This window comes from Meriones unguiculatus, chromosome 2 (genome assembly GCF_030254825.1).
Source record: "Meriones unguiculatus strain TT.TT164.6M chromosome 2, Bangor_MerUng_6.1, whole genome shotgun sequence".
NCBI lineage: Eukaryota > Metazoa > Chordata > Mammalia > Rodentia > Muridae > Meriones > Meriones unguiculatus.
The window spans coordinates 164,901,773-165,045,951 of NC_083350.1; the positions used below are offsets into that span (position 1 = coordinate 164,901,773).

Below are 144,179 nucleotides of genomic sequence, written 5' to 3' on the forward strand. Positions count from 1 at the left end.
CCACAAAGAAGTGAATATATCTTGTCTTCTTTCCTATGGTGGAACATCCTCAGATTAGAGAGAGCACAGCAAGATTAAGTGCCGTTTTTAGGCAAAACTAAACATAACCCCATGTTTCTCAGATGAATAACTCAGAGCTTGACAGCTCGTCTCAGCTCATGAACTAGCTGCAGCGAAGTAACTAGAATTTAAGTCCCTTGGTTCCCATGCTAATGTTACCTCCACAAAATCACAAGAATTCTGTGTGTCCTTGGCTGTCTTACGATTAATGCAGAAGAATTTTTTTAAATGTAACTTACACATGTAGGGATGCATACAATTTATAGGTCTATAGTGACAAATTTTATACATTTGAGGCATATTTTTATTGATATATATACATATGTATGATATACACACACATATATGTATGTACACATACACACACATATATACATATATATACGTATATATGCCTATATACATAAAGCTAAGCTTCTCCGTAGGCTGTGGCAATATAGTCAGTCATTGTTTTCCAATGATCACAAATGTCCTTAACGGCCAGGGTGGTGGAAGCTGTTCACACAGGCTGCCACTCTGAGCCTTCCACATAGGATGACCTCATTCTCCTGGTTGGTGAGAAACCAGGGGGTGCTTCGCCATGTCCTCCGGATGTAGCAATTAGCCTTTTCCTTTCTCGTCGCAGGTGCCTTGGTTGACTAGCCCAGGCCTGGTCAGCACACTGCCTCACAGTTCTGGAATCTCAGCCATCTTCCCTCCAGGCTGTGGCGCTCGGTGGGAACAGTTCTCCCTTTTAGACAAGGCTGCTCTGTGTTTGGAGACACTCCCCATTCTGACCAGATAGGATTTCTAGGAGAGACACCCCTGGAGGTCTTCAGGTGCTCTGTGCAAGGCCTTGGGGAGTCTGGTACATGGAGGAGGGGTCACAAGCACGCCTCCTCCTGTGGTGTACTCCTTTGTGATAGAACTTTGTGACCCTCCAATACCTCCCCCCCTCCCCCGCTCCAATGCTTTGGTAAAAATGGCATTAGTAAATCACAAACAGAAGCTGGACAGTGCCTTTGCAGCCAGAGGCTTACCTATGAATACTGCGCAGCAGAGCCTGGGCTGATCCCTGGGGGAGGTCAGGCCATGTGGAGCAGCTGAGGGCCCTATCAGCTGAGCAGTGTGTCACACAGCTGAAGGTAAAGGAGCTCTCCAGTGGACTCACCAGCCAGACACAGGGATCGGCCAGCTGGATCATGTCGGAACTGCAGAGCTCAACTACAGAAGCATGGACTACATCAAACGATGTCTTGTTTGAGTTTAAGACACAAAAATTACTCTTTTGGGGCAGTTGGTTATGTATCAATCGATCATTCAGGCCAGCCCTTCTGAAGTTGACCTGGGTGTAGATTCTTGAGGAAACAGCCACTGAGGCAGTCTGTGAGGCTGAAATCATCTGGGCTTACTTTATCTTCATTGTTATCTGGTCTTTTGCCTGAAAGTAAACTTTTAAAGGTAATATTGTAGGTACATTTTTGCATCATTAGGACCAGGGAGCCAACAAGATTCATTTACCATGTGAAGACATTCAAGTCTCGGCCAGTAGGAGGTCTTTCCTGGTCAAAGCTAATCTTTATAAGTTTTGCTGGTAACCATATTTCTCCATTCCCTGTAGATATATAAGCATAACTACGTCCCATCTCAAAACTCTTGCAGGTTTCCATTTGCTGTCAACATATCCTTACAACAAATGGGTTGTTCTAAATCTCCAGTTTTTTTCTACAACCCAGTGTCTCTCAGCTGCTGCTGTTCCTTTTTCACAAGCATTAAGAAAAATTAGAATTAACAAAGCATTTTCCAGCCTGACCCTGGGGGTCTTTACCCTCCCCCCTTTTTTAGTAAGCATCGTGTTTAAAGTACGAGTGGCTTTTTCTACCACTGCCTGTCCTGTAGGATTGTGAGGTATGCCTGTAATGTGCTTCATCGCACTGGACACATTCCAGCCTTCATTTGTGCAGGTATCCCCGTCATTGCCACTATTTCCAACGAATGTGCAATTACACAGTCAGCCTTTTCAGAACTTAAAGCAGCTGCCCGTTGAAACCCTGAGTGTATACCTATAGTATGGTGTACATTCCTTTGCTTTCCAAATTCTGCAGAATGAAACACACTCATATTCCAGATTTTGTTCCTTTTGGTACCCCTAAGGTTGCTCCCAGCTGGTAATAGAGTTTGGCTATACAGAGAACATGAGCTGAAGGTAAAATGATCAAAAGACCCTCAAGTTTAGGATCAATTTGATCCACATATGCATCTTGCAATCTTTCTTCTACCAGAATTAGTTTTTTTCTGTCTCAGCTGTTAAACACCTTGGAATGTATAAGTCTGAATCTCCTTGTGATGTTTGAAATAAATTACTGAACTCATAAGTACTTAATCCAGTCATAGGCCTCAGACAGTTAATATCTACCATTAATTTTTGAAAATCGTTAATAGTTTGCAATTGATCCCTATGGATCTGTGCCTTTTGTGGTCAAAATTTTTGTTGACTTATTTTATAACCCAAACAGCTAAGTGAAACTCCTCTTTGTATGTTTTCTGGAGCAATCTGTAACTCCAAGCATAGCAGAATTATTTGTGTTTCCTTAAACATTTTTCCCCTAAACAATCTGCATTAGAATCAGCTGACAAAATATCATCCATGTAACGATAAACGATAGACTGAGGAAATTGCTTACAAATTATTTCTAATGGTTGTTGCACAAAATATTGACAAAGAGTTGGACTATTTAACATTCCCTGTGGCAACACTCCCCGGTGGCATCTCCACTATTGTCCAGAGTAGGAACCGAGAAAGCAAACCTTTCCCTATCCTGCTCATGCAAGGGTATTGTGACAAAGCAATCCTTTAAATCGATTGTTATTATAGGCCAAGATCCAGGTGGCAAAGAAGGTAAAGGAGCTCTGGTGTCCTGCAAAGGCAGGAAGTGCCCTTAACTTTTGTGTCATCTCTCCAGCTCCCAGTTTAACAATCTGCTGACTGCACATTACCTTGCAGTTACCTCGCCTCTTCTATTATTTCCACAGTTTCTGAGGAAATAATAATCAAACAAGACATCGTTTGATGTAGTCCATGCTTCTGTAGTTGAGCTCTGCAGTTCCGACATGATCCAGCTGGCCGATCCCTGTGTCTGGCTGGTGAGTCCACTGGAGAGCTCCTTTACCTTCAGCTGTGTGACACACTGCTCAGCTGATAGGGCCCTCAGCTGCTCCACATGGCCTGAGGAGTTGTCTTATCACAGCACCCATTTCCTCACCTCCCGCATTCTCCTTGCCTTGTCTGACATTATCCGCCCATACTGAGGTCATCATGCCATCTCAGCTGTTAAACTCACCTTTGGTCCAGCATTGCTGTTCATTCTCTCCCTGAACCTTCTCACCATCTGGCTTGCATACCTTCTCACAGTTCTCATCTTATACCTACAAGCCCTCCACTCAGCTGCTCTGCTCTCTGAATCCTTTTCTATGGTCTTTAAATACTGACGTGACTCTTATCTCACCCCTGGACTCCCTTCTCTTTTAATGCCATCCCTTTACCTTAAGTTCATGTTTAGCAATGGCACACTTGCCATCTGGACTTGGACATCCATATGTGGACCTCTCTCTTGGCTCCTAGTCGTGAGGTACAGACTTGCACTCAGCCCACTCACTCCACTTTTCCACGTGGTGTTTTCTGAGAATGTAACTCCGCCCCCCCCCCATATAAACTTAGGAATTCTGCCACTTGCTCCTTACCAGGTGCTGGGAAAGAGAACCTATGTGTTGTTTAATTGAAAAAGTCATCTTTGATACCATCTGGTTTCTAGACACAAATCCAACAATTCACTAAGATTCTATATAATCTCTTCTAATTTTCCTTCATGTCTTAGATTATTTATGTCTATCTTAGTTGTGTTGTCACTTCCCAAAAGACTTCTCATATCCTTCTGCATCCTTCAGATTGCAGCTGGAGTGGTAATTCAAATTGCAAAGACAATCTTAACTCTTCTTTATTTTCGAAACAGAGTCTCACCATGCAGCCCTAGCTGGCCTGGAACTTGCTATGTAGAACAGGCTGGTCTTAAGTTCACAGGGCTCTCCCTACCTCTGTCTCTCCGATGACGGACTTAAATGCGTGACTACCACACCTGGTTCCAATCTCAATTCATCTACTGATTTGGAACTAAACCTTGGCATTTTATGGGAACAAAGTTGAAACCATGAACACAGGTTATGATGCTTTGCCTGTGCTGCCTCCCCTTGTCAGCCTCTCCTTTACTTGGTCTATGCTTGTGGCCACATTGGTTAACTTCCCGACTCCCATACCTGCCTGGATCTCTATGCCTATGACCCCCAGCACCAATCAGTGCCTCCTCTACATTGTGTCCACCCTGAAACCCAGACTTTGCTTCCCTTGAGGAAACTGGACTGTTTGCTGTATGCCTTGGAGCTTCCACGCCTTCTTTTGCAGAGGTCCCGTGACTGTAATTATTTACTTGTATGAGCAGCTACTTACAGATACCCTCCCTGACAGAAACTTAAGCTCCAGGAGGGCAGAAGATGCCCCCTTGTGGTGGCCTGACCTTGTTCCCAGTGCTCAGCACAGTCTTTTGCTTCATTACAAACAAGAAAGACTTATTGTCCCTCTTATCCTCTTCCACTCCTGGAAACTTTCTTCTCCCCAACAGTCTCCCGTTCCCTTCTGTCACTAACTGGGTTTAATTAGCGTTAGTTGTCCGCACATGGTTGTGTATTATGGGCAATTTACCCATATGCCACTGAGGGCCATGACCTCTTCCGTAGCAACCATTAACTGTCAATAGCATCTTAGCAGTGGGAGCACAATACTCGGCTTCTCTCCTGTCAATGCAGGAATATTGACAGGTGCATCTCACAAAGAGCTTGAGCACGTAACCATGGCTGCTATACATTTACGAGTACAATGGCAATGTCACAGACAGAAGACAGCGCTTCACAGCACTCTTCCTCGTTCTCTAGCTCTTACTGCCTCCTCTTTCACAATGTTCCCAGAGGGTAATATAGATATGCCATTTTGGGGCATGTGTTCAATGATCATTTCATATCATTACTTTTTTTTTTTCCAATTACGGGTTTCTTTATTAACCACAACCCCATGCAAAATTGAGCATGAGTACTAGCAATCAATGGGAATGAACATAAATATGTAGAACAGAGTTTGATGTATCTGTTTAGTGAACTAACAGAAGCAGGTGCTCTCTTTGACTTCGCCAGTCATGGGCTTTTGACCAGGCTTATAGTGTCAGGTGTGAATGACCTTCTGTGAAATGGGCCTCAAAATCCAATCCAAAAGTGATTGGTTACCCCATAATATTCATTCCACTATTGCATCAGTGGACATTTTTTTGGTCTGGAAGATCAGTCCTGTAGTATGCAGAGTCCACTGCTTGATGGGATCATTGATGATGTTTCTTCAGTGGCCTGCGTAGCATCTTCCAGCACTGAGAGTTAGCCAGCACGCAGGGTGTTTTCAAGATGGTTCCAAGTTGATGCATCGATGTCCTGCAACAGCGCACCATGTCTTCAGCAACAGGGTCAGACCATGTGGTTCTGGTGGGTGGACAAGAGCAATGGAAGGCAATAACTTGTATTGTTTTGGGGGCCTCTGGGTCCTCTCTGAAGTAACTTACAGGGAGGTATCCCATTCCTGGAACTGAAATTTTTGTTTAATAACCAAGCCAATGGAGCAGTATTATCCATGTGAGATACCTCTGTTCAAATTCTCTCTCTCTCACTTTTAAAATATTAACTTTTTTTATTTGTTTTACAAAGTAGCAGCTTCCCATAGGCTTTTCATACATCCCCAGTCTTGGTTATCTCCTCCCCCCCATCCATCCTCCAGCCTTAACCCTTCTGCCCCTAGCGCCCCAACCTTCGCTATCCCTCCACTGCTGTCCTCTTGTGGTGGTTTGAACGAGACCCGTCCTCATGCGTCACATGTTTAAATTCTCGGTTCCCAGTTGGTGGAACTGTTTGGGAGAGAACAGGAGAGGCGGACTCGCTGGAGGAGGACTTTGAGCGGTTGAGAGCCTTAGCCATGCCCACTTCGCTCTCTCTGCCTTGTGTTTGTGGATCAGGATGTAGCCCCGGGTCTCTGCCTGCCTACTTGCTGTCATGCTGCTCACAGGATGGCCGTGGACTCTGAATCTGTGGGCCCAGATTAAGTGCTTTATTTCATAAATTGTCTTGGTCATGGCATTTTATCACAGCAATGGTAAAGTAACTAGGGCACCTTACTTAAACCTTTAACCTCCTCTATCCTTGCCTCCATTTTCATCTCATGGGCGTTTTACTAACTCCCTCCCCACCCCTCAGGACCTATCCTGATCTGCTTGGGCCATTTCTAATTTCCTGATTTCTGCAGACACACCAAATTTAGCACATAATTTTAAAATTTGAAACTAGGATCTGCAAATGAAGAAGAACATGCAGCATTTATCTTTGGGGACAGTTCCATCCATTTACCTGCAAATTTTATGTTTTATTTATAGCAGAGTAACATTCTATTGTACTCACTGCACACAACATTTTCATTATCCATTCTCCAGTTCATAGGCATCTGGGCTGGCTCTTCTCCTGGCTCCTGTGAGCAGGGCAGCTATGAATATGTATATGCTAATATCTCTTTCATGGGATATTGATTCCTTTGCATATATGCCCAGAAGTGAAACAGCTGGATCACATGACAGTTTTATTTTTAACTTTTTGAGAAATCTCTGCACCAACTTCCACGAGGAATTTGTATTTCCAATAGTAGATAAGGATTCTCTTTTGCCATCATCCTAATCAACATCTATTGTCATTTGTTTCCTTGATGAGAGCCATTCCGACTGGGGTGAGATAGAATCCCTAAGCCATTTTAACTTGCATTTCCCAGACCCAGCCAGACATTATGAAAGCAGCTAACATAACATCAACAAAGCGCTGACATCTTCATGTGGTCCTGCGTTCTAGCATTCTCTGTGCATATCACACACCATTGACATATTTTTGTTTTGATGTGGTATTTTATCTCTTCATCCTTTAGATTAGATACAAGCTGTGAGAAACTAGAAGTTCTCCCTTTTTAGGACACTGACAGGATTAAATGATGCGGTATTTGTAGCGGGCCTAGTATTGTGCTAGTTCTTAGCTATTATCCTAACCAAAATTTGTCATTTTTATTCTGAGAGCAAAAAGAATAATGTATTACATCTTACAGTTTTTGTGGCTGTTATTTGTATGTTTTTGGCAGTTTGACTACCAGTCAGTTTATATCTTTTCTCCCTTCTGATCCTCTGTTCTGCCTCAACCCATTACAACAGGATGTAGTAATACAGATGAACAGAGGGGGCAGCATGCTGTTACAGTAAAGCTTCAGCAGCTAGGACCAGCAGGTAGGCTTAGTGCCAAGAAAAAGTGAAATCGCACTCTTTAACATGATGTAATGTTCCATGGGAGGGAGGTACTATGGGAAGTTCCTCTGGAGGATAGCATCAGCATTGTCCCCACACGCGTCTGCCTTAAGGAGGGCAGAAGATCGGCTTCCCAAACACTGCTCTCTATGCCCCAGTTCTCATGGGTGGTACACCCAGCACTTGTAAGGAGTTTTCCTCAGATAGGTGGCTCAGACTTGGTAGCCTTGATTTTGATTATTTCTTCTCATCTGCTGGATTTGAATTTAGGTTTGCTTTCTTTTTGTTATTCCAAGTTCTAGTTTTCTTTTCTTCTTCCTTTTTTGATTATTTTTTTTGAGACAGGTGTGTGTGTGTGTGTGTGTGTGTGTGTGTGTGTGTAGCTCTGGTTGTTCTAGAACTTGTGGCCTCAAATTCATAGAGATCCTCATGTCTCTTCCTCCTGAGTGCTGGGATTAAAGGCGTGAGCCACCACCTGGCTCTTTTTCCAAATTCTTGAATTGCCTTATTACATTGTTTCTCTCTCTCTCTCTCTCTCTGTCTCTGTGTGTGTGTGTGTGTTTGTGTCTGTCTGTTTATGTGCCTGTTTGTTCCTATTTTTAAATATAGTTACTTAGAACTATACATATCCTTCTCACTACTTCTTTTCCATATGCCCTAGAGGCTTTGTTGTGCTGTTTTCATTTTCATTTTGACCATTCTGTATTGTATTGTTTAATCTCCTTGACTTTGTGTGCTTTCTAGAGATGCTTTTGCTGTTGATTTCAAGCTTTATTGCATTGTGGTCACATAAGATAGATGATGTTATGAACTTTTCTGTATTGGGATTTTTTTTTTTTTTGTCCCAGTTTGTGGTATATTTTAGAAAAACTTGCACAGGCCTCTGAGTCACATGTGTTCTTTGGTGTTTGGGTGGAATCTCTGCAGATATTTGGTGTTTAGTCTTTAATCCTGATGTTTCTCCATTTATTTATTTTTTGTCCAGATGACCTGTCTACTGGACACAGTGGAGTATTGAAATCACCTAATATTACTGGTTTGGGGTTAATCTGTTTCCTGAAGTCTATCTGTATGCTTTGTATTAAATTGGGTGTGCCTGAGTTCGATGCATTGATGTTTAGGATTATACTGTCTCTTGACTAATTGTTTCCTCCATCAGAATGAAAAGTCTTTATCTCTTCTGAGAAATGTTTGGTTTGAAGCCTCTTTTCAGACTATATTATGACAGTAGTATCTCTCTCCTGAGTGCTTTTTCCAGGTACCATTCAGTTGTCCTTTCAGTCTAAGGTGGTCCTTATCCTTGAAGGTCAGTTGAATTTCTTGTAGTCAACAAAATATGTTTTGTTTGTTTGTTTTCAATCCAATCAATGGACCTGTGCTTTTGGATTGAGAAGTTGAGGCCGCTGATATTTACAGTTATTACTGAAAACTTTGTGTTGATTGTTGTCATATTGTTGCTTTTTCTTGCTGCTTGTGTCCTTAGTTCAACTTTATGTTTCAATAATTATATATTCTTTCGTAGCCTCTTGGTTGTACTTGGTCATCTCTTGGACTCTCAGTCAGTGGTGCTGTTTGGGGAGGTTATGGATGGGACCTTAGAGGGCAGAGCCTTCCTTGCTGGAGGAAGGACATCCCTGGGGTTTGCTTTGAGAGTTTGTGGCCTTGCCTCCCTTTCAGTTTGCGCTCCCTGCTTCATGTTTCGGTCCTCTCAGCTTCTTTGCTCGGGCCACCTGCTCCCATGCTTCCTCTGACATCATGGGCACCTTCTGCACCCTCCAGAACTGTGAACCCCAAACAAACTTTTCATTGTGTAAGTTGCTTCTGGTCACGGTGTTTTTATCATAGCAACTGAACGGTAACTAACACAGTCTTCATCATTTCATTCAGCTGTACGCTTGTGTTTTCTTGGACTTTTATCAGGAATTTATTCCTCTCTTTAAGGGAATTCATGTAATTCATGTCCTTGTAAAATTCTTGAATTCTTTGATCATGTTTATAATTTTTTCTTTAAGTTTTATGTCCTGGAGTTCATCTAGGCACTTTTTAAGTGAAAAACAATTCTACGGGACTAATTTTTGGGGGGAGGTGGTAGTGGTGAGGGACATATTGTCATAGTCTTTCAGATTTTGTTTTGTGTGATGTGACCTGAGCATATGGACTTACTTTATTGGCTGTATGTCTGAAATGACAATCTTGCTATCTCTGTTGGATGGAAGTTTTGCTGTTTCTCAAAATTGGTTGATTTCAGATCAGAAATGAGGAGTTTGTAGGTCAGATCTTAGTATTCAGTGTTAATTTTTAATTGGAGACACTGGCTTGATTCCAATTTAGTGGTAACTGGGGAAACCTGCAAATGGACTTGGTCTGAGTACAGAAGGGCCACGTGGGGGAAGGGATCTGGGACAGACTCGCCGACAGAGAGTGGGAGTTTGACTCCCTGGTGGGCCTGGGCAAGGAGGGGTGGGGCTGAGGCGACTCACCACCAGCACGTGTGTGGGTGCACTCTGGGCGTGGAGAGATGCCGACAAGGTGTGGAATGTGTACGGAAGAGCGTGGTAAGTGGAGGTTTGACCCTGAGTTGGGCCTGGGCGTGGAGGTAGGAAGTGAAAAGGTGTAGGGAACTCACATGGTAGGCGCATATAGTGATATGGTAACTTCAGTGTGTACTGATCCACGTGAGCAAAGAGGCAGGGTGGGAGAAGGCCTGGGTGTGGCAGGGCGGTGTGAGTGACAGGGGTGGGAGTCTGGAGCAAGGAATTACTCAGCTAGCACACACGTAGGTGCTATGGTGGCCGGGTCTGGGCCTGTTGTAATTTTTTTCTATATCGTAGAAGTAGTTCAGGTTCTTAACAGGGTGGGAAACAAAAAGAACATTTGATGTGCTAATAACGAGATATTAATAAAGGGGAGACCAGATTGTTCCAACACTATGTCAGTATACCTTTAGGTCAGCACGGACCGTAGTGGTAGCCTATTAATGAGGATGCCGTCTCTAACCTATTCTCATCTTTTGGGGGGATTTGTTTCTGAAAGTTTGCACTGTTAAAAAGCTGTCTAGGGACTACCACTGTAGCTAAGCCTTAGCCTGCACATTTAAGAGAGCTTTAGGGTAAGTTCCCAGAGGAAGAAGTTTTGGGTGATGGGTAATTTACACTGTCACCAACAGTGACAGTGCTTTTAATCAGGTGAAAAGTTTTAATTAAACATCACACCAGAAAGCTGTAATTTTGTCTCAGTACTGTCATCCCTGCTCAAAACATTTGGTGAACTCTCTGTTTGGTGATCCCAGCTATGACTCATACAAGAAAATAAATCATCATCTCTCATCCTGCCTTTGATCTTTGACTCTTCTGGAAAATCTAATTTACCATGAAAGCTACCATGGAGGAGCTTCATGTCAATGTGTCACCAGCTCCAGGAGAAGAAAAACGAAGCCTCGTACTGCCCAGAGTAGTGAGGCAGAAGAGAAATGTTCACTGTCCCCAGAGGCCAGCTCTTCTTGCATGTGTCCAGATAGGACGCCTCCTGGAGCCCCTCTTCCTTTAGGTCTTAAAAGAAGTTTATAAACAAAGAATAAACATTTACAAACTGATCAAGCCGGCTGAATTTCTGCATGGAGGGACAAGAGCGGCTCCTGATCCGGGGATCAGGACTAGCAACTGCATTGTTTTTGCCTGTCATTATGTGCTAGCGCCTGGGAAGTCCCGGAAAAGGGCTGACTGGCTTTAATGAGGGAGGAGGCGAACGCCAACCCACGCCTCTCCCTTGGTATTGCCATTTATCTTACAGCATCACGTAGCCATCCTCAGTAACTCCTAGGAATTTACCAGACAAAGCTTCAGGTTGTTTATTCAAGGCCCTTTTACCCCATGACCTTAATCCTACTTTTCCAGCCTCACTAGAAGCTGGGAGAGGGTGTGGCTGCACCACAGTGAGAAGGCAGCGCTAGGGGCAGGGATACAGCGAGGCTCTGGGACTTGTACTGGGTTGCAGGATCTTCCCTTTCGTACTCCCCGCAACCTGCTGGTATGTCTTGTTCTAGGCTGCCAGAGCGGTGAACATTTACACAACTTCCCTGCATATAACTCATCCGTGTTGGGAGATGCATTGCTTGGACCTGTGGAACTAGGCAAGTGACCACACCGGGCCTCAGTTTCCTCATTTGTAAACCAGGCTGATGCTGATGTTCCTTCCCGAGGCTGATGGAATGACTGAATGGGATGCCGAGCGTGAAAGGTGGAGAAGAACCAGGCGTGTGTCAGGCACTCCGTCCACAGGTAGCAGGACGGGGGTTGGGTTGGGGGAGAACGGTGACGGAAGAGTGTGGATCCATGAAGGGTACTGACAAGGGACTGTCTCACAGCTGGGTTCACTGGCTTCGCGGTGTGGAAAGGCGCACGGCAGTCTCCACGGAGGCTGCAGCGTAGGGACTGTGTGCTCTGCAGGATGTAGCTGGGCCTGACTGGTCCTATCTGATGGACGCGGAAATGATAGCTTCCTTAAGCCTTCTGCCCTCGCTCTAATCTCCAGCCTGCACGCCCCACTCCAAAGTTCAGTCCAAGCAAACACCAAAGGGAAAGCGGGTGAGACATGAAACCTTCCTTAGGCCAGCCTGCTAGGTTGGCCTGGGGCAGACAGAGTGTGGAGGTGCAATTTGGAGCCAAGGGAACTCAGCACAAACGCTGGTCGATACTGTTGTAGCTGTCCTTGTAACAGAGCAAATAGCTGTCAGTTGAGGATTGACAGATCTTTGTTCCTGACAAACAAAACAGCCCAGCATAGAGAAGAGCAGTGAGAGAGACCAGGCAGATGACGTCACGAGGTCATGCCAACCTGTGGTAACCTTGATATGTTTATTTCTTTGCCAATTCAACTTCCGAACTGGCTGGTAAAATCTCTCATGATATTCTGAGTGCCGGGCAACCCAGGCCACGTCACTGAGGGCTCTGCTGCAGTTTTGGCTGTTGCAAGTCTCGAGAAGCACCGGAAAACCTAGGAATCCGTTCTTCCGAAACCACGTGAACTCTCAGATAATACTGAGTCATAGAGTCAGGGAGGTTCTGAGTGATCACACAGAGAAAGAAAGAGATAGAGGCTGACACACACACACACACACAACACAACACACACACACACACACACACAGAGAGAGACAGAGACAGAGACAGAGACAGAGAGTGATGGTATAAGGAAGTTAGGGTCAGAATTGTTCACCTACCACAAAAAGAAGTTACCATTACTATATGTATAAGGAAATTCCTGGTCTGTAGTATGTATGACTCCAATTTCTTTTTTAAAAAATTATTTTTTTTTAAAATTAAAAAAATTTACAGCTTATTTATTATATATCCCAATTGAAGGCCCTCCCTCAGCTTCCCCCATTTCCACTTTCCCTCCTTCCCTCCCTCTTCTCTCCATCCTCTTCCCCTAGTCCACTGAAAAGGGAAGTTCTCCTCTGCCATCTGCCCATAGCTTAAGTCTCATCAGGACTGCCTGGATCCTTTTCCTCGGTGGCCGAATCACCAGGGGCGAGTGATCAAAGAGCAGACAATCAAGTTCATGACAGAGGTAGCCCCTCCTCCCCTTACTTCAGAATTTACATGGAGACTGAGCTGCCAACTGCCTGCATCTGAGCAGGGAGGTCCTCTCCCTGCATGGTCCTTGGCTGGTGCATCAGTCTCTGCAGGATCCCCTGTGCTCAGGTTTGTTTTTTGTTTTTTGTTTTTTTTTCAGCTTTGTTGGTATCCTTGTGGGGCTTCTGCCTCCTCTGTGTCCTTCTATCTCCCCTTCTTCCATAAGACTGCCTGCACTCTGCCCAAAGTTTGGCTATGAGTCTCAGCATCTGCTTCGATCCCTTGTTGGGTGGAGTCTTTCAGAGAACCCTATCCTGTTCCTATCCTGTTCCCTCTCTTTCACTGCTTCTGGTCTATCCTGTTTGCTCTTCTGAATGAGATTTAAGCATCCTCCCTAGGGTCCTCCTTGTTGTTTAGCTTCTTTAGATCTGTGGATTTTAGTATGGCTGTTCTGTATTATACAGCTAATATCCGCTTATAAGTGAGTCTATACCATGCGTAAAAAATATTTTTAGTAAAAAATTATTTTATTAGATTTTAATTTATTCATTTGTGTGCATGTAAGCTGTGTGTATGTGTGTGGGCACGTGAGTGACATGGCACGGATGCATGTGTGAAGGTAAGAGGACAACTTGTGGAAACTTGTTTTCACCTTTGACCTTGTGGGTCCTGGGGTTTGAAAAGGTGTTTGGTGGCAAGCACCTTTAGCTGATGATCCATCTCACAGGCCCCATATTCCACATTCTAGAACAGAATGCTCATGAAGTAAGCCCATCCCTTAATTGCTTGCCTGTCCCTGCAGGCCTGTCTTCCCACTATCTGCCTGCTTTCTAAGACCTGTAAAATTGGATTTGAAAGTGGATTGTGAATGTGCTGGCAAATTCATAACAGGCTCCTCAAAAACCACGCGTGCATATATTTTTCCATCTGTACATACATGTAACTTTCTGGTACATTGTACTCACATAAAAGGACTGTAGCACAAAGTTAAAAAATTATGGTATTGTTTACTGTAAGTCCAAAAATGAACTATACATTCCCCAAAATGAGCTTTAAATTCCAGCTGTGCCTGTTAACTGGTTCCATCAGAGTTTTTTAATTGCTTTTTCCTGGTCTGTTTTATCAGTAACCAACCTGAGGCTGAAGCTGACAATCAGATATAGCTACAACGTAAATATTGGTCGACACCAGTAAGATTAACATGAAGCAACTTGAAGACATTTGTCAGAATTTGACTAGCACATAGAGGTTATCAGTGCATTCTCTGCTAAACTGGGCGATGGTATTTGAATACTGCAAAAAATTCCTCACTTTTTTTTTGTCTTTAAAAAAAATAATGGATTAGTTCTAAATCTGACATAAATTAGAAAAACTAACCAGCTCATATTGGCAAATGAAAAAAATTAAAATACAATGAAATAATTGTTCCCTTTCCTATCCTCCCTCCAGTCCTTTAGATTATCCATGCTGTTCCCTCTCAAATTCAGTTATCCTTTGGTTATTATTTTTCTTTAGTTATTATTGTTTCATAGATATGTGAATTAATACATAAGCACAGCCTGCTGAGTCTGTCATTATTGCTTATGTGAATATGATTTCTGTGCTGACTGCTTTGTATTAGAAAACCAATTATGGTGCATCTCCCTGGGGAAGATGAGTTCATCCCCTCTCAGCAATCGGTAGAGGTGGGGCCCCACGAGATTTCCTCCTTTCATGTTAGCATGTCCATTTGTGTTGTCATGGTTCAGCTGTTGCTTAGGCAGCCATATTGTTGGGGGATCATGGGTGTAGTTTCCTTGACATTTCTAGAAGGCACACAATCTCAAAGCCGACTTCCTGGTCCTCTGGCGTTATCTTTCTGCCCTTTCTTCAGCTATGTTTTCTGAGTCTTAGATGTGGAGGTTGGGTTATAGGTGAATCATTTGGGGGTGGAGCCCCCACAACCAGTGATTCTGCATTTTTGAAGATCTGTGACTTTCTGTAATGGTCTCCAACTGCTGCAAAGAGAAGTGTCTGTGATGAGGGTGAGTAGGTGAAAGGACACAGATTTTTAATGTGGTTAGGGATTATACCGGGTTAGTAAATGGCAGAAGTAGGCTCTCCTTTATGATCCATCTCCTTAGCCCCAGTAGTTGGCTAGGTTTCCTCTACTAGGCATACTTTCTGTACTGTTGGTCATGCCTTAAATCCAGTTAGACAGCCATTGGCTACTGCCAAGATATGTGTCCCGATTGTACCTTTAGGGATATCTTTCCATGCTGGTCATTGTGGTTTATAGGCATCGCAGCTTGGTATGGCTACTGAATGCTTCCCTCCTTCAGTAGCTTGCAGAGTACCTCCTGGTACTGTGAATGCCAATCCTCAGGAAAGAGGCTTTCAGAGAAATCTCCCAGTCTTTTAAGTTAGTGCTACACTATTAACATTTTCCATCAGTTTTTGAAATCTAGATAGCATACCAAGACAAACAGTAAGAAACTGTCTTAGGGTTTTCTTGCTGTGAGGAGACAGTATGACCAAGGAAACTATTATAAAGAAAAACATTTAATTGGGGCTGGCTTACAGTTTCAGAAGTTCAATCTGTTATCATCATGGTAGGAGGCATGGCACCATGCAAGCAGACTTGGTGCTGGAGGAGCCGAGAGTTCCACATCTTGACCCAAAGGCATCAGGAGGAGACTGTGGCACTGGACATTGAGCATATGAGGCCTCAAAGCCAGCTCCCATGGTGACACACTTTCTCCAACAAGGCCACACCAAAAGGCCACTTTTCCTAACAGTGTCACTCCCTATGGGCCAGGCATTCAAACACATGAGTCTATGGGGGCCATTCCTATTCTAACCACCAAGAAATTAAGATCCATTTGGTGACATAAAATTAGAAATCAAGCTTTGTAGCTTTTGCCACTTTTTCAGGCAGTTAGAACTTAAAGAGGACCCAGTTCTGTGTTTAAACACCATTTTCTGTGCTTGCAAGTTATATGACTTTGAGCCAGGTACAGCTGCTCACCCCACTAATCCCAGCACTCAGGGAGGCAGAAACAGGTTGATCTCCATGAGTTCGAGACCAGCCTGGTCTACAAACTGAGTACAGGACAGCCAAGGCTACACTGATAAACCCTGTCTGGAAAAACAAAACAAACAAAAAGTTATGTGAACTTGGAAAATTTTAAAGCTTACTGTGAAGTATTTATAAGGGTAAGTTATATCAGAGGTAAGAGAAAGCACAGGAGGTGAGGTCAGAGCCGAGGCTGGTGTGTGTTGAGCTGGGGAGAGGCAAGCTTGGAAGACAAGGGAAGAAAGAAGCACAGCCAGCAGAGTTTGTGTTTTAGTCCCTTGGTGAGATGAGCAAGCAGGGCCCCACCCCCTCTTACCAAAGAAGCCCCTATAATCCAAGGATATGCATAGCCGTACTTTGTCCAAGGTAATGGGAACTCTCCCTTTGAGATGCTCTCTGATGTCATTGCACCAGGAAGCAAAATTAGAAAGTAGGACAGGCTTATCTCTCCCACCAGGAATTGGGCAGTCCTCAAGAATATTTCATCCTGGTGTTAAGGGAGACTGGAAAGCACCAGTTTATGATGGAGCAAAACCCTTGACCACCTCATTTCTGTTCCTTCTTGAATTTTTTTCTGGAGGGAGTCGTGTCCCATTTCATCATGAGGGAAATTGAGAGAGACCTTTAGCTTTCGCCTCCCAAGGAAGGATGCACTCCTTGTTTCCCATCAAATGCTGCTTTGCTTCCTTCACCTACTAATCTCCCTTACAGGGTTGTTATACATTATGTGAAAACACCTGGCACATGATTGTTAGTGATGTTCTAAGAGAAAATGCATGTGTCCCTGAGACCCTTTCCACTTCATTTTAGTATTTTTTCCTTTCCTCATTTTTTCTTAGTTCTTTCAGAAATGTCAATGTGTTCTGCTCATATTCACATACTCGTGCAAACAAACAAACAAACAAACAAACAAACCCAAATCACTGAGTCTAATTTATGTTGTCCGGATGCTCTTGGGTATGGGGCCATCCACGAGAGCTTGGTTAACCTACCAAGAGTTACATCCTTAAAGAAAATGGACTCTCCCCCAAGCAGCTATCAGTCCTTAGCCAAGGGTGGAAACTTCTGCCCTCCTCCCCTCTCCGTGCTAGGATTTTTGTTTGGCTCCAGTTTACGCACATCTTATATTCTGTCACGGTCATTGTGAATTCATATGTGCAACTGTCCTGTTTTGTTCCTTAAACAGTTTCCTTGTAATCATCTACCGCGTCTTATTCTTACAGTCTTTTGTCTTTCCTCTTCCACAGTGATTTCAGCCTACTGGGGAGGAATGTGATATGGATGTCCCATTTAGAGCTGAACATTCTATAGTTTCTTATTCTCTGTACCTTGACCAATTATGGGTCCTGTCTTAACCATCATCTAATTCAATAAGAAGCTTCTCTGATCAGAGTTGAGGGATATACCAATCTATGGGTATAGCAAGAAGTTGTTAGGAATCAGTTTAATACTCTGCTTCTTTTAATAGAATAATAGCAGTTCATTCTTTCCTAGTGCCTATGACCTCTTAGTTACAGTTTCTTGGCCTGGGTGAGGATGGTGCCAGGTATGATCTTTATCTAATGGAATAGGACTTAAATACGACCAGAAAGCTGTTGGATACTCTTATGCCACTAGTGCACCAATAGGCATGTCTTGCCAGAATGGTTGTTTTGTAGCTCACATGGTTTGTGACTGATAGTGACTGCCATAGTTAGTACTCTATCACTTAAAAAAGAGAAAAAGAAGCGTTTAATTGGGGGTTTGCTTACAGTTTTAGAGAGTTAGCTCATGAGCATCATGGTGGGAAGCAGACAGGCATGATAATGGAGCATTAGCTGAGAGCTTTGCATTCTGACATGGAGAAAGAGAGAGAGAGGGAGAGAGCCTAGCATGGACTTTAAAACTTCAAAGCCCACCCTCAGTGAAATATCTCCTCCAACAAGGCCACACCTCCTCCAACAATGCCACACCTCCTCCAACAAGGCCATACCTCCCTTGTGTGTGTCACTCCCCTCCCTGGTGACTAAGCCTTTAAATCTATAAGCCAATGGGGGCCACAGTGACTGTTTTCTTTGGCAGTGTGTATAGCCCTTTTCAGCACTATGAAAGCTAGTAAGTAGGGATGAAGTTTCCAGGTCAGTACTAGCTTGATTTCCTCATGTTCTGCAACTCAATTATGTGGTGTCTTTAACTTTAAGTTCCAGCAGGAAACGAAAGCATTGGCTGTAGCCTGTGGCCAACAACTCCAGCTCCAAAAAAGATAATTCATTCCTGGCACTGTGCTTTCTGTTGTTCTGTGGTGTCTGGTGGAGGCACTGCCATCTGCCCATACATGTGTATGAATATACATGGAAGCTTCCACAGTAGTGGGTTAGACTTTCTCAAACTTCAGTGCTGGTTATCCTTGCCTGTACTCCAGCTCATTTCTAAATTTAAGTGAGAAGGATTCCAGAAAAGCAAAGATCATGAAAATGCTTCATATGCTTACAGATGCAAGAAGAAAGCTGCTAAAACATTACACAGCTGTGTGAGTGTACTTAATATCACTAAGTTGGGTATTTAAAATGTCTACAATGGTAAATTTCATATGTGCATTTTACAAAATAATTTAAAAATAACAACAGAGAAGTATGAAGTCACACTTGTGTTTTCTTTAAGAACTTCAGAGTTAGCAAATAAGTTGCCCCAAAGGGGCTATTTTCTGCCTGTGTTAATTCTATGATTCTATCAATTAAAGATAAAAATGCAGTACAGGGAAAGTTTTGTGTCTTAACAAGTGCTGATTTGGGGCAGGAACCCCTGTAAGGGGAGCCACCTCAGCTTCCTTCCTGTGGGCCATGAATCCTTACCTCTCACGGTTTTTATCACTCTCTCAGCAAATATGGTATCAGCAGATTTCTCCATGGAGAATCTGAGGAGGATTTGTTGATGCCTTGGCCCCATGTTCTTCCAGCAGTCTTTTGCTACTGTCTCAGGTGATCTGAGAAGGACATTTGTTGTCATTTGTTTCCTTTCTTGTTCTCCCGGTGACAACCATTCTGACTGAGGTGAGATGCATTCTCAAAGCAGTTTTTAAACATCGTATGTGTGCCACAGTGACCACTCTCACAACTTGCAGGAGCTTGTTCCCTCATCTCACCATTTGAGCTCCAGGGATTGAAATCTAGCTGGCCTGGTTTACCAGCAAGCTGCTTAACCCCCAAGGCCCTCTCACTACCCCTCAAAGTAGTTTTGTTTCCATTCCTCTGTTAGCTAAGGATATTGTAAACCTTTTTTCAAGGATGTATTAGCTCTTTGCATTTCTTCTTTTGAGAACTGACTGTTGAGTTCATTGTTTCGTTTACTGACAGGATGATTTGGATTCAAAGTGTTTAATTTTCGTAGTTTGACAAAGATTTGTTTTCTATTTGGTAGGCTTCTTCTTCACTTTGGTGATTATTTTGTTTGGTATGAAGAAGCTTTTTAATATCAAGTAATTCTATCCATCAATTCTTGGGATCACTTTTAGTGTTATTGGAGTCCTTTGTAGGAAATGCTTGCCTGTGCCTATATCTTGAAGTTAACTATGTTTTTTTTTTTTCCTAAAAGTTTTAAAGTTTAAGATCTTACATTAAGGCCTTTCATTCATATCTAGATGTAGTGGTGCAGGCCCATATCCTAGCATTTGTGAAGTGATGGTAGGAGAATCTGAAGTTTGAGAATTTCATAGAAATACCTCATGTGTTTTGAAACTCACCCCATTTTCTCCATTCTAAGTCTTCCATTATTCTGCTGCCACGTTTCCCATTTCATGTGCTTTGTTTTAAGCTCATGGAGTCTACTTAGTGCTTGCCTGTATGTGTGTTGTTGTAGGCCATCTACTGGAGCGTGAGCAGCATTTCCAGGAACACACCCCTACAGGCTCTCAATCCACCAGTACTGTAGGCATAAAGTTATTGTGTAATTCAAATGCTGACTTCTGTACCTTCCATATCTGGTTGTAATCCTTGTTCTGAGAACTCCTGTCTCAATCTACTGTAAACAGTGCCCCCCAATTTTCTGATATGCCAATAAAGCAGATTATAGGCAGTTGCTGAGGAGGGGAGAGAATAGGGCTGGAGTTCCTGCCCTCCAGAAGAGGAAGAGTTAGAGGAGGAAGTAGGGGATTCAGCCATGGGCAGAGGTCCAGGAGATATCAGGAAAAGAACTACAGCAGAGAATGTCATAAAGCGCAAGTATCTTGGGGATTTATGCTGGTAAAAAGCCAGACTGCTTACAAGGTTAAGAACAGAGTAATAACTGACCCATCCCACAGGCTAGTCAAACAGGGTCTACCTGAAAGAGGGAGTGGAAATGTGGGGACAGAGACATGAAGAATGGAGACCAAGACAGGCTTCTGATCAAGGTCAGTTTACTGAAAGTGCAAACACTTACAAAACAAAGGGTAACAAGCAAATTTTTTCACAGTAACATCACATCTGTGTCACCTGGCAAGGCATCCAAGAATTCACTCAAGGTTACACAAAATTTGCTGTCTGGTTCCCAGGGTTGCACGGAGTTTGCTATCTACTTCTCAGGCTCAGAACACACTGCAGGAAAAGTTGCCAGGGTCAGTCTCCCAGAGGTTGTCAAGGCCAGTCTCTGAGAAACTGAGCTATGGATAAGACCCACATCTGCCAAGGCCAGGAGGCAGAATTCCAATTACCAGACTCCTTCAAATAACTGATCAGTTATTGTGCCATGAAGCTTGTTAAAATAATATAATAGAGCCTCAGTTATTTGGGTGATAGCTAAGATAAGAAACTGAGAAACAAACACAATTTTGTACAAATAACATTAATATTTTGGCATACCAGCTGGGGCCAGAATTTACATGGAATCTAAACTTAAACTGAAAGCAGTTTCTTAGTTCTGTTCATGAAGAAAGCAACCACAGTTTCTATGGCAGGAGCTCACGGCTTCCTGATCAGAAGACCTCCTCCCTGCCACAGTGCAGCAAGGCCTCAGATGGCTGCAGAAAAACAAAAGCTGAAACAAATCCCAGAGAGGCAAAGCAGAAGCAGTTGAAGCCCTTGCTGAGAAAAAGCAAGGTGGCTCTTTAACACAAATAAGTTTCTCAAAGCCAGACTTTCCTAGCCAAGGCAGGAAGCCAAATCCTTTTGTGAAGGGGCTCTTAAGCTGGCAGTGGTGGTGCGCACCTTTGATCATCCTAGCACTCAGGGAGAGAGGCAGTTGGATATCTGTGAGTTCAAGGCCAGCCTGGTCTATAAAGGGAGATCCAAGACAGCCAAGGCTATAGAGAGAAACCCTGTTTCCAAAAACCCCCCAAACCAAAAATCAATAAAACAATTTATTTTACAGTTTGGTTATATAGTCCAACAAACCTGTATAGAAAAATAAATGCCTTACCTGCTCAGAGAGCAAGAATCATCTTTAACTGAACTGTGCTCAGTGTACAACCCATTCATATATTAATACAATATGTATAATACCTTTGAAACTTTATATATTTTTCAGAGCAAAAGGAGCAGACATCAAAAAGGACAAGACTGTCTTTGCCCAGGTGACCTCAATAACTGTTTCCTCAAATATATGCATCTGAGACAATTGCAAAATGGCTAGCTAGGTAGTCCAGCATCACAGACTGTTCCAGTGAATACTTCAGCTAAGCTCTGAAATTTCTCAGCATTCAGAGACTGTACAGCAAAAGTTACAGGTAGCTTTCTTAAGACTGGACAATATCCCAATTTCTTGGTCATTCCAAAAGAAAAACTATGTCCCAAATCAGCAGGAAGCAATTTAAGAAAATTACACCCATTCCCAAGAGATAGTGGATGTTTTTGTTTTTTTGTTTTTGTTTTTTTTTTTTGGTCATTCTATGGGTGATAGATATTTGTTATTGTTTTAAAGGGATTTGTTATAGGGATGATAAATAAAGGGTAGATTATTAAATCTACTTTTAGAACAAAACATTAATAAACCAAAATTCTTACATTGATATAAATCTTTGTATATTAATACAGATTTAAGATTATATTTGGTTACAACATGCTAAGGTATTGTACCTATATAATTCTTAAAACTGAAATGTTAAATTCTAGTCCTTTTTACATAATTATTTTTATTAATTACAGTTTATTCACTTTGTATCCCCCATGTACATCCCTCCCTCCTCCCCTCCCAATCCCACCCTCCTCCTTCCCCACCCCTGTCCATCTCCCAGTCCACTGATAAGGGAGGTCCTCTTCCCCTTCCCTCTGATCCTAGTCTATCAGGTCTCATCAGGAGTGGCTGCATTGTCTTCTTCTGTGGTCTGGTAAGGGCTCCCCCCTCAGGGGGAGGTGATCAAAGAGCAGGCCAATCAGTTCCTGCCAGAGACAGTCCCTGTCCCCATTACTATGAAGGACACTGAACTGCCATAGGCTACCTCCATGCAGGGGTTTCAGGCCATCTCCATGAGTGGTTCTTGGCTGGAGTATCAGTTTCAGAAAAGACCCCTTTGCCCAGACTTTTTGGATCTGTTGCTCTCCTTGTGGAGCTCCTGTCCTCTCTAGGTCTTACTATCTCCCACTTCTTTCATAAGATTCCCTGCACTCTGCCCAAAGTTTGGCTATGAGTCTCAGCATCTGCCTCAATACCCTGCAGGGTAGAGCCTTTCAGAGGCCCTCTGTGGTAGGCTCCTGTCCTATTCCCTGTTTTCTCCCTCCTCCAATGTCCATCATGTTTGCCTTTCTGAATGAGGATTGAGCATCTTAGCCAGAGCTGTCCTTCTTGTTTAGCTTCCATAGGTGTAGAGATTTTAGTATGTTCATCCTATATTATATGTCTAATATCCACTTTTGAGTGAGTATGTACCCTATGTGTCTTTCTGCTTCTGGGATACCTCACTCAGGATGATCTTTTCCAGTTCCCACCATTTACCTGCAAATTTCATGATTTTCTTGTTTTTTTATTGCTGAGTAATATTCCATTGTGTAGATGTATCACAATTTCTATATCCATTCCTCAACTGAGGGGCATCTGGGCTGTTTCCAGCTTCTGGCTATTATAAATAAAGCTGCTACAAACATGGTTGAGCAGATGTCCTTTGAGCATCTTTTGGATATATGCCTAGGAGTGGTATAGCTGGATCTTGAGGAAGCACTATTCCTAATTGTCTGAGATAGCGCCAGATTGATTTCCAAAGTGGTTGTATAAGTTTCAGTTCTTTTGAAAACTGCTATTAAGAACTGTTTATGATATGTAAGAAATGTATACTAGCAGTTAGACAAGCAAACTCATGGCCTTGTTAAATGATAGTCTAATAAATTAAAAATATGCTTCCTAGATTGACAGATAAAAAATAGTTTGAAACAAACAATTCAGATAAGATAAATAGATAGCTGATCTTAAAAAAACCTCAGAGATCTATAGAATACGGCACTTAAAGATATTTTATTAATTTAAGGCTTTTTTTTTTTTTTGACCATGAGACAAGTCTGCTCCTGGAAGCACCCCTGTTCTACTTCAAAGAGCTTCAAAGGCTCACATGTGGCAAGCTAGCCACTGGATGAGAAAATGCCCTTGTGTCAATTACAGACAAAATACTGTCTAAACTGGACAAATTGGAGGTGGGAAAGTCGACTGCTGAGCTTTGCAAGAACAAGGTAGGCAAGTCCTTTCTTCACAGAGAGGTCTGTCAAATATTCTGAGCTGGAAGGCTAACGATGATGCTCCAATGTTATTGAAGAACTTCTCAGGACGGTCCAGGCCAGATATCTCTGTCATTTCTGTGCCTTTGGAAGTTCCTTGCCTACTCTTCCTACATATTCAGGTAATATTTATTCCTCCTTAAGTCTCTGATGGAGTTGGAAACTAGACACTTAGAGCCTCACAGTTAAACTTAAATTGTTTATGATGATGGAAATTGATAGATAACATAGAATAATTTATCCAAGGGTGCCAAATATACAGATGTAAACCTTACCTAATAATTTTCATAATTGTTATTATTACATATAGTTTGTTCTTGTAAGAGAAAGATTCTTTTATTAGACTAAAATGTGGAGATCTGGGCACAAGGTTATTGTGCAGTTCAAATGCTGATTTCTGTACCTTCCATATCTGGTTGCAATCCTTGTTCTGAGAATCTCCTGTTTCAATGTTGTATAAACACTGCTCCCCAATTGTCCCCTGATATGCCAATAAAGCAATTTATAATCAATCACTGAGCAAGGGGGATAATAGGGCTGGACTTTCTGCCCTCCAGGGGAGGAGGAGTTAGAGGAGAAAGCAGGGGAGTCAGCCATGGGCAGCAGACCAAGAGACACCAGGAGAAAGAAGCTGGAGCACAGAATGCCATAAATTACAAGTATCTTGGGGATTTATGCTGGTAGGAAGCCAGACCAGCCTAGAGGGATAAGAATAGAGTAATTAATGATCAGTTATTTTGCCATTAAACTTGTTAAAATAATATAATAGAGTCTCAATTATTTGGGTGATAGGCAGGATAAGAGAGAAATTGAGAAACAAACACAATTAAAAAAACCTTTAACACAGCATCAATCAATTGCTTATGTGTATGTGTGCAGGTCTTGTGTATGGAGTCACAGTCACTATGAGTTCATTCGTGGAACAATCCTAAAGAAGGTAAACACTAAGGAGGACCCTAGAGAGGATGCTTAATTCTCATTCAGTATGGCAAACAGGAAAGACACCAGAAGCGGTGGAAGAGAGGAAACAGGATGGCGGCCTACTACAGAGGGTCCTCTGAAATGATCCACCCAACAGGGGATTGAAGCAGATGCTGAGCGTCGCAGCCAAACTTTGGGCAGAGAGCAGGGAGTCTTATGGAAGAAGAGAGGGGTGGGGATAGAGCGACATGGAGGGGACAGGAGCCCCACAAGGAGACCAACAAAGCTAAAGGATCTGAGTCCAGGGGGTCCTGCAGAGACTGATGCACCAGTGGAGGACCATGCATGGAGAGGACCTAGACCCCCTGCTCAGATGTGGCTGATTGGCAGCTCAGTCTCCATGTGGATCTCTGAGTGAGGGGAGATGGGGCTGCCTCTATCGTGAACTCAGTTGACTGCTCTGTGATCACTTGCCCCTGGTGATGCAGCCTTGCTAGGCCACAGAGGAAGAGGATCCAGGCCGTCCTAATGAGAGTTAACAAGCTATGGGCAGATGGCAATGGTGGAAAACTTCCCCTTTCAGTGGACTAGGGGAAGGGGATAGAGGGAAGAGGGAGGGAGGGTGGGATTTGGAGGTGTTGAGGGAGGGAACTTCAGTTGGGATATATAATGAATAAATTGTGAAGAAAAAAAAATAAAGTTAAAAAAAAACTTTTCTACTCCCTCTAGTACAGTGATCCCAGAGCCTCGGAGGGGAGGTGGCTACAGATGTCCATTTAGAGCTGAGAAATCCAGTCTTTTATTCTCTGCTTACAGACCAATTGTGGCTCTCTGTATTGGCTGCCACCTGCTTCAAAAAGCCTTTCTGATGGGTATTGAGAGATGCCCTATTTTATGGGAATAAGAGTGAGAACTTAGTTGGAATTTCATTACCATGTCAATTTAGAAGAATAGCAGATTTAGGCAGTCATGGCTTATTTGGCCTAGTCAATGGTTCCAGGCAGATCTAGAGAAGCAAGGCTTAAATCCAATCAGAAGGTGATTTGTTCCTTTGATCCTTCTGCCCTCTTCTCCTAAGTCTTGGGATTACAGGTTTGGGCCACCACCCTGGCCTTTGAGCAGCCTACTTTGGAAGGCTCAATCCCAAGTATTACTCATTGAGGATGAAAAACTGAGAGAGTGGCAAAAAACCATAGTTGTACAAGCACATTCAACATGGATCACAGCCCAGTAACGACCATGCAATGGAAAGTGACTGACCTGCTGCACATGTGAAGACAGTGAGAATGAAGTAAGGGAAGGAGACAGGGAGTGAAAAGCAAAGCAATATTCAGTAAGTGACAGGAGAAAGAAGGAGAGTGAAAAAACTATGGAGGGGAAGAAAAAAAGAGCAAGGGATTTAGAAAAAAAATACAAAGTTAAAAAAGTAAAAGGGGGACAAAACAGTTCACTGAGTGAAATAAAAACACTAGCCACAAAAGCTTGATGATCTAATTTCAATCCCCAGAATCCAGAGTTTGATCTCCCAGCAAGCCTGAGGCTGAAAGCCATCACGTTCCAGGGTTATTCTCAGTTGAGATCTGTTCCCGGATGGCCACCAAGAACAGCCCTCTTCCCCCTATACCTTCCCAGTGTAGGTCAGTCTCAGGCTGTCTGCTCCATGTGTCTAGTCAGTGTCTGAACCTCCTGCTTTCCACATCTCTCATTCAGAGCGCCCCCCCCCAACTTGACATTTACAGATCTTTGGCCCCCTGGGTAGTTCAGTTCTTAATAAAAGATTTTCTCAAGACTCCCACACCCACCTTTGGAGTCATATAGTATGACAAAATGAGATTACTCTTTCCCTGACCTGTTGAGAATCAGTCCTTCCAAAACTTGCACTTGGCATCTAGACTGGTAAGGGTTACAGGTGTGGGCATAGGCTTGTCTGCAGTGTTCACTCACTGCCTACCTTTCACCTGACTTAGCTCCTGGAAGTGGCTTCAGTTGTGGATGTAAATGTGTTTTTGTTTTGATCCCAGGTGTAGGATATGGGACTGATTTCAAATTGTCTACAGCTTGCCTTGTGCAGGCTCTGGAGAAAGGCCTTTGCCAGCTGCGGATAGTTTAAATCTGAGGACTCTGGAGAGGGAATAGATGGCAGGGGCCCAGAGAGAGAAGGAAGCTCAGTGAAAGGATGATGGTGCTGCAACTCCCCACCCCCCACTGCTCCTTATGGCTGTTGATGCAGTTTGATGAGCACAAGTTGGAGATATCCTGAAATGAAGATTGAACTTCCCCCAAGGAACCCATCAACCCTAGCAAACAGGAAGTAGCTAAGGAAAGCTACAACCCTTCTCTCCACTAAATGTTCCTTCCTCCCTACCCCGGTGTTGAGGTGTTGGAAGGGATTGGGGTGGAGAAGGGAGGAAGAGGCATAAGAAACCAAAATAAAACAGAATAAAAAGTAAAGCTAACAGACTTCTGCCCACTCTTCCCCAGGCCCAGGGGAATCACAGCTGTTTCACTTCCTTCCTTCTCAGTGTCACGGTCCCCCACCCTCACATTTTTCTGGTATCCTTTACTTCCTTAGCGGATTTTGGAAACCCGTTCTGTTTTTCTCTTTGGGATTGTCTGTTCGTATTCTGACAGTTTCCTTCCCTGAATCACACAGCCTCCACTCGGCCAGCCACCGTGCTCAGAAGCTCCGATGTACAGTCCTTGATGTTGGAAGAAGCATTACACATTATTTATTAGTTCATTCACTCTTGAAATGGTAATGGTGACAGCGTCAGTGTCCATGGACTCCAAGTTCTTTTTTTGTCATTTGGAGACTTTAAGGCACACGAACAGTATTCACTGAAAATAAAATTCAAAGCAGCAGCAGTAGCAGTGGGTTCTTTGGTTTAAAGATCGTGTCAATGAATAGCTTCATGGTTCAAGCAGGGGTCAAGGCCACAGACTCTTTGAGTGAAGAACTACAAAGCAAAGCTGCTCTCTATGTGCAGGCACCATCTGCAGCCCTGACTCACAGGAGTCAAGAGGGAGCTGAAACATGACTCACCTGTCACAGACAGGTTTCCCAGAGTCGCCGCCAGCAGAGGCTGCCTGCATGGTCTGTCTGCCTTAACTCTGAAGTTGAATATCCTCTCACAGGAGTTAGTGCTACATACAACATGCAGAAAATAATTATTCTAATGTTGTTGGTTGGCAACCATGTTCCTGGGGCTGACTTAGGGTCACAGTGCTGGCCCCATGGCACATTCCAAGAACCTGAATAGCATTAGCACAGAGATGATTTTCCTGAGAATGCAATTAATTGTAAGGGAGTTGTGTGCTGCTCACACAACCGTGGCCAGTTTTCACCTGGACATTCTGGTTGGGCCTGAGGTTGTATTTGAGAATCTGAGATAGCTGTTGCCTCAGGAGCTTCTCTGAAGTTTTCTGTCATTCTTACTGGGCATCTAGCTTCTAAGTCAGAAACCCATGTTTTAGAGACACAGACCAATTCCTCTCCAGTGACGATGAGGATGCTGATAGAGAACTCCTATTCTTGGGTTTGGGTGTTTTTTTTTTTTTTTTAATGACTGAAATATTTTCTAGAGTCCTTTGAGAAAGTTGTTATAAATGCATTGTAATACCACACGACACAGGCTGAAGCCACCGTTCTCCGATCAGCCAGGCTTTAATCAAGGGCAGGATAAAGGAAAAAAAAAATCTTACATTTTCAAAAGATGTGGCAAGTAGAGCACACGATGACTTTTTGACAGTTAATCATCATACTGTTAAAACTGCATGGCAGTTGGAATTACATAAGAACCAATTCTGGCTTTCACTTCCTCTTGAAATTCTATAATCTGGGGGTTCTCAGCTTTTTTTTTTTTTCTTCAGAAAACAAAATTTCAGGAAAGCCAGAAAGTAAAGGTCATGATTGGTGATCTCCAGATTATGGGACCTTCTGACTGGAAGAGCTCAGTTTTGCTGTCTGCAGGTTCACAGACTTTCGTTAAATCCTACACGAGGGGGCCTGGGGATTCAGTGCACCTGAACCCCAGGCCACTCCTGTCACTAGCCACTACACTGGCTACCCCTCTTTACCGCTTTTGCAAATCTGAGGCAGTGCTTTTAAAATGCTTCTACCAAGTCCTCCTTCCAGTTCTCTGTAGCTTTCTCTTTTCCTGTGTTGTGGGCCACAGGCAGTCCTGATTTCAGGTGTACCAGGAAGGGTTAGACAGGAAGCAGTGCTGACAGGCTCGGCTAGTTCACACGCCTGGGGAATCATGGGAGCAGATGGGTCCCCACCTGCTCCTGGATGCTGGCTCACCTCCACCAGTGTGAGACGTGATGGGTTGGTGGTGCCAACAGAGGTTCTTCTTCACTTGCAAATGTATTTTGAGTACCTACTTTTTGTACACTTTTTTTTTTTTTAATTTTCATTTGAAGAATGGCCTAGAATTTACCTTAGCAATGTTTTAGTTAGGGTTTCTATTGTTTTGATAAAACATATCCAAGGCATCTTGAGGAGTAAAGGATTTATTTCTCTTTCTCTTATGCTTCCACACCAGACTCCATCACTGAAGGAAGTCAGGGCAGGAATTCAAGCATGGCAGATACCTGGAGACAGGGAGGGGCTGATTAAGAGGCCATGGAGGAGCATGGCTTATTGTCTTCATCAGCCTCCTTTCTTTTAACACCCAGGACCATTAGCCCAGGGATGGAATTGCCCACAGGGTGCTGGGCCCTCCCACATCAATCATTAATAAAGAAAATTGCCCACAGGCAAATCTGGTGGGTGCATTTTCTCAATTGAGGTTCCCTCTTTCAAAGTGACTCCAGCTTGTGTCAAGTTGGCATAAAACTAGCCAGCACAGCACTTCCTTACCTGCCAGAACTGTTACATAAAAGCTTAACACGCGTCTCTTGTAGAGAACAAAGATAACTCTAAAGCCATCACTTCTAGCTGCTGTGATGTTAGCTCAGTCACCTCACTGAGGGGGCACTGAACTCTAACAAAGTTCAGGGCCAATCTGAATTCTTTTGTCACTTAGGGCTTTGAAGGAGAGTGTGGCACCATGGAAGGGCCTCAAGATCTCTGGCCTCTAACCATGACTCTTCTGATTTTGGAAAATGGGAGAGGTATTTTCCCAGGTGACAGCTGGCAGTCAGACAGTAAATAGTCCTGTGCCACTAATGACAACCTATAGCATAGACAGGGGTTTAGATAAAATGTTTGCCCTCCACCTTGGACAAGGTGACTTGGCTCACTGAGGTATGGTGGATGTACCATGCTAAAAGTTTTATGCCATCTGTACACAGAAGATGTCTCAAGCAGGAAAATGAAGCAGAACATTTATTTTTTGAAAAAATTTTATTAAAAAATTAAAGTGAGTGTTGGGGGTGGGAAAAGACAAAAACAAAACCAAGAAAAACCAAACCCACACAACCAACACATGCTTTTAGAGTAGCAAGCATGTGACATTGGTTATAAAGGCTTCCCAACTACTGATCTAGTCTTTCATATCAGTCACAGTCAAGAAGGGCTTCCAAGGGAAGCCATATGTAAACAGGTCATCCGTACTATGGTAAGAACTAGCTATGTGAGAACCTCAACTGAAGGCATGAGAGCGACCAAACCTCAGGAGTGCGTCCACATGGATTTAGAGTTCTGGTTTTAAACGTGTGTGCAGAGGTTGTGGGAACAAACAGTAGAGACCAATGGTGGCAGCAGAGGGTGGCCTTAAAGCACCTTTAGATCCTGGACCCTCTTCTACAATTCGAGGCAGCAATCTTCAAATTCTGAAAAGATGAGGTTGTTCAACTATGGATTCTCTAGCTGTGTTGGAGATGAGTGCAACAGGTGATTCTGTGTAAACTAGTCAGCTGCCCAGCTTGAAGATATTCAAGCAATTCCGACCTCCTAAATATAAAAGAACTCTTATGAAAGCCACTGTACTTTTGTCAGCTCAGGATGAGGCAGGTGGGAGGCAGTCCTGAGCAATCTGTCAAGAGCTGTTCAGGAAGTAAATAGCATAGAGTTGATTTGAGATCACAGAACAACCTCCGAATTACTAACAGGCCAACCCCATTTATCACAGTTCAGTGAACTTTCTTTCATCAGGGCCAGACAGGAAGCTGCCATTTAAACAGAATAGAGGACAGTTGTGGGTCCTGACTTGGGAAGACATATGAATAAAACATCTATTAAAAAAACTTTATTAAACATAGAGCACTATGCCCAAATAACTTCCCAGGGTTACAAAAGCCTCCTGGAGCCTTACTGACAGCATGTAGATATTGTGACATTGATTCCAAGGTTCCCATTATCTGCAAAGAGGTGTGCTATGGCTGTGTCAAAAACAAGGCAGTCACTGTTCATGATGGCTGCAGCCACACCGTCATGAATGGACCGGGGTGTGGCCTCCCAGGTCAGCCTCCGCCGGTTCCCATTCAACTCCAGTCTGTAGGCAAAGTTCTCAGCTTGCTTACGGGTGCCGATGAGGAGGACGATGGCAAAGAACTGTTGGTGACCTTCGTACTTCTCTTGCTTTTCAAGTACCAGCATGAAGTGGTGCCCAAAACAGGACTGCATCATCACCCAGTCCACAGCCCCTGGCAGGTTAATGTCTGTAGCTAGAAAGACTATGTCCTCTCCCTGAAGGGTAGTGATACTCTTGTGGGCATGCATGAGATGAGACATCACGGCTTCCAGGGACCCCTGCCACTTGCAGGAGGCCCCAGGGCAGGGGCAGGAATAGGGACGGTATTCACAGATGTCTTCATGCTCTGGTTTCTCTGTATGGTGTAGAGTCAGGGAACAGCCCGTGGTAGCATACTGCGGAAACAGAAAGCAACATACTGCATCATCATACGGCATTGTCTCAAAACCTTGGTGCCAACAGCTACGCATACCTACCCCCACCCAGGTTTCCCGGGCTCAGATTCTTCATCTAAACTACTTTTGTTTAAAGAGTGTCAAATATTTCAGACAAGTCTCAATTTCTACTCATTGTCAATAGCATTGTGCATAAAGTCAGGGCACTGGTTTCTAGACCCTCATCCCGACAATGGTCAAGGATGAGAACTACCATTCTTAAGTATGTCAAACAAAACTACTGAGATAACAGGGTCCCTTTCTCATTTTTGATAACCCCTGAGTCCTTTTAAGAATTTAACTGCTTGGAAGTGGGGTGGACAAGGAATACTGGACCACCTGCAGGCTTTTCCTATGAATAGATGACTTGAAAATGGCACAGCCTTGCTCTACTCCTTGACTTAGACTGATGGCAGGTCAACCTGTCAGTGGAGAAGGTTCCCTGTTCTGGCCTGCTAGGGTGGCCAAGCATGAGTGGAAGAGTCTAGGAGGGTGGAACAGGCTTGCTGTCTCCTTTGTATCCACTGCCCTGCAAGTGTTGTTCCTACGAGTTTTTGTTTTGTTTGTAAAGAAATCACATTCGAGACTGCCTTCTTAGTAGAGGCTAAGGTGAAGTGGACCCACCCTCTCCTTAAAGACCACTAAGTCTTCCTAAATTAGTTCCCTGTGGTCAAGCACACATCTCTTCCTGATGAAGTTGGTGAAGTCCTCATTCCAGGCTGGGAAAGGGGGAGCTGAATGAACTTCTAAACACAGTCTGTCTTTCAGATACTTCCTTACTACTACAGAGAAACAAAATCTTTCCCTTCCTATTCTCAGTAGATCCATCATGTCCATCTTGAAAGAAGCCCACACTAAAAGAAACTGGAGTATTTCAGCTCCCAACTTTTGTAAGAATGACAATGGTAATGCCAGTTGCCAGAGGGAGGGAGGGTCAGCCCACAACAGATGTCTATCCAGTGCTCTGACTGTGGTCACAGAATTAAGAAATGGCAACCACTCTTTATAGGTAAAGGGAGGAGTTAGCCTCTGATCTTTGAAGCACAGGATGGCAGAGAGACTGTCTAGGTTACTGCACTTACTCTCCAGTCCTCCACTCGAGCATGCAGGCACCAAAGAAGGGACTGCATCAGGCTGTCTTCCTAAGATATTAAGAGAAAAAAAAGAAAGCAAAGCCACCACCGACCTCACAGCTGTTTCCGCTTCTCCATACCCTGACTTACAAGCCCCTTATCACCACAGGTTGAATTGAGTTCTCCCTACAGCATGTCTTTCTAGCAACCAGGGGGTCTTGAATATCTTCTCCACTCAGGCCACCAGAGCTGGGGTCTGCAAGAGGATACAGAAGCCAAGACAACAATAGCTTCTCTCCACAGGGAACTCAAAGAAAGACACTGGAAGAAATGCAGAGCATGGGAGAGGTATGAGGGTATGTCTGTATGCCAGAGATCTGGAGGCTGGGACAGAAGGACTGCGTGTTTCCGGCTCTCTCTGAAATACAGAACTCTTTCAAAAAACAAAATAACAACAACAACAATAAAATCTCAAAACAAAACAAACAGACAAACAAACAAACAAAAAGCAAAAAAGTAGCTCATGCCTCCAGCACCTTGGCTGAATTATTACTGTGTTTCTGGTTTGCTGACAGGAATTGCTTGTTCACAGGTCAGAACCGTCGACTAACTTTAAAAGTTCAGGTAAAAAGAAGGTCTTGGTCAGAAAGAGAAATAGATTTACCCATTTCTATTTACATTCGGTGCTCTCAAGTTTTCAAAGCTTTATAAAGAAGTCCCTATGAACTGTTTTAGATCTGGGGTGTGGGAAGGACATGGAGCCTCCTGGTGGTCTCCCGTGGACGGTGGGTGAGGCCCTTCAGTCCAGAGTTTTTAAAGCACACATAAACACAACAAAAAATAGCAAGACATTCTCAGAGCCTGGCTCAGTGTCTGCATGGGAAAATGGCTTAGAATGGGCTGTTGACCTTAGTTGCCAGGATGAATGCCAGGAATGAAGCGAAGTCTGGCAAAGGCATCCAGAAGAGCACCTTCTGAGACCCCCACAGCCCCAGTCCACTGCGCCTCCCAGAGCCAACGTCTAGAGCCAGAGTTTCTGTCACCAGCTTCGCTTGGGAACTTGCCCTGTTCAGGCAGCAACATTTATGTGCTGTTACTTGGTTTTCACACACGCAACTCTTCTTCAGGGTCACTCCCCAAGCTACATACAGGGAGAATAGGCGTTTCCTTGTACACGTGTGGACAATGGCCTCCTGAGAAGAACCTGCTACCGGCTCTACCAACTCAAACATGTTTTTAAAGCCTTGGGTGTTTTACTCTGTTTCTTCTAACCCAGCTGAACTTCAAGATCAACCTATTTCTCTCATTTCACCCCTGCGGTAGATTTTTAGGACCACTGAGGCCATTTCTGTGGTAAATGGATTAAAGATGATTCCAAGAAGAGAGTGTTCAAACCTTTTTTTGTTTTTGTGGTGCCTGTTTAACTCCTGTCACACCCCATTGTCTGGCTTACCTATGCTGTGTATGCTCCCACCTGACACAGTCAATGATCTAGGACCAGCTGAAGCAAATGATTCTCTTCCTGACATTTGGGGTGACATTTCTGTTTACAGGCCTGGTTCTTTCCTATGCCCAAGTGCAGTTGAGAGGGGCCCCTGGGCTCCTTTGCAGAGAGGCTTCTGTGTCCTGGGACACACCCACAGCTATAAATGAGATTTCTCCTTTGGGAAAGATGTGCTCATTTCTCCCAAAGGGTGGGGTTATTTTTAAATAAACCTCTCTAAAGAAGAGGAAAAAGAGGCATAGAAGAAAAAAGAAAAAAAGAGACGAGGGAGGCCAAGCTCAAAGCTAATCAATGTGGGGAGGACAGAAGGAGAAAGATGTGGATATCACACCTAGGACATCTTTGTAGCATTCTGTCTGGTGCTGCCACGCAAAAATCTTGTGCAAACATGTTCTGCCACTGAAATACTGCGTGAACCTGCGGCTTTGTGTTTAAGTCTTTGCAGAAAGCAGTAAATAGTTCCCATTCTTTCCTGGGCATGAGGTTTAAAGGCTGTATTTAAGGTGGAATTTAGGTAGGGTTTTCCTTTTTGGCACAGAAATCCTTTCATAAAGAAATACAGGACCTCTTCACACACAAATACATATAATGAGACACTACGGAGTACTGAACACTAGACATCATTCATTTACCTAATAAACAGTAATACTATTTGTTCATAAAATGAAGCTATGAGCTAAATACTCTTCCCTCAGCCAGACTGCTAAGGAAGGTTGTGTGCTGTAGGTTTAGACCCAGTCATTTAATCTGTTTCATTAAATTTGATTTTGTGTAATCGCAGAATGACAAGCTGAACACCAACAATTGGTCATCAAGTACAACGAGGTGCCAAGAGCTCCATGGCAGAAGTAGGCTCCTCTGGGGCTCTGTGAGGTAACCGCCCTGCCTCCATCTGTTTACCTCCAAGGAAACAGCTCAACCTCATTAGCAGGATATACACCAGTGTCTCAAATGAGAAAGTTAAGGAAAAAAAAAAAGATACTAAACTATAACCGATAATCTACTGTTGTATGTGAATCAAATTCAAGAACTGACCTTTTCCAGAGTAAGCACAAGCAAAAAGCACTTTGCTCTAATCTAAGTAAGCTGTAATGCTCATAAAATGCACAGTGATGGCTAAATACAATTGGTGGCTCTGGCCTGGGAACCCTGACTCTGCAAAGGGCGTTTCTAGGACAACCACTGAGCTCTGCATGTGCTCTGCAGATTAGAGCAGAGTCTGTGCTGGGTCTTGTTTCCTGATTACAGTAGAAGATGTCCTGGTTTTTAAGAGAGACACAAGGAGAGATTTAGGGGCCAGGCAGGGTGCCTGCAGCTTACATTTAAATGTTTAACAATATATATCTGAGTTGAAAAGTGAATTGAAAACACAAATGGAAGAAGGAACTAGAGATTCTGGATAGAGGCCATTTGGGATTTTTCTTTTTCACACTAATACTGCAATTGTTGTCTATGCTTATATCATGGAAAAGCTAAACATGTAGGAAGGAATCCAGGGGAGATGTTAACATGTTTACATTTTAAAGGATAAAAGTTTCTTATGAGGAGTTGGTTGAATGAACTGAACTTTTTCCTACTATTTTCCTAGCATACAACGTCTACATGAAAACAAACCAAGATGATTCATTTTTCCTTTTTCTCAACGTCTGAGGGACTCATTTTAGTGAAGCAACATAGTTTTGCAATGAAGAGATATGCTGTTATAAAAACAAACAAATAAACAAAAAAACAGCACTGCTTCTTTGGTCCTCATAGAAGACAGAACATTCACTGATCCTTCCAAGGTTGGAAGTCACTGTTGGTCTATGGCCTGCTTTGCCATTTCTGTCCTCTTCGGTGGCATTATTGACACTTGGACAGGTCTGATCCATTCTAGGACCCCCATCTAAAAGGTGAGTTCCAGGAATGGAATTAGCCCAATCCACCATTTTCTCACAGAGGCTCCAGGAACGGAGTGGGATGTGTGAGCTCAGCAGAAGGGATCTGCAGTTTATCATGAATGAGATCAGCAGATACCCAGGCAGCTACTTAGACGCTGTCTATCTTCTCAGCACTTCTCAGACTGCTCCAGTGGGAACTTCGGGTGAACCTACTGTAGAACGGTAAACTCAGTATGGCAGGAGTTAGGTTTATCAAGAGTAACTAGTAATCAGTGCTGGGCACCAGACGTAGGGGCCTTGTGCATATGAGGTAAATGGCACACCCTTGAACTACATGTCCAACCTTAAAATAACCATTTTTTAAAAAATGCGAGCTAATAGGGGCTGGGGGGATGATTCAGTGCTTAAAAGCCTTGGTTGCCCTTCCAGAGGACCCAGGTTCAATTTCTAGCATCCACATGGCAGCTCACACCTGTCTGTAACTCCAGTTTTAGGGGTTCTGGTACCTCACACAGACATATATGCAGGTAAAACACCAATGCACATAAAATAAAAATAAATCATGAAAACTTTTTTAGTCCTTAAAAACAAAAAGACAGCCTTCTAGCAACTCAAACTAGAGTTTTTATGATTAACATGTTTATCTGCCCTCTAAATACCACAGATTATTGCTCATCTTTTTATAGGCCTAATAATTTTGTTTAAGCTCCGATTTGCTGGTTCTATTACCTGCTCCTGGCCTACCTGGTACTTACTGGCAAATGAATAAATAGTAGGTTTATTTGCAGATGATGGACGGTCTCCCACTATGCGATTTTACTTCAACTGGAATCTTACTGTAGGTAAAAGAGGGATTCAGTAGTTTCGGATCATGTGAAAAATGTTCATATTTTTAAATATCAGAATTATAGGTTTATTCAATCTTTTTTGGTAAAGATGGTTCACATATCTATATAAATGACTAGAGTGGGGGTGTTCGTGACTCTTCTTAAATGTTCCACAGAGTAAAACAACAGCACGGCTGTTCTTCTGATGGCTGTGTGCCTCTCTTGAAATAGACCACAACCAGCGCTGGAGTATCTGTGTTTAGAATGCCGTTACTTGTGCCCTGTTTGACCCCGAGCCTGTTTACACGATTAATAATGAAAGAGTGTGTTTTTGTCAAGTTAACTACTGAACAGCAGGATAAAATTAAGCTGTCCAGCCTGTATCTGCTGAGCTCTTCCTCTAAACACCCCAGCATATCTTCCTGTATCTCCAGTGGTACATTCCTCACCTCCACTCCCGAGGCAGGCAACGACGACTATCAACCAGCAGGGCAGTAAGGGTTTCTCAGATAATAAATGACACGAGAGCATCGCTTAGCCCCAGAACCACCACCCAGTGCCATCAAACACTGCTGAGACTGAGATAGTGTTAACCTTACACAGTTTGTTTAGAAGAGGGCCATTCTAATGAAAATCTTGAGTTCACAAAACTACCCTTTGTTCCTAAGACAAAATAGATCACATACTAGCGAAGTTTCCTACTGAACGGTGGATTGGTGGAAGACTTTGGGGACGATTATTATTTCAGAGATCTGAGAACATTCTGTGTTGGAGACAGGGGCCATGTGGCCTTGTAAACTCTTTGAGGTAGCAACAGTCCATTTTTAATCCTAGAAACTTTGAGCGACAGTTGACTTTTGACCATGTGTTCCTCATCTTGTCCACAGGCAGAGTGAGCAAGCAAGCACACACTGTCACTGTGAACAGTTTTGTGAGATCCTTTTGGTGCAGACAAAGGCACTTGAACAAGCTACCAGAAGCAAAGGCTTTCTGCCATCATACTCGCAAACGGACTGACCCTTTTCAATATGCTCTCACTCTTTAATGCCAGGTTCCCACCTGCACAGTTGTGGTGACAACACTGACAAGATTGAAATAGTAATTCCTTATCAGTCTTTTATTGTCTAAAACAGCCAGATTCATCAAAAGAATTTGTAGGGTTGTTAAAGAAATCAAATACAAAGCACCCAGTGTATCTCCCAGGCATTAATACATACATACATACACATACACACACACACACACACACACACACACACACACACACATATAAATGTCCTTCCAAAGTTATCTGTTACTTAACTGAAGTTCAAATCTAACTAGGCATTTTGAATTCCATCTGGCAACTTTAGAAGAAGACCCCTCTGATAGCACAGCCATCCCTCGAAAAGCCAGTGCGTGAGTCTGCAGTGGAAGGTGACCAGAGTTTATCAGCCAAGTAGAATGAATGGAAGAAGAAACAGGTGGTTCTAAGAAAGTCGGTGCTTCAGACTGGAGTCTGTGTTGTCCAAACTGACAAATCTGAGAGTGTGCATTTCTCAGGAGGCATACTACTTGCATCTTACCTCCTTCAGGAGGAGGATAGGAGGATAAGGGGAAACAACACAGCTGTCAGGCACCTAAAAGGAAGTATTCTCTCCAGCTGGCCTCCCGGGGTCCACAGGCGCAAAGTCCAGCCACCACCCCCCCCGCCCACATGATTTCTCTTTGCCTTCTGTTTCAGGAGACCATTGCTGCTTGGCTAGCCCATCTGTCTCTACTGTTAGACGCAAGGGAGATGAACGGGGAACAGTGACACGTGAGGCAGGTAGGTGGGTCACTGAAAGGAACGGACCTGGGGCTGTAGGCAGATGTCAGGTAAGAGTGAGGTGGTTAGAATTCAATGGGTCATGAGCAGCAACCAGCTCAGGTCTGAGTTTACTCCAGGAAGCACTCAGTCCTTAGCAACACTAAGGCCATGAAGGACAACACCCAGTGATGGGGATGATGGCAAGAGATGGAACTGCAAATAAGTTTCAAGGTCTAAAGTACTTTGGCTTTACCAACGCACACTTGTCCCTTTCTCATGTACTACAGAAACCTTAGAAACAGCATCCTTAGCAAATGGTCATCTTATAGACAAAGACTCAGGTTAGTAGTACTTAAAAAAAAATCACAGCAAGGAAACGAAGCAAAAAAATGACTACCAACAGGAACCCGACTGGATAGTTGTGGTGCTGTTGGGAACTGCATGCAGCACGAAGCAGCTGTTGAACGCGACCTCAAAGACTCACCAGAACAGAAGAGCAGCCACGATGCGCAAGATCTGAAAAGCCAAGAAACAGCACGAGAAATTGCGCTTCTCATCTCTCTTGCTTTTTCTTGGTGGGGAATGTATGAGTGAAAGAAACCATTATGTTACAGGTATGTTTTCACGCAAGTTTACAGAATGGTATCATGGTTATTTTTAGGTGCATGTGTGGGGGATTGTGGGGGCATTTTGATTTTTATATCGTTTTCTGTTCAGTTATATATTTGAAAGGAATGAGTACTGTGTTTCCCCCAGAAAAAAATGTAAATAAGAGTTATAACTTAAAATGTTTAAAATAAGATATATAAAACAAAATGTATATACTTAAATGTGATGCCTTGCAAACCAGGCATTAAAATATTACAGATCCTGTACACAGTGGCACACGCTCCCTGAGACTGAGGCAAGAAGAGCGTGGCTTTGAGACCAGCCTGGGATAAACAACAAGGCTTGTCTTTCTCAATTAAAAAAGGAAGGGGGAAGGAAGGAAGGAAGGAAGGAAGGAAGGAAGGAAGGAAGGAAACGGAGAAGGAAGGAAGGAAAGAAGAAAGGAAAGGGAGAAGGAAGGAAAGGGAGAAGGAAGGAAAGGGAGAAGGAAGAAAGGAAGCAAGCAAGGAAGGAAGGAAGAAAGGAGAGGAGAGAAAGAAAAATAGATTACAGAAATTGGAAGAATGAAAAAAAATTCTCATCCTGAAACACCAATGAACTAATGTCAGGGCCGTGTCACCCAGCTCATAGGACTTGAAGCCCAGTGAGAGAATCTGTGGGAGGAAATAAGAGTGATTATTTTCTCTCTCACCTTTATGCCCGCCTGTAGTGACACATACCCATCATTTGCTTCTTGTGAGCTTCTAACTGTGCATGTATTTAGTGCCATGGCAGTGCTGAGCATTTTGCATGAATTATTACCACTAAACCCAACATCAGCATATTTCACAAAAGAGCTGCTGGAGCTTAGCAGAGTTACCAGCCAGCTATAGTAGGAACGGAGTGAAGATGCAAACCAGAAGGTTTGACTAGGGCCTAAACCATCACAGCCAGGGAGCCTGGTGGCGGGAGCGACTGAAGAGAGAAACTTTGCTCCCTCCAAGTTTTAAGACAGGGCACAAACTCACATGTTCACTTCAGAAATACTGTCCATTCTATCCCTACGGTAACTTTTATTCCACAGTTTCACGTATCTTAAAAGTCATTCCATAAGATCTTTACCAAACTGGACGTGAATAAGTTGGCCAATTATTAAGGAACCAAAAGAAAAAGGTGTTTGATGCAAAATTAAGTACCACTAGATAATTTTCAGGAGCGCCAATAAGACCTGAATGTATCTGAAGTATGAAGACACATTTAACCAGGGAAATATCTTTAGGTTCCTTTTCTGGATGTGCAGAATGGAACTTCATTCTAATCTCCCAGGTATGATCACATATCACCAGCGGTACTTGGTGGTGGTGGGTGCTGGCATTCAGGTGAGCAAATGTATAGCCATCTTTGCCTTTCTTAAGTGCAGGCCTAATATGTTTGAGTAAGAAGTGTTTCTTAGCCTGGCCTTCATAGTCTCATCAATACGGCACTTTGTATGGGGCTTACAAGAAAGAGCTGTAAGGATCAATCAGAGACTCCAATCAGAGCTCAAGCTGGCACTTTATAGGCCACATCTGCCATACTTTTTCGTTGGCCTCTAGTCTGGCTGGAGCAAGGATAAGCTTTAGTGACAGTTTACTCCAGTTTCAGATAATGGTGACCCCGGGAAATTGTTCGGTTAATTACGTTAGAATCAACATTAAACTTCAGCACTACTATCAAAGTACTGAACTGGATGTGAGTTCTGAGTCTTCGTGTACTTTCTATCTAAGTCTCTGGGTCAACCGGGTCAATTTCAGGCAGTTGTAAAGACACTCCAAAGAAAATGACTCCTGGGAGAAATTCCGAGATTAAGAAGAAATCTTTGAAAGTCTTTTTACTGATGTGTTTCCTGGCCCAGCACAGTACCACCTGGCTTCTATTTGCAGTGGTGAGAAGGACCCTGTATGGCCCATTTAATCTGATGTCAAGGTTCTCACCACATATATATTTTCATTTTAACAGATGAACTTACTGGCTCAGGGAACTCCATGGTTAGACCATTGCCAGGACTTCTGAGAACTCAGATCTTCTGCCTTGTGTCTGGTAATTTTGTTCCCTTCACCAATTACCAGGTTCTAGGATTTTACGGTGGGAAAAATCTCTGGTGTAATCATTTAGTCCTACCCCTGCTTCTAAAGACCCACAAGTGCAAAGAATAAACCACTTTGCAAAAGTCAATTATCTAATCATTGGGACAACAGTTACAGACTATAGGTGAGCAGATAAAGGTGAAAAAAAAAGCTACAAAATCACTGCTGGGGCTGTCAGAGTTCCAAATTAGGAATGCAGAGAATGAAGTAAGAGTCTAGGCTCTGTCAACACTGCCTAAAACAGAACCAATGAAAGGCTGCCTGTCCCTAAGCAGTAGGAATCTGGCCGGTAGATATAGTGTGGCTATTAGTGCTGGCTCTATGTTTGAATTTGGCCAAAGTTGAAAGAGAGAGTGATCAGGGGTTGAGATTTGATATCAAAAGTCCAGTTTCTCATTTGTTTTCTCCCCTCCCCCCTTTTTCTTCTCCTACAAATGCCTGGCATGGCTGCCTCCACATTCCCAGCTCTTAGGCAAGAGTAAAGGCTGTCCGCTGGTTTGTTTTTGTGACACAGACTCTAACTATCCTGATCCAGCTGGACTCTGTGCTCAGGTGATCCCACTCCGTTTGTGCTGCCCTCTTTGCAGGGGCCTGAGCTCCCCAGCCTCTCTTCTTCTATAACAGCAGTTCTCAACCTGGGGGCAGAACAACCTTTTCACAGGGATCACCTCAGACCACTGGAAAACACAGATATTTACCTTATGATTTGTAACAGTAAGAAAAGAACAGTTATAAAGTAGAAACTAAATAATTTTGTGGTTAGGGGCCATGACAGGGATTAAAAGGTCACGGGGGTCAGGTCTGAGAGTTAGGAATGTTGAGAACTGCCCCTCTACAGTTTTCCCCAGCCCTGGAGGCTATTTGTGTCTGTTACTTTTCTCCCTTGGACTCCTAGTCGCTGGGAGTATTGGGAAAGTTTGTCTCAACTAGAACGCCCAGCACTATTCCTTTAAAGAGTACACTAGGTTGTCTCACTGTATCTTTTTCAAGAAGCAACACTGTTGCAGTCTAACCTCAGAAAAGACTTATTTATCGTGCTGAGGTTTTCAAATTCAGTGATGATATGCAGGCATATTAGAGGAATTTCAGAGAAGACAAAAATGGGAAACATGTCATATAATGATATAAGTAGACTAGAGAGGTTTAGTATTTCCAACATGGAGGAGAGAAACTCCTGGGGGATACCAAAACACTAATGAGGAGACAGTGATATAGCTGACTGATGTCACCCAGCAGGTAACAGGTGAAGCCCACCAAGCTGATGGCCTGAGTTTAATCCCTTACCACCAAGCCTAACCTGGGTGATGGAAGGAGAGAACTGAGTTTCTCAAGCTGTCCTATAAGCCCCACCTCAAAGTGTGCCGACACACATAACTAATAAAAATACATTGAAATATACTATTGAGTGGTGAAAAGTGCTGACACGTCAACCTTCACATTGCTCCCTATACCCACTCTCCACTGAGATACAGAACAGACTGTCAAAAGTTCTCAGCTACAGATGAAGAAAGGATGGAAAACAACCTAAGTGAGCAATGTTTTGATACGAGCCTTAAAGAGGAAATCTGAGTCAATTTATGTAGTCTCCTATATCAAAGGCATTTAACATTTAATTATGTGGCCTCACACTTTCCATAAGGGTACCTATTTGTCAACACATCTATTCCTTAAATTCCAACAGTTCAAAGCTAAACATTGGACGGTGTCACGTGATAAGCTTCTACAGTACGATGACTTGGTTACTAGTTTCTTTTTTTTTTTCCAGAAAATATTTTTTTTTTTTTTTTTGGTTACTAGTTTCAGTCTTGAATTTTAACTTGGAAGCTTGGAATCTAAGTTCTGATTCAACATTCCCATGTAGTAAGGAGTACGCCAAAGACAAGGTAATTAACACTTAACAAGCCTACAGACCTGAGGTTCCTCACCTGAAGATGAGGCAAACTAATAAATGCTGCCTCCTGGCAAGTTAGTTGGTACAAAGAAGGAACGTAAAACATTCCACACAGCCTCCCTATTTTTCACGGATTGAAAACTAATTTCCTTAGAAGTCAGGCAGCCGGGCCCTTCATTCAGAGATGAGGACTCAAAGCTTCCTCTGCCCCACTCCTGAGACTCTGGGCATTGAATACTCAGCACTATCCTTGCACCAGTTAGCTCACAGAAAGACCGAGTGGAGACAGTGACAAGGCAGTCAGTCCCCAGGGGTTCCAGGAGCCTCAGGTGACAGGCTAAAAAAGCTAGGTACACAGACCCTCCTTGTTTTGAATCTGACGCAGGACTTACTCCTTAATATTTCTCATCTCCAATGAATGGTTTTGGGAGCTGCAGCAAGTACACATCCAAATTTGGCTTACCCACACCAAGTGGCTGAGCTGCCCTGCTTAATCAGGTGAAAGAAATGTACACTCCAGATTTACACACATCTTAAATATGCGCACACAAAAGTAACCCTAACACCTCTCATAAGCTTGGTTTCTGGTCTGCAGGATAACTTGACCCAGCTGCATTCTTATGGAATAGACTGAGAAAAGTATTCACATGTGTACTTTTATTTGCAGATGATAGTATACATTAAGTGACCTGAAAAATTCCACTAGGAAACTCCTACAGCTAATAAACAGTTTCAACAAAGTAGCTGGACACAAAATTAACTCTCAGAAATCAGTAGTCCTCCCTATATACAAATGACAAACAGACTGGGAAAGAAATCAGGGAAATAACATCTTTCACAATAGCATCAAATAACATCGAATGTTTTGGGGTAACTCTAACCAACCAAGTTAAAGAGTTGTATGATAAAAACTTTAAGGCAATGAAGGAAGATACTGAAGAAGATACCAGAAGATGGAAAAGATCTCCCATGCTCATGGCTTGGTAGAATCCTCAGCTTCCTCTGGAAACACACACACACAAAACAAAACAAAACAAAACAAAACAAAAAAACCCAAAAAACAACAAAAAAACCATGATAGCTAAAGCAATCCTGAATAAGGAAAGAAATGCCGGAGGTATTACCACTCCCAATTTCAAGTTGTACTGCAGAGCTACCTCATAAAAAACAACATGGCAGTGGCACAAAAACAGAGACGTTGATCAACAAAATGGAATTGAAGATTCAGACACAAATCCACATATCTACTGACATTTAAGTTTTGATAAAGAGACCAGAAATACACACTGGAAAGACGGCACCGTCAACAAATGGTGCTTGTCCCACTGGATATCTGTATGTAGAAGTATGCAAATAGATCCATACTTAACACCCTGCACACAACTCAACTGCAGGTGGATCAAAGATCACAACATGAGACCAGATACACTCAATTTGATAGACGAAGAAGTGTGGAATAGCGTTGAACTCATTGGCACAGGAAAAGAATTTCTGAACTCAACACCATTAGCACAGGCACTAAGATCAACAATCAATAAATGGGAACTCATGAAACTGACAAGCTTCTGCACCAAGGAACAAAGCAGCAGCCTACAGGATGGGAAAAGATTTTCATCTACTCCACATCTGACAGAGGGCAAATACCCAAAATATATGAAGAACTCAAGAAGCTAGACATTAACAAACTAATCCAATTTTAAAAAAATGGGGTTCAGATCTAAACACAGAATTCTCAACAGAGGAAGGAAACTCAAATGGCTGAGAAACATTTAAAGAAATGTTCAGCATCCTTGGCCATCAGGGAAATGTAAATCAAAATGACTTTGAGATTTCACCTTACTCCTGCCAGAATGGCTAAGTTCAATAACACAAGTGACAGTGCATGCTGGTGAGGATAGGGAATAAAAATAACACCCATCCTCTGTTGGTGGTAATGTAAATCTGTACAGCCACTGTGGAAGTCAGTGTGGTGGTTCCTCAGGAAGATGGGAACTGATGCTTCCTCCTACCACAAAGACGCTTGTTCAAACATGTTCACTGCTTCTCTATTCATAGTGGCCAGAAACTGGAATCAATCTAGATGTCTCCCAACAGAAGAATGGATAAAGAAAATGTGGTACATTTACACAATGGAGTATTACTTAGTCATCAAGAAGAAAGAAACCTGAAGGTAAATGAAACTAGGAAAAAAACCAAACACCCCGAGTGACTCACAGGGGATGGAGGACAGGCACACAGACACAGAACATGAACCAGGACTATAGGGCTCTGCAAAGGGTCTTTTGTGTAAATATCACAGCTTCCAGTTTAGTGTTTTTATGGGATTCCTGAGTGTGAGAACAAGTGGGTCTCTGGCTCTTGTGCCTTCTCTTGGGCCCTTTTACTTCTGTTTGTTTTTTCTACCCATGTCTGAGGAGTTAGCTTTTTTTTTTAATCTTACTACTGTCTTCCCTTAGAAGCTTGTTCTTTTCTAATGAGTGACAGAAAGGGAACGGATCTGGATGGAAGGGGAGGTGGGAAGAGACTGAGGAGCAGAGGAAGGGAAACTGTAACCAGGATGTATTATAGGAGAAAAAAAAACAACTATTTTCAATAAAAGAGGGAAAAAGCCATGGTAATATTATATCTGAATTGCACCTGTGCTGGGTGAGTGAGTAAGCGCTGGGGATGGGGGGTGGCTGAGGGCAAGCAACCCCACAGCCTAAACCCTCATCCAAACCCTTATTTGAACAAGCTATTTTAACTGGATTAGTAGCTGGGCAGAAGAAAAAATTAAGTCACTCATTTTACTGACTTGACTCTGAAGTCTAAAATTAAACTCTCCAGTGAATTATTTTTAACTTAAAACAGCTCTTGCCCTCAAAACTAACCAACATTATGCAAAGATATGCAAGACAACTTAAACAGTTGCAGGTAGAACAATTATTTTCATAAAAAAAATCTCAGAAGTATTAGCATTATTTCCACTTGTAAGTTCAGAAAAAACTCCTTAGTAGAGGTCTAGATTATAAAGCGGCATATAAACGAGAGTGTGAGGATTTTTTAATATAGGGATTCGGTGTAGGCAACAGGATGTTGCAGTATAACCACACAATGTAGTCCTTTAAGACACGGAGGTCAAGTGTCAGACATGAAGCAGCTGAGGATTTGAAGAGCTGGTTGCTAGAGAAAAAGCATCATCTCTGTGCGGGTCTTTCACAGCTTTCAGAGACAGACATTAATGATTCTATATTTAGCTGTGAGGATATAAACACAGGTCCTAAACACAAGCCGGTGTAGACACGGAGACAAAGTCCACGAGCTTGGACTTTCCCTTGCGGTCCCTCCCGCCCCCCCCCCCCCCCCCCGAGTGTCTACGTTAAGTCCTGGTGGACTCGAGTTCATTGCACTTAGTAAAAAACAAAACAGCAGCCACAACTTCTGAGTCCTTCCCAACCCTGGGAAGATGAGAGAAGGCGTGGCTGGCAGGGTTTTCTCTGTACTCTAGTGAAGCTGGCAGAATCCCTATCTCCCCCTCCTCCTTTGTAGCTGCACTCCCAAGAGCTCTCGGGTTTTAGGTGCTGGGTCCAGGAGGACCCTTCCTGTCAAGCTTAGCGCTGGAAACCGTGCTGTTTCCTTCCTCCACCATGTCCGTGGCCAGCTTCCCTGTCCACGTTTTCGTTTAAGCTGTCCAGCCCTACTGAGCACATGCTGCAGAGGACACCGCGGCACTGGGTTGGGAGAGCTGGGGTGCTTCTTAACGTCAGCAAGTGACAACTTATCTAGAGTCGGTGCTCCGGCAAACATCAGCCCCGAGCTAGTTCCCAAAACGGACAGGTGGGCACGGAGACAATGGACAAGGTACACACGCACACGCGCGCGCACTCCCGAGGGAGAGAGGGAAAGGGGGAGACAGAGAGATAGACAGACAGACAGACACACACGGATGGAAGCAGTGACGTGCTGTTCGCCTCTTAGGGCCTCCGAGTGCGCTGGAGGGCACCAGAACCCTGTAAGGTCGCGTGGCAGCTCTGCCGGTGGTCGCCGGACTTACCTTACAGGGAAACAGAACTGCCGAGGCCACCTTCTCCATAGCCAGGTTCCTGATGCTGGGCGTCAGGGCGCCCCTGCACGTCGGGCAGCAGCTCAACTTCTGGCGGCATTGGTTACACACCAGGTGCCCGGCCTGGCACTGCAGAATGGGGGGCAGGACATAGTCGAAGCAGACCGGGCACTCGAAGAGCGAGGTCAGCTCGTGGTGCTGCGGGGACACCGGGCCGGCCCCGCCGCCGGCGCCGGGGCCTGAGATCACCGCTGCCGCGGCGGGCACCGCGGACGAGCCGGGGCCCGCAGCCGAGATGGTGGCGGCGGCAGGGGGCGCAGCCGGGGACGGAGCGTGCTGGGTCTGCGGCGGCGGCGGCTGCTTACTGCAGGGTTTGTTAGCGCTGGGGCCGGTGGAGGACGGGCGGCTCATCGCGCTCCGAACCCACCATGGACCTGCGGGCGTCTGCCTGCCGCGGGGCCGCCCGGGTTAAGGCGGTGCGCGCCCCGCGGGTGGCCGGCTCCGGGGCAACGCCACGGCGCCCAGCCCCGGAGACCCGGCGCGGACCCGACCGGCCACCGGGAGGGGCGGGGACCGGACCGCGCCGATCCTCTCGGCGGCTCCCGGAGCGGTCGACGCTCACCGGGCTCGCGGCCGTGCGGTGCCCTCCTCCGGCGGCGTTCCGGGGCGCAGAGAGCCCTGGTCCACCCGCTTCGGGAGCGGCCGCTGACGCAAGCCCCGGGGGCGCGCGCGGACGTGACGCCGAGACACGTGGACGGCCGACCCGGCGCGCTGGGACTGGCAGAGCCACCTCGCGACCCGCGCGGCTCCGCCCGGCGCCGCTGGCAGCGCGGGAGCCGTTTCCTGCTGGGCCGCCGAGTCGGTCGGTCGCCGCCGCCGCCGCCGCCGCCGCTGCCGCCGCCGCGCGGGGTCGCTTCTTCGGCGGTTGCGGAAGCCGGCAGCCCGGGGAGAGGACGTTTGCCGAATTCCGCCCCCGACCCTTCCCGCGGGACCTACGCCACACGCGCACCCGACCCCGGCCGGGAAGGCAACTGCTGCTCGGGCGGGGGCGTGGACGGAGCGCGAGTGCGCCGGGGGCGGGGACGCCGGGGACGCCGGGGCTCGGAATACCCGCGGTTCTCTGGGGTTGAGTCACTGATGCGCAGGAGAAGCTTGCGGACCAGCTGCTTGGCGGGTAGCCTGCCGCGCGGGGGCGGGACCCCGAGGCGGGTGGGAGCCGGGCCAAGGCCTACGGCGGGGCCCGGTAGTTTGGCAAACCGGTGGGTTTTGCAGTGGTCCTGCCCCGGCGGCCTAGGAGGTGATCTCGGTTCTCCGTTGAAAAGCCCACCAGCGGACGCTTCTTGGAACTGACCGCCTCCGATTTGGAGACACCTTGGACATCTCTGGCTGGCTGGAGACTTAAAATCTTCAAGGAATGCCAGAAACGCGGGGTTTGTTTGTGAAGCCCAGAATGACAGGGGACCCTCTAGTGCCTGAGTCCTTACTGTCTAGTTCTGGACCAAACCTTAGGCTTTGAGGCTTACCCGGGGCTTGAGGAGGAAGGGTGAGCCCAGTGCACCTGCCCCAACCCTCAGTTTGGCAGTATTGGTGCTGGATTCCTCCCGGGTCCTTTCTCTAGATCCCCTGTATATCCCGACACGTGGAAGGTCTCAGAGGTGTCGAATAAAGGACGCTTAAGGGGGCTGGAGAGACGACTCAACTCGCTGCTCTTAGAGGACTAGACTTTGATTTCCAGCACCTACAACTGCTTGTAACCCCAGCTTCAGGGCATCCGATGCCGTCTGGCACATACACATGTGCACACACACGGCCATAAACGAAAATAAAGTTTAAGCGGGGGCGGGGCCACGGGCAGGGGACCTCTACAGTCCATCTCCCTGTACTAATAAGAGAACTAACTTTGCAGGGCTCCTATAGCCTCAAAACTTGTGTCCGGGTACTCGCCATGCGGGACCCACAGAAGTTAGAGCCTGAGAGCCTGGAGTGAATTGTATTTTAATGGAGACATCCTGCTCATAATTGCTTGGGCAAAAGCTTTATGCCGGAGCCGATGACACCGGAATTGGTAAAGCCAGTAGGGTATTCTTTTGTAGGGGAAACAGATTAGTCAGGGCATGGTGAAAATAGTGCCCCCGTGACGCTGAGCACGTTCTTTTAATATCCTGACTTAGTTTGCATGTGGCTGTCTGTGCACGTGCGGCGGTCAGAGGACGGGTTTGTGAGAGTCAGCTTTCTCGAGTTGTCAGGCTTGATGGCAGGCACCAACACCCTGCTGAGTTGTCTTCCTGGCTCCCATTTCCTACTCTGTAAAAGGGAGTTTAGACAATTTAACTGAGGTTTAAAGGAGTTTGTTGTTCTTGTAGAATCTCATCTGTCATAAGCACCTTGTAAATGTTAGCTGCAGTTTAAAATACAGTGAATATTTGTTTATTTAATTTTTGAGATCGGGTTTCTTTGTGCAGCCTTGGTTATCCTTAAACTCACTCTGTAGACCAGGCTGGCCTGGAACTCAGAGAGATCCACCTGCCTCTGCTTCCCTGAGTGCTGAGATTAAAGCCGTGTGCCACCAACCACCCGGCTACATTGAATATTATTAATATTAGTGAAAAAACAGGTTATCTAAAGCTGTAAAGAAACTTATTAGGTATAAACGTGATATAGTTGCCCAGCAAATATTCCCTAGCATTCGTGTGTGCCTGCTGTTGTCCCGGCTCTGAGAATAGTTATTAGTTTACATTGTAGGAAGGAAGCAGGGCCAGCACACCACTCAGGGGAAAGGAAGGTTAGGGCTACCCAAGCATGGTGGTTCAGGGCTGTAATCTGTCTCAGCCTCCTGGGAGGCTAAGTGAGAAGAATGCCACATTCAAGGCCTACCCGAGTTACAGAGTGACTTTAAGGCCAGCATGAACAGCTTAGCAATACTGTCCTCAATTGAAAAGAAAGTCTAGGGATGTAGCTTAGGGACAGGGTGCTTGTCTGGCTTATGCTAGGCCTTAGGTTCAATTTCTAGTAATGCAAAGAGGAAAAAAAAATATACAGAGTGGTTATGGAGTTGGAAAGACAATGTGAGACATGAATGCACAGAGAGGATATATTACAGGTGGATTGGAACTGGCTATATGTAGTGGAATGTCGGCTTGGGAGGCTAGCATATGAACAGCAACTAGACGAAGTAAGGCATTTGCCTGGAATCACTGGTTTTTGCTTGTTTTTTTTTTAAAGCTCTGCAATATACCGAACCTGAACTTGTACATTGGTGCTGTGAACACGATGAGGTAACTAATATTTATTGAGCACCCACCATGTGGGCAAAGATGGCTCTTTAGACCCCGCAGGCACCTTATAGGATGGATATTGTGGTTACAGCTGAGGAAACGGACACAGGCAGTTTAGTTTGCTCGGGGTCACACAGCTGAGGAGCCTGGAACCTGCTCCAGAGCCCATGCCTTTATCTGACTCCTGCTTTGCTGAGACGATGTGATGAGCTCAGCGTGAGTCAGAAAGCAGCCGGAGAGACCATAAGAAGTGCTGCCTCGTGTGGGCCATCATCACTGATTTTCAGCTGGTCTGAAAAGAGGCAGTGTGCCATAGTATTTAGTTTTCACCTCTGCTGAGCACAAAGAATGCAAAAGCAGTGGTAGGAAATAAAAGTGCCCACAGACTCACCTTCGCTTTCCACTCAAGTTAGAACCTGAGCAGCTGGAATTTATGACAGACTGCATTCCCCTGTCTCTGTCCTCTGTTGACTCCCCATTTCAAGCGTGCTAATGTTCACTTGCAGAAGTGGGGGCTTTGCCGTGGCTGTACGGACAGGTTCTACCAGGCCCTGATAATTCAAAAGGAAGTATGGCTTCAGAGGGTGGAGAGAAAAAAAAAAAAAAGCAACTCTCTGCTGAGAGAGTTTGGTTTGTGAACTACAGCTGACCTATCAACCCTTACCCTGGCAGATAAATCACCTGGTACAGAGAATCGTTTTCTTCTAAAAGGCAGCACTGCTGATTAAATGGACCAGGGTAGTTAAAAACAAAAGCAAAAGCTAATGAGACATCTCTGTGCAGCTGCTGTTGGTGGGAAGGAGGACAGGCCTAGTGGCCCATCAATAACCTTCCATGCTGCTAGACTGGACTTTCCAGCCTCATTGCTCTTTCCTGAGGGGCTTGAGCAAGAGAGGCCGGCTTTCCACGGTGTGAGCCTGAGCTCCCCTCGCATGCCAGGAACTTGTAGCTCAGAGCTTCCACCTCGTGAGTGTTCAGCGTGTGCTCTGTGCGGAGTTGACTTGTTTTGAGATTTCTTTGCCCTGGGGAACATTGGTGTTCCTCGGTTTCAGGGAGACGGGGTGAGCCCTCCTTTATCCTCCTGATTCATGACTCATATTCCACATCTGGATGAAAGGTTAACCTCCTCCCACCCACTGAATTTTAGATAGCCTGTCAATCAGGACACCTCTCTTCACTCATCTGCTGCTCTGTGCTTTTTTTTTTTTTTTTTTTTTTTCAAATAACGATTAAAACCAACATGTTTTTTGTTCATAGGTGTTTTGCCTATATGTTTGTCTGTGTGTGCCTGGTGCTAGAAGAGGAGGGTATAAACCCTAAAACTCGGGTTACAGAGGCTTGTGTGTAGCCATGTGGGTGCTGGAAACTAGACCCAGGTTCCTTGCAAGAGCAGCCAGTGCTCTTAATCACTGAGCCACCTCCCCAGTCCTCATGCTGGGTATGTATGTACTGACTAATTCTTGCCTTAAACTCCCAGAGCATGGCTGTAACTGGCCTGGTAGGACTAAGGATATTTGCATTTGTGTCTCTCCTGTTGGCTGTCATTGACTGTGGCCTCCAAGAAATTAGATTTTTTTCCTGGGAATCTCATGTTGTAAAAAGAAGGCTGAAGCCTGGAGACCCAAGCTTTCACACACTCATGGCAGCTTTGAGATCATCTGTCAGGAGAGCCAGGAACTGAGACAATCATGGGTCAGGGTTAGGCAGGACCGCACCTGGGCTGCAACTATGCTTGGAGGTGGTGAGGTTTCTGGGTCTTTCTGGCGTTCTTCTGTAATGTGACACTGAGTAAACCTCTCTCTTCTGCTTTTCACGGTTTGACTTTTTAATCGGCTTGCTGAGGATAAGTGGTCAAGTGTCTGGCTGGTTAGGAAGGCTAGAGCACAGGCCTTGACACTAATAACTGGTAACAAATCGTCTTTGAAAAGAACAAAAACTCAGCACCTTCATGGGTGAGCGCCTAATCTTACCTTGTCTGCCGAGCGCAGTGAGAAATGCTATAGTAGGAAGACAAGTGGGCCCTTATTTCTGCGGCTTACAAATGGTGTGGTTTTTTGCAAAGTGGGCAGATTCAGCAGTTAGGCAAGTAGTCTGCATCTGCAGAGCAGAACCTGGGAGGTCTTTTCCTGTTCAGGTCTAGAAATGACGGTTTGTTTTAGAGCTTGACATTTTCTGACCAGGGGAAAGTTTATGGGAAATTTGGTGATGCCTTATGAGGCCTCCCCGTCACAGCATTGCCTTTGTAAAGTTACTGTAAAGTGGGTAATTTCTGCATTCTTAAAATGCTTCAGCTTCTTCTGAAGGACCCTGGGTCATCTAGAATGCGTCTTGAACGAGCAGTTGCAGACTTCTTTGAACTGGACAGATCAGTGTATGCTTGCTTAGTTTGCCCGGGCACAGCTAGGTAGCACAGACTTCCCTGGATTTGGCCATCTTTCCCACTGCGTCTCAAGAATTGGAATTACAGGTGCGAGCACTAAGGTACAGCTCTGAGGGGAAAGGAATCCTGCCAGTCAGGGGCCAAGCAGTACCACAAAGTCCCGTCACACAACAAACCTCACACAGAGATAAGAGAGTGGCTGCCTTAGCTTGGGTGAGAAGCAGCAAAGAGCTGAGCTGGAGGTAGCCCTCCATAGGGTTTCTAGGTGGTGGAGTTTTCCAGGGTGGGAATTGGTGAGATTTCAGGTCCTGAGCTTGGGGCAAGCCCAGGGATTGGTGGGATTTCATGATCAGGATTTGGTGGGTTTTTGAGCTCAGGGATGACGGGTTTTCAAACCTGGAAGTGAGCTTGAACCTTTTATTCTACAGACACTAAGTCTCGCTCCGTCTGTATTGTCTTATCTCCAGAGTTAGCTCATGTTTCTCTAGTACTGTTCCAAGGACTTCACATATTTTAACTCTTTGATTCCTTATGATTTTTAAAAAATAAATCAGAGGTTTATAATGAGGCACAGAGAAGCCAGTTTGCTTATAGGAGATGATTCCCATTGGTTAGATGATTCCCTTTAGTTAGGACAAATGTTGCTAGAGTAGCAATAAAATGTCACTTCTGAGATGATGTTACAAAAAGGACCACAATTTCTCTTTTTCTGTCCATGGCTCTCAAACTCAGCTCCACTGCTCTTTCAAAATACTGTAAATTTGGTGATATAAAATAAAAAGCAGTTATCTCTCACAGTTGTGTAGGACTGGGAAGTCCCAGATCAAGGCATGCAGGTTAAGGGTTCAGTGGGGTCTGGTAGTTTTTCCCCTACTGTCTTTATGCTGTGAGACAGGAAGCATGCTCTCTGGGCACTCTTCATTAATTAATCTCTGCTATGACATCATCTAATGTGAATATGCCTTCATAGTAGAGGGTAGAGGTTCAGTGTGCTTTTGGGGGTATGCAAAAATTAGGTCCCCACTATTCTCTGAGCCTCCTTTGTCAGTGCAACCAGCTATGATCTTGAACATGACTACCCAAAGAGCTTCAGGGCCAGGAGCTGATGTCTCTGGTCACCAGCGATTGAGCACCCCTGTGAACAGTGAGTGAGCTTGGGAGTGGAGTCACAAGCTGAGCCTTGTGGTTACTGTAGCCCTTACTGACAATTGATTGCACTTGTGATACTAGAGAGCCCAGCTGAGCCGAACCTCAGAAAGTGAGGAAAAGCCTGTTTGCCAATTTCAACCACAGTTCCCAGATAAATTGTTACACCTAAGTGTGAAGTTACACCTATCTAAATTCACAGAATGTATATGTAAAAATAAATCCAAAATGCAAAGCTTCTACTCTGTCCCTATGAATGATTTTTATTATGTATGTAATTATGCAAATCTATGATTACAATTTGATGAATATTATACATAGTTGTAAACACAGAAACTGGCTACCAACAACACTAGAATAATTTAAAGTATAACTTTTAGAGATTTATTTTTCTTTTAGGTGCATGAATGATTTAAATTATGTGCACTCCTTGTGTGCCTGCTGCCTGAAGAGTCTTGAAGAGCACATCAGATTTCCTGGAACTATAGTTAGGGTGTTGTTAGCCACCAAGTGGGTGCTAGAAACTCAACCCAGGTCCTCTGCAAGAGCAACTAGTATTCATAGCCACTGAGCCATCTCTCTAGCTCCTAAAATTCATATTTTAAAATGGCAATTAAATGTGCTTGAAGATGTGATTGAATGCAGTCATTATTTAGATTGGAAACAGTTTCAATGTCTAGCAACAGAAAAATGAACTCTAGAGACCAACAAAAAGCCATCCTTCAAAATGTTGTGCAATTTAAAAAGGTTTCTAAAACTAATCGTTGCATGAAGATAAGTCCCCAGACCCCGTATGTTCCCAATTATGTAAAAGGAACCACACAAAACCAAAGTACTGTCTCATCATGAAAACATGGAAAGGTCTTAAAGACAGTAAAGGATGACACAGAGAGTGAATGACACAGAGGGACTTTTACTTTCTGTCTCTATGGTCCCGTATTTTCTCTCCTTGTGCCATGAGAATTTTATGCATGGTTTTTATGTTCCTACAAAAAGTTGACCTTGCTTTCTGGAATCATTTAGCGTAGGATTCATTTAGCCGTGGGGCTGATACAAAAATGGTGATGCAACATCAGCCAGCCAGAAGAGGTGGGACCTTCACTTCCGTGGTTTTTGGGTATGGGAAGTGACTTGCTAAACTCTCTAGATTTTGTGTGTGTGTGTGGACGGGTGCGTCTGTAGATGTACGCATGTGCCACATGTTTGTAGATAGTCACAGGGATCAGGAAAGGACACCAGATACCCTGGAACTAGTGTTCCATTCGACAGTGCGCTGCCTAATGTGGATGCTGTGATGTGAACTAGGCTCCTCTAGAAGAGCAGCAAGTGCTCTTACCTGCTCAGCTTTCTCTCCAGTACCTGAACTTGGTGCTTTGACAAGAGTTATTCAGGGACAGTAAGCTGGCTCAGTAGGTAAAAACACTTGATGAACAAGAGTGAAAACCAGAGCTCAGTACCTAGAACCCACTTAAAGGTGGAAGTCCACTGAAATTGTCAAGGTTAGGCTCATCTGTGCACACAACACACACACACACACACACCCCGCCACCACCGATGCTGCCACTGCCATCAAAGTTAAAATTCAAAGACAGAATGACAATAAAACTTGGAACACTGGAGCGGGGAGGGCTAGGGGAGAAAGAGAGAGGGAGAGCACTAAGATAAAGGGCTTGTGGCCCAAGAAAGGCAGAAATTCAGCCCCAGGCAGAGGTGAGAGTAGAGGTATGGGCCAAGTTGTGGTCATTGGTCAGATGAATAAATGCAAAGATAGTCAGTGTCAAAGCTTGCCTTCCTAGGGAGATAATTGCTTAGAGAGGCAACAATATTAAGAATAGCTAACTCTGAGTTCATTCATCAGTGCACATTACATTTAACTCTTCTGGGAACTGTTTGTACTGCTATTCCATTTTACAGTTAATTGAAGCAAGGATCAAGAGTTTAGTACTTGATAGCAGCCACATAGCTGGGAAAGGGCAGAGTCCTAACTGGCTGTAGGCTGTATTAATGCCAGTCTGTACTTCAGGTATTCAGCTCTCTTGCCAGGAATGCTTTGGAAAATCTAATGCAGTGTAACAAAAGCCCTCTTAAGAGTTAGGGAAGACAGGAGGCTGAAACAGCACTTCCTGGATAAGCATGAAGAATATAGCAGGAATAGAAATGGGATGAGCAAAGAATAGGGTAGAGGTGCAGTGCCAAGAGGGTACACCATCTTCGTCATGGGGCTTCTTAAGCTGACCTGTTTGGAGACGTGTGTTAGTCTATGTCATCTCCATTGTGTGTACTGGATAAGTGTGTGTGCTCTCATGGATCACACCCGTGTATGCACATGTGTAGGCCAGAGGAGGACTGCAGGTACCTTCTATTGCTGTCTGCCATACTCCTTTGAGACAGTCTCACACTGAACTGTTTTGGCCAGCTAGGTTAAATGGTCAGTGAGCTCCTGAGATCTGTTTCCACACCCCTACCCAGTGTTGGAGCTGCATACACTCTCAGCCATGCCTGGCTTCTTACAGAGGAGCTGGGGGTCCAAACACAGGTTCTCATCCTTGTACAGCAAATGCTCTTACGGACTCCCCCAAAACTCTTGAGGTTGTTGCATGTCAGGCACCTGGATGAGGACTGGTCTTAGATTCCTGTCCTCAGGTCGTCTGAAAAGTGAAGGAAGGCAGAGAGAGAGTCCTCAGCACTGCAGGCCTGTGTTTGAAGCAGGGTTCCCCAGCAGGCTCCTTCATGTTGGATCACTGAGAACTAGCAACAATTGACATGACCTTGAGGTCTCCAAAACACATTCATTTCCTTTGGTTATCAGTTTCATCACATTAACAACCCGTTACAGGCCATCATTGAGTCAGAAGGAAAGATGATACTAAAAGGGAGTCTCTGACTCCGTACTAGCTGATTTTTAACATTGGTTCATCTGGCTGTTCTTATTGTAGAAATTCATAGAAGGCAGAGAAGCTTGTGCCTGTATCTTTCTCCCAGAGTTTGCAGGTTCCCACAAATGCAATGTTTCTCCATATTCTTGGATTTAATGGATGGCCCAATTACTGTCCCTCTGTTCCTGCTGGGACTCTGGAGTTTCCTTTCTCTCTCTTAGCCCTGCCTCTGTATGGTCCTGAATATGTGGCACTGCCCACCATCCTGCTGCATCTGCCTTTACCAGGCTCTTCCTGCACAAGTGACCCGTGCTTTGCTTCCCGCCACCTTCACTAGCTTCTCCACCGATTCCAGAACACACCACATAACCGCAGCAAATGAGTAATGGGTGCCATGTGTTCTGGCTGGAATGCAGTTTGCCCCATCTGAAACTCTGAAGATCTATTGTCACTGCAGCCGTGTTAGTGGTGGGGGCACTTTGGGAGGTGCCTGGGTCATTGAGAGGGACTGATATTCTTTAGGGCCCGGAGGCAGTTTCTGTCAAGTCTGCCCCTCGTGTGCTCCTCTTCCACAGTCTGCTGCCTTTCTGCCTTTCTGTACATGAACCCTCCGCAGACACTGAGCAGATTCTCACACTAGGTTCTTAGATCCCCTGGCTTCCAGACCTAGGAGCCAAAATCAACTCTCAGCCTTTTAAATAACCTAGTCTCAGGAACAATTATCCTTTGCAAGCATCTATAGGAAATGGGTTTCAAGATTCCGCTCCAACCCCATAACCAAATCCATGTTCAAGTCTTGAATGTAAACTTGAGCAGTGTTTTCATATAACCCACACACCTCCATGTAGTTTTAGTAATCTGTGGATTACCATGTTGCCTGATACAGTGCAAATGCTGTGCTGTTCTGATAGTGTGGTTGTTACACTGTATTGCACAGGGATTAATGACCACCAATGAAAAGGTCTATGCATGTTCAGCATAGATTCTTTTCCCCTCAAACACTCCCAATTCACAGTTAGTTGAACCACAGATCTAGGACCTGTGAGAGCAGAATGCTGACTGTATTCTACTACAGTCACAAGTCATTAACTCTGCAGTTAGTAGTGAGTGAGACACAAGCATTTGTACTATTAGAACGTTCACTGTGTGAAAAAGTAAATGTTTTCTTTGTGCTGGTCTTGGGTCAGGTCGGCTGTATCTTCTATTGTTTGCACAGTATGGAACCTATTTTAGGCAGATTTTGGGATGTCTTGCCTGGAAAACTTGGGAACGCAGTGCCAGCAGGCCTATGAACCTAGAATCAGGTGCCTGGAAGCTTCAGTAAGCAGGCATCTAATGCTTTCCAATTCTTCCTCATGAATAATTTACTGGATTCTTTCTGCAAAACTGGTTCTTTCCACTTCCCACAACACAAGGTCAAAAGCTGGTAGCCTTCAGATTTTGAGTTAGAGCTTTCTACAGCTCTGGAAGGACAAGGCATTTTAGATCTTAGGTTCAGGTTCAAGTCTCAGGAGAGATCTTTTGCTTGGCCAGCCTAGGCCAGGTGACTATTCCCAGTACAGTCAGCAAAGGCTGGGCTGGACAGCCTCTTTGTGCAAATATTGGTTCCATGTTGGTAGCTTAAAAAAATTCTAATGAGGGAGAGGCTGGTCTGGTCTGATGTTCCAAAAGCTGTTGTATGTATTTTAAGAAAAGACCTTTTAAGAAAAGCTCCTCACCCCTGAGAAAATTAAGTAGTGAGTTGTGATTAGTACAAACAAATATGAAATATTTGGGGGTTTTTTGTGGGAGTAATTTTGTAATTTAACATAGAAATATTGATCTTGGCTTTAAAGAAACATACAGGAATGAGTTTTGGGAAGCATATGTACTTCAAATGAGAATACAGAGATTCTTTAGGCCCACCACAAAGATGTAGCAGATGGGCAGCCTAGGCTTCTTCATGTGGGTCCTCTAGTAAGGGAAGTGGGGACCACACCAGACATGGGCCCACTTGCCAGCTTTTTGATCAACTGCCCCAGCAGGACTGCCTTGACATGCCATAGGGGAAGAGGACACTTTCAGTCCTGATGCAACTTGATGAGCTGCGGTGGAGGAAAAGGGGAGGAGGGAGGAACTCGGAGGAGAGGAGGGGTAGAGCCACACAAGGATTTAAAGTGAAAAAAAAAAAGAATACAGAGGTTCTTAAAAAGAATGAGTAAAGGTAGTCAAGACTACGCAGGGTACATATAATTTGAGTGATTGAGATTAGGTATTTACATAGGTTACCTGTCCGGTTGCTGTGTCAAAATGCCTGACAAAGGAGCTGAAGGAAGGAAAGGTTTGTTTTGGCTCAGCTGGGAAGCACACTGCAGTGTGTGCTTGGGTTTAGCTCTCGCTTTTCTTGTCCTGCACCCGAAGAAAGACTGATGCTCTTTACATCTAGAGTAGATCTTCTCACCTCATGTGACCTATTCTAGATAACTCTTCACAGGAATGCTCAGAGATTTATTTTCGTGGCGATTCAAAATCTCATCTGGTTGATAATAGAGAGTAATCATGACACAGGGAAGGATGAACTTTCAACTGAAAGGAAGTAAACACAAAAATACACAAGTTTAGATTTGATCCACTAATGGCAGGAAATTAAAGCAGAAACTGGGTGTGTTCTGGAGTCGTGTAGCTTTGGGTTTGATCTTTGGCTTAAGACTATCATTTGGGAATTGCTAGTAATAGAACTGTTGTGTGGTGGACTTCTGTGGTGGTTGTTGCTGCTGCTGGTGTACATGCATGCATGTGTGTGTGTATGTGTATCCAATATTCACCTCACATTTGCTAAATGCTCCCAAGTATCACTTTAGGGAACCACTCTGGTTTCAGTAAGACTGACTTCACAGCAGGAGATTAGACACATCGCCCAAACAGGGGCTACCCACACAACACCTACGTGCATGAAGACATCTCCATCTGTTTGAAACTGTTGCAGTTCATATACTAATTATGACACATAGAGTGCGAGTGGAGGCTTCTTTGCATATGATGGTTTGTGTACTACCCAAACTGCCCAATCAGGTAGAACAATCTACCTAGCCACAGATAAGAGGAATTAAAATTCCTCCACCAGGTAAATGGGATGTAATCACACCACACAAAAGGTTTGTCTCAGAGTAGTGTTGACACTGAGGGAAAAAGAGCTAAGGGGAAGAAAACCAACTCATGAAGTATGTGGGGCCCTTGATCCAACCATACCTGAAGCTATAGAATTACCCCTGGGCTTTTATCAATCATGTAATCAAACATTGTTGAGATGGTTTTCTATGGCTTCCTCTTGCTCTTGTTCATGTTGTTGAGCAGGACAAGAACACAGGCCCCTCAGTACTGTCTACTTGAGGCATTTCACCTGGCAAGCAATTGTGAGGAGTGCGATGGTGCCTTCCTCCAAAAGAAAAAGCAAACTTTTTTTTTTGTTTTGAAATACAGATTTACACATTTTTATTTTTTTATTGAAAATAAGTTATTTTAATACTGTTAGGGTTATTTTTATAAAACTGATTATTTCTTAGTTTCTTCTTTAAGTCTGTCTTATTCTGATTGCTCATAGACGATATATAAATATATATACAGATATATGTGTATATATATGTATCTGTATATATATCCTCTTTATATATATGTACATATATAACTGAAATTGTCATTGAAAAATATTTGTATGCTAAGAGGAACAAACTCAGATGGAACCCGGAAGCACTGCGTCATTGTGTCTTCCTCCATTTTCAAAATAGAAAATAATCTTCTTTAATTTCTACAGCTCTCCATAAGGACTTTACTTTCTTAGATCTAGTGTTCCTTCTAGACCTTATCAGTCCAGATGCTTGAGGCTTCTCAGTCTGTCTCTATCTCCTGTTTCCAGGGAGAGCCTTCTTTTCTGCCTTCCTCACTGGATCCTGACACTTCCCCCACCCTGGGAAGTTACTGGGTCCACTAGTGTTTTCTCCTCTGACCTGTACTAGTCAGGCCAGCAAAAGCCCCTTTCTAAAAGGTATTTAGCTTCCTGCCTTGACTAGGAAAGTTTGGCTTTGAGAAGCCTGCTGTGTTGAAGAGCCACTTTTAGCAAAGGTTAAAAGAACCTCTCTGGGGTTTGTACCAGTTTTTTGTTTTTCTGCTTCTGGCTGGGCTGGAGACCTTGCTGCTCTGCTGGGAAAGGGGTGGGGGAAGGGGAGGAGGGAGTGGGGAGAGTGGGGGGTGGGGTGGGGAGGGAAGTTATTAGGATGCTTCCAGCTCCTGCCTTAGAAACTGTGGTTGCTCTCTAGATGAACAGAACCAAGAAACTGCTCATTAGTTTTACTTTCTATGTAAGTTCGGGCTCCACTTGATATGCCAACATGCTATGGTTATTTTTATAAAACTGTGTTTCTCAGTTTCTCTTTTAATCCTACCACACAAATAGTTGAGACTCTTTTATATTTGTTTAATATGTTAGGCCCACCATGAGCCTAATATCCAGAAGGGATGACGAGAACTCAGGAGAAGGATCTCATCGATGCAAAATCGCAAGAGGTTTATTTTAACCATTTTGCTATGGGGTCACCCCTGCCGGTCAGCAAAGAGTGGCATTGGGAGACAAAGGCCTTGGGTTTTTAAAGGACAAGGCATGGGATTTTTTAGCGGTTGCAGTCTTGGCAATTCAGGATTTGATAAGGAAGCTATAAAGTAAGATAATTGTTTAGTATTAGGTGCTCAAGCTTGGCCAGTCCTGCCAAGTGTAGATGCGGCTGCAATAAAAGATGGGGGTGGTTAGCTCATCCTTGAAGATCGGGGCTGGAGGCTTTTGGCCGGAGGTCAGAGGCCACTTAGAAGAAGAACTGAGGCCATCTGGGTTGGTTGCTAAGAAACACTATCTCGAAGACAAGGGTCTGGTCATTGTTTTTGCTGAGTGAAGGTCATTGCTTGCTCCCTTTTTCATATCTGTCCTCACAGATGGCCAGGGTCAGATTCCTTCGTTCTCTGGAAAGGTACTACGAGGCTTTAGCTTAACCTGGGCCTAAAACTCAAAACTATAGGCTTTAGAAGACATATAGGTTACAAAGTTAGTCTGATCCTTTCAAATAATAAGTTTCACAACATAATAACTGAGCAGTTATTACTCTATTTATAACCCTCTAAGCTAATTTGGTTTCCTCCCAGTACACACATCCCAGGGATACTTGCACTTTGTAGCTTTCCTGTTTCAGCTCTTTCTCCCTGTCCCTCCTGGACATCTCCCATGGCTGAATCTCTTACTTCCTCTTCTAGCTCCTCCCGTCCTGGCTGGCAGGAAGTCCATCCCTGTTCTTTATCCTGCTCTGTGACTGGTTGTGAGCTGCTTTATTGGCATATCAGGAAGCAGTTGGGGAGCAGTATTTACACAACATGGAGACAGGAGATTCTCAGAACAAGGATTGCCGCCAGATATGGGGAGTATAGAAATCAACATTTGATTACACAATAAACTTTTGCTTACATAATATAACACATTTGATCATGATTTCATATCTCTTATCTCCTTCCAGATCTTCCCCACCTAACTTTTTATTGCTTGCTACACATGTGAAATGAGATGGGTTTTATAAGCTAAGTACACCGCAGCTGCAATGAAGACTACTGTATGAACGTATCAGTGTGGGCCGTTTGCAGGACTCAGGATGGCCTCACGTGAAAGTGTGCTGATGCAAGGCTGCTTTATGTCATGAGTAGCAAAGTCACTGGTAATTGACTTATCAGCACCATTAAAATAGTTTGACTCCCTCCTTAGCTTGTAAGCATGGTGTAATTAAATACCAGAACTGGCAACTCTTTACCTACTTCTGTTTTGTTTTTGTTTTAAGATTTATTTTGCGTGTACGCTGCTGCCTTTGAAAATTAGGAGTCAGATCTCTGGAACTAGAGTTACGGGTGGTTGTGAGACACCCTGTGGGTGCTGGGAACTGCAATGGGCTTGTTGACTGTTGGAGTCTGTGTTAAGCCATAACCACAGCCCTTTCAGCTTCCATTTTGTTTCTAAGGTGAAATTAAGTTCAAAGTTTTAAACTTCTAACCTTGCTTTCTAGAAGTAGTTGTTTATAGCTGACAGCAACAAACCCTGCCAAGGAGGCAAGTTACTTACACCCACAGATCCTGCCAGAGGGTGGAGCCGACTTTATACTTTGATACTTTGTATGATCCAATAGTGTCGTAATTCCTACTTTGTTATCTACACACTAGGCTACACTCTGGCTGCACCCTTGTTATTTATACAGCTGGTTGCACTGGGGCTGTGCTTTGGAAGACCCTCACTTACCTCACCTAGAATCAATCAGCTTAAAGATTAGCTAAGAATATTTTGTCTAGTTAGCCAAAAACACAATATTGCTTTGTATGGTTAGCCAAATGTGTTACTGCCCTCCACATGTCTTTTGCGTTTGGTTCTTTCTATGAAAACGCTACTGTGACTTGTAGAGGTCACAGTTAGGCTCCCGAGTCCTCACTGTGGCCCTGAAAAGACTTTCTAATAAACCATCAATATCTAGCCGAGACCAGTGTCTGAGTGGTTTGTGTGCCACTTCTTTGGCTGGAACAGAGGTCCTCTGCAAGAACAACATGGGCTTTTAACTGAGGAGCCTACTCTCTAGCACTCATTTTTGTTTCTTAGGCAGTGAAAAATTGAGTTTTGTTTTTTTCTTTCTTACAACAGACAGATTCTAACAAATGATCTCTGAGATGGTGCATGTGAAAAGTGTCCATGCTAGGTTCTCAAGTGCATTTGGCTCCTAACGGACTATTTTATTAAATAGCTGCATTGAGGTTTAATTGACATAAAATTGGTAAAAGTAATATTTAAAGTGTACAATTGGGTAATTTTCACACTGGTGACACAATTGAGTCGATAGTTGCAATTTAATCTCAGGTTTTTAGCTTTTTTTTTTTTTTGAGTCAGGGTCTTATTAGATCAGGATCGTCTCACACTGAGAGACATCTGTGTCTGTTTCCTGGGTGCTGGGATTAAAGCTCTGTGCCGATGCACCTGTCATAATGGGACTGTTCAAGTAAACATAATAGGAGGGGTGGACACCCTCCACCACCACGTCAGCACTCAGCCATTTTTCTTTCATCTACCACTGTCCTACATTTTAATTTCCCTAGAATATTTTAAAGTAAATTCTGAATATGACATTGCTTTACATGTGAATACTTCAGCCTATGTCTTTAACATAGCCTATGTCTTTAACTTGCTTTTTACATCAATGTGACCACAGTAGCAGTATCAGCTCAAAACAAAAAAAACAAAACACAAAAAACCAGAACCCCCCCCAAACCCCACAATAATGATTTCAAAATATCATCTTTTTAAAAAAAGTCAGTCTCTGGTATCGGCTGCAAAAAATGTCTTCCATTTTAAAAAAATCAAATCAAGGTTCAAGCAAAGTATGCTGATTATATCTGATTGATAAGTCCCTTAATCTTTTAATCAGCTGCTGGAGAGCTGTTGGTCAGAGCACTTGCTGCTATTGCAGAGGACTTGGGTTTGGTTCCCAGCATCCCTATGGCGGCTCACAATCATTCATAATTCCAGTTTATGGAATCCTGTACCCTCTTCTGGCTTCTGAGGGCACCAGATGTATGCATGTCACTTACATACACTCAGTAGATTTAAAAAAAAAAGAATATTTTAATTTATTAACATTTCCCCCCTTTAACTCTTCCTTACCATTTCTTCCTGTGGTACTGGGGGTTGAACCCAGGGCTTTGAGCGTGCTAGGCTTGCATTTTACCTGTAAGATATATCTCCACCCCTTTTAATTAATCATTATTTTAAATGAAATGTATCTGTGTCACCCAGAATGACTTCATTTTATTTTAGTCTCCTATGTCACCATTCCCATCCCTACCCTGCCCTCTTACTACTTATCTGTTGAAGACACTGAATCCTCTTTGTAGAATCTCACAAATCCTAGCTGATGGAGGCAGGCAGTTCTTTATTTCTAATATTTCCACAAAATCAGGGGTCAAGTCATCAACAGTGCTCTCTGCATGGCAGCTGCTAGCCACGTGAGCCCACCAACATGGTCTCAACTGAAATGTGCTAAAGGTAAAAAAAAAAAAATGTGTGCTACGTACTATGTTATGAAAAAGAATGCAGAAAATTTTGCTACTATTATAAGTGCTGCTTTTATATGAAAGGATATCTCAGACAGACTAGCCAGGGATATATTTTAAAATTAAATTTGCTTCTTCAGTTTCGCTTTGGTGATGTGGTCACTGATAAAGCCACAATTACATATGTGACTTGTGTTAAAGTCCCTTCCTCTCTGCTGCTGTCCACTGGGTTTCCTCTGGGGTGGTGTGGGTTCTTGCATCATATCTGGGGTGTATAGTGAGTGCCCTGGTGCCTTCTGATTATGGTGATAAGATTGCTCACATGAGGATGAGAAAGGCCGGGCCTTCTGGGCACGGGCCCGGCAGCTCCAGCCAAAATATTGATAGTTCTCTACTGAGTAGCAGCGTCTTCAAAGAAAATCCACCATCACTCAAGGTTATGCTCTGTGCATGAGGGAGCAAGACACAAAGTAACGCTGAGCACACCCTGAAACCATTGTTCCAAATGTAAATCCCTATTGTGATCTCTGTGGGTGGCTGCTGCTTCTCCACACCCTCCAGCCTTAGTCCCAACCCCTCCCTTCTGCTTTCCAGGTGACAATTAGAAGTCCCCTTGAGGTACACACACTTGATCCCAGAACTTGGGAGGCAGAGCCAGGCAGATCTGTGAGTTCAAGGACAGCCAGAGTTACATAGAGAGACCCGGTTTCAAAAACAAAACAAAACAAGCCTCTCCCCCAAACCTCAACAACAATAACAAACAAACACCTTACTAATGAGGTAAATAGGTAAAACATCTGATGATAGAATCCTTCATTTTCTGATGAAGCACAGCTCTCTTTCCCTGAACTACAGCCCAAGCCTTAAATGAATTAGCCCTTTTTAATGCCCCAGGGACTCTTTCGTTGAATGCTGTCCCTTTCCCAGTGCAATAGGAATACCACCCTGATTACAGGTGTCTCCCTGGAGGAGCAGCAGAGGCTCGGATCGATTGTGGTCTCCTCTTTCATTATAATGTCTATTAAGATTTTAAAGTAGGGATACAATTCAGTGTAATTAGGTAGACGGAGAATTATGTAGTCAGTAGCCATCTCTGACCCTTACAAAACTGGATATATAGTTCGAACAGTTACTGAAGCCTCTTTGCAACAGACCTAAGCCCATTAGTTTGTTGTATCAGTTTTCAAAGTATGTTCCAAAGTAAGAAATAGACTACAGAATGGGAGGTTTAAACAGTAATCTCTTAATGTCCCATGGTTCTAGATGGGAGAAGCCATCTTCTAACAAAAGCTAGAAGAGCTGTGTCCTGCGAGCACCTGTCCACCAGCTTCTGATAGTTAGCTTGAGGTCTGCCTCTTGGTTTCCACTAACTCCTTTATTCCCATCTGGTATCTGCTTTCTCTCTGTTTCTCCTTTTATATGACACTAGTCATATCAGATTGAAACCCTTCTGAATGGCCTCATCAAAACTAGATTACCTCTGTAAATACCCTATATTCAAATCCTATATTCTGAAATACTGGTTGTTAAGGCTTCAACAAAGGACTACATGGGGACACAATTCAGCTCCTAATTTATAAGCATTAGAATCTTTGTGGTTGATGTCAGTGGCCATCATTCTCAGAGACAAGTGATACTTCCTAATGATCTTTCTATACATATTTATGTATTTTTATCTTTTTTTGAGAAGGCCACACAAGCTTATTAGAAGGGTCCATACACCTACTTCATCTAGTAGCAGGTGCGCTAGCTCCTTGTCAGCCACAGTTAGAGCTGCGGAAGTGGCAGTCCACCTTCACCTGGGGTAGCCCAAAGCACAGCCGCACACACTACAGGAGCGTCTTCAGGCCGATCTTAATGACACTAGCCAGCACCGACACCTTACTGAATTCCACAGGACTGAACAGACCTCTCGTTTGGAGAACACCTTCTGAATATTGCTCAAGAAGTTGGTGTCCATTGGAGCTCTGGCAGTGTGGCTAGTTGGATAGCAGCCCTGCTGCCGGGAGCTGCTGTATACAGAGAAGGTCCAGCTGCTCCAGCTGCTGGGCCTTTTAGACACCCTCTGCATATAGGAGTTCCACTGCACATCAATAGCTGTGCTCTCCACAACACGCTTCATGACAGCACATCACGCACATTCCGGGGCTCCAGAGCACTGAGCCAGTCTGGTGTCTCCAACATAGCATCTGCGGGATATGACTAGGCCCTGTACCTTCACAGAGTGAGTCAGCAGCCGTCTTGCTGTCTCTCTGGCCTCTGCAGACAGTGTACTCGCAGGTGTAAGGGGAGACTGATCCTGCATGGGAAACTGTCCATCAGTGAGTGAGGATCCAGGAAACGGCAAGAGAGCAGCAGGAGCAGGGCAGGTAGTGTGGCACCTTCATTTTCTCCAGGAAGCTCTGGGCTGTCTGGTACTTGGAGCAGATGAACCCCACAATGAGGCCCTCACGGACCCCTGGCTGCAGAACTCACCCCTCAAGTATGGCTTATTGTAGAAGGACACCTCCTTGCCTGTGAAATGATGCACCGAGAGGTCTTAATTATGGCTCAGGATGGAGCTGGCCACGTTTGCCAACAACTCAGAGAAGCTGGGGCCCTCCTCCCTAGCCAGGTGAGGTGTGGCCAGGGCCTGACGAACTTCTGTCAGGCAGCTCTGGAAGGCTGCCTGCAGACCCTGCAGATGCTGGCTCGGCTGCTCCAGGGCCACTATCTCCACCGGTGCAGAGTAGCAACCGCCTACCTTCTGCATGAATGCTTCTCTGCACCAGCAGGGCCCGGAGCGGCAAACAGCTCCAACTGGCAGAGGCGACCCATAAAGCCATTGCCTCCGAGGACAGTGAACTCTAACAGGTCTGGCTCGGGAGAGGAGGACGCCAGCTCAGTCTCCAGGCTGCTCAGTTCTTCCTCTAGCCAACCCTAAGCCTCCTCTACCATTTGCTGGGAACTCCTCGCACAGATCCTTGGCCGGCTCACCCAGGGCCAGCAGCAGCTCCCCGCGCTCGGGGTAGCCGAGGAGCCTTCCCTGAAGTTCTGCCGCAGCCGTGGGGCCACGTGGGCTGTGATGACCTGGAAGTCATCCTGGATGGTGTGGAAGGAGGGCGGTGCTGGTGGTGCTGTAGCACGGCCCTGGCACGACCCTGGTATTTGCCCATAGGCACCCAGCTCCACACACTTGGTGAGGGCAGCTCAAAAGCGAAATGCAGTTTCCGCAGCGGGCTTGGTGATGCGTTCTTGTTAGTCCTACAGTGTGGCGCTGATACATGCGCTGAAGTTGGCGGTCAGTGCCATGTTGATGGCCAGCAGGTCCATCTTGTCTTCCATCTTTTGGAAGTCGTTCTTTATCTTCCGAATGGTGTCTGTAGCTGAGATTAATTTACTGTAGTTCTCTTAGACCATGGTCTGCATGCCGCTTGTCTAAAGCCCGGATCTAGCCCCACCATGTCCATCTCACTGTCCATCAGCTGGGCCAGAGGGCACTCTCTACAAAGCTTGTCCACATAAACTTCCGGGTCAAAATGCACCCCATTTAGATTTATTGGGTCCAGAGGGTCCGGTCCCGAGGAGTAACCCCCACTGCTTCCCTCTCGGAGAGGAAGGCGGTAATAAAGCTTCAGCATCCTATTAGACTTCTGCCAGCGCTCCGGAGGATCCACTTCAAGTTCTTCAGGGAAGTCCCCTGGCCTGGACTCTAGGTCAGACACCACAGCTGCCATGGCTGTCATAGCTTCAAACTCAACAGAAGGGGGTGAGGCTGGGGAGAGCTAGATATTTTATCTTTTTTTTTCTTTATATGTTTTTTTTTTTTCAATGCAGTTTATTCAGGAACCTTGAACAATCCTCGGACCCTGGGGAAAGCCAGCCCACAGCTTAAATAGATATTTTATCTTTAATGAGAGTCTTCAGTCAATTTCCTGCACTCAAATAAACACTTCTGGCGTGTGAACGTTTCCTAGGGAGAACAAGCATATTTTCCCACTTATAGAATACCAAGGAGAGACAAAGTAATGATTCTACTTAAGTCAAGCTTGGTGAATCAGTGGGCTTACTGGGATTCCTTGGATGAGCTTAGGCGAGGGGCTGCTCATGGGGACAAAACAGATGCATCACCAGAGTCACCCCAGCCCAGAGGATGACTTCCATAGTTGCAGAGATGGGGTCCCCTCTTCAGGCTTACCCTGTGCCCCTATATACTCTAAGACACTTCTCAAGACTGCATACAGCTGGGGTAGAATACAGAAGGTGCTCTAACAGCTGGATTTCTGGCTTTTCAATGCTCCTTTGGGGAGTGAATGTCAACTGACCCCTTCTTGGGGGTTTCTTTCAGGTAGTTACAGCTGCTTTTTAAGATGACAGTGCTGGCAGAGAAAGACAGAATTCACAGCCCTTAAATAAATGTGTCTTTAAGCTCAGGGACAGTTCATAAGGATAGTTCCATACTTTTAGGAAGAGGTCCCAGCTTTCTTCTCTGTAGAGGATCTCACTCTGCCTTGAGTAAAGGATTTGTCTGAGTTTGATATCTCAGCTAGAATAGAGGATTCAGTTAACCCTGCCTTAATTGTCAACCAACCAGAAGCCTTTGGAAATAAGGCTGACTGACAATCTTTTCCAGTCAAACTCCGTATGCCGGCTTTATGAGGAGTTCATAAATCTTCATAGGAACCTGAAGGCCTAAGGACTCCAAACAGTGAGGTCCAGAGAGAGGACCAGGGATGAGAAATAAAGAAGACCTATAGCAGGGACCAGGAGGTCTTACCTAAGCTGGTGACTTATTGTCAGGTAAGCTTATTAAGCAGCACAGGTCTTACAGACCAGACCTTGCCAAGTCTGCCACTGGGCAAAGGCACAGAATGAGTGTTCCCTTTGTCCTTTTATCAGGGGCTCTGAGAAAGCCTCAGATTGAGCTGGCTTTCAATAGTTCATCATGATGGTGAAGAGGGGAGGATAGCTCTAAAACAGAATAGTACTAGAGCCACTAAAAGCAGTCCATTTATAACACCTATTATATTAAGAAACTATTTAATAATTTTTAAAATAATTTTCAAATAATTACCAATGAAGGCATATTAACAATGTTTATTATGATTAGCAGGGCTTCTAGTGTTGATTGAAAGCAGTTGAAGCCTATGGTCGTCTTCTGTGGCATGTGGTGCTGTCACTAGATGTAGGCTTTGAATTCTTGATTAGGGTGACTTACTATCCCTAGATTAAGGCTTAACAAGCTCGCATGTTTATATCACACTGTCAGAGCTGACGTGTTTGAAAGTAGATTACAGATGTTGCAACCAAGTCACACATCTTCAGAGCACTTGGAAGAATTTATATGTAGTAACTACATACATATCAGAATATAAAGGGTAAGGGTGTTTTTTTTTAAATTTTTCTTTATCTGCCATTTCGTGACCTTGGACAAATCATTTATGTTCTCTGGCTTCCAGTTTTGGTCTCTATAAAACAGAAGTTCTTGGTTAAATACTTCTTTAAGCTCTTTACATCCCTTACAGAATTTAATTCCAAGACCTAGTTTTAATATATCAAATAAAAACCAATATCTGATTGCATAAAGAAGTGGTCTGAGGGTGAAACTGGGTTGACATTCTGAGGTAAGGCAAAAATGAGTCATCAGTGAATTATTTCATTTGATTCTCTCTCCCCCCCCCATCTGTCTTTTTCTTTCTTTCTGTGATTTTGGGGATTTAGACATTATTTTTGGTGACTTGATTGTTGTTTAGAATTTTTGGTTGCTGAGGAGGAGGATATTAGTTTTGCTTGTTTGAAGCTGACAAGTATTACGTCGTAGATCTGCCTGTTGGCTTCAAGTTCAAGTATCCTATTAGCGTAGCTTTGTCCTCTTTCAGTGAAAATTCTCTTAAAATGGTATTTCCCACAGTAAACTCTGAATAAAGGCAGCACATTGTGTTATGTTCAGAAGGCAAAGAGAAGAGCACATGCTTCCAAATGGTGGGTGCTGTGGTTTGGATGCGAAACGTCCCCCTGGGCTCATACATTTGAACACTAGTCCCCACCTGGTGGAGCTCTTCTGGAAGATTGTGGAACCTTTAGGAGGTGAAGCATTGCTTCAGGAAGTGGGCATTAGGTGGGCTTTGAGGGTTACTAGGGCACTCCGACTTCCTGTTTGTACCCAGCTTCCTGAGTGTGGGTCCATGTGACTAGCCAGCCTTCTGCTCGTCGCCATGCCCCTCCTGCCTTCTGCTATGTCTTCCTCTCCATGATGGACTCTGCATCCTGAACTGGGACCTAACACAAGCCCTTATCCCTTCAGTTGCTTTTGTCAGGACATTTTATCCCAGCAGCAATAAAAGCGAAATCAAGACACTTTGATTGAGGTAGCGTTCAAACCCTGAACACGGCCTGAAATACTATTTGGATGAACCCCAGAGGTGAATTTTCTATGCTTCATTTGACAGTATATGCTTCATGAGAGTCTCTGGATTTTCTACTAGACACTTTCTTTTGTCTGGAATGACAGTGCATGCTAGAAAAAAAGAGGTGGTGAAACCAACTTTAATGTCCCTAAGTGCTAAGCAGGTGAGGACAACCAGCGAAGTCATTGATTTGCGTCCGCAGGGCATGAGAAGGAAAGCCTGCAGCCATTAGAGACAGCAGTCTTTCCCCGTGAACTGGGCCAATAGCAGACATTCAGTGAACTGAATAGTTTGTTTTCTTCCAAAGCTGGATATCCAGGATCATGTGTCAACTCATACTGAGTATTTGTGATTTATTGGAACTTTTGTTGTAAGATGACCAAATCTGTTTAGTGTGGGCATGGATAATAATAATAATAATAATAATAATAATAATAGTAATAGTATTAAGGACATTAGGCATATCTGAGAACAAAACCAAACACAGAGGGGTCTTCTGCCAGTGAGTACAGTACCATTAAGCACAACCAGAAGATAGTGAGTGGAGGAAGGTTTATTGTCCATAGCATGTAAGGAGCCCTTTAAAGTCATTCTAAAACTATTACACCCTCCCACCCCAAACCGCCAGCCAAAGCAAGCAGAGATTTAATTTGAGAAGGCTATACAGATTCATACTGGAAAATACTTTGGGGCTAGGTATGTCCTCAAGTATGCCCAGTTTAAGGTGTCCATTACAGAACATGCTCAGTAAGGTCTTGTTAATAGTTTTAAGAACGAAGATGGCAGACACATTCCTGGAGATGATTAGTTGAAGGTCTTAGAGTGCATTGTTTGTGTTGATTTCCTGCAGATGGAAATACTTCCTCTTAGAAGGAGAAAGAACACTTGTAAGACTTAGAAAGTAAATGACATGTACAAGACTCAGGAAGCTGAGACAATAGTCACAGGGCTCCTCCCCGGTGCCATGCAACCAGTAATAACTGCTTGGAAAGGGATGCTCTCAGACCTGTGGAACTGCCTGCAAGCAACGCAGGAGGTTCCAGGCCGTTCCAGGGAGGCAGCTTTGGTGAGTCATCTCCCATGCTGGGGTAGGTTGTGATGAGGCAGCTGCCTGAGTCATCCCTGTTCTTATAAGTGACCCCTCACCCATACTTGTGTAAGCAACTCTAAAACTCATTGGTTCACTAAAGCTAAACTTGAGTGATATTATTTCATTGGTCTGTTGTCATTCACCTGTCCGTTGTGAATAGGCATTTGTTCATGTCTCCCCAGGCATAGTCGCATGACATAGCATATGTTTAAAAGGTTAGAATGGTGAACAAAAAACACCTCTACGCATGCTTAGTGTGATTTAGAAAGATGGCAGCAGGAACACTTGATGGACATGGTCATCTTTTCCCCTGAAAGGTTTTCAATGAACCTAAAGGACAGGACACCCCGAAGCATTGTTAATAATGGAGATCACTCCCAAGGGTTCTTGCTTCATTTAGCAAGTACCACTTGCAGGAATGTAATATTGGATAGGTATTTAAGATTTTTTGGATCTTGTTTCCCTTATAAATGAAAAGATGAGGATATTTTCATCCATTAAATATGAGTACCGTGTCAAGTGAGAAAAAAATGTTTTACAAGGTGCGTAAATATATCTGGTATTTAATTAAATAAGTGTAGTTCCTATGTGTATTGTTTCCAGAAAGCCTGTGAACCACAAATCCCCTTTATGTCACCTTTTGTCTAGAGTGTCAGCATTCATCCTTGAGCTGTGGCCCCAAGCTGCTCAGCTGATCCCCTGTCTTACCAGTTTGCTATTTCAGTCTTGCCTTCTTCCTGACCCCTGAGCCATCTATATGTATGAGGGCAGGATGCAGGAAATTCAGTTGAGCCTGGATACCATGTGCTGTGTTTCCAGTCTATGTGTATCAGACTCTGTTCCAGGCTGAGAACTTGGGAATGCTGAGTATGGAGAGTCTACAGATACACAGGGTCATTCCAGAAGGAGTGCAGCCAGACAACGGGCAGTGTGACTCCTCACTCTGGCTGGTGCTTTTCATGATACCAAAATAACCTGCTGGTCGTGCTTGTCCCCAGTGTTCTTGCACCAGTTTCCAAATTCTTGCTTTTCCACTTGCACCCTGGGCTACAATTGTGGTACAAAAATCCAGCAAACAATGTTTACTCTGTCAAGTAATGGAAGAAGGACTGTGTCTTGGCCCAAAGATATTTCCTCAAGAAATAGCAATAGGAAGACTTTTTACTGTGGCCTGTTGGTAAGTAGTGAGGAAATTAAATAGCCATGACATTATGCACACACACCAGATCATGGGTTTCATAAAAATATAATGAATACTTGGTGGACCTTAAACTCCTCAAGCCTGGGAGACTCCTGTCTAGAGAACTATAGGTGGCTTATGTATCTTAGAATTGAAAATGCGATTTGTCTTTTGAATTCTAAGGAGGGGAATGCATTTTGATTTACAGTTTTCTGTGACTGCCTGCCATGGCAGTCAAAAGTAAATTCTGACACTCAGGTGGAGGACACTGTCATGTCTGCTTTGGGGCAGACCTTTCCACTATTTCAGAAGCATTGTTTCTGTTACCTGTCATTAACCATCTCTATGGCAACTATCTACTGTTTTGGTAACAGGCTTCAACCACGATGTCAGACTGCTGGGGAAAAGTGTGTGCTTAAGATTGGGCAGGTGACCCCTCTGGCTCCCTTAGTCCTTCCTCACATTCTTCCATAAAACCCCCCAGAGCTGCTGGATGAAGCCTTTCATAAGACAGTTATGCTGGGCTCCCGACTGCAAGCGTAGCAGAGTATCATTTATAGTGTTAGCCAAGAAAGACCTACAGAGTAAACTAATGGGGGCCCATAAGGGCTCACAGAGCCTGCACCACCAACCAAAGAACATGCACAGGCTGGACCTATACCCCCTACACATATGTAGCAGATGTGGAGCTTAGTCAGCATGTGGGTCCCCTAACAATTACAGTGGGGGCTGTCTCTGACCCTGTTGCCTTTGGATTCCTTTCCCCTAGCTGGGCTGCCTTGTCTGTCCTCAGTGGAAGAGGATGAGCTTATCCCTGCTGTGACTTGATGTGCTTGGGTGGGTTGGTACCCATGGGGCCCTCCCCTAAGAAGGGGAGGATGGTTGGGGGGAACAGGGGTGTAAGGGCGAGACTGGAAAGAGAGAAGGGAGGGGGCTGGGATCAGTCTGTAAAGTTTCATCTTATTCCAGGGCCTGTCCTTTTTAGTGATATTTTAAAAGCTTTGAGCAAGATTTTGTAAATGGTTAGAACTGAGTGGATTTGAATACTTCTACTGACCAGGAGTGACTCACAACCTGCACTATTAAAGGGAGGAACAAGAAATTCTTCTTCTTGAGATCAGGAGGATGACACATGTGCATCCTCTAGTCCCCTTGCTCTTTAAAAACCAATTGACAGACAGGATGCTAAAAAAGATCTGTGCATTCTCCAACTGGAGGTCCCAGAGCTCTTTCAGGGGTCAGCAAGATCAAAGCAATTTCCACAATAATTCTGAAATGTCTTTTGCCTTTTTTTTTATTGTTGATACTTACAAACTAGCTGAGCCCAACATGAAGCAAAGCAGACACCAACCTGCATTGTCCTCACATGCTCTGTATTGCCAGGCAGCCAGGAAGGAGCAAAGACCAGGTGATTCATAAGCATCCTTGCCAGGCTGGTTCATTCTGCTTTCCACAGCACAGCAGTGGTTCAGGGGACAAGAGCCCGGCTCTTGCTTCAGTCTTGAGCTGAAAGTGATGTACCCTTCAGAACACCATTTTACTATATAATGACTGGAAAACTATGGCTATTCAGATGTAAGCAATTGGTAGATGTTTTATTTAATGAAATGATTGTCACATCAGGGGAACCAACTGACATGTGTTACTAATGACAACATTTATGCTAACAAGCAAAAGGTAGAATTCTGGCAAGTTTATATCCACCTCATAGGCTGGACAGCTTTCTAATACATACTTTCCTGACTATATTGGTGATGCAATTAAAGAATGTACTTGTAAGGTAACTTGGCAAATGAGGAAAATAGGTCTCTCTCCATAGCAAACAAGCTTATCTTAGGATCTGTTCTGGAACATATCACTGAGTGACAGTAGGAGATATTCACATCGTACTGGAAGGGTTGGAAAACTAAACATTTTCATTGTGGACAGGTATGTATGAGGAATCTTTGTAATACAGTGTCAGACAGCTCACCTGCCCAGGAGAGGGTCCTCTTCCAGCCTCTATGGCTTGACATGAGCCAAAGGGAACTTTCCTGCTTCGAAATGATTGATGAGCTATGCCAACCCTAGGGTTCCCTGGAGACAACGACTGACTGGAAATCTGCTGGCCACAGGAGAAATTGGCCTTATGGGTCAAGCTGAGGAGAGATGACAGCTGAACCTGTATGTTTGCCAGCCATGAACAAATCACTTATACAAGAGTGTCCTTATTGGGAAGCATCTCCCCTTCTGTGAATACAGGGTGGTGAGAAGCCAGATATGGGGCACACTCTGGTTATCTAAAAACTGAGGAAGTTGAGGCAGGAAGATCTCCAATTTGAGGCCAGCCTGTGCTACAGTGCAAAGGTTAACGGTGTTTGCCGTTCTTGTAGAGCTTCCAGATTTGGTTCCTAACACCAACATAACCAACAGGCTGGTTCACAAACTTTAGTTAAATTGTTTCATACAATATATTTTGATCACTCTTTTCCCTTTCCAACTCTTCCCAGATCCTCCCAACCTCCCTGCCCACCCAACTTCATGTTTGTTTTCTGTTTTCAAAAAACTCCCACTCCAAACAAAAAGCAAAAATCAAACAAATAGAATAAACAAACAGACAAAAAAAAGAAAAGAAAGAATCAATAAGACAAGTAATACCAAAACAAAACAAAAAGCACACATGAAAACCAGAGTCCGGTTTGTGTTGGCCAACCACTCCTGGTCATGTGACCAGCCCTTGAGTGTGGTTGGTAATTTTGGTGTCACTCCATTGGAGAAAACTGACTTTCCTTTTTCTAGTAGGTATCAATTGCAAATAGGTTCTTGGTTAGGGATGGGAGCTTAAGTCTACTTTCCCCCACTCAGTGCTGGGACCTGCTCTGGCTTAAACCTGTGTAGGTCCTGTGTATGTTGCCAGAGTGTGCCAGTTCATGTGTGTGTCAGTCCTGTTGTGTCTAGAAGATGCTGTTTCCTTGGAGCGACCCGTAACTTATGGCTTTCAAACACTCTCTGCCTTCCCTTCTTGAACCTGGAGAGGAGGAGTTCAGTAAAGACAGGCTACCTAGGGCTAAGTGCTCCAAAGCCTGTCACTCTCTGCGTGCTGTCCAGCTAGAACAGGAGGTGATGGGAAAACACACAGTGGCATCTCTCCTACGCACATCCTTCCTCTAAACGTGACCGTGATGTCCAAGGCTAGAACTCCCATCTTGTAACTCAAAGACAACAGGGTGGTCAAGGGAGCCTTAGAGTCAGTGCTAGCAGCATCTAGTTAGGTCTTTTTTTGTCTACATAAGTCATTTGTCAGTTTTTATTTGATACCATTGTGAGAATCTAATGAGGCCATAAAGGGTCTATCTACTGCTTGCAGGTGGTCAAAAGAGGCCATTACGTCAAGGTTAGTTCTTTCTGAGCCACTTATATATCTGAACCAGCGTAGTGATTAGGAGATTATTAGGGGGATAAATAATGGGAAGTAGTCGTGGGTTTCATCTGCCTTATACATCTCAACATTGGTTGGTTGTGTGTGTTGGAAGGCTGACCCAAGTCATGGCTTTCATGTCTCCCCAACAGCCCAAGAAAAAGAAAAGTACATTTACATTACATTAAAGTGCGTTGTTATTTAAGGCTGATCTTGTCCAGCCTTTCAGGTTTATCATAAGGGCACCAGTATCATCCCCAAAGTAAAAGAGTTACATTGACTACTAGCTTGGGAGTCAGGAACAGCGGCCCTTTGTTTGAGCACTGATCATTTGTACATCACAGCATCTCTCTGTGTCAGGGCACTGTTCCTATTCTGGGCATATGCATCTTATTAGCTGTGAAAATAAAGCTTGTCTTTGGAGTAGTGAAACTCCCGGTGACAGGAACACGTTGTTTGTAACGTGCTGAGCACATCAGGTTTATGTGCTGTTAAATAATGCAATTCTGCTGGATTTAGCAACTGTTCACGGCACGCACCCTGTGTGCTGGAAGTGATGGGACCTGGGAGATATCACAGCTTCCTCCCCTAGGGTCAAGGTCTAAGGAGTGACAGGTCCATCTGGGGTCACTTTTTAAATTTTGGAAGAAACACAGCTTTTGGTTATTTACTTCATTTTTATTTATTTTAAAATTTATTTTTGTTTTATGTTTTGTTAAAATGTTATGTTTGGAGTGTTGAGTGTGGAACTCAGAGTCTTGTGAGTGCTGAGCAAACAGTCACAGCTTTGGCCTCTGTATGCCAGAGATACCAGGTTAATGTTACAAATAGTGATGCTAACAAAGGTCTACTGGACTTTTGAGAGAAGAAGGGAAGGTTGATTTCAGCTTGGGAGTCTAATGATGGCATCAGTGTGACAGAAAACAAATGCCTTCTGTTTGTATTTCTTATTTCCTTTCACCTGATTCTACCTTATCAGTGCTCAAGTGTGTGGTCCCTTCACGTGGACTAACTTATACAGTCCTTGCAGCATTGTGGGAGAGACACGCCATATGAACATACACAGAGGTAGACTGACATTGAAGAACACACATGAAGACACAGCTTTTCATTTTTCAAAAAGAATTATGGATCCTTCAGTTTGGGTAGAGAGGCAACAGAAGGAGAAAGAGAAACCGGCTGAGCGGGAGGCTGAGAGTTGCTGCATTCAGTCTTGGCTTTCTCTTGACTTTTGCCAAGAATGATTTACATAATCATCTTGACTTAGAAGACTTTTAGTGTCAGCAAGTAATCTTTTATTACTTGTCTTCTACTGGCCTTTCCTGGGTCTCTTCCATCTTCATCAGTCTATTGGCATTCTGTCTGAATCAATAGCAGGAGGAGGGCTCTCTCTTCAATGTGCAAGCACAGAAAGGCCTATGTGGGATCAAAGATGAAGAGTTATAGTGTATAGAATGAAAAGATCGGATCCCAGCTCCATCTTACTTTCATCTTGCCCTAGAGATGCTGTGATGTAGAGGCAGAGATGAGAGCATGTCACAAAAGTGCATTGCTGTCCAGTGTTTTATAATTGTGTCTTTCTTTCTTTCTGTCAGTGTTTATTGTTAGACACATTGCAAGTCACTCAGGGAAGAGCCCACAGACACAAAGCCTGTTCTTAGGAACAGGCATAGTGGAAGAGATGCCATTTAAGCAATAGTTCAAAGTCAGACATCCAATATTGGTCCTGGGCCTATTCTTCCCTGCCCTTAAACAGTGCCAGGCTACTAAAATGATGGCATGCTGTTCCTCCTTTCTAGAATGAACCTGAGTACATCGTCCTGCCTTCATAAAAAGCACCTGAGTATGCCTTCTTGCCTTTTTAGAATGCACCTGCTTAGACCCATCTTTTTCCCAAAATGCACCTGAATAGGCTTTCCTTCTTCCTAGGATGCATCTGAACTCTCCTTTCCCAAAGTGCACAAACTAAGGAAATTCTCCTGGTCAATTGAATCCTGCTATGTAGATCCTGCTTCCCATCTTTGGATCGACAAAATGGCATTGCCCACACTAGCCACTACTGTCTCTTCCCGGTCCAGAGGCAGCCTGCTTGTTCCTCTGAGGTAATAAATCTTCTTTGTGCCGAGTGCTTGGTGTCCCAGTGTGTCTTGTGCTGACACTGAGGTCTTCACTGGTGTTGTGACTTACATTGGTCTACAGGACCCCCAACCCAGTTTTCACAGTTTCTAGACCATGCAGTGCCTGTTCTCTCCATTCAACAATGGCTAATTGGTGAGTTTTCCTTTACCAGCCATATAAACACTCTGCAGGACATTGGGTGCCCACATCTGGCGTCTCAGCTCTGTCTTGTGGGGTAGAGAGAATTTGATGGCCTTTTAGGCATATTTTATTTGGGCTGGGAGGGGGGTTTGTAAGTGTCACAGCTCTGCTCCAGCAGGTGGGAGTTTTTCCCAGTACAATGGTAACAACTCCACTCTAGGGAAATGCTTCCCCAAAGCAAGTGTCACAGCTCTCTTGGGAAAGGAATCCTGGTAATCCAGATCCAAGGAATACTACAAAGTCACACTGCACAACAAACTCAACACAAGAGATTTGTTGGGAGGGAAAAATTCCAGAAGGATGGCTGCCTCTGCTTGGGTGAGAAGCAGCAGGAACTGAGAAGAAAGCAGGGTTTATGCACTGTTTCTTGGGGGACTGGAGCTTTCCAGTGGCCTGGGATTGGATTGTGTGGCTTGATTTTGGATCACACTCCTAGGGATTGTGTGGCTTGATTTTGGATCACACTCCTAGGGGTGTTGTGGGGTGGGAGCCAAATGTCAGGTAGAGAAATGGGATGGGAGAAGCCAGCACAGCTGGGGTAGATGTGGTTCAGTGAGGAAAACCTGGAGTGAGGTAGAAGGGGAAATCTGTCTGTCTGTCTAGCCATCCATCCAACTGTCTATCTTAAAAACTGAGACCCTTGAGCAAGCCTCAAATATATTCTAGATTAGATACAGACTCACTGTTCAAGTGAGGGAATAAATGTAGAGTCCAGACTTGAAAGTGAATAAGGAGGTATGTTCTCAGTACTGGGGTATGTCCTCAGTACTGGGGTATGTCCTTGGCACTGGTATGTCATTGACCCTTGTTCAAGAGAAGGCTGAGCCAAGACAAGTCTACATTGAGGAAGGTGGGCAGTGGGACGGTGGGGCCAGGACCTGTCTCGGGAGGAGGGGTCTTTTTTATGATTGTTGAGATGAGCCTGTGCTCTGTATTAAGTTCCTATGCAGTGCTGTCCTTGGCTTCTGTGGGCTCCACCACAGTTTCCTTGCTCCTGCAGCTCAACTCTGACCTGCAGCTGATTTGCAACAGTTCTTCTAGGAGACTAAGTTGATGTTAGCAATTAAGACCAAAATAAACGGCTCTGCATTTGCCTTTGTCAGAGGTATGACTGCTACCAGTGAAACACCCTGTGTACCTTGTGAATTTATCATTAATCAATAAATGCTAATGTTGTAGAAAGATACAAACATGTTATCTATGTTTCAACACAACATACCCATGACTGACAGCGTGAGAACGCATCTTGGAGAGAATTTAATAGAGACTGCTCTGGCATCTCTTCCTCTTCATAGAAAATGGAGCTGTGGGAGGGACGTCCCACCGTAGATTTGACAAGTGAAGTCTGTCTCCTCAAATACTGTATGCTATGGAAGGAATGCAGACCCCGCCATGGGCCAGGTCATTGACAGCTGAAAAATCTGATGGTTAAAATGGTCTTATTTATACAGCAGAGGAATCTGGGGACTATGAAGCTGTCAAGATTCAATTCAAAGCTACAAAACTTAGAAGTGCCCCAGGCAAGATTTAAGTCTAGAATCCTTAGAAAGCCTTAACCCGTTGACCCCAGCATACTGCCCTCTCGGAACTGGGTTGAGCTAGTGTGCCTTAGGCAAGTTAATAATCTGTCCATCCTTCAGACCTATAGGTTTTAAAGTTTAGTTTTGGTTTGTTTGGAGAAGGGGTTGAGCTCAGTATGGAGGGGAAAGAGCAAAAAGGTTTCCTTAGTCCCACATCTGCAGTCATTGCAGCACAGCAAGAGGCCTGAGGGTCATGACCCCTCCTTCCTAAGAAGCATGTGCAAGATCACCTCTGCAACCCCCAGTCTGAGGGTGGGTTGGGAGGGGTAGCCCCACACCTTCCTTATTTGAAAGGAAGCTTCAGAACTGTTTATATATAAATCCAACCAGACACTCATTGGAAAGCCCTCTCCACACTGCCACAGGGATGGTTTACATCTGAGATGTACTTTTCTGTGTTTCAGAAATATTGGGAGGTGAGTAGCATTTGCAGCCTATCCGGAAACTTTAAGTTACCTCCCTAAGGAAGTCTATAGAAAGTTCTGTTTGCCCTACCCCACTCTCTGTAAAACTTCTCCTTGGAAGTTTTAGTGCCTCTGTGATAGTTTAGCTTCATAGGTGAGTGTCCTGAGCAGCTGTCTGGCTGAATCACCCCCTAAGTCAGGTCTGGTCATACTGTGTCTTAGTTTCCTATAGGGTATCAGATGATAGGCCTGGCTTGTTTTATGAGTGTGGGCGAGTCACCGCTAACATTGTGCAATGCCTCACTCTCTAAGGATCCATCAAAGCCTCCATAATTGTACTTCTAGGAATGACTCATGATTTGTCAAATCTCAGGGCTTTTATCATGGGAAATACTGAAAATATGTTAGCAAAATTAGGTGAATGTATGAATGGGGATGAACTAAAAATAGAAATAAATGGGTGATTTTAAAATATAATAAAAGTATTACAAAGGGGTAGTAAAATGAGAAGATAATAAAACGGGGGAAAAGGGAAACAAGAAAAAGGATGAAGTTTTGGAGGAGTTTCCTTCTGGGACCTCAAGAACTGGAGACTGCCAGGGGTGGGGGAGGGTTATTTGATCCCCGGACTCTGGTCCTTCCAGTTGTTTGTTCTCTACCCTGGACTGTTTCTGGCAAGTGTTTGCTACCACCTGAGCTGTCTTCACCCTACAAGCTTTCATCTGTATACAGGGTCCTCTGATGGCCACACTTAGCATTGTGGTGTGTGGGCTGTGCGGAGAATCTCCAGATGGCATCCTCTATCTGGGACAGGTATGCGGGGATATAGGACACAACGGCAGTGCTGACGTCTGGAAAGCTGGAGGACTGGTGTCCTTTTAGTCTTAATCACTCTGCTGGAGGGAGATGGCTGTGATGCTCAGTGCAGCTTCACAGTTCTTAGACTCTACAGCAGTGAAAGGCTCCAGAGGTCAACCCGCACACTGGCCTCCTGTCAAGGCATCCAGATCAGATCCTAGAGTTATTCTCACCAAATGCATCTGTTCCCAGGCACCGAAGGTAGGACTGCCCTTCCTGTGTACTTCGCTGTGTACTTCAATGATGGAGTTGAACCTCCTTGTAACTTGCACCCAGCCTCCCTGGTCTCCATAACTGCCTCCTAGGAATATCCCTCACTTTGGGGTTATAACAGGCTAAATTCAGGCTCCCAGACTCATGGTCACTTCATGCGAGAGCCAGAGGAGCTCAGTTTTAAATTATAGCTTCCCTCTCAAGATGCTGCTCAGCTGCTGGCCTGTCATATGGAGTCATATGGAGTGACAATGTAGTTTCTCTCTACTGTTGGCCCCATTCAGCAAAAGCATCACTGTGTCATCGAAACCTGCATTTGGCTCTGAGGCTTGGGAGGGCCCTGGGCTCATCTGGAGGTTAGGACTGCCAGGCTGTTTATAGCAGCGTCACCTGCCTTCATTTTACACGAGGCTTTGCCCAGGAGATAGTGGCTGGAGCTGTGCTCAGCTTGCTTCCTTTCACTGTGTTGCCATTCTTTTCTTGTTATTTTTTCAGGTGTTCTTTCAGTATTTTTGTGAAAATTCAAAGCCCAACACTTCCTCTCTTTGGAATAGAATCTGTTCTTTCTTACACCATTTTTTTTTCCTCCTCAATTGGGTCACATGGAGAAAGTCCCTAGTCTGTTGTCTTAACTCTGAGTCATTTATTCAATTATTTATTTATACCCATATGGACTCATGCATGTTTACTGTTTTATTGGAGTCAATGTAAAATATTGCTTTATTATTTTATTGGGCCACAATTCCCTGTGACAAATTATGTATAAGATCTTTACACACACACACACACACACACTGTATAAAAGAGTTTTTTCAGGTTTTGACTTGACCTGAAAGATTCCATTTTACAAGCAGTTTTTGACTCTATTTCGAGTGCAAACACAGAGGCGGGATGACTCTGTATCTTGTTGGGCACATAAGCAATGTCATCTGCTCAGCACCTCCCACACGCCAAACACTGAAGAGATTTCTTCCTAAAAGTAAAAAAAAAAAAAAAAAAAAAAAAAGGTGCCATCCTGTATACTTAAAGTGAACTGGGACGATACGAGCACACCAGTGTATTAAAGCCATATAAGGAAAACAACGTCCTTGAACTTATTGAATACATCAGACTGAGGAAAGGGTACCATGGCTCCACCCGAACCCATTGAAGACACCCAACACTGGCATCTCTTGACCCAGTATGTACAGAAAGGTACCAACAGACAGAGAACTCCCAACTGTCTCAAGGGTTTCAGGTTGGCAGCATCGCTTTGCTCAATGTGGCCAGCTGGAATTGCTGCCTCTTTACCTACCAACAACCATCTGCCAGACCTGGCCTGGCCCTTCACACCGTAGCTCTACAGTTAACTCAGAGTCTTCAGTGCACCTGTAGTAGATCTCTAACAGGTTCACTGTCCAGCTCCTGCAGAGATGTCCTTTGGGTTTCTATGAGGTTTCTGCTTGCACAGTTAGGCCTCCCTGTAATTCTCCTGCAGTCTATTTAACCCTTTACACTCTGATCCCTATATCTGCATTTCTGACACACATCCTTAAAAATGGATGATGTCCACCTGCATGTTTCCTTTGATTAGATCTTTGTTCACATTGTCCCCTTTTAAAAGCTAGGAGTCACCCTGCTTTTGAAATCAATCTGGGTCTTAGGGTCAGTTTTGGGCATGTGTATGGAATGGGGAAGCTGGAAATCCCAGTGCTGGCTCCTTTCAGTTGTCCTTCTCCAGGAGCTCTGTCCACCCAGTGCCTGAGTCACCTCTGACTGGGTAGGGTGGGATAGCGAGACTCTGGAGTAGACTTAGGTGTGGCTCAGTCAGAACCATTTGCCCTGGCTTTCAACTCCTTCCCATCTCTTGTGTAATGCTCTGTGAAATAAAGTAAGGACCAAAATATTGACAGCCGTGTTTTCTAACTGCCTGGCTTATTTACATGGCCCCAGCCACAAACTCACAAATCTTACAGCTCTGTGTGAACACATTCTGGTTTCAAAGTTTATCCCCTGTTCTGAAAACTGGAGCAACGAGGGCTTTGAACTGTGAGTGTGTAGATACTTCCTTGAATGCGGTGACACTATATTGACTGAATTGCTTGACTTTTTTTTATGTATGTGCACACTTGCATGCCTCTCTGTGTGCATACCATGTGTGTGTGAACCCAAGGAGGTCAGAAGAGGGTGCTGGATCACTTACAGGCAGTTTGGAGCCACCCAGTGTGGGTGCTGGGAACTGAACTCTAATCTCCTGGAAGAGCAGGAAGCTCTCTTAACTGCTAAGCCATCTCTTAAATCATCATCTCCTTTTTTTACACAGAGGTCAAGGCTTTGGAACCTGAGTTTATGCTCAGAGGAGAATGCTGATTCCGGGAAAAAGCCTTGCTGTCCTGTCACATGACAAAGGCTTGCTATGTCCTTTGTGTTTACTTTTCTCTGAAGTTGATATTTCTAGAGCTGACCTGAAAGTAGAGGCACATTCTTTGCTGTAATAGTGCACACACACATCAGTCACCAAATGTTTTGACAAACCATTACATCAAAGACGTCCATCTGGTACCACGTAAGGCAGTGTTACCACTAGGGGTCAGGCCATGTCCTGATAAAGGAGGGACTGATACTGGAGAAAAGAGGGGCAGAGATGGATGCAATTCCTGGCTGGAGCACTGATGCAGGCCTCCTAAGCTTTCTGTATTTATTTTTATTTTTCTGGCTTAAACGCTAATTGGCCAAACTGAATCAGAGTCAGTTGGCCTGTCTTTTTTGCTACAATTCTCTTTTTGCTAACTTGAGCTTTCACTAACATCTCACTTTTCAGCTGTGTAGTCGGGCCTTTCCTAGTAGAAAGAGGATGTAGAAAGAGACCTCTGTCTTCTCCCTCTTCCCCACGCTGATTTCATTCAGATGACTCTTGGATAAGATGAAACAGTGTCAAAGAAGGGAGGATTGGAGAGGAAGGGAAGGAGGAAGAGAAAGAAGGCCCTTTGTCCCTTTCCTGAGAAGGAGGAATATGAAGGGACTTCCCCTACTCATATCAAATTTCCCCAACACCTTAGGGCCTCGCCTCAAACTTTTCTACTTCGAGTTTGGGAGAAATGTCAGATTATATCTGGGATATGGTTCCTCTGTGCTCTTGTGCCCATGACATAAGATACTAGTCAGTATCTCTCTTTCCTGCTGAGCCATCATCAGCCACAGTGCCCCTTTACCCAGACTTCAGTGGTCACCATCATTTTGCCACTGTTTCAGATGAGGAATGCCTAGATGTCCATCACTGCTCATGCTGCGGGAGATAGGCATCTCTCCTGCTTCTGTGGTAGTGTTAATTATTTGTAATTTAGCAATCCCTGGAAGGCTCTGAACGTTCTTTCTTAATGTACAGCTAAGGTGTAATTATTTAATGGCCAAAGTATGATCTTTTCTCAGATGCTGGTACCAGCTACAGAGCTTTTGCTGGTCATTTCAACTCCTCCATTTTTTTTTCTTTCATGAAGATAGGATTTGTCTCATTCCTTAGATACCAATAGAGATTCATTAACAAGTTAGATAAATGACCTTACTAACATTTAGAAATGCAAAATTAAATAATGCTTTCCTTGAGTGGAAAAGTTGGACTAACAGCATACCCAACCCACACAATTTGGTTAAAAAAAAAAAAAAAGGCCTCCTCAGACATTGTAGCTCAGATTCAGTTATTGATGTTTTTTGGAACTCAGAGCACAGCAGGATGTGTTGTAGTGAAGGAAGTGTGTAATGATTTCCTCCCTTCCCTTTCCACCTTCCAAACCCTCCCCTGTACCCCATTGCTGTCTTTCAAATCCATGGCCTCTTTTTTCTTTAATTGTTGTTATATATATTCGTGTATGTGTTCCTAAACACATAAATATAACCTAATACGTTTGTATGATGTTACTTGTATGGATATGTCTTCAGGGATGACCGTTGGTTTTGGATAACTATTGGTGTAGTGTGTTCTTTCATGGGGAAGACTATTTTCTCACTCTCAACCTTCCTTAGTTGCCTGTAATTCTTTGTGTAGGGTTGAGTCCTCATGACTTTGTAGAGGCAAGATGAAACTGACACATGATTGAATGTCCATCAGTAGTATTTATTTTGACGTAAGCATAATTTGCCATAATTATAAATTCAATTTCCACTAAGGTAAATTTGATCTATATGAATTGTTCTAGAAGATAGCTACAATTATTTTCATGGAACAAACAGTAAATTGTAGTGTTGGATGCAATATAGGCAAGTTTCTGTAAGAATGCAGTATTCTAGCTCCTTCTATAGGAACAAATGCTTGTGCACAGCAGGGTGAGGAAAGCAGGTACAACGCTCACCAGACCTTTGTCTCTTGGGAGTGTGGTAAGAGGTCTGCCTGTGTTGGCATGGGTAGGAGTGTTAGTAGCTTTTTCTTTAATGCATTTTAAACGTAAAGAGCAAGTGAATACATTTAGAATCTCACAAAAACAGATTAAGAAACATGGTTCCTTTCCAGTTGCATTGGTGCATGTCTTTAATCCCAGCACTGGTGAGGCAGAGGCAGGTGGATCTCTGTGAGTTCAAGGACAGCCTAGTCTACACAGCAAGTTCTAGGACAGCCAAGGCTACACAGAGATGTATCGACATCCATAAAAAAGAAAGGAAAAAAGGAAGGAAGGAAGGAAAGAAGGGAGAAAGATGGTTCCTAACCTAGACCAATCGCCTTTGACTGAGGTTTTAACAATAGTTGATATCCAAGTAGGGGCTGTTACCCAGGTCTGCTGAATACTTGTGTTCATTTTCCCTACTCCCACATTGCTGGCTAGAAAAATGTCACTGGCAAACCTCATTTCTGCTCCTTGCATTTGATGGCCTCACCTTGCCTTTCTCTCTCCCTTGAATAACCAAGCTAAGTGAGAAAAGCTAATAATTGTAGCCAAATCCTGTGTTCATCCCCAGGCAGTTTTCTTTTGCTAAGTAAGTTCATCCCCATGGTTGGGGTTATAAAAAGATAATATCACCTGTGACCTTCTTGTCACACTGCAGGCTTTCCAGTGTCTTCACGGAACTTGCACAGTTTAATATGGGATTTGCTATGCCTTCACTGGGCTGAAGTCAACCTGTGGAGCCTTTTGAATAGCTCATTGTGCACTATCCATCAAATGGAGTGCAATGCTGAACCCACTTAATTTATTTCTTTTTATTCTGGGGATTATTTTTTCTTGACTTTTTTTTTTTTTGGCTTCTGTCAACTGTTTGGAAATATAGAAGCAAAAAGTCTTCTTGTCTGGGCCTGAACAAGCGTTTGAGTTGTATGGTAGGTTGAATAATAAACTCTCCCAGGCTAAATCCTAATCACAGAAACTTGTGAGTACCTTACCATGCAACGGAAGCAAACTGCAGGTATGATCCATGAAAAGATTTGGGGTAAACCACTCACTCCTGGGGTGGGCCCACTCTCCTTACACAGGTCTTGGAAAGCAGAGACCCTTTTCTGAGTATATAAGGAACTATGAGTAATGGTGAGACATTGCCAGCTTTGAACTGAGAGGAAAAGGCTACGGGCTACTTCAGAACCCAGGAAAGGGAAGGGAATAGAAGGGAAGGGAGGGGAGGGGAGTGGAAGAGAGGGAAGGAAAGGGGATCCTCCAGAAGAAACTCAGCACTGTCCACCTCTTGATCACAATGCTGTGAGACCTGTGCTGAACTTTCAAAGTCATCGAACCAGAAGTGCTGGTTCTACTTGTGGGTGTGGCTCTGCTCACCACTTTTCTCTCCCCGTGCTTCCTTCCTGTCCAAGATGCTATCAGCAGTGCCTGGGAGAAGGCAGCTTCCTTGATTACAGGCAGAAGAAGGGGAGGAAACTTTCCTTCAACCATGAAAAAAAGCTTTCTTTGAAGTCTGAGTAGGCTAAATTGGACCGTATGCTCATCTCTGGACCAGTCCTGGGAAACCTGGATGGTGATTTAAGCTGGGTTCTTAAGGCAAATGTTTCCAGGAAGTGAAGATGGCTGTGACCTGCCATCCACAGGGAGGAAAGGAATCCAAGAGAGGGCTGAGGAATAGAACTAAAGCCTTCACTGTTACACATACTCTGTCCCTCAAAGATTTTTTAGGTAAAATGACACATTCCTGTATCATCTAAACCAGTTCACTTGGGTTTTTTATTACTTGATGCCAAAATAAGCCCCTATCCATGGCCTCTGGTAACCACATAAATGCCTGCTCTGTTTGTTCACTGCACCTTCTTTTTAAAAAAATTTATTACAGTTAATTCACTTTGTATCCCAGCTGTAGCTCCCTCCTTTGTCCCCTCCCAATCCTGCCCTTCTTCCCTCCCTCTTCTCCCATGCCCCTCCCCCAGTCCACTGATAGGGGAGGTCCTCCTCCCCTTTCATCTGAACCTACCCTAACCAGGTCTCATCAGGACTGGCTGCATTGTCTTCCTTTGTGGCCTGGTAAGGCTGCCTACCCATCCTCAGGGGAAGGTGATCAAAGAGCCAGCCACTGAATTTGTGTCAGAGACAGTCATTGTTCCCCTTTCTTGGGCACCCACTTGGATGCTGAACTGCCATGGGCTACATCTGTCACTGCACCTTCTTGAGGCCTGCAGGCCTTTCCACTTACAACCTTTGAGGTTGACTATATCTGGAGCTCATTTCCAGACCTGGGTTCAGCAACATGTCACACGCCTAGTTCTCTTCCCACTCCCAAACCCCTGGACAGGGTTATGAATTAAACTTGGCACTTTTTTTTCTTTTTTCTTTTCTTTTTTTTTTTGAGCAAGTCACCTGTTTTCTTGCAATGCTCACTCCATGCTCCAGGCAGACATGACTGATGGAGAGGTGCTAGCATAGTGACAGGCCTCATTTGCTCTGTTGCACCAGTAGTCATCCTTTCCCTCTCCAGGTTGTATTTCATATTGATAAAAAGGCTACCAAAGGAAGCTGCCGTGTAGACCAGGCTGGACTTGAACTCGTAGAGATCCATCTGCCTCTGCCTCCTGAGTGCTGGGCTTAACGGTGTGTGTTATCACTCCCAGCAGGGGTTTTCTTACAGTGGCACCGATAGACTGAGAGCACCAACCAAAACTTTGATCTGATAATTTGAGAAACTCAGTAATTCCTTCCTAACCCCGAATAGTGAATATTGATTATAAATAGTATGAATGCATGTCACACCCTGGAGTTTTTGTCTACATCAAGACCTCTACTATCACTTCAGTGGAGTTGGCTGAGGTATTTGGAAGATATTTGTAGTCACAGGTGAGAACTCAGGTCATAAGGAAACAAAAGGTAGAAACTAGTGCAGCCAACTAGCTCACTGGGCAAGAAAATTGCCGAGGGCTTACATCTGGCACCAGTTGCTGCCTCTGTGGCCAATCCCAGGGCCTGTATGAGAGTGTACCCAGGCTTTGGGCTGTTTCCTATTAGACATGGAGTATTAGCTCCAGGCCTCGGCCGCAGTCAGCCAACTGAGACAAGGACGTTGGTTTGCTCAGAGAAGGGCATATGGTCATGGAGACTCCATCTACCTTCCCTTGGTATGTTAAAGGACTGACAAGAACAAAATATGGCTGCTTGTAAGTTAGGTTTTATAAATAAGAGGAATGCTTGCATTTATGAACAATAGCTTTCTAGGAATTTGATAAAAATAAAGGAAAAATAATAAAGGAATCTATTGTTTTTGTTTGAAAAAAAAAAGCAACCTTTTTTAAAAAACAAAAACAAAAACCCAAAAAATCAAGGTCTCAGTATATATCCCTGGCTGGCTATATAATAACTTACTACGTAGACCAAGATGGGTTTAACTGAAATTAGACTGACTATGGCCTTCAAAGACATGTAAATAGCCTACACAGCATCATCTGGATAATTAAGGGCTGCAGCTGAGCTGGCAGGCACAGGTATGATGAGTCTATAGATGACTGTCTGTGTTATTAGAAGAGGGGTTGAAATCTTTAAGCTGAAATGTTCTCACTTCTGCCGATCATGCTCTCTTAGTTTATAAACACAAATACACTAAAGGTTAACATTGGTGCCCTGAGTGGAAATGGAAATGAGGTCTCCCTGCCTTGTTCCTCAATTGTCTAAATGTTTGAGGATTTCCCTATAAAGTTAAAACAACTGGGTCTCCTTTGTAAACCCGAAGTAAGTGTTCTTTAAGTGTCGAATAAGTTAAATTGAACAGGGCAGCATTGTACTCAGAACCAGAGGTCAGCACTGTAAAGTTATTGGTGTGTGTGATAGAGATGTCCTAATCACCCTTGCTTAGACAGCTCTCATAGTACAGAAAATTCTGCATTATGAGCCAAGAGCCGAGGGCTTTTGGTATGCATGCATGCTAGGTGTGTGGCTTTGGGCAAATGGCTTTCCTACTCTGATCCATTCTCCTCAGCTGAAGTGGAGAGAACTATGCTTCCTTTACATGGCACAGAATTTTTCTATGAAAGAAATTTGAGAATGGTGATGGGAACACCAGTTTATGGAAGCGACAAAACTTTCACTATGCGCCACTGCCCTTCAGAATCTGAGACTCCCATCCTTTCACAGCAAATATCTGACTCGTAACTCTGACGGCGCCGCAGTTTGACTGGTGGCAAGCCTTTGCATCTTAGTGGCATACAAAAGGAAGTGGACACCTTACTCTGAGGAAACACTGTGGTTTGGGTGAGCAAGTAAGTTTAATCCCTGACTCCTTAAGCCTCTCCATCATTACACTAGGGATAAAAACACTTTATACAACTGTTATGGCAATTAAAAAGGGTCAAGTGTGCAAAGTACTTAGTAAATGCTCAGTGTAAGTACATGCACAACAACAATGTTGCCGTGTGGGTGTGGGCTGCCGGTACTTTGCACAGAAGCCCTGAGGTCTGTAAAGGTTCCATCCATGGAGCAGATTTCTGACACCCATTCCTTCTGTTTTTAATACAAAGTAATAGGCCTTATATGACATTTTATACATGAATGAAACTGTATTTTGTTCGTATTTATCCCCATTCCCCAGTACCCTCTCACTTCCTGAAACCCTCTCTAGAGAGTCCTCCTGTCTTAGTTACTCTTCTATTGCCGAGCTAAAGCACCATGACTAAAAGCAACTTGGAAAAGGGTTTATTTCGTCCTGTACTTCCACACTACGTCATAGGAGGAAGTTGGGACAGGAACTCAAACAGGGCTGGATCTTGGAGCTGCAGCCATTGCAAAAGCTGCGGAGGGGTGCTGCTTAGTGCTTGCTCAATTTGTTTGTTTTTTCACGGAATCAGGACAACCATCGTGGGGATGGTACTGCCCACAGTGAGCTGGGCTTTCCCATACTGGTCACAATCAAGAACATGCATCAGAGTCTTACCCCAGGCCAATTGGGGGGGGGATTTTTCTCTTTTAAAGTTCCCCTTTCTAAAATGACTCTTGCTTTTGCCAGAGTTGACAAAAACAAAACAACAACAACAAAAAAGAACAACAAATGAACAAAGAAAGAAAGAGATGACAAAAAATAGTGTTGACAAAACTCCCAGCACACCTTTCTTCTGCATTCATGTCATATCTGTTAGATTACTCTTTCTTCTTCACCTCATTTCACATTCTTTTCTCCTCTCACTTTCTCCATTCTACATTCATATCACACACACACACACACACACACCTACACCTGTTGATGGATATCTAGACTGATTTCATTTCTTAGCTTTTTTGAATAATTTGTCCCCAGCAACAAACCAGGATGTGCAAGGATGTGACTTTGGGGCATGTTGACTCCTGGGTATATACATAGGAATGGTATGGTTGGCTTTATATCATAGTAGAGTTGGGTCACATGGCATTTATGTATTTATTTATTATTGATGTTTTTCAAGGAACCTCCCACTAACGTTTATAACACCTGCACCCCCTACTAGCAGTGTAATAGTGTCCCTTTTCCTATGTCCTCCTCAGCACTTCCTGTCCTTGGTTGTCTTGATGGAGGCCATTCTTACTGAGATGAGGCAGAATCCCAAAAGTGGTTTAATTTGCATTTCTCTGGTGTCAAAGGATGTTGAACAAGTTTTCAAATGTTATTGGCTATTTGCATTTTTTTTTCCTTTGGAGAAATGTGCATTTCATTTCCTAGCCCATTTATTGATTAGATGACATGTTTTTCTAATATTTGTTCTTTCCACTAGAGATTAATCTCTTGTCTGATGAACAGTTAGTGAACATTTTTTTTCCATATTGTGTTCTCATCTATCAATTCTTGGTGTCGCTCTCTACAACACTGGAATCTTTTTCAGAGTGCCCTCATCTATCTCTCTCTATTGAAGTGTTTTCCTTAGCGAGTTCAAAGGCTGGGGTCTTAGGTCTATTCTTAACTGATCTTTTTGACTGGATGAGAGATAAACATCTATTTTGATTCTCCTACAGGTAGATATCAGTTCTCCAGTTCCACTTGTCAAATAGACTATCTTTTCCCCTTTGTATGTTTTGGCACCTTTGTAAAAGAACTAGATGACCATAGCTTTGTGAGCTTATTTTGGGTCTTTTACTTTTATTCCATTGGCCTAAATGTTTTTGTGTCAGCATTATGCTGTTTTCGTTACTATGGCCCCAGAGTATACTCTGATATGAGGTATTGTAATACCCCCAGCATTCCCCTGCTTTGGCTATTCTGGGTCTTTTGTGCTTATGAATTTCAGGATTTGTGTGTGTGTGTGTGTGTGTGTGTGTGTGTGAGAGAGAGAGAGAGAGAGAGAGAGAGAGAGAGAAGAATGTAATTAGAATTTTATGAGGTTTATATTAAATCTTTAGATCTTTTTCAGCAATACAATCATTTTTATAATATTGTCAACCATGAGCCTGAGAGGAGTCTTACCCTCTAGTGTCTTCTATGGTTTCTTTATTTCACCTCCTTGGTTTTGATTATTTCTAGTTTTTTTTTTCTTTCTCTCTCATGAAGCTATTATGAATGAAATTTCCCCATCATGATTTCTTTATCATCAAGTTCATTGCTGATACATAAAAAGCTACTTTTTTTGGCATATATATTTTATATTGTCTCCCTTGCTGAAAATATTTTCCAGACTTACTGTTTCCTGATGGGGTTATTAGATATATGGGCATAATGCTTCTGCAAACAGATGCTCTGGTTGCTTCCCTTATTCCTTTGACTCCTGTTTCTTTCATTCCCTTGACTTACTACTCTAAAGCTTCAAGCACTATGTTGAATAAGAGTGGTGAGAGTGGGCCCCCTTTCTCATTCCTAATTTTATAGGAAATGCCTTCCTTTTTTCCCTTAGTGTAATATTGACTATTGGTTTGTTGTATGTCACCTTTATGATGTTGAAACCATTTTTTCTCTAATTTCTTTAGGGCTTTTTATCAGGAAGGAATGTTGAACTTCATCAATAGACTTTTTTACATCTATTGAAAAAATTGTATGATTTCTTTACCTAAATCCATTATGTGTTGTATTGTATTTATTGACTTGAATATGTTGGACTAATTTTGAATGTCTGAAATGACCAGCTTGAATATGATGCATGTACTTCTTGATGTTTTGTTGAATAAATTTGCTAACATTTTAAGATTTTTTTCAGCTTTGTTCATTGTGGAGATTGGTCTATAGTTGGCTTTCTTGTTTTATTGCTAGTTTTGGTATCAGGATACTCCTGGATTTGTGGAACGAACCTGGTAATGTACCTTCCCTTCCCATTTTGAAGAACAGTATGAGAAGCATTGGTGTTAGGTCTTTGTAAATAATTTGGTACAGGTCAGCAGTGAGTTCATCCAGCCCTGGACTTTTCTTTGTAAGGACACATTTATTATTGCTTCACTCTCATTGCTTGTTCCAAATCTGTTTAAGTTACTTATCCCCTTTTCATTTAATAGTGGTGGGTGATCTTACATATGTGTCTAGAAATTCATCCATTACCCATAGAGTTTCCAGTATTTTGGTATATAAGTTATCTATTTATTCCATAATGATTTCTGTAGAATCTGCTCTGACATCGCCTCTTGAATTTAATTTTATTAATGAAGATTTTTCTCTCTTTCTTGTTGTTATTTTGGATAAGAGTTTGATCATCTTATTTATCTGTGTTTGTTTGGATGAATCAATATATTGTTGCTTTAGTGACTACTTCATTCCTTCATTCATTTCTGCCTCAAGCTTTATTCTTTTTGCTTCCTATGTTTTAGACTTTGGCTGTTTTTTTGTTTGTTTGTTTGTTTTGTTTTGTTTTTTCCTTTTCAAAACCCTCACCTGCTTTGTGAGGTTATTGGAGAGCTCATATTTTTAAAAAGTTTCTTCTTGGAACTGTCTGATCTGTATCTCAAGGGCATGTTTTCATTTTTGTTTAATTCTAGGAACTTAAAAATTTCCTCCCCAACTTCTTTAATGACTTCCTGGCCATTCAAGAGCATACAGTTCAATCTCCAGATAGTTATTCAGTTTCTCTTGGCTGTTTAGTTTCATTTCACTATCATATGATAAGAAATTATTTCAATTCTTTTGTATTTTCTAAAACTTGCTTTTTGTCCTATAATGTGGTTTGATTTAGGGAAGGTTCAATGGGATGCTGAAAAGAATATTATGTTTCTGCTTGTTGAGATACCCTGTAAATGTCTTTTAGGTACATTTGATCTGTGGTATAATTCTAAACTAACTTCCTGCCTTATTTCTCTCTTCCCCTTTCCTTTCTCCTCCTCTCTTCTCCTCCTCTTACCTCCTCTCTGTCTTTTTCAGATGGGTGGGAATAAGGAGTGTTGTTGAAAAAGGGTTTCATATTGCCCACATATCACTATGTGGTTGAGATGGCCTTGAAATTCTGGTCTACCTGCCTTTACCCTACAAGTGCTAGGATTACAAGCATGCGCTATCATACCTGCCTGACTCTGAAGTTTGTTGAGTTAGTTTGGATAGCATATCTCAAGACAGGAGCAGGGAACTAAAAGACCTGCTGCTGTTGTGTCAGGAGCCATCAGGCCTTTTATGTCTAGTAGAGTTTACTTTATGATTTGGAAACCAAACTTGCTGTGCATGCTTATAACAGCTCTATCTTCTTGATGAATCATTCCCAATCATTTCCTTAGTGTTCTTTATTCTTTATTGTGGTTTGAACTTTACTTGCTCAGCTATCAGAAACAAGAAGTAAACAAGAAGTTCTCTTTCAATATGCTTCCTGGGTGCTGCCAACCAACTCAAACAGTGCAAGGCAGTGGGATTCTTCTCCACTGCTGACAGTGGACAGTCAATGTCTCACCAAGTGGTGCAATTCATTTTGAGGCTTGTAAGCGCTGCAGGCTTGCCCAGAGTGTAGAATCCCAGCCTCTTTCCACCTCCTCTTTTTAAAGGAGCCCTTGCTTCTCTTCCTCCCTGCAGAAGCCACAGGGCAAGAGCTGTGTCTACCTTCTTTTCTGTGTCTCCCTTCTTTTCCTATCTTTTCCTATGCCCTATTATCCTTGACCTTTCTGACTTTCTGAAACTTTCCCTCACTTTGAGATAATCCATCTTTCCAAACTCTTTATCAGTGTCAGGTCCAAAGGAAACTCCATTCCCCCAAATTCTAGTGCCAGTTCCCCTCTACCAAAGGAGCCATTTCCTCATCACTGTCAGAAGGCACAAATGGCTATTTGTGGTGCCTCTGAGCATACCAAAGAGCATAATGGCCTCCAGGATCTCTCAGTATCAAAATTTCCTGTGGCTTTTCTCAGTTCTTTAGCTAACCCTAAACTTCAGCTCATGCGCTTTGCTCTCCCAGCTTCTCATTCCCATATAACCGCACTATTTTGGTTCTATCTGTCTGTCTGTCTGTCCATCAATCTGTCCATCCATCTGTCTTTCTGTTTTCCTCTCTTAGCCCCCTCTCACTTGCCTCTCTCTTTTGGTCTCTGCCCATATTCTCTTTGTCTCCATATCTCACTCTGTAGCCACCTCCTTCTCTCATGGCCAAGTCCAGTTTCCTGCCACATTCAATCTGCTTTCTTTTTGCTCTGGACTTTTCCAGATGCCCCTGTCTGTTCTCTCTCTTTCTCTCTCTCTCTTTCTCTCTCTCTCTCTCCTCTCTCTCTCTCTCTCTCTCTCTCTCTCTCTCATCTACAATAAAAGCTTCCCCCTCAACCATACCTTGGAATGGCCATTGTTAATATTGAGATTTTCAAGAGAAATACCAGTTCCAACAATTTAAGCCAAATTTGAAGAAAGTTTTAATTACATACTGGTCAGGAAGATGGACTCTGGCAAGGTCCAACCCTGGGTTTCCAGAGAATGGCCCCAAGTTATGTTTTGCAGAGGTTTAAAAATGCAAAACCTGTAATTCAACCACATATCCTATCAGGTACAATCTGGAGCAAGCGTACATCCCGATGTATTTTCTGCCTATATATGATCAAGTACATCTGGGGCAGTTGGTTCAAACAAACCTGTTCAAAGGAGTGAAAACACTTGGCTTATTATTTCCAAGAACTATAGCTCCTCGCATTCCAGGAAGTTATCTTGTCCTTGGGCAAGTGGGGCTTATAGGTTAACTTTTGGCTATTATATCATGTCCTCAGTTTATATAATCAGGCCACATGGAAACAATTTCTAGTCCACAGTTTCCTCTGGACACCCACTGCTGAATCAGCCTACCTTCATCTTAGGCTTTAACACTATCTTACAGTAAAGCCAAACTAGGTATATGATTAAACCTGTTTTTCAAGGATTGGGCTATGCCCAACCTGAAACCTTAACTACAAATGATTCTGTACTGCCTGTTCCAGCAATGGCAATCTTGGCTTCATTTCCAAAAGTTGTTTATAACCATCCTGCAACTCTACCTTTCTTTCAAAAGGTTATAATAACCTACAACTGCCTTGTTATGACTACCTATTGTGAGTACCTCGTTTTGACCACCTATTATTGTTGTGCCCAGATCTTAAGGTCTTTAGAGTCCACCAGGAGCCTAACCATATATACAAGAGCTAAGAGCTTTATTCAGGCTTAAGCTTGGTCTCTCCATTGTCACCAATGAAGTGGATCAGAGGGGAGCGCCCTGAGCAGCTACATGGCAGGGTTTTTATTTGGGGTTTGAGTAAGAACCTGGAATTCCCAGCTTAGCAGTTACACGACTGGATGATATTCAGCAAAGGCAAGCTTGTTCCAAAGTGATTGGCTAACTAACATAACTAAAATTGTGTGAGCTATCTATAGATCTCAGGAATGTTAGGTCTGTGGGCTGCCCAGCACAGATGCCCCATGCTGAGATAAGATACCTTCCCCTTCTTGTGGTTACCTCCATGCTATTCCTTGGGTAGGGAATTTTATAGTTTTCTTATCCTGGAACTGGTGACCTATGGCCTAATTCCTGGGAAGGATGACTTTTGGGGAGAGGGGGTCAGGCCTGGTCCTTTCATTTCCCCCCTCCAATAGGATACAATCTCAAATCTTTGAGATGGGTCCAAGGACTGGTATTGAGACTTTTTTTTTCTAGGCATAAATCATGCAAGGGGTACAAAGCATGACTAGAAGAAACAGAACTAAGGGTCAATATTCTGGTATGTCAATTGACAATATAGGAACCTATTCCTTAGGCCAGGGAGCCCCTTTTGACTTAGAATTTTAGCCTGTTAGGTAGGATAAAAGCTGACATATTTCTCTTCTTCTGTAGCTTCTTCAAGCTGAGATTGGGGTGGAGACATTGGGGATCCAGGAAGGCTGACAGGCTAGTCAAAAGCTAGGCAACAGGGCACCATCTAATTAGCGATTCTGTCGTTTCATGGCACCATGAGCAGAGGCAATCTGGTCATCAGGCACAGAAGACGAGAGACTGTTTCTGAGTTAAAAAGAACATGAGACATTGGCCTCACCTTATCTTCAGCAATGTAAAACAATGACTCTCCAGGTGTCCATAGTTTTGCCCACAGTTTAGAATGGGCACTAGAGGTGGACCAGTTGGGGAAGCCTTCTCCAGTGGTCAGCATACCAAAATCCAGAGTTGAAGCCTTCTGTCATTGTGCCCAAATCGTCTTGGAGACCTTGGGGAGCTACTGCAAGGATTTTGGGACTCTCTGTCATAATAAAACCTACATACATGAGATGCCACATTCATCAGATCTCTGACAAGCCTGAGGGCCAGCATATCTGCATATCTGAGTTGCTCTTTGTTTATCTTTAGTTATCTGCTCTAAACTGCATCCTGTAAAACAGATGTTATAATCTCTAATTCTGTCATATTCCTTAGATAAGTATTTTAGGACCATATGTATTTCAAGTAGAGCTACATCAGCAAACTTTGTAGTCACCTATCCTAGGCTTAACCTTGAAAATATAAATAAGAGACTAGGTAAAGCTCAAACTTATAACCAACTGTAATCATTAACATAACTTTATATTTCTGAACTTTATATTTCTAAAATCAAAGCAAAACTTTCAATCAGATACAGTTCATAGAGGGCCTGGCAAATCTTGCTGATCCTACCATATTACATTAAAACTGAACAGCAAAAAGCCTAGAGGACAGAAGAAGCATTTAGCACTAAACAACTGGCAGCCCTCAACAAAGATGGTGGTAAAACCACGGCTTTACCCTTTTTATCTCTGAACCAACATGGTGGCCAGCTACATGTTGTTACAGGCTGTGGCTGGCAATCTAAAACACGGCCATCAGATGTTGCTGATGGTGTTGCTGCCTCCCATGGTACAGCACTGTGGAGCAGTTACAGTTTCCCATAGCCAAGTTCTATCATTGTAATCAAATAAGTTTTAGAATCAACCACATAATAGAACAGTATAGAACAATTTTAAAACCGTACTCGAACTATTCTGTCCATACCAAACCTGTCGGTCAGAAAGAAGCAGCATTAATCCGTTTTTTTTTTTTTTTTTTTTTTTTTGTTGTTGTTGTTGTTTTTTCATGAACTGGCAGAAACACAGGCAGCCAGGTGCACTTCAAATCAGCCTATTAATCTGAATAGATGTTCACAAACCAGGGTTGAATCACACATACAGAATGCCGCAAAAATACAACCTTGAAATATATATATTCCATAAAGAAATTATCATAAAATACCTGATAAACTTTAAAATGTTTCATAACTTTAAACATATTTTTTAAAAAAGAAATCTGTTTTCTTCAATATCAAAATAAAGTACTCTTTTTAGGAGTGAAAGTCCTCAAAAGTCACAAAGCATAACCATAATTTTAGAAGTCAAAACCAAATTTTAGCAACTTCATATCTAAAATCAATACAAATGAAAAACAAGACTTGTCTTCTTAGTCTAAAAGGAGATAGGATGATAAATGATTCATTCCAAATAAGAGGTTCTGATTTTTTTTCCCTACGCCACACCACGTGGCAATTTCAAGATGGTGAGGTCACATCACCGGCAGGCCACCTGGCTGCTATTTAAAAACATCTGTTACTATACATGTTACAAACACATATCCACACACGTATGTGTTTTAAACAACAGTTTGAATTTTAACTTTAAACATATCCAATAACTGTTAACCTATAACCAAGACAAACAGAGCACATTAACCATTTACGATCAGTCAGAAATAAACATGCAATGGCCACACACACATTTAAAACAGACAAAACTTTCCTTATTTTTCCAGCTGTAATTTCAAGCCCTTCATTACTTGCTAGCAGTGTGGCCGGGGGAGCCACACACTGCAGCCATCCTTTGGTGTGCCCCCTCACCTTTGCCCTCTCATGCTGACTTCTGGCCACCACCACCATTTTTCCCCCGCAAAGGCCAGGCTTGTTTGTACACCTCCCGCCGTTGTTGCCAGCCTTTCTGCCTTCCCAGCAGGCTCGTTTTCACCCACAGCTAAAGGCTGGAAGAGCAGAGCTTGTGGACCAGGGCTCCAGCCGCCCTGCTAGGGACCTGTGACTTGTGCTTGAGCCCCCATGACCCGGGCTCTGCTGGCTAGAACTAAACTCGTTTTACCCATGATTAAATCAATTCATAAAACAACAAGGACATTCACAAATAGACACAGAGGCTCCCGGGGAAATCTTGGTTGTCCAGAAGACTACAGTCGTACGGTTCGCTGGATCCAGAACCAAAAAGCAATTTGAGAGCTTCCAGCCTCTCCCCAAAACCAAAACCAATGAGAACTGAGGTTCTCGAGGTGGCAAGAACATCTTTCGTACCTCAGGCTGGGGGATTTGCAGCACGACCGCTAATCCCAAGGGCCAGTTCCCACTCCTTTTGCAAAAGGAAACCAAAACCAGAAAAGTAGACACCAGAAACAAAACAGACACACAAAAGAAGAACAAAGAAACACAATACATAAACCAGTATCTCTGAGACATAGTCAGACATGAACAGAGCCAGCGCTCAGCTCTACCGGGGGAGGGGGGCGTGTCTTGGGGATCCTAGATGAGCCCCCAAATGTTGTGTCCAGATCTTAAGGTCCCCAAAGTCCACCAGGAGCCGGACCACTCGTATGTAAGAGCTAAGAGCTTTACTCAGGCTTAAGCTTGGTCTCTCCACTGTCACAAATGCAGTGGATCAGAGAGGAGAGCCCCGACCAGCTATATGGCAGGGTTTTTATTTGGGGTTGCATCAAGAACCAGGAATTCTCAAATTAGCAATTACACGACTGGATGACATTCAGCAAGGGCAAGCTTATTACAGAGTGATTGGCTAACTAACATAACTGACATTGAGTGAGCTATCTATAGACCTCAGGAATGTTAGGTCAGTGGGCTGCCCAGCACAGATGCCCCATCCTAAGGTAAGATACCTTCCCCTTCTTGTGGTTACCTCCAGGCAATTCCTTGGGTAGGGAATTTTATGGTTTTCTTATCCTGGAATTGGAGACCTATGGCTTAATTCCTGGGACTGATGACTTTTGGGGGTCAGATCTGGTCTTTTCATTAAGTTCTGCTCCTGTAACTCTGCCTATTTTTCTTTATTTGGCAACTCCCTACCCCTGAATTATAGAAGCCTTGTCTCCCTCACATCCAATGCTGACCTTTCAAACACCACTTTAAGAAGGAGGCAGCATGTGTATATGAATAAAAAACAAGCTTGCTTTAATTAACTTAGCCATGATAATTCGAATCAGTGGTCTTTTTTCTATCTTTGGGATTAACACTACTCTTGAAGAAAAAATATTACCTCTTTGGCAAAGTAGTCTTGATGAAAGACAACTGAAGTCAAGTAGTTTATTGCTTAGAATGTGGTATTAAGGAAGTAATCATGAAGTCAAGTTACAGGTATGAGTATGGTATTCTTTTTGCCTTTGGTCACTGCTGATTAGAAGCTGACACTTCTTTCTCAGCAAGCTATCTGGGGACTTTCTTAGGCTTTTAGTCCAGGACTTTGTGCATCAGAATCTATACAATTGATCCTTTGAGAATGTGCAGGTGTGAAGCCAACAGTAAGCAGGAGATACCTCCTGTCAGGTGAGTGTCAAGCTTCCTCCCTCACCATAGTAACCGTTCTGGAGGCCTCTGCTTTCCAGCAACTGGGGTTGGTAAGCACATTGCCCACAGGGCAAAGGCTTTTATTTTTGTGCCCTGCAGTGAAGGTTTAATTTGTATGGTTCCTCCTGTGGAGAGAAGAGTGCGTCCTGCAGCTTACTGCAGTCTTTGTTAAACGCTTCCAACAGAAAGGGCATAAATCAAGCTATGCTGCAAAATTCCAGGCTGTCCTTCAGAACCAGTGCCTTGCCCAGAGTCGGGTCAGAAAGCATCCATCTGTTGTGGGCACAGTTGTGTCTGCAGGAGCCTCTTTTGTTTGTATAATGTCAGCATGTCACAGCGATCTTGTAAATAATATTTAGCATGCCAAATTCTCTACTTTATTCCCTTGTCCATTCTGCCAGACCCTACTATTCTGTCTTTCCTCCCTATCAGGAGTCAAATGTTTGATCTTGATATTATTTATTAGCTTCTTCAAATGTGTCCTTCTTTATATGTAAGCAGCCTGCCCAACAGGAAAAGGGATATTTTAGAGACACTTGTGACCCTCACTTTGGCTCCCAGGATATTAAAATGATGGTGCCAGGAAATTGGAATTTCCAGACAGAGGGAGAACTTGCCTTCCTAAAAGAAATTTGTATTTTTTCAGACTGCCTTTTGGGAAGGACTAGAGCCCAACCGTGATGGGTCAGTGAAACATGGGACAATACCCGATTGCACTGCTTCATGCAAGGAACCAGAACCTCAACTTTATCCAAGAACCCCAGAGATGGACCTGGGACTGGGGCTGCTGAACCTTTGTTCCTTTTCCCAGTGTGACCATTTTGAATAAATTTCTTTATTTTTTTGTTTCTCCCTATTAACACAGCTTTTTTTTTTTAATTTTTTTAATTTTAATTTTTATTAATTACAGGTTATTCACTTTGTCTCCCCCTTGTAGCTCCCTCTCTCCTCCCCTCCCAATCTCACCCTCCCTCCCTCTTTCCCATCTGTGTCCCTTCCCCAGTCTACTGATATGGGAGATCCTCCTCCCCTTCCCTGTGATCCTAGTCTATCAGGTCTCATCAGGAGTGGCTGCATTGTCTTCCTCTATAGCCTGGAAAGGCTGCTCCCCCCTCAGGGGGAGGTGATCAAAGAGCAGGCCAATCAGTTCCTGCCAGAGACAGTCCCTGTCCCCATTAGTATGGACTCACTTGGACACTGAACTGCCATGTGCTACATCTGTGCAGGGGTTCCAGGACATCTCCATGAGTGGTCCTTGGCTGGTGTATCAGTCTCAGAAATGACCCCTGTGCCCAGACTTTTTGGATCTGTTGCTCTCCTTGTGGAGCTCCTGTCCTCTCCAGGTCTTACCACCTCTCATTTCTTTCCTAAGATTCCCTGCACTCTGCCCAAAGTTTGGCTATGAGTCTCAGCATCTGCCTCAATACCCTGCAGGGTAGAGCCTTTCAGAGGCCCTCTGTGGTAGGCTTCTGTCCTGTTCCCTGTTTTCTCCCTCCTCCAATGTCCATTGTCTTTGCCTTTCTGAATGGGGATTGAGCATCTTAGCCAGAGCTGTCCTTCTTGTTTAGCTTCCATAGGTGTGCAGATTTTAGTATGTTTATCCTATATTATATATCTAATATCCACTTATGAGCGAGTATATACCCTGTGTGTCTTTCTGCTTCTGGGATACCTCACTCAGGATGATATTTTCCAGTTCCCACCATTTACTTGCAAATTTCACGATTTCCTTGTTTTCTATTGCCCTCTCTATCTGTGAATTTCATTTTCCTGTATTCTACTGTAGACAGTGGCTTAAAAATATTTTTTTAAAGTTGTAGACTTTTTTCTTGTCATTGTCCTCCAAATACTATAGTATAATTATGAATACAAAACTTGTTTTAGGTGAAAGTAATGTAGATATTATCTACTACTTAAAGGAAGATGTGCCTAGAGTATAGGCAACAACTATACCATTTTACATAAAGATCTTAAATCCTCTTTAACTTTAGTATTTGAGAAATTCTGAGCCCAATCCACCCTGGATGTAAAAAGATGACTCTATATACCATTCACTTTTGTTAAAAAAAATTCTAGCATTGTTCTATAAATTTTCCATCTAACTTTTTGATCCAGAAATATTTCCATATAAACAGGTAGGGTTTTTTTCCTCTTTTGTATAACTTCCCATTACATAGAAAGTTAGCCAGTTTCTATTGGTGAAGACTATTGTTTGGCATGGACTTTGAAATCTGCTTTTGTTATTTTGTATTTTATTGAGCACATCTTAAGCAATACAGCTGTCAGATAAAGGCGGAAAGTAAATGAAATTCACCAGGCATTCGCATCATATATCTTTGGGTAATTTTGGTTTTACTTGTTGGCTGGGTGGAACTGTTGGTGAAGGCTAGGTACCAGAGCACAAAACGAAAGGCCCACCAGAATTACTATTGTTTTCACTTGTGGGCAGTTAAGTAAGGGCTATTCTGTGTGGCCTAAAACTCAGGATGGGTATTTAAAATAGGAGATAGCTAACTGCATTTATCACTGAGTTTACCTGTTAGCTTTTGCTACTTTCAGGCTAGAAAGAAATTTATAATTGTATCTACTACTACTTTGCTGTTTAGCTTTGTGACCAGCTTAAAGCTCTGGTTTCTTTTTAATTAAGCAGGAACAAGAAGTTTGAGGATTGCTTGCTGAAGTGTCAGTGTTGAAATTTTTTTTCTTTTTTTCATTTTTAATTTATTCTTTATTAATTACACTTTATTCACTTTGTATCCCCCCTGTGGTTCCCTCCCTCCTCTCATCCTAATCCCTCCTGTCCTCCACCCTCTGCACACATGCCCCTCCCCAAGTCCACTGATAGGGGAGGTCTTCTTTTCCTTCCTTCTGATCCTAGTGAATTAGGTCTCATCAGGAGTGGCTGCATTGTCTTCTTCTGTGACCTGGTAATGTTGCTTCTCCCTCAGGGGGAATTAAAGAACAGGCCAATCAGTTCATGTTAGAAACAGTCCCTGTTCCTATTACAATGGAACCCACTTGGATACTGAACTGCCATGGGCTACATCTATGTCTTAGGTTATCTCCATGCATAGTCCTTGGTTGGAGTATCGGTCTCAGGAAAGACCCCTGTGCACAGATTTTTTTGGTTCTGTTGCTCTCCTTGTGGAGTTCCTGTCCTCTCCAGATCTTACTGTTTCCCACTTCTTTCCTGCACTTCTTTTCCTGCACTCTGCCCATAGAGCTTCCTCAAGATTCAGCTATCCCATTCCTAGACATATACCCAAAAGAGGCTCAAGTACACAGTAAGGACATTTGCTCAACCATGTTTGTAGCAGCCTTATTTGTAATAGCCAGAAGCTGGAAACAGCCCAGATGCCCCTCAGTGGAGGAATGGATACAGAAATTGTGGTACATCTACACAATGGAATATTACTCAGCAATAAAAAACAAGGAAATCATGAAATTTGCAGGTAAATGGTGGGAACTGGAAAAGACAATCCTGAGTGAGCTATCCCAGAAGCAGAAAGATGCACATGGTATATACTCACTCATACAGACATATAATATAGGATAAAACTAAAATCTGTACACCTGAAGAAACTAATCAAGAGGGAAGATTCTTGCTAAAATGCTCAATCCCTATGCAGAAAGGCAAAGAGGATGGACATCAGAAGAAAGAGAAAACAGGGAACAAGTCAGGAGCCTGCCACAGAGGGCCTCTGAAAGGCTCTGCCCTGCAGACTATCAAAGCAGATGCTGAGACTTATGGCCAATCTTTGGGCAGAGTGCAGGGAATCTTGTGAAAGAAGTGGGAAATAGGATCTGGAGAGGACAGAAACTCCACAAGGAGAGCAACAGAACAAAAAAATCCGGGCCCAGGGGTCTTTCCTGAGACTGATACTCCAACCAAGGGCCATTCATGGATTTAACCTAGGACCCCTGCACAGGAGTAGCCCATGGCAGTTCGGTATCCAAGTGGGTTTCATAGAAATGGGAACAGGGACTGTCTCTGACATGAACTGATTGGTCTGCTCTCTGATCACCTCCCCCTGAGGGGGAAGCAGCCTTACCAGGCCACAGAGGAAGACAATGCAGCCACTCCTGATGAGACCTAACAGACTAGGATCAGAAGGAAGAAAAAGAAGACCTCCCCTACCAGTGGACTTGGGGAAGGGCATACGTGGTGAAGGGGGAGGATGGGAGGGATTGGGAGGGAAGGAGGGAGGGAACTAGATGGGGAATACAAAGTAAAGAAAGTGTAATTAAAAATAAAATAAAAAATTAAAAAAGAACACCCTTTACAATAGCCACAAATAATACAAATGTTGTTGTGTACCTCTAACCCAGGAAGTGAAACACCTGTGTGACAACAACTTCAAATTCAGTTTCTTCACTGATCAAAACTATGTATTATTTGCCCTTTAAAAAATAACCTGTGATAACCAGAAAGCTAACATACCCAGGGTGTCCACAATACTCAGGCACCACTTCTTGGGAATTTGCATTTTAACTAAGTCTCAACCTTATGAATAGGAAGGCAACTTGAATGGCTCAATCTGATCCATTGCTCCATCTTTGTAACCATGAGTTATTGTCCCTTAGGACTACGGAACAGGACAGTACAGAGGGCAGGTTTTCAGGGTGACAGCCCACGGCTCCAAACCTACTTTTATCACTACCCAGTGTATAGGACCGTGGGTATGTTTTGCGACCTTTTGTGACCTCATGCCCAAACTAGGTTGGTCATGGGAGCACAATCTGGCTGTGGGAGACACTGAGCACCTCTTTGCAGTAATAGAGACTGAGCTACCGCAGTCTCACCACTGAGTTTGAATTATAAAAGCCTTAGGTTGAGGTTTTCTGTATGTGTGCTCACTATCAAGGTACAGACAGTGCACAGATGGTTAAGTGAGCTTGCCTGCCAGTGCCCCATGAGCAAACGAAAGTTGAAGCTGGGACAAATGCAGTCCTGGTGGCAGGGTTTTGTGAGTTACTTCTTTGGAGTCTGGCAAACTAGAATCCTTTCAAATTAGACACAGGACTCTTTAATGAATCAAGATGGGAGGACATCCATAGGGGCCATGCATATGCCACTCCTGTAAGTGGGTGTTTTAAATGACTTTAGCTATTCATGTATGTTAAGCAAACTATTGACTTTATCAGGGGAAATGTATCAACTGACACCTATTATGCTAGTGATAAAAACAGCAAGTGCTGACTAGAGATTATTTAAATAGCTGAGAATCTTGCAGTGATCCCCTCTGGAGTGGGGCCTTCTGATTAAATGCCAACAAACTCCCCTGGAGTGTATATTCCTGATTAGGGTGGTGACTGTCACTTCTGAGTGGCCTAAAACACAATCATAGAACACAGTATGTTAAGATACTTGAAAACAAATAACAGAAGACAGGATGCCTTTTGCACCTTGTAAAAGGACAAAGGAACACCCACCTTGCACCACCACCATCAGAGGATTTAATTATGAGGAAAGCATAATGCAGAGATAAGTAGTCAGACTCTGACAGCATTGGCTACTAATGTTTTCTATTTGTTCATATAAACATATGTAAAAATGTTCTTTCTTCTGAAAAGGTGTTGTAGCCTTTGACTTTTTAAAAACTATTTTATTTGGGGTTTCTTTTGTCTTTCTCCCTTCTCCAGCCCAATCCCTTCCAACACCCCAACACCAGGTAGGTGAGAAAGAAGGTTAATAGGGACCAGAATATATGGACTTTTCTAGAAGTAGTTCTCTGGGGATGATTCCACTCTTCGTCATCAGGATACCATCAGTCCAGTCAAACAGCAAGCCAGCAAGCCAGCAACACTAACAGCAACAAGGTCCAGCAACACTAGCAGGAGGGTTCAGCAGAAGCCTCATGAAGAGATCTCCTGGAGCTTTTCTCTTCAGAAAAGAGGTGCCAAGCAAAGCGATGTCAAGTCAATCTCTCTCTGTCTGTGGGCTCCTATTTATACCTTCTTAAAGTCCACACAAGGATGTTTTACAGCTGACCAACACCCCCACCCCCACCCCAAGACAAGAATCAGGTGCCCTCTCACAGGGCTGCTAGCTATGCACAAAGCATTTCTGCATCACACACTTGGAACTACAACAATAACATCCACACAACACAACCAAAACTTCCACTAGATGATGTTGAATATGTCTTATTATTATTTAAAATTTTTACCACACACTTAAATAATACCAATAGAATTACTAATATTTTAAGTTAAAATTCATGTGTTAATCTTTTATATTTATTAATAGAATCTCTCTGAACAGTACAATATCTTGATGCCTGCTATCTCTTGAAAACACATGGGTTAATTTTTCTCAGGTGGAAATCTTCTTGTGATATTTAAAACATATCATTTTATATTTTCTCCATGAGCTTGTATTTCCCTATAAAAGTTTATTTCGACATGATACATTTGAAGATTTTTTTTTCAGTGTTAATAGAAATTTTATTAGATACAGGCTACTTTACTGACAGTTATGATATCTTTTTTATATTTTTTTAACTTTTATTAGTTACACTTTATTCACTTTGTATCCCCCCATAAGCTCCTCCCTCCTCCCCTCCTAATCCCACCTTCCCTTCCCCTTCTTCATGAATGCCCCTCCCCCAGTCCACTGATACGGGAGGTCCCCCTCTCCTTCCTTGAAGATTCTTTATTGACTTCCTCATGATATTTTCAACAATACATAAAGAAATTTCATAATTAGTTTTATTTCCTGTGACTTTAAAGCTCTAACTATTAAGAGCATTACCTAAGTTGATTTCTGTTATACTTTTTTTGTATGATGTGTGTGTACATGTGTGTATAGTTGATAAAGAAAAATTACATGCCTGTGTATCACATGCCTGTAATACCAACACTCAGAAGGATGAGGGAACAGGATTGTGAAGATGAGGTCAACTTGGGCTACACAAGAAGACTGTCTCAAAAACAGTCATACTATATTTTTGATGAACATATAAGCAACAAATATTAAACTGCTATTAGAAGTAAAATAAAATTATGTGTCTAGACATATCATTTATTTCTAGAATAAGATTAATATCAGCATCATGCTATTTGTTGTATATGTGTGTTTGTACATGTTCATGTGACTGTGTTCAAGTATGTATGCCTTTGTGTGGAGGGCAAAGGCAATCACAGATGTTCCTCAGGTACTGTCCATCTTCTATTTGAAATAGGGTCTCACACTAGCCTAGAGCTTGCCAGATAGGGGAGGCTAGCAGGCCAGTGAGTCCCAAAAGTTCACCTGTGTCCACCTCCCAAGTGCTGGGGTTACAATTGCATGCCACCACTCCACATACCTGCATATTTTCATGTAGATTCTGGAGTTTTCAGAACTCCAGATGAGTTCATCTCCCCAGCCCAATAACAGCACTTTCTTATTAATTTAATTTTTGGTATTTTGTGATATTTTCACTATGTTGCTCTAGGCTAGCCTTGACCACAGACTCCCCCGGATTCAGCCTTCTCAGTGTAACTATTACAGCCAGGCACTGCTGAGTGGCTTAGTCTGCTCTTATTATTGGTTTAACTGATATAAGAAACAAGATGTATATTCACATCTATGGGAGAGGAAGGAATTTGCCATAATGGTGTATAGCATTCAACTATTTGAAACCTGAACATTTCAAGAGATATTATAACAGTCTTTGAGAAATAACTTGCAAGCTAGATTACAAAGGCAGTGAAATTATTATTTAAACGACTCACTAGGCTCTGATAGAATTGGCTTGCACACTGCACTCAGCAGGGGGTCATGGCTAGCTGAGAAATTGGCAGAGAGCAGAGAGCTGTGAAAAATAAGAACCTGAGCGGGGGCCACCTGCAAACATGGAATGAAGATATTTCTCTTGTCATTTGCTATGTGCGGCTCAAATGTGTTTTCCCCTTATGATCCTTTGGTCATTTACCACAAGATGTGTTAAAAGTATTTAACTTTTACCCAGCACCTAATTTACCGGATACGAATGTGAAGCGACTGTGTGAGAATGAAGTGAAAGATACTGTAGGCACCTTGCAACTGTTCCTTAAGGGAGGACTGCTGTGAGTTGGTTGTGCGGGACCCTTGTTTCCTGTCGTGTCAAAGTGCAGCTACTTTTGTCTTTATTTGGAGACACAGTTTAAGCATGTGTGTGCGCATGCTGCCTTCACAGCCCGTAGATTGTTGTGCGTTTCAAGAGTGTCAAATTGTCAGGGTGGAAAACCACTGCGCAGGCTCACTCTTTTCTACGTGTTTCCAATTAGAGAGAATATTGGGGCTGGAGAGGGGAGCTTGGAGGTTGGTGAAGCAGCAGTCCACAGAGCTTGTCATGCTTCTGCTGTCTCATTGGCAAGGGGCAGTTGGATCTGCAGATACTTTTCCCTGTATCTCCTTCCCCTTTAGCTTCTGTGGTTCATGGGCCAGTTTGTATGTGTCAGCAAAGGTCCTGGCCTCTGAAAGACACCCATACTATTGAAGTCAGACCCCAAGAATTGACTCAGGTTCCAGGTGGCTCCTGGTGGTGTGTACATGTGTGTGCATGCATGTGCATGCATGTGTGTGTGTTCTTGCTCGTTCAGACCTTGTTGTTCTTGCTTGTTCAGACCTTCCTAATGCCTGTCCAGCATCAGACTGGATGACTAAAAGCCCTGCAGAAACTATTTAGCTATCTCTCACAATTCTGTGTGTTTCCAGCCAATAATAAATCCCATCTTAGGCATTCTGGTTCTTTGGAACAATACTTATAGAATAAGGTTAATAAAAAGTTACAATAATTATTTTATTAAAAATTATAATAATTTGGCATAATTTTTAGCATATATATGTTAAATATATATTTAACTGAATATATATATATATTTAAGCTGAATATATATATATATATTCAGCTTTTGTATTTGTTCCACAACTAAATGTGGGCACATGAAGAAACCCTGGTGGTCCTTAAAAATAATTATAATAGAATTTCAGAATAATCTGAAATAACTTTATTTTTGGATACTTCATTTAAAATTCCCTCTATTATTTAACAAAAGAAGAAAGTTGAAGTATGGCTTAAAATAATTAATCCATCAGGTAGTATACAATTTTCTTATTTAATTAATAACAAATACAAATAGTGAACATTTTATAATGTGAAATTAGCTTTTAGTATAAGAAAATATTTCATGAGATACAATAAATGTTTTAATTATGCTAGTAACAATTTTATGTTTTAAAAATCAATTTATCTGAAAAGTACTCTTATTATATTTAAAAGAATTGGCATAACTGTCCTCTGGTGCCTTGGCTGCTGGAGGTGGCTTTTCTTTTTAGCTAGTGACAAGTTCTGGGCATGGATATTGAGAATAGCAGCAAATATTTGCTTGTGTTTAGATTTGTTGAAGGTTATATTTTTAGAATTCAGAATTTCTAATTGATACTGTTCTTTGCTCTAATGAAATTCTTCCTTGGGTTATTCATCCGTTGAAAACAAACAGACTATTTTTAAAAAAAGAAGAAGAAAAACAGACAAAAGATAGACATAAAGACTTCCCAGGAAAGCAACTGCAAATGGCTTCTAATATAAAGAAATTGTTCAGCTGCATCCAAAAATATAGAAGTGCAAAGTAAGAACGAAGCTGAGAAGAGGAGGCGTTGGCAGTGGGTGGGGGCAAAGACAGATTACCCAGCAATGAGCAGCCAGTTGGGCACTCAGGGAGGGAGGGGCAGTGGTTAATAGGACACCTGCAACCTGTGGTGGGAGACACCAAACAGCCCCTCTTGAGAATGCCTTACCAAGTCACCAAGCAGCTGGTGGGAATGGCACACTCCTTTAATCCCAGCACTTAGGAGGCAGAGACAGACAAGTCTCTGTGAGTTTGAGGCCTACTTGGTTTACAAAGTGAGTCCAGGACAGCCAAGGCTACACAGAGAAAAAAACAAAACAAAACAACAAAAATAATAAAATAAAATAATTAAAAGTCACCAAGCAAGAAAACCAATAATTATGACTACTCTACTGGGAAGCGAAGCTGGGTAATCCAGAAGATTGACTCCATTGTAGACAAGAATATGAGCAAACTGAAATAAATGCTCTCCCATTGCTGGTATATATGGGAAAGGTGCTATCCCTTAGAGAAGAGCTGACAAAGGTGTCATCATCATTATTCAGGCGTTACCTAGAATTGACTAGACTGCAGAATTACAGTTACACCATCACAGCCAACGAGGGAGGAGGCGAGCCAGCCCTAATCTCACGAAACCTGGCAAAGGAGTATGGCCTTTCCAAAACTCATCTGTGGGAGGAGAGCTGCTTTTGCACTGAGGCCTCATAGATGTTCTCAGAGGCTCTAGATTCATGCTTGATATTCTGTTCATCCATCACTTCTCCAGAGGCACAGATATGCCCCTTTGCAGAGGTGAACACAGACTTGTCTGCAGACTGAAGTTCTAATGGTGTGGAGAAGGCAAATCCTGGCCTCTTAGGGAAACAGTGGGTCATGTATTCTTGTCTCTGTTCAAGTCTTAAGCTCTCAGGGTAAATTTTGATGTGATACAGTTCCACATAAACAGTTAGTTATACATCTGTGTTTCAAGAAATATTTTCCTGGTTGTGAAAATAACATGAGCTCATTTACAAAATACAGTCCTCGCTCAGCTGTCTGGAGTGATAGCTTAGTCCATGAAGTACCTGCCGTCCATGAGTGAGGAACTGAGTCAGATCCCTAGTGCCCACATAAAAGCGGGGCTTGGCAGTGCACGCTTGTAGTTAAAGCACGAGGAAAGTGGGAAGAGAAAGAGTCCTGCGGCTTCTTGGGACACCAGTCTAGCAGAAACATTGAGCTCTAGATTCAGTGAGTGAGTGAAATATGGTGGAGACAGCAAACATAGAGTTCTGGCCATAGGAATACACACAAAACAAACAAACAAACAACAACCAAAATCCCCTCACACCAACGCCCACCCCTTTAAAACCTTGTTGGTTGTATGAATAATGGTAAAAATAATTCTACTCAGAATAATGAAACATGCTAGTGTTCCCTGTGTGTTGCCCATTTACGAATAGCTTGCTATGTGGCCATTCTTGACGAAACGGGATACAATCTGAATTTTACAACCTGTCTCTGTCAGTCAGTCTTTACTTTAAATGCATTTTAATGGCTAAAGAATAACATCCAATTAAAGTTATTAAATCATCAGAAAGGTACTGTGGTAGGCTTTGGGCAACCAGGGGAGGGACCTTGGGAGGGGAGAAAGGAGAGGGAAGGTGTATGTGTATATGTATATTTTTAGGCTTATTTTCAAAATTAAAGAGACGATAGATATCATCTATGCCTTCTTAGACTTTCTAATCTAGGGGAAGAAGTGATATGTGTACATAATTAAATTCGGAATAATGGCAGTGTATAATAGATCAGGGATTCCTCAGAGATAACTGGGTGGCAGTTTAGAGCCGTTCATGCCGTCTGAGCATGTGCAGTCTGAACGTCTAGGGCTGGCACTGAGAACTGGAGCAGATCTTTTTCTGCTCTGAGAAGGATTATTTTCTGTTTCAAGTACAGAAGCCACAGAAAAGCTTGGTGAGCTTGTGAGAAAGGGAATTCAGAATCATCGGAACTTGCCTAATTTCATTGTTTCTGCCAGTGAGTGAGGCTGGCCACATTCTCCACCGCCAGGGAACATTAGAGTGTTTCATATCTAGGCCACCTGGCCACCTGTCTCTGGATTTTTTTTTAAACAGCCTTGAATTTACTGTGTAACCCAGATAGACCTCAAACTCATGGCAATCCTCCTGCTTCAGCTGCATAAGTGCTGCAAATGTAGGTGTGTGCTACCACACGTGGGTCTCAGAAATGTTTCCAGAGTGAGAGATAGATGAGATGTCTCTTCGAATACATACAGGCGTAGCCTCCCTCTTTGGGTTCCCCAGGAAAACACAGATTTAGAAAGACTATCACTAAGAAATGGAGACACCATGACGGGACATGATGATGCGTGTGACTCACCAGGAGAGCACCTCTACTGAAGGGGGTGTCTCCGCCTCTGTTAGTGAATACCCTGGGGAGAAGTCCAACTTCCAGATAACAGACTGGAAATGGACCTGTGATAGCCAAGCGTGTCTGCCTCAAAGCAGAGTTCAAATGTTGTCTCTGCACAAATTTCACAACCTGCTTCATATGCTCATCTTCTGTAGTACTGCCTGGTCAGCATTAGTTTTTAAAAGTATAATAGAAGAAGATTTGGGGCAGATGAGTACACGGTTCTAGCCATTTACTATTATGAAGCTATAGCTCTCAGCAGATAATATTGTTCTTCTATCAGGCTGAGTATGAGGCTTCTTTATTTTAGTGTCTTGCATAGAAATCTAGCCTGTTGGTGGGTGAGCCGTCTGCTTCCGCTCCTCCAACTGGTAATGTCAGACCCAAAGACTTCCAAGTCTCAGGCTAAATGGAGTCAGTGAAGGATTTGCTTAGCACCAACGGTCCTAGGGCTTCTTAAAGAACTGTCTGTATACCTAGGGAACTGACAGCAGAACCAGTAGGGAGGGCCCTTTTTCTACTCATTCAGCATCATGCTGTTCTCTGAAATCTTCAGAGTGTACTCGTAGATCATTCCAATCCAACACCCTAGCCACGACAACCTCACTTTCATCTCAACAGGGCCATACATTTTTGGACAAAGGACAGAGACGGTCTACAGGGTTTCTCATAGCAAATGAGACCATTTGGAGACACTCATGACTATTAAATTATTACTAGTTCTATTTCCAATTCCTGCCCAAAGAGGAGACTCTTTCCGTGGAGGAGCGAGGCACTGAAGGCTGATTTTAGTGTTGGTTGGGGGAAGATAACACAGGAGGGAGTAACTTACCCATGCCTTTAAAACTGAAACTCGGAAGACCTGACTGGGTATCTCCTCGAAAATTCTACCAAACCTTGTTTTATGGTGATTTTGTTTTACTTGTTTAGAAAACAACACCCTTCTTCCTCACTGTCTTGTTACCATTCATACATGTCACTAAGTCTCTCGCAATGCAGACATTTTACATAGAAGAGTGCAGACCTCAGCTGACAATTTTTATTTGAGGAAAAGGACCATAATTATATTACTGCCTTCTGTTTCTCAAAGAAGAAACTGCATGGCATGGCAGGGGCTGGTCACTTCATGTCTATACTGTCTTTCTGGAAAGCCTGTGCCCTCTCCAACTCTGGCCAACATATCAGGTTCCTTTGTGTGCGTCAAGGCAGAATTCTGCAGGCTTTGAACTTGTGGTGATCTTATTATTGCCTCAGCCTCCAAGTGCTGGAGTTGCAGGTGTGTGCTACGACATCTGGTTCCACATCTGTCTCACACCAAGGTTTTCTGAATGATGTCAGCTCATGTACAGAATCCCAAGGACTGTCCTGGATCCAGCTTCACAGAAGAAACAAGCTGAAAGATAAGCCAGTTTTCACCTGAAAAGGAAATTCAGAGAACTGGTATTTGCCAGTGAGAGACCCTTTCATAGGAGCTTAACCATGGGTTAAAACAAGGAATTCCTTTTTCCCCCCTGAAGGTTTATTTTAAGGTAGGTAGAAATATTTATTAAATTATTTTTATTTGTGCTCATGTGTGTGAATGTGTGCCATGTGTATGCAGGTGTTTATGGAAACCAGAAGAGGGCATCAGGTCCTCTAGATTCTTGATTATATGACTAAGGACATTTTTTTTTCCCCTCAGCAAAGCAGGAATTGGATACTTTGGTTGTGACTGTCAGATCCACACTAGTGAGATGAGATGCGGTGTTTCCTCAGCAGATGGGACTGTGAACTGAAAAATGGTCAGTTTGTAAGACCTGTCCCTCTCCATTTTCACCACCCAAACAGCACAAAAATACTTGTGTGAGGGAAGTAATGCTTGGAACACTTTCCTTGTGCAAAACTACTGTGATTTTTCTTTTTCTTTTTAAAGGAGAGTCTTGACTCCTTTGAATAAACTGCCAGGGTGAACTCTTTAAGGGAGAAATCATTCTGATTATCCCAGTTTTCTGTTTAGAATCCTTTTGGAGCCCCTTTAGGACAATATCCAAACTCTTTGATGTGGTCATAAATCATTCCCTGCAACATCATTTTAGAAACTCTTCCCTTCGCCTTTGGGTTCTAGTCACACTTAACTGATTTCAGAGTTTAACTTTGCTGAGCATGTTTTATAGCATTTATGCAACACTGTGCTAAGGCTTTTGCTGGGCCCTAATGAAAACCTTAGGTGGTAGACACAGAAAGCTTAGGCAAAGCACAGGCACTCAGGTACCTAATAAATGGTGAATGTATTAGCTAGGATTTGAACCTACATACTTTGACCTCAGATCTCTTTACTTAATCACCCTGCATGACTGCTTTCTCATCTCTATTGGGATGTAATGTTTCCTCTTGCTCTGTACATCTTATTAACTCATGCTCTTTTTTTTTTTTATTGAATCAGTATCAATATTAACCTTCTCCTTGAATCCCTCTCTGGGGCCTATGAGGCCCACAGGGTCCTTTGCAGTTAGTTTGGTTACAGCACTTATCACACCCTCGTAAGTATGTAAGTATGTTAGAGTGCTGTGCAGGAAGCACTCTATATATTTTGGCAGGCCATCTGCCAGGATAAAGTCAGTAAGTAGTAGCACTGTATGCCTTAGTCCACTTGTATGCTATACCAAAACATTTGAGCTGATCCTGGTGGCAGAGACACAGATAGAGAAGGCAGAGCTACAGAGCAGGTTTCAAGGGAAGTCTGGGCAATTTAACAAGACTCTGTCTCCAAAGGAACAGTAGGATGGGGATACACCTTAACGGTAGAGAGCTGAGGTTCAACCCTCAGTACTGCAAAAATGAAATGAAATGAAATGAAATAAAACAACAATAAGCAAACAAAAGTAACCAAACAATCCAATACCCTCTCACCCCAATTAGGTGATTTTTAAGCAATTTAAAGAGGTTTTTTTTTTTGTTGTTTTGTTTTTGTTTGTTTTGTTTTGTTTTTCTGGAGGCTAGAAAGTCCACAAAAGAGGAACAATATTTTAATGTCTGTTGAAGCTTTATATGTAACATCACATAAGTATCCTTCCATTGCAGAGAGGACAGAAAGGCAAAAAGTTTCTAAAGTAGTTCCCACCTGCCCTGGCATATGGCACTTCTCCCCTCATAAAGGAGGTAGCCACAACCGTCTGTCTTGGGCATATATTTGTGACAAGTAAAGCCAATTATAGAGTATTGGATATTTAGTTGTTAGATATTCATTTTATTAAATATTAATTTGGGGCTGGAGAGATGGCTCAATGGCTAAGAGTGCTGTCTGTTCTTTCAGAGAATCCAGGTTTGATTCCCAGCACCCAAATGGCAGCTCAAGCCATTCATAATTTCAGTCCCAGGACATCTGACACCTTTTTCTGGTCAGGCATGTGCAGGCATTCGTGCAGACAAAACATTCATATACCTGGGATCAGGCTGAAAAGTGATTGAATGGATAAAAACAAAACAAAACAGAAGAAAAAGCAAACAAAAAACCAATGACTCATTCATATACATAAAATAAATAAATAAAAATTAAAAACATCAATTTGCTTTGCCGTTACGCTAAAATTTACCTAGTTAGAGTAGTCTGTGTAATCATATGTATTATCAAGTAAACCAATATGGGTGAACAATGGGGAGCTGGCCTGGCAAAGAAAACCTCCTGAAAGAGAATGTGGCTGCAGACCTGCCGCACAGGCTGGTATGAGCCCGCTAAGATGAGGAAAAGCACACTAGAAGTGATTCAATTTCTTCCCCTAAAGGAGAAAGAAGGAAGCGGTTTTGGAGTCCGGATTGTGCTGTGGGGGCAACTCTTGAAGACTAGGAGATCAGGGGATGACGGAAGGAGACAGAGGAAAGAGCCCGGGTCAGGGTGGTTCTGAGTGCTCAGCTGAGCCCAGGAAGGAAGCTAGATGAAAGATGTGGTGGTTTAAAGAAAATGGCCCCCATAGGCTCTTTGGGAGTGGTACTATTGGGAAGTGTGACATTTCTGGAGTACCTGCCACCTTGTTGGGGGAAATTTGTCTCCATTCTTTTTCAGCTCCTTCTCCAGCACCACTGCCTGCATGCTGCCGTGCTTCTTGACAGAAATCCTAACTAAGACAAGCAGGAAAGATCAAGTTAGAAGTCTCCTCAGAGTCTGCAATTCCCAGAATGCCATGGGTTTGGAGGCCATTTTGATGACAAAACAAAACAAAAAAACAAACAAACAAAAAAAAACAACAACAACCCGAAGTCTTTTCCCTCTAGTTGATACATCTATTTTACAGTAAATGTTAGGAGAAAAGAGGAATTACTTTATAATTCTTGTGAGCATGTATTCTGTGACATAAGGGAAAAATCTATTTTAGGTCTGTGGTAAAGTTTTAGTTTTGGTTATAAGAGTCTGCTACAGTAAATACAAGCTACCAGTGTATAAAATTATTTTTAAAGATAAAAAATTAAAAATTTGGCATTTAAAAAAATAGCCCAATTATTCTAAAACTATATTAAGTTAAATTAGCTTCCCTTCCCAAGGTTTTAGCCTTTGAATGATACCTTTAAATTGATTTAACTTATTTTTTCTGTTTTGCATTTATCTTTTGTTTTGTTTTTTTTGACAGGATTATTTTCTGGACCTCACTCTGTTTTACCAGACTGGCCTCAAACTCACAGAGATCCACATGCCTCTGTCTCCCCGAGTGCTGGGATTAAGGGCATGTGCCACCGCACTCGCTTAGGTGTATCTTTTAGCAATCAAAAGCTGAAAACATATTTGTGCTACATATAGTTTAATTTATACAAAAGTTTTTTTTCCATATCCATTTCTCTGCATCTTGCTTTTTTTTTTTATTTCTTATTATTGTTTTAGCAAAATGAGGAGTTTCCTTATGGCAGTTTTGCACTTCCTGTGTTTGGTTAAACATCCCCAACCCTTCTACCACAAGCATTTCCCTTTTCACTATCATCTCAAATGTGCTGCAGACCTCCCTGACTGCTTTCCCTTAAAGCCTCCAGTTCCCTTCTATGGTCCCCTTCCTAGTTTGCTGACATCTATTCCCTCACTCCCATGTCGATATGCATATATAAGAATTAGAAGTGAATCTAAATGTGAGAGAACATATGTGTTTGTTTGCCTTTCTGCGTCTGGGTTACCTCACTTAATATTTTCTAGTTCTATCCGTTTTCCTGCAAAGTTTTCCTTATGAATGAATAAAATTCCATTGCATATATGAACCACATTTTCATGACCAATTCATCTGTTGATGAACATCGAGGCTGACCTATTTTGCTTGCTAGTGTGAACGGGGCAGCAGTTAACACGGGTGAGCAAGCGTACCTACCTGATGCAGCACATGTGAGATGATGGTGAAAGGGGGATGCTTGTGGTAGAAGGATTGGGGGTGCTGCAGAGGAAGTCAGGGAAAGTTTACCTGTTAAAGTCTTCTACGGACCGATTGCCAAAGTCTCTGCTTTGGCCCACGGTAGGATCTGGGACTGGATGCGGAGTTCCGCTGTTCGCTTGATAAATTAAATTCTTTGGGGCGCAGAGCTGATCAGAAGCTTGGGCAACCAATCAGCAAGAAATCAGGAAAGATGATTGAAAGGAACAGCAATAGAAGAGGGGGCCCAGGATTTTTTCTCTAGGTGTAGGGACTGGCTACATTGCTACTAAGGGGGGAAACTTTAACTGGTCATCTTTTTTTTTTTTTTTTTTTTTTTTTTTTCCTGAAGCCAGGACTCTAAAGGTGGCTTCTAGCCAAAACTGCAAGGGTTGTAAAAAGGGGCTCTTTGATCTGAGATTCGCTTCTGTGCAGGAGCGGGTCACAGAGAGGCCTCCACAGGCTAAAGTAAACTTTTTTCTGCGTATCTAGGCTGATTTTTATATCTTGAATCACTGTTAACTTGTTCATTAATCAGTGAGAAATAGAAAAAGGGGGAGAAAGTAAGCAAAGACCACTCGCTACACATAGACAATCAGACATATAGACTTCTATATATTCATATACACATTGAATAGATGATACAAAAGGAGCTCCATACACACAGACAACTGATATACATTCATGTAATGTATATACAAAAACCAGACAGATGGACATATTTACATAGTAAACACATGTCTATATACATATTTGCAACTCATGGATGAAGCATATTCCAGCCAGCTTTCATTCACCAGGGGCTTCCACCACCAGGCCTCTGCCAAACGTGTGTGTGTGTGTGTGTGTGTTGCCACTGTTTATTGTATTGTCTTTTTCCCTCTGAGCCAAAGCTCCCAGAAAAGGAATTATCTCATAGTCAAAAAGGTGATTAATCACAAAAACATGATTTCCAAAATGCAACAGGTTACATGTTTTTTTTTAATTATCTGTATTTAATTTTATAGTCATTAACAAGTAATCTTTTGCTATATTCTACAGAAAAAAATATAGGAAGAAATATTAGAAAGTAGATGAGTCACTGATAGTCTTAGTTGTGATGCCTGTTTGTTTCTACCTTTTTTCTTCTTTAAAATCCAACTGTATTTATTGATTTGGAAACAAGAAGCGTTCTGTAAATAAGCTTTTAGATAACATAAGAGGCAGAGAAATGTGGTATAGGAAAAAATTGGTTGTTACCATAGTGGTCAAAAAATAATTTAAAAAAAAATAGAAGAAAGCAGGTTGAACGGAGCTATGCCTAACACGAAATTTTTCTGGGTAAGTATGTAAAATGGAACGATAACTGAAGGCTAGATGGGTAGACTGGATTTGAGAAAAGGCTGGGAGTAGGTTGGTTCCATGTTTTAATGACTGTCCTTAAGTTCTTTGATGGATGTTTTAAAACTAAATATTTCTTATCTATGTGTCCATTACATAAGTTCATAGAAAGTTCAGAGTGACAAAGGTAGACAAGGCCTAAAGGTTGACAGGGTTTAAAAGTTACAAGAATCTATGTCTTTTTAATCAGGACTGACCTGGCTACACATTTTTAATCTACCTTTGAGGTGATAATCTTTTCTGTCTTTCATTCCAAGAAACAAAGTAAATTTATGCAGTATTTATTATTTATACAGTATTTATTATTTATACAGTATACATGTTGCTTGCAATGAAGAGAGCCCTAGATCTCATTATAAATGGTTATGGGCCACAATGTGGTTGTTGGGAATTGAACTCAGGACCTTTGGAATGGCAGCCAATGCTCTTAACTTCTAAGCCATATCTCTAACCCTACAGAGTAAATTTAAAATGACAGTATATGATGCCATAAGGTGAAAAGGTATAAGGAATTACAACAGAACAGTTTGTATATAATGACATAATTTGGGATCATGGGAAGTTTAAGCCGACTTGCCTATATTTATGCCTATACCAGGATTTGTGAATGAAGGCTATCTGAGGCTACAAATCTGCTTTAAACCTGTCTCCTAGTGAGGCATTTGGAGGGCCACAAAGGTATTTATTACAACCATAAACTTTCTAAAGTTGTTTAAGAAGTTCTAAAACAATTTAATTTTTAAAATTGTTTAGATCAAGTCAGGAATTCCACAATCAGGAATTAATTAATCTGAACAGCAGTAAATACCCAGAAAGTGACAATTCACAGTATAACAGATGATGGGGAGATGCAGCTGTGCACAGAGAATGAGTGTCACAGACTGGAAGCAAGTCTGGTGTGTATCATGGTACAGACCTTGCAAAATACTGGATCTCCTTCGAGAAAGCCCACCTACCTAATGAGCTCTTTTAACAGAATGGCTCCTGACATCTCCCCATTTCAAATTAATTAAAATGAGGTACATGAAACAAGTGAAAAATGACAGAGTTCCTAGTAGATATAGGTATTCTGCAAAAGAAGCTAAAAAAAAAAAAAAACAAACCACTTAGCTCAATTTAGGAGTCATTATCAAGAATTATAATATCATACTCATAACTTAAACATTTGTATCCTTGGGTCCTTTTCTATTTACCAAGAGATATAGGTGAGACTGCTGTGAGCAGTCATTGTAAAGTAAGTGTGTGTGTGTGACAGAGAAGACTGTGCCATGATCAGACAGTGGCAGCTCTAGGAGTCAGGCTTAATGCCTGGTCTTAGCTGTCAGCATAATCAGAGACCAGAGAAGGATAAACTGCAATCTAAATGAATCTGTGTATTAATCAAAATGACAGATTTTAATCACAATGACAGTCATTGTCCATTACCTAGACAGTTGTCCCAGGTCTCCATTGCAATATGGGCAGTCTGGTCATCAGGTGGAGAAGATAAGAAGGTTTTTACTCTGGAATGAGGACATGTGAGAGATTGACCTTACCTCTATTTATGCAAACATGAGACAACAACTCCCTGGGCGTCCAGTTTGTCTACAGTACAGGCTGGGCCTTAGCAGTGGGCCAGGTAGGGCAGTCTTGTCCAGTGGTTAGCATACCACAATCCAGAGTTGAAGTCATTTGTCACTGTGTCCAAATCTTCTTGGAGACCACCTTGCAGAGCTACTATTGGGATTTGGGACTCTGTCACAATAAGCTTACACATGTTAAATGCTGTATTCAGCAGATCTCTGACAGGTTCGAAGGCTAGCATACTTGAGTTAAGCAATGCACATCTATATTTAGTTATCTGCTCTAAACTACACCTTGTAAACATAAAACAGAATGCTATGGTCTATATTTATGCGACACACACACATATATTTGTGTATGTATGCATACACACATGTATATCGGACAAGTATACAAGTATGGAAAGGCAATCAGCAGCAAGAAGCAATTGAGAGAGGAAGTCCCCAGGGCTCTGCCTACGAGGCCATGCCCATTACGAATATGGCAGCAGTAGGGTACCTCCAGTTTACTCAAATCCATTTCTGCATGATTGGTTCTTGACAGCTCCCCCTTTTGAATTAATTAAATGAAGCTTGTGAATTTCTCTCTGGGCAGAATGATCTGAAGTTCCTAGTTGTCTGAGGATGACTGGAAGAATAAACAAAAGGAAAATGCTTAATCCTACAGTAATTCCCAACTTTTTAAGGAAATTCCAAAAGGAGTTATTTTCAACAAAATTTTTAATCGCATTAGAAAAATGGCTATCCAGTCCTTCTGCAGAAGATCCCTTAAATATAAATGACTGGTGGCACTAATTTGAGAGTGCAGAGCTAATAGCAAGTTGTGAACTATTCCAAATGCCTCCTAGGTGTGCCTGTACCTGATTCCAGGACATGTCCGATCCATTATAGGGCAAAAGAGCAAAACAAATGCATTTATGATTAGCATAACATGAGGTAGTTAGACATGCCTTAATAAACTGAATCTGATTTCCAATGTAAAGGATGGCTTCTTCTACAGCCTTATTTCTATCAGTTAAACCTCGATCAATGCTATCCTGAGCAATCAGTTCTAGTGATATATTTCAGGTTAATGAATTTACATGGTTAGCAGGGTGCAACTGTTGAACTAGAGAAGCAGGAGAGGCTGACACTGCCCCTATGATAACCATTGAGAAAGTAATCCTGGAACAAGTGCAGCTATAAATCTTTTAGGTCATGAAAGAGAGTTAGCAGCTCATTCCAATGCACTTGCAGAGTCTTTATACCAAGGCAGGGAAGGATTAACAGGCAATAGAACATATGACAGTTGCCAAACAAGAAGAACACCAGGACTCATAGCGGAATTTATGCAGTTAGTCTGGTAGTTCTTACAAGATATATCATATGCAGATCAATTTGTGGTTATGCTCAATGTTCATATGTTCCCTGTATGAAGAATTGCAACAGGCGACGTAACACAAGAATGAAGTCCGAAATAGCTATGAAATCCATGACAATGTGACCAAGGGCAGCAAAGAACCCATATAACTGACTCTGGGATGTAGGGGAATGGGAAGGCAAGGCTGTATAAGTAGGAGCAACCCAGCTGGGTCTAAATAAATGAGTCAGACTTAGCACTGGAGAAGAGGCTGATCAGTCATGTATTTCCATTTAGACTTTCCCATAAAAGTGAAAAATGATTCCTTTATTAGGAAAGACACATTGTGTCAATTTAGGATGGCCAGTTGTAAAGCCAATGTCATCCCAAGTATGGGTAAACTGATTAGGATCACAAACTGGAAAAGTTTTTGGAGGAGGAGCAGAGTTAAGGATTAATTTATCTGTCTGTTTCCAGTTTGCTGCAGGCAGTATACCATCTGTCACGTGAAGTGGGCTGGTAAATTTCCATTCTTCTATATGTCAGGTATAGGCATCCAGGTTAGGGAGTGGCTGAAGGAGTAGAAAAGCAGATAGGAACTATCTGCATGTCCCTGGAAATCGAAGTGTTTAGCCCTACGAGGATGAATAAAACCTAATCCCTCTCCCATAAACAGGGAATCATTAATAATGACCTTTACTTCTTCATAATCCCAAGTAGCTGGATGAAATAAGGGTGGGGGAGAGGGGTCAGAAACATAGGCCTGGTAAGGCTTTTGTGCATAGGTACAAGGTAAAGGGCAAAATACCTGGATGACAACAAGGGAAAGCAAAGCAATAAAGAGATTCTTAGGGGTAAGAGATTTTCCCTGAGACAGCAAAATCTAGGTGTCATTTTTAGCCTACTTCAATTAAAAGCTGGCTTTAGAGTTGTGGTATGGCTCTCTTCCTTTTCTAGACCCAAGCATGGTTGTTTAAAGGTTTCCTCCAAAGCCTTTTCCCCAAATCAGGCAAGCCACCTGACTATGTGACAGGGAAAAGAGAGCAAAACAAAATAAAGGGGCAGACTATTCCCAATGGGGCCTGTCACTACTCATCTAATAGTCTTTTGGTTTTGGTTTAACTCTATAAAACTTTTGCTAAGGTATAAATTTTATCTCAAAATTTGTAAGATTGTTGTGTAAACTTTCTGTACCTCAAGATTTGTAAGCATAATAGGTATGATTAAAAATCTAACAAAAGGGTTAACTTAAAACTCATAACACCACAGTTGATAGTTAGAAATCTGTACATACTTAATCTTAAGAGAAATATGTGGCTTGCCACCATCTTAGTAGTTGTCCCCCACTGGGATAGAAGCAGCCACATGGCTGACAGCAATCTTTGCTAGGGTTGGAAAGGATGGATTTTGCCATGACACTTCGTTCCCATCTCGACTAAAAGTGACCACATGATATAAGCCAACCAAGAAAAAGGCAACACCTCCTAGCTATGAAGCCCTAACCAGATGATTCCTCCACTATTTTTGATCATGCTAATGAGCCTACCCTTCATTGACTTCTGTCCCCTCTCTCTCCAGATTCTTTCCCTTTCTCCCTTTCTCCCTCCTCAGCAATAGTCTGCTCAAATCAACTCTTTCAGGCACCCTCTTTCAGCCCACTGGCAGCCCTTACTACTCCTGATACTCATTTCTTCTCTGCCATGGGACTGCCCTATCTATCCCATCTGGCCTAAACAGCCACAGTTTTCCTTTTGCAAGGGGTTCCAGGAGATTGCTTGGTCAGGGTACATGTTCCCTTCTCATTAATTGAACTCCCTCAGATATAAAAGAGATTAGGTTCCCACACTCCTAATTCTTCTACCTTTATTAAAGAATCTCAGTATACTACTCAAACTTACAACCTCACCTTCCATGATGTTTATATTCTCACCAATAATCTTCTCCCTGAGGAGCATAGAAGAATTGGGGACCATGCTATAGCATATGCAGATGAAATCCACCAAACAAACAGCACCTACCCAGTTGTGCCTGAGGCAGTCCCCAACCTGGACTTTAAGTGGAATTACAATACCCCAGGGGAAATCTTAGTTAAGAATAATAACTTGCCTCTAGCCAGTCTCCACAAGGCTGCCATTAAAGTGGTAAATTATGAAAATATCTAAGGTCATCCAGGGCAAACATGAAAACTCATCTCAATCCCTAGATACCCTTACAAAGGCCTTCTTACAATATACCAGAATGGATCCAAAAACCCAAGATGGGAAACAACTCCTATGATCTACTTCTTCTTTTCTGAGAGTTTTGCTGACATTAGGGCCAAACTTAAATGTCTAGAGGAAGGACCTCAGACCAAACAGGCAGAAGTCTTAGCTGTGGCCTGCAATGTGTACCATGGGAATGATGAAAAAGACCGCCAAACAATACCTAATGCTGGCTAAGACCTTTCAGCTTGCCATAGCAACTGCTCTGTCCTCCCCCCACCCCCATCTTAAAATACCCAAGAACCTTTGGATCTATGTCTCAAATGTGGTCAGCAGGGTCACTGGGCCCAGACTTACCCAAGTCCTCATGAACCCTATCAACAGTGTCCAAGGTACCATCAAGGGTGACATTGGGCTGTTAGCTGTCTGATGTTCCTGATTCACCTCCTTCCTTCTGGACACTGGGGCTACCTATTGAGTCCTGATGAAGTTTTGGGGACTAACCTCTCCTTGTTCCTCTATTGTTGGGATAGGATGAAAGCCCTACCAACCTTACCAAACCCTATCATTCACCTGTATTTTTAGGGGTATCTCCTTACTCACTTCTTCCTAGTGGAATTGACCTGTCCCATCTCCTTGTGGGGAAGGGACTCCCTAGCCAAAATGGAAACCTGTATTTTTTTTTTTTTTTTTGCTTCCCCCATCTACTTGACTCCAGGATTGCTGAATGTTCCCATTCTTCTCTTTCTTCAAATCAAACAACCGGGCACACCTTTCCCTTTCCAGCCTCCCAGGTACAACTCTGAGGATGGTATACCCCCAAATCCCTCTATAACCAAACATTATCTTCCTCTCTTCATCTCACTATAAACCCTTTTTACTCCCATCCAGGGCAAAAGCCAGACATCAGCTGCCCACATGGTCCTCGTTGTTTGGAAAGTTATGTCTGTCTGTTTTGTGTGTAACATACAGGTCTCTGTTTTTTGGTTTGTCTATAGGTCTTGTGCCAAACATGGGAGCTGAGGCGGAAATGGGTCAGGCTTAGTTGAATATATGAGTGATGGTGGCCACCCCATGTTTTGTTTCTGACTGGTCTTTCTTTGAGCATGTGAACTTTTTGAGTTCTGTGGTTATTGGTTTTGTTTTTGCTTTTCCTGTCACTGCCGGCCATCACCACTAATGCCACTTGCCATGGCTGCCTTTATGTCTAGGGCTCAGGATTCATCTCTGGGCTTTTTGGTCACTGGATTCAGTATAGCAGGGATTCAAAGGTCTTTTGAGTGTGAATAACTCTAAAGTTGTTTTATACTTTCTGCTTTATTGGAAAGCTAGCTCTGGTATTGAGTTATGACCTCCCTCATCTAGACCAAACATGTTTGAATCTAGATTTCCTCCAAAATTTCTGTCCCATGTGACCACCTGACTATGACAGAGAGAGGAGAGCAAAACAAAAGGATTTAAAGGAATTCACTTTTCAATGGCTGTTATCAGCAATAACTACTTGTGTCTCTGGTCAATAGTTAAATGGAGAATGGAAAAGCTAAAGTAAGTTCTAAGGGGCTAAAAAGTGGACAAAGGTCTGAGGAAACAAAAGTTTGAGAAAGTTCTGAAGATGTAAAAAAGTGTTTTAAGGAATATAAATGAAAAGTTCTGAAGATCTAAGAAAGTAATTTAAGGAAATAAAAACTGTTTCAGATTTCTTTCCCCCTCTATGCTATTATTGTATTAAGATTTCAAAGGTCCAGGGAACCAGAATACTCACATGGTTAGGTCTGAAGACTGTTCACCAGAATATTGCCAAAAGGAGATACTCATCTCTCTAACATCTTAATTGATTTCTCAAACAACTCTTTCCTATGCTTGCTTTCTCTGTGGTCAAACTAGAAATTATTGTCAACTCTGGCCAGGGACTTATAAAGGCTGCCCTTGTTGGTCTGGGAGGAGACACAGTGCATTTCAGGAAGCCATTCTATCTTTTATGCCAAATGGGAGATTTTTTTTTCTCTGTTGAATAATGCTCTGACCACTTTGAAGAATGTTGGTTGTGTATCTTTCTTGTGTCAAACTCAAGACTACCATTTGTGACCTTTTCCATTGGACTATTAGATTCTGTTGCTTTGCAGCTCATTAACTTCTCTGAGCCAAATATCACCACCATCCCTATCTGTCCCAAATCACTCTCTTTGGTATCATAGACTGCTTTAACTCTTCAAGGACACACTATGGACACACTGGACTCCTCGGATTATAATACCCTTACCCTGAGTACTACCATTCACCTCCTATGTCTGAACATTCACAAAACCCCAGTCCTCTACGTCACTCAAATTTACTGCTGCCTATATGCTGGGATCTGTGTTCTGGTGTTCCTTTTTCTAAAACTAGGGGTGGTACCCAGTGAAGAACCCTTGCCACTTTCTATCACAGGGTTAATAGTGGTATGACAGGTCAAATTAATAGTTCAGGTGCTACCCTTTCTCACAGGGCTAGGTATAACTGTTGGTATTGCCACTGGAGTGGCAGGACTGACTTGTTCCATATCTATTTACAATGAGTTTTCTTCTAAGTTGATCTAGGATCTGCAATGGGTAGCTCAGACCATCCTTACCGTTCAGGGCCAAATAGACCTCACTGGCCACTGTTGTGCTATTAAAATCAGTGAAGGTCAGATTTACTAATGTAGAAAAAGATGGTCTTTGTCTCTTCCCCAGAGAGGAATATTGCTTTTATACCAACCAGTCAGTATAGTAAACAATAAGAAACAGCACTTCTAGATAGATCTCCCAAACAAACAAACAAACAAACAAACAACAGCTCCATGTCTTTGACCAGTGGATCACTGACAGTCCAAAATGAAATTATTGACAGTTCAATATGAATACTACTCATCTTACTCCTCTTTCTCCTCCTTTTCTTAGTCTTACTAATTGCACCCTGCCTCATAAACTTCTTGTCTAGGACTGTTCAAGAAAAGATCTGGAAGATTTCTAATCTGGCTTTTAATCACTTGCAATGACAGGATTATCTGCCTGTAATTACAGGATCAGAGGCCTACAATCCCGATTAGGCTCTGATGGCGAAGATCAAGCTTGCCTCAAGGACTTTGATGCACACGATCATCAGAGAAGTAGTCTACTGATAACATCACTTCCCCTTTCCCTACCCCTGATTGTTTATTGATAATAAACAAGAAAATGGGGAATGTAGGGTAAAAAGTCCAAGCTCACTTCTGGGTTTTGAAAACTCACAAATCCCTGAACTTGAAAGCTCACCAATCCTTTAGCTTTTCCTAAGATCAGGCCACAGAATCTCACCAATCCCAGGCTACTCAGGAAATCTCCACCCTGGAGAACTCCATCCCCAAGAAACCCTATATAAAGCCTGTCCCCTGCTCAGTTCTTTACTGCTTCTCACCTGAGTAGAGGCAGCCACCCTCTTGTGTCTTTCCCATTAAATCTCTGTGTGAGGTTTGTTGTGAGGTGTGACTTTGTGGTATTTCTTGGATCCCTAATGCCAGGATATTTTTCCCTTCTGAGCTACAAGGCTTTGAGTCAGGACCTTTTCCCCTTGGAATGGCAACACTTCTATTGGGAAAATTTTCCCCCTCAAAGCTATAACATTTACAGGTGCAACCTTCTAATAGGGCTGGTATTTTACCTTTTTGAAAGGACTTCCTGATAAGGCATTCTCTCTCAAAGGTCTTGATGTACAAATTTTCAGAGGGGTGGCCCTCTTTTCCACAGGACACCCTGGGACTGAGCCAACAGCTGCAGACAAGAAGACTATAGGACTTCATACTTAGTCATATGAAGTATAGGTTTGAAATGGGAAAACTCACTAATTTGATTGACAGAGAAGAACTCTGATGATAAGTTAGTCTTAGGAGAGCATACTGGAAGAGAAAGAAAGTTACCATCTACATTTAGGTTAGGTGTTCCTTTCTCAATTCAAAAGCTTGTTTCCTAGGTATTTTTTTTTTAGTCCTATCAATAATATTAACTATCATTATTGCAAAGATGGCAGATAACATAGCCGACAAACAGGTCACAAACAAGTGTAAGGCGGTGAAATGAGGCAGCATTCACTTAAGAACAGTCCTCTTTCAGTTACAGTAAGCATAACAGTTTCCCATCCTAAAATTTCTGACATGCGAATGAGCAAAGAGATGACTGATGTTTGGTTCTGATGGAAGCTAGGTAGGCAGCTTGGTGTTCACCCAACATCATTGCTATTGTGGAGACAGTTCGGACGGAACCAGCTGCAGCTTTCTGTTTGGGGATAGTTTCTGGACCAAGCCTGGGGACCTGTTCTATTTACAGTGTCTTAATTCTGATCTACCCTCTCTGTCTCCCTCTAGTAGGTACCTGTACATACTGATTTAGCTTCTAACTTCAGTTCTAGCTCTGTGGTGTGAACAGCTGAGGATGGGTTACAGCTACTTTCAAACAAGGACAAGATGACTGTGTCCAGCTTCGTGTTTACTACTCTTTCTTCCTAACTTCTACCCTGAGGCTTCCTTGTTAAGGTTGAGGCACAGGAAGCTGTGGACCCTTGCTTGGGACCCACACATACACAATCAGGAGTAAAGGGCAGGCACGCCATGGAAAGTCCTTTCATCCTGAGCTGATGAAGTCTTCTCCCTTTCTCCATGGGGTAAGTAGCCTGCAGCAGATTTTAAGGAACTTGGCAGAGGAATGCAGTGAGTTTAAGTGCCAGGTGTATTCCACAGTTTCATACTATCCTTGGCTCCCCTTCTTTCCTCATAGGCTCCTGTTGTCTTTTATTTCTGAGTCATGGTGCTATCCTCTCTGATAAAAGAAAAATCTGTAGTGTTCTATCTGTGATAAGTTACCAAAGGTATTTGACTTAATGATGTTGCCAAAGCAATGCCCATTCAGCAGAAGCCATATTTTTCAAATTCCAATATTTTCCTATTCTAGCACTTTCTAGTGTAGGTTCTTTTGATGCCGGCTGGTATTGGTTTGCTACAGTTCCAGGCAGCCTCAGCCATCAATGTCCCATGACTCCATAGGATATCATGTCATTAAGCTATGATGTTTACTCAACGTATTTGTGGCTTACGATGACTTCAATTTACTAGGGCTTATTAGGATGGACATGGAGGTGCATCTGCTAAGGCCTCAAATCCCATGTCCTTCCTGTCAGCAATAGGACTCCTTTTTCCTTTATGTTCTCTCCATGAAAAAAGGCAAGGTGGGAAATAAGCAACCATATGAGTACTCTTTTCTCTTTCTCTGAAGGAAGTATTAAGTTCTATAAATCAGGAGGCAGGGAGGATTTCAGAAAGCCATTCAAGCACACATTTCAATTTAGAACTCATTGATCCCATGTTAGCATGCAGGGAGAAAGTTATTAGAGACTGTGGTTTAATGCTTCCTGCCCTCACGTCTGCCTGCCACAGAAGACCTTTTCATTGTGTGGGAAGTGGACAGCCAGTTAGACAAAAGTGTCCAGCATTCCTGGTGGCTTTCAGGAGTTGGAAACAAATCTCTGTGGTCTAAGGTAATATCAGGAGAGAAGTGTCCTCTCCTGCTTCATTCACTGACATTCCCCTTTAGTCAACAGAGAAAACAAGCTCAAACGTCATGAGGACTGTAAAACTCTCCCTTGAAATAACTCTCAGAGAAAATGCCATTTATTACCTGATGGCTAGTCTTCTTTTCATTGGAAAACATATGAAAAAAGATTTTAAGGAAAAGAGAAAAGATCAACGGTGGTCTGCTGTGAAGCAGATTGCCCAGCTGGAAACAGTCTGTATCTCCTCATTCCTAAAGCTGATATCCTGGAAGTTGGAGGTGATTATCTACAATTAAAAGGGATATCTTCACCAAATGCTTTCCCTGAGGGCTCAGGAAACTAGGAGGAAGAAGAAGCAGACAGACGTGAGAGCCGGAGGGGATGGCGGACACCAACGAAACAGTGTCTTCTAGACACGACAGGACTGATGTACACATGGCCTCACAGAAGTTGGGGCAGCACTCACAGGGTTTGCTCAGAACCAAACCAGACAGGGTCCCAGTGTTAAAATGGAGAACCAGACACAAGCTCCCATTCACAACCTAGAAACTATCATCACTAACAACTGCTCCACAAAGGAAAAATTAGTTTCTCCACAAAAGTATCATAAACCACTTTTAAAGGCTGGTCCCATGCCCACTAGTGGATAGCCAAAACAAAACAAACTCAAAGCTATTTTTGGAGAGTTTTTTGTTTTGTTTTTGTCTCATGTTGCTTTGTTTGGACTACTTATTTATTCATACCTTAATAGTCTTCTGCTTGTATATTATGATTTCTGACTGAGTTTTTATGGGTTTTATGTGTGTGTGTGTGTCTGCATTTATCCTGCTTTCTTGGTTTTTTCTTTTCTTTTTGTTAGTTTGTTTTGTTTTATCCTTGCTTTTCATTTTCTTAAGAGAGAAAGAAAGAATGCATGGAACTGGAAGAGCGGGGAGGATCTGGGAGTAGATAAGGGAGGGGGAACTGTGGTCAGAATATTTGGTATGAGAATAATTTTATTTTAAATAAAAAATAAAAATAAAAGTTTCTTTCTTCCACTTCTCCTTTCCTCTCCTTTCCCAAAATCCTCTCCCCTTCCTCTTTCTCTTCCCTCTCTCCTTTCTCTTTCCTCTCCCTTCTGCCTCCTTCTCCTCATGTTCTTCTCTCACACTCAGACAGTGTCTTATGTGTAGCCCAGGTTGATCTCAAACACCAGTCTCTTGATTTCTGGGATCATACTTACACACCACCATGCCTAGCTTATTTATTTGTTTTTGCAAATGGATTAAAACTACCACTTCCTACATGGTATAGGAGACCCTACGACCGAGCTGATACCCCCAGCTCGGGGGTATCATGGCAAGGTGTGAATATCTGTGGAAGACAAATTATTAAAAATTATTAAGTTATTAAAAATAATTCCTCATTGGGTATGATTTTGTGTGTTCACTTTTAACATGTTCTCTGTGTATCATGTAAGCGCTGGAGAGAATCTTTTGCTAGCAATAGGAGGTATTGCTATCAGTGAGGAATGTGAGGTAACCGATTTTAAGAGTCCATAGGCTTACTTGAGTTTTGACGGCACCCCTAGAGCTATGATCATTTCTGTCCTACCCATCTCTTTGTGTTTCATGACAGTGCTGCCTTAACCATCGATTCTTATTATATGAGACACCTGATGTGGGGACCCTCTGCGGTTTGACGGAGGTGCTTCATGTGTGGATTTCCAAAGAACAAGATGATGGAGGCCTGGGACACCTGGGCGCCTTTCAGGTCTCTCACAAGTTGTTGGGGACTTTGGGTTGAGTTGGCCAGATCTAGAGGTTAGAATGATCTCACATCATGATCTTCTACCCTCCACGAACACTGGGAGTTTTTTGGGGTCATACTGTGTTTTGCTAACCAGTTTCCCTGCAGTGAATGGGGTGGGACACAGAGGCAATTGAGCCCTAGAATGAAATGTGCTTTATGGCAACTGTTCTCCTTATTCTTGCATCCTCCTGTGCTACTTTACATAAAGAGGGAGCTTCTGCTGAGGCCCCACGCAGGCAGAGAGCAGCTATATTCTACAGCATCGTGGATGGTCACTGCTCAACGTCTTTATTATTCAAGGAACCCCAAAGCAGTGGTTTATTGGATCGTGTTTATGGACATTCCTACTACCACCATAGTTCCTTGGTCTTTTAAGGATTCTGCCCACGGTTTTATCAATACACATGATGGCAAGATGTAATTTATTCAAGATAGAGAAGCTTATAGAATCAGACATTTAGTCAACACTTTTTTTTTTTTAAATTCAATGTACCAGCCCCAACATTAACTAGTGAGAGTCATTACTGGCCAAAGCAGACAAGATTCCTGTCCTCATGGGGTTTAAATATCTTAGTGAGAAGAGACAGGCAGTGAGTGGATAGATGGATGGGATAATGAATGAGTAAGTGAATGAATGAATGAATGAATGAATGAGGAGCAAGCAAAAGCAGTAGACTTTGGAGGACAGTATGCAGTCTTTGCTTCATGAAGCAAAATAGCACTGGACCCTTTAAGAAATCTCTCCAAAGCTCTGTATTTAGTCAGCTGCAGACTCCAGAGGGTGTTGTTTGGGGTTAGAGAGGGGCTGAGAATGCTCAGTTTTGAAGCTGACCTTTTTTTATTGGTAAGACTCAGGACTACTTAGAAACAACATCAAGCACCAACCCCCTAGAGGAAGTGGGCTTGCCCTTCTCCCTTTCCTGTGTGAGCAATATACTGTGTGCTAACGTCAAATGCATCATGGCGGCAGAAGGAATAGTGAAACCTCTTCAGAACCAGAATTCCTTGCTTAATGCAGTAGGACACTGTGGGTTGGTTGTTTGCTTTTCATGTGTTTTCTTTGGGAAAACAATGTACCAATTCCTCATCCATCTTTGGGGTCTTTGCAATGTTTATAATGTTTGGGAAAGTGTGCTGTATGCCTGACAGGCTATTGAAATGTAACCTGCTGGGCATTTTTATATAAGCTGAAAGTATTATGGTGACAGAGTTTGGATCAGTTTGGAAATTTGTCGTGAACTGTTTTTAGGATTTATTGTCTGGCTCGGGAAACAGTGTTTTCGTTACTTGGAGGATGATTTCAAGTGAGAATTTAAGTCAATCATTAAAGAAGCGTGAAGGGTAAAAAACGATCTTCTTTTTAAGCCTTCATGCCCTCTGTCATAGCAGTTGTGACAGTTAATATTCATTACTTACTTGGCAGCCTCTAGAATCCCATAACAGACCAACCTCTGTGCTTCTGAGGGATTCTCTGCCCCTACTTGATATCGGGAGGCCCAGCATAAAAAGTGGTCAACAACATCACTTTGGCTTGTTTGTGGGACTATACAAACAGGAAAAAACAAAAAACAAAAAGTCAAATCAAATCAAAACAAAACAAGGCAAAAAACAAAGGGCAAAGGCATTCCTTACTCCTTGACCAGCTGGAATGTGTGAGCAGCAGCAAGGTGACCAGCTGTCCCTGCTCCAGCTGCCAGTCCTTCCCAGCTTGAGGCTGTGTATTTCCCAGCCATGGAACAATCCTCCACCCCCCTCAAGGCCTAATAAAGCCTTCCTCTCTTAATTTGCTTTTGTTGAGGGTATTTTATTACAGTAACAGAAAAGTAAATAATACAGAGCTTTCTGGATTTGATCTATTGCTAAATTGCTGTGGGTTCTATGGTGTCACGGGCTCAGGCGGAGGTGGGACTGACTCACTGAAGCACAGGATCACTGGGGGGAAAGCCAGCCTTGTTAGTACAGTGAAGTTTGTTTAAGTTTGAACCTCTGTTCTAGCTTGCACTACGTTGTATTTTTCTGGCTTTTGGAATAACTCATGCAACTTAATAGCATAAGCTATTACAATTATATATATATATATATATATATATATATATATATATATATTTGGCTTTTGAGACAGGGTTTCTTTGTGTAACCATGGCTATCCCAGAACTAGCTCTGTAGACCAGGTTGGCCTCTAACTCACAGACATCCACCTGACTCTGCCTTCCAAGTGCTGGGATTAAAGATATGTGCCACTACCGCCCGGCTCATTCTGTCATCTCACAGACAACCTTCTTTTGAACCATAACCAGAATATTTATTTAAGCTCCAAACTCACCAAGATTATGTTGGTTTGTTAGCACATATGAGATGATGGTTGCTGACATTTGGTGATTAAAAATCATTCTGGGGAAGCTGGAGAGGCTCTGCAGTTTAGACTACTTGTGGGCACAGGGCCAGCAGGAGACACTATGAAGAAAGAAAGGGTGACAGAGAGGCTGGAAAGATGGAAGAGAGGAGTGCACAACTTTGTAAAAGGTGGGGCTGGAATCATTAGGGCTGTGACAGGTGTGAGAGAGGGCTAAGGCTGATGGTGGAGGATGTCGCCCAGTGGGGTCGGAAGGGTGGTGTGCAGCAGCCCAGAGCCTGAACAACCACCCCACCCCCACTCTCGACTAACTTTTTCTAAGTTTCATCTATAACCAGGTGTGGTGGCATGTGTACCCAGCATGCAAAGGCAAACGGATCTCTGTGAGTTTAAGGCTAGCGTGGTCTACGTTGTGAGTCCTTGGTCAGCCAGGGTTGCTCTGTGAGACTCTGTCCCAAGGAAACAACAAGCAAAGCAAAGCAAAACAAACAGAACAAACATCTCCCCAAAAATTGATAGAAAAAAAATTCAACTGTAAACTTCAACTCAAGTTTAAACCACCTTTTCTTTCCTGTTTTACTTGGCTATTGTTTTAAGGATACTAAAGTGCTTAAACTGTTGCTGTCTTCCCATTAGTTTTGAGGAAAATATTGGGGCCTGCAGTTATTAAAAAAGGAAAAAACCTGAAATGTAGAAGGAAAACATTTTCTCATTACAAAATGACAGGACAACTTTGTTCTGCTTTTTTGGTAGAATGAAGATAATTGCCAAGACTGTTCTATTTGCTCTCCCCTCATCCTGGTGGGTGGCCTGCTGCTGGCCTTGCTCTCCAGCATCTCTGTGCCTCCTTTTTGCATCTGGTTATCTCCTGTGCACAGCACCATCTGCTTTGCTCCCTCTTCTTCTCATTTGAAAAGGCAACTATTGAATTAGATCGCCTCAATGACACCTTTCTGTGAGCACCGAGTATCTGATTAAATTTGTTTCTAAGACTAAAAGATGGCTTGGGGCAGTGAGGGGAAAGAGGGAAGGGAGAAAATGGAAGGGACTGGAGAGTTTCATGCCTTTCCTGCACAGTAGCAAACTTGATGTAAAGAAAATAGTCAAAAGCTCTTGAGAATTGTCAGAAGAAGCTGGAAAAGAAACAAATTCAATCTGTGGATTAGAACGGCTGTTGTTCGCACCAATCTTTTTCCATGTTCCTGGAAAGGAGGATTGCACTGAGGCGTGGATAGAGAGGTCGATCACTGCCCATGTCTACTGTGATATATATTTGGGTTTTTGTCCATAGGTTCTAGATCAGAAGGCCCTTCTTAAAATAGGCCATAGAAACCAGAATCTTTCTTCCCCAGAAAGGAGAGGCCAGAAACTCTAACCAACTCACGCTCACATCTGCCTTTCTATTGCAGATTTTCCATGAAGAAACTCTGTGACCTGCCATGTAAGTTGTCACTTTGATGCAGTGTTTGAGTGTAAGGGGACCTTTCTTGGCCAAACTGTGTGTGACCCAAGGACCTAGAGTTCAGGGTACTGGTGTTCACCAAAAGTTGACTTGGAACTGTGGCTCCAAGCTTATTGTTTCATACCAATGAAAACTAGAGACATAGACAAAGCAGAAGGGGAAGGGAAAAATTTGGGTGTTTGAATGACAATTGTGGAGATTTTGGTTTATGGTGTGTGAACATACCCAGTTTAGGATCCCAGGTGTAGGATTTGGGACTGATTCAAATTTTCCACAGCAACAAATGATTTGCCTCATGAGAGGGGGCCTTTGCCAGGTGCAGCTAGGTTAAATCTAAGGACTCTGTGAGGGAATAAAGGCCAGATCCCAGATAGAGAGGGGTCTCCAATGAAGAAGAAGGCTGCTGGTGTCCACCCCTGCTGCTCCGATTGCTGTCGATGCAGCATAAAGAAAAGAAGTTGGAGATATCCTCAAATGAAGATTGGACTTGCAAAAAGAAACCCGAGGACCCTAACCATCAGGAAGTAGTCTAAGAGAGCTGTGCCCTCTTCGCACTAACCTCCTTCCTCTCCTACCCATTTTTGGGAGGGGATTAGGGAAGAAGAGATAAAAAAAGTGTAAATAAAATGGATTTTAAAGCTACGCCCATAGGGCCATATATTTGCATGCCCAGTGCATGCTTGGCCCCCAGCTGGTGAAACTGCTCGGGAAGGATTAGAAAATGTGGCCTTGTTGGAGGTGGTGTCTCTTTGGGGGATGGGCTTTTGAGCCCACACTCTAAGGTTTTTTTTTTTTTTCTGGACCAAGGTCAGGTCACCTTGGCAGTTGGGAGCCAAGGAATACTGCAAAATCACGTCAATCAACAAACGTCACATAAGATTTGTAGGGGAGAACAGAATGATGGCTGCCTCTGAAAGGGGAGAGAGACAGCAGCAGGCTAGGTTGAGGGACAGGCTATTTTTTTAGAGTCTTTGTAGAATACACAATGAGCTAGTTGAAAAGTACATTGCTGACGGAAGTATGTCTGTCCGTTAACCCTGAGTCATGCATTATTCTGCATGGAGACATCCAGTTTGACCAGCACCATTTGTTGAAGATGCTGTTTTTCCCCAGTGTGTATTTCTAGCTTGTTTATTAAACAAACAAACAAACAAACAAACAGGTGTCAAAATGTATGTGGTTTTATGCCTGGTGTTAGGGTCCAGAGGAAGCCGCACAAACCACTCCGGTTGACTTAAGTTATTTTTCCTAACTAGACAAAGCAGTTCTAGTTGACCTTTGGTTTGATTGGCCCCAAGTGGAGTTTATAGTCAGGGCCAGCTGCGCTTATGGTTGGGGTATTTCTGGAAGTAGCAAGGCCACAGAGAATGCTAAACATAAACAGAGTGTTTGTTCAACCTGACCTCGCACAGAGAGCTTTTCCCTATATCAGCAATAAGCTGAGATGATGTGGCTGGCAGGCCTTAACAAAAATGCCTATAGTTATGATACCCAAAAGGAGTAGACCTCCACATCTGGAAATCCAATTTTATTTCGCTGATCAATATGTCTGCTTTTATGCCAATACTATGTTGTTGGTTTTTTTATATTACTATCCCCTGTAGTACAACTTGAAATCAGGATTGGTGATACCTCCAGCAGTTCTTTTATTGTTCAGAATTGTTTCAGCTAAACTGTTCATTTTTTTTCCACATGAAGCTGAGAGTTGTCATTTTAAGAACTGTGCAGAACTGTGTTGACATTTTGATGAGGATTAGATTGAATCTGTAATTGCTTTTGGTAGGGTGGCCAATTTTACTATGTTAATCCTATAGAACCATTAGCATGGGAGGGTTTTCCATCTTTGAAACCTTCAATTTCTTTCTTTAAAGACTTGAGATTTTTATCATACAAGCCCTTTACTTGCTTGATAGCATTACATAAAGATATTTTGTAATGCTTTTTGGAAAGGTGATGTTTTCCTGCTTTCTTTTTCAGTCAGTTTGTTGTTTCTATCTATGAGGGCTGCTAATTTTTTCTGAGTTAATTTTGTATTCAGCTACTTTGCTGAAAGTGTTTATCATCTGTATGAATTCCCTGGTGGAATTTTTTTTAAAGATTTATTTCTTTTATTTTACATATGAGTACTCTATTTGCATGTACATCTGCATGACAGTAGAGGGCACCAGATCTTATTATAGATGGTTGTGAGATACCATGTGGTTGCTGGAAATTGAACTCAGGACCTCTGGAAGAGCAGACAGTACTCTTAACCTCTGAGCCATCTCTCCAGCACAATCCCCCCCCCCGGTGGAATTTTTAGAGTAACTTATGTATACTATTATATCATCTGCAATTAAAGATGCTTTAAATTTCTTGTATCTTTGTGTCAATTGTGGAGAAAGTCCCAGTAGGTATATTATTTTGTGCTTGGATGAAATATTCCCTAAATATCTGTTAGGTTCATTTTGGTTCAGAACATCTGTTAGCTCTAGCTGTTTAGTTTTTGTCTTGATGACGTATCTGTTGGTAAGATTGGGGTATTTCAGTCTCCCACTATCAATGTCTGAGGGTTAATATATAATTTAAGCTGTAGTAGTGTTTCTTTTACAAACTTGGGTCCTTGTGCTTGAGGCATAGATGTTACAAATTGCAATGTCCTCTCAGTGGATTTTTTCCTTTGATTAGTGTATAGTATCCTTTCCTATCTCTTCTGATTAGTTTGAGCTTGAAGTCTGTATTGTCAGAGATTGAAGTTGATACACAAGCTTGTTTCTTAGGTTCATTTGCTTAGAATGTCTTTTTGGATGAGTATTCACACATTTCCTGGAGATAATGTCTATCCTTAATATTGAGGTGTGTTTCTTGGATATAGCAGAAGGATGCATCCTATTCTTGTATCCATTGTGTTAGTCTGTCTTTTTATTGGGATTTATTTATTTTCTCCCACTGTGTTTTACTGGGTTGCTTTAAGGAATTTATTTCTCCTTTAAGGGCTTCTATCATCTTCATTCAGGCTGTTTTAAGATCTTTTCCTTATGCTTCAGCTATGTTGGAATATTTAGGGTTTGTTGTGATAGTGTTGCTCTAGTGGAAACATATTGGTCATGGTGTTATTGATTGTGTTTTTATGCTAGTGTTTAGGCATCTGGGTTTGGGATCATCACTGGTCTAGGTGTTGATTTTTGGTTTTGTCTTTGTTGGGTGGGTGTTTTCATTCTTCGATTCTGTTTCCCCTCTGGATTTTAGGAGACTGTGATGGCTGTGTGTTGCCTGGCAGGAAAATTTCTGTGAACCTGATAGTTGTGGCCCCTGGGAGTTTCAGGTAAAGTGCGCTTTTGGGGGATGGCACGTAGGAATGGAGATAGGCTGGGTGTCTGAAGGGTTCACAGGAGGAGGAACAGCAAAATGTTCCACCAGAATCTCCTTACTTAGTCTCCTTGAAAAGGGTCAGACAGTGAAGAGAGGTCACCGCAAATATTCTGCTGTAATTTCCATGATGAGACTAGTTGGACTGAACCTGTTTCCCTGGCCTGTTAGGGTGGTATGTTCTCAGAAATGTCTGCCCCTGTTGGAGGCTGGAATAATGGGATGAGTCAAACAAGAAAGGTTGGAGGAGAAAACCTTTGTGATTCCTTTGGGATGGGGTCAGAGGGTAAAGTGAGACCACAGCAGGGGTTGAGACTGTGGGGATTAAGACTGTAGGAGCAGAAGGAAGGAAGATCTCAGGCAGCCTATCTGTTTCCCTGACAGGATTTGCCTTTGGGCTAGCAGGGAGGTGCCTATTGGAATTGGGGACTGGGATATTGCACTGAGTGGGAGAAGGAGGTTAGGAGGGGTAGATCTGTGTGATCCACATGAGATGGGGGACAGGGGACAGGGGACAGGGGACAGGGGAAAGGGGACAGGGGACAGGGGACAGGGGACAGGGGACAGGGGAAAGGGGACAGGGGACAGGGGACAGGGGAAAGGGGACAGGGGACAGGGGACAGGGGACAGGGGACAGGGGACAGGGGACAGGGGACAGGGAGGGTTGGATTGGGTGTTCTATTGCAGAGCTTGGGGTGAGTTTGAGGGTCTGGAGAAACAGATGTAGAGGTGAAGGTCTGAAGCCAGTCTCCTTGATTCCCTGAGGGGTTTATGGGTTTTGTGGGGTTGGATTTGAGGGCTGAAATAAAGCAATGAGTTTGGAGAGGAAGGTGGTGAGGGGAAGGTCTGTGTGATCCACAAGAAATGTGGGTAGGATGGGAGAATGTGGGTGGGACGCAGCAAGTGTTACAGAGCTGGGGGTTAGACTGAGGGATGGGTCTAGAGGAACCAAGGGGAAGGTGAAGACCCACAGTCAGTCTACCTGGTTCCCTGGCAGGGGTGGCTTGTGGGCTAGCACTGGGTGCTTGCTGAATTTGGGTTACAACCCAACTTCAGAATATCATGGTCTTCCCCCAAAGAGACCATACCCTGTCCTTATCCTCCCATTTTCACATCTCTGCTCTCCCTCGAGCCCTAGGGACAGCTAACCAATTTTTATCACCTACTTTTGTCGGCTAATAGTAACTTGCTACGTACTAGATTTCATGATACGTGGCAAAGCTTTCTCAAGTTCGTCTATGGGATGGCCAACTCTGATGTGGTCATCTATGTGTGTTGGCCCCTTTTATTTCAGAAAACATTCCATAGTATATTGCATTTTAACACTTACTTATTTCATGTGTGTGTGTAACTTGCCCACCTTTACCTGAATAATTATATTTGATATTACAATTGAAAATATCACTCTCGCAGCACCACCTTGTGGACAGTAGTGAAAACACTCTTTTTTTTCGTAGTTGGGTTCAGTCACAGAAGGAAAGAAGATGATATGATGTTTTGTAGAAGTTTAGCATATACTAGTCACCCCAAGTCCTTTTTGGAAAGAGTTACGAGATGAGTACTTTAAATATGGTTAAACTATGGTGGTGGGGGTGTACCTCTGTGGGTAAAGGGCTTCCCTAGCGTGTGTGAAGCCCTGGGTTAAATTTCCAACTCTATAAACCAGGCTTGATGCTGCTCGCCTGTAATCCCAGCATTCAGGAGGCAAAGGCAGGAGGATCAGAAGCTCAAGGTCATCCTCAGCTACAGAGTTCAAGGCCAACCTGGGATTCATGAGAGCCTATGCCTCATAAATAAATAAGTTAGCAAATTAATTGAAACTGGATACTATGAAAATAAGTGGTTGAATTCACTCAAAGTTGGTTCTCTCTCATTTTTAACACAATCATTTATGACAAATACCTCTTTTTAAAGATTGTTTCTGATTACTACTAACAAAACCTTAGGGATTTATGACAAGATGCATTTCTTTTTTTTCTTATTTTTATTGTTATTATTAGTTACATTTTATTAACTCTGAATCCTAGCTGTATCTCGTTCCTCATTCCCCCCAATCTCATACCCCCTCCCTCATCTCCTCCCTTCCCCTTTCCAAGTCTACTGACTGGGGAGGACCTCCTCCCCTTTCAGACAAGATGCATTTCTACAGTCCAGTTTTTTCACTTATTTTCATGAGATCAGGATCTTTTAGTGTTCCTTGACAGATAGGAACTGAACTTGAGGCCGAGTTCAGCTGAGGCACATGCTCTGCCATTGACCTAGACCCCAGATCCAGCTCAAACACATCCATCAATAGCAAGTCAGATGGAAACACCTAGACTTGCTCCGTTGCTGCACTTGGCCTTTTCTGACCTTGTCTTCAGTCTGGATTATCTTTTTCCACCATACCCTCTTTTGGTGCCAACTGTATCCTTTGCTTGTGTCCTTTAGGTGCTCACTCCTGCTCCATTGTTCAGACTGGCTCCCATGGGTATGTGGGAAGTTTTCTCTCCTCATGTGATATCGGTCTCTCTCTAACTCTTTCTCTCTCTCTTTCTGCCCCCTTCCTCCTTTTCTCCTCCCCGTTTCCTCTCTCCTTCCTCCTCCTTCCCTTCATCCTTTCCTTTCTCCCTCCCTTCCTTCCTCTCTGGTCCCTCTTCCCCGAAGAACACAGACCAGAATACTTAAAAATTTAAACAATTACCATGCCAGAAATGCCCATGCTTATTTTACTTAAGATCCATCTCTCCTCTGAGAGGTGGCATGACTTGATCAGGTCCCCCAGTGTTGGTCCAGATCCTGTGCAGTCCAAACCAGTCAGTCCAAACCTAGCCAGTGGGGAAGAGCCTCTCCTTCTCTCCATGCCTACCTCCTTCTCCCTCTCCTTAGTGATCAAACAACCTTTCCCCAGTTATTAAACCAGAACCTCAAAAGTCATCACTTTTCTTGCATCTTCTTCCCATACCCTTCCTTTTGCAGCCAAACCCCGCCTACTTTTTCTTTGACCCTCTGAGTGCTTTCCTCAAGGGACTCACTTCAGTCTCCTGTAACTGCCCTCAGTCTGCTCTGATCATCTTCACCCACGTAGCCCTGACAACCATCCAGCTAGTCTATGCATGTACTCTGGGCTCTTGCCAGTCTGTTTCCACACAGAGGCATTTGTTCAAACTGTAAATCCTGCCAGGCCTATTAAAATCCTTCAAGATTTTCATGACCCCTCATGTAGAATGCCTTGTGGTGGGCCCTTGCCTGACAGTCCAGCCGTTTCTCATCTGTACTCTACCCTGTTCTCTGCACAGCAGCCCTGCTGTCTTCTCTGTTCCTCTGGCACACCCGCCGAGAGCTTCACACCCACCTGCTCAGCCTTGCCACCTCAGCCTAGCTGACTTTTCCTCAGAGGTGCCTTTCCCCCAAGTTTTATAAGACTGACATATCAGACTCCTTTCCCTTTAAACGCTAACCTCAGTTTTCGATTTGGAATCATTATGGTGGATTTTTTTTTCTTCTCATAACACCTTCTCAGGAGAACCTGAGTCCCATGAGAGGTGGGAGGAGGCTCACTGTTTTTGCTGTTTTCTGAACTGCAGTGCCTGGCCCACAGTGAGGAAATGGCCCCTGTAGATCCACATTATACACTTGGTCCCCCGCTGGTGCTGCCGTGTGGGGAGGCTCTGGAAACTTTGGGAATTAGAATTTGGGTAGAGGAAGTAGGTCACTGAGGATGCCTCCTTAAGCTACCTGTCACCCTGGCCCCTTCAATGACCTGTCCACCTTTTTATGAACTGCTCTGTCTGGCTTTGCCCTCCCTACCATGACGGAAACCTATGAGACAATGAGCCAAAAGAAAGAATTCCTTAAGTTGTTATCAGATATTTTGGTCAATGACAAAGATTCTAAACAAGTTGAATAAATGAATGAATGAATGATAATGTCTCGAAGGCCCCACCAAGGCAATTATGACAGTGAATATATGCTTATTGTTTATTATTCATGTTTAAGTAAGGTCAGGTCTAAGTGTGACTGAAGGTCACATGTGATCTGGACAAGGCAACACAAGTCTCCTCCAGTTGCTT

General features: G+C 43.1%; 1 protein-coding gene, 1 long non-coding RNA gene and 1 pseudogene across 4 annotated transcripts; 1 reads left to right on the plus strand and 2 right to left on the minus strand.

The window, feature by feature from the left end:
• The first annotated feature begins 9,541 nt into the window (after positions 1-9,541).
• LOC132652476 (uncharacterized) lies at positions 9,542-25,264 on the plus strand. Of its 3 annotated transcripts, XR_009590114.1 has the most exons (5): positions 9,542-10,012; positions 11,500-11,734; positions 21,564-21,762; positions 23,519-23,859; positions 24,617-25,264. It is a non-coding gene; the product is annotated as an uncharacterized LOC132652476 (long non-coding RNA). The 3 variants fall into 3 exon arrangements; XR_009590112.1 differs by having other exon boundaries at positions 21,564-23,859; XR_009590113.1 differs by having other exon boundaries at positions 21,564-23,692.
• A 4,722-nt stretch (positions 25,265-29,986) lies between these two features.
• Siah2 (siah E3 ubiquitin protein ligase 2) lies at positions 29,987-47,858 on the minus strand. Its single transcript, XM_021647636.2, has 2 exons — positions 47,220-47,858; positions 29,987-31,469 (listed from the first exon to the last, which is right to left on the minus strand). Exons 1-2 carry the CDS (start codon positions 47,637-47,639, stop codon positions 30,912-30,914), a joined length of 978 nt encoding a protein of 325 aa, XP_021503311.1. The 5' UTR covers positions 47,640-47,858; the 3' UTR covers positions 29,987-30,911.
• Positions 47,859-48,456: 598 nt separating this feature from the next.
• On the minus strand, positions 48,457-68,724 carry LOC110554790 (vacuolar protein sorting-associated protein 51 homolog; annotated as a pseudogene).
• Between the last annotated feature and the right edge of the window lie 75,455 nt (positions 68,725-144,179).

Excerpts from the sequence above, each read along its gene's own strand:
- Siah2 (XM_021647636.2), bottom strand. The coding sequence starts at position 47,639 with ATGAGCCGCCCGTCCTCCACCGGCCCCAGCGCTAACAAACCCTGCAGT. Across the intron at positions 31,470-47,219 it reads CAGTTCTGTTTCCCTGTAAG|TATGCTACCACGGGCTGTTC; the intron begins GTAAGTCCGGCG and ends CTGTTTCCGCAG.